General features: G+C 37.2%; 2 protein-coding genes across 2 annotated transcripts; both read left to right on the top strand.

Annotated features, from left to right (window-relative positions):
- The first annotated feature begins 26,962 nt into the window (after positions 1 to 26,962).
- CPB1 (carboxypeptidase B1) lies at positions 26,963 to 95,213 on the top strand. The gene is made up of 12 exons (XM_025377914.1): positions 26,963 to 27,050; positions 63,278 to 63,518; positions 63,626 to 63,701; positions 70,131 to 70,255; positions 76,342 to 76,441; positions 76,530 to 76,631; positions 77,485 to 77,586; positions 80,150 to 80,260; positions 80,343 to 80,433; positions 81,081 to 81,283; positions 92,468 to 92,552; positions 94,836 to 95,213. The coding sequence occupies exons 2-12, from the start codon at positions 63,448 to 63,450 to the stop codon at positions 95,021 to 95,023; spliced, it is 1,254 nt and encodes a 417-aa protein (XP_025233699.1). The 5' UTR covers positions 26,963 to 27,050; positions 63,278 to 63,447; the 3' UTR covers positions 95,024 to 95,213.
- A 5,272-nt stretch (positions 95,214 to 100,485) lies between these two features.
- CPA3 (carboxypeptidase A3) lies at positions 100,486 to 132,672 on the top strand. Its single transcript, XM_025376482.1, has 11 exons — positions 100,486 to 100,599; positions 100,711 to 100,786; positions 104,176 to 104,300; positions 113,724 to 113,826; positions 113,927 to 114,028; positions 115,074 to 115,175; positions 116,821 to 116,931; positions 117,805 to 117,895; positions 118,906 to 119,108; positions 121,387 to 121,471; positions 132,090 to 132,672. The coding sequence occupies exons 1-11, from the start codon at positions 100,532 to 100,534 to the stop codon at positions 132,275 to 132,277; spliced, it is 1,254 nt and encodes a 417-aa protein (XP_025232267.1). The 5' UTR covers positions 100,486 to 100,531; the 3' UTR covers positions 132,278 to 132,672.
- The last annotated feature ends 11,507 nt before the right edge of the window (positions 132,673 to 144,179 follow it).

The following is a 144,179-nucleotide window of genomic DNA, read 5'->3' as shown; positions in this document are numbered from 1 at the left end:
ACTTGTTTGGAATATGGCAGTACATTGCCTGGATTATGTGCACACTTAGAGTGACAATTTAGCCACTAATTTCTGATTACATTTTAAGGCTGATCAACTTAGATATTTTGAAAATAAGTTGACATTTGTCAAATAAGTCCTAATGACAAGCGAGGCATGTTTTTGTATACTGTGTTAGAAAGCAATAGAAACACTAAATTCTTGAATGATCATTGAATTAATTAGATGGATTATAAGTACTTTATGTTTTGTTAAAACTTAATCATTCTATAAAAAGGCTACAAAACATGGATTCAATACCCTACTGAAAAGAAGAGAAGCTTGAGAGTAATGGAAGCTCTGAGCACCTTTCTGCAAATAGCCCAAGAAAAAAATAAATAGATTTATCAAATTGCTGCTTATTTGTGGATAATGAGAATTTTTTAAAAATACAAATTCTAAAATACCTTGGAATGCAACTTACAAGGGATGTGAAGGACCTCTTCAAGGAGAACTACAAACCACTACTCAAGGAAATAAGAGAGGACACAAACAAATGGAAAAACATGTGATCCTCATGGATAGGAAGAATCAATATTGTGAAAAACGGCCATACTGCCCAAAGTGATGTACAGATTCAATGCTATTCACATCAAGCTATCATTGACTTTCTTTACAGAATTGGAAAACAACTACTTTAAATTTCATATGGAGCCAAAAAAGAGCTCGCATAGATAAGACAATCCTAAGCAAAAAGAACAAAGCTGGAGGCATCATGCTACCTGACTTCAAACTATACTACAAGGCTACAGTAACAAAAACAGCATGGTACTGGTACCAAAACAGATATATAGACCAATGGAACAGAACAGGGGCCTCAGAAATAACACCACACATCGACAACCATCTGATCTTTGACAAACCTGACAAAAATAAGCAATGGGGAATGGATTCCCTATTTAATAAATGGTGTTGAGAAAACTGGCTAGCCATAGGCAGAAAGGTGAAACTGGATCCCTTCTTTACGTCTTATATAAAAGTTAACTCAAGATGGATTAAAGACTTAAATGTAAGACCTAAAACATAAAAATCCTGGAAGAAAACCTACACAATACCATTCAGGACATAGGCATGGGCAAAGACTTCATGACTAAAACACCAAAAGCAATGGAAACAAAAGCCAAAATAGACAAGTGGGATCTAATTAAACTAAAGAGCTTCTGCACAGCAAAAGAAACTGTCATCAGAATGAACAGGCAACCTACAGAATGGGAGAAAATTTTTGCAATCTGTCCATCTGACAAAGGGCTAATATCCAGAATCTACAAAGAACTTAAACAAATTTACAAGAAAAAAACAACCCCATCAAAAAGTGGGTGGGGGATATGAACAGACACTTCTCAAAAGAAGACATTTATGCAGCCAACAAACATGAAAAAATGCTCATCATCACTGGTCATTAGAGAAATGCAAATCAAAACCACAATGAGACACCATCTCATGCCAGTTAGAATGGTGATCATTAAAAAGTCAGGAAACAACAGATGATGGGGAGGATGTGGAGAAATGGGAATGTTTTTACACTGTTGGTGGGAGTGTAAATTAGTTCAACCATTGCAGAAGACAGTGTGTTTATTTTTCAAGGATCTAGAACTAGAAATACCATTTGACCCAGCATTCCTGTTACTGGGTATATACCCAAAGGATTGTAAATCATTCTACTATAAAGACACATGCATACATATGTTTATTGCAGTACTATTCACAATAGCGAAGACTTGGAACCAACCCAAATGGCCATCAATAATAGACTGGATAAAGAAAATGTGGCACATATATGCCATGGAATACTATGCAGCTATAAAAAAGGATGAGTTCATGTCCTTTGCAAGGACATGGATGAAGCTGAAAACCATCATTCTCAGCAAACTAACAAAAGAACAGAAAACCAAACACTGCATGTTCTCACCCATAAGTTGGAGTTGAACAATGAGAACACATGGACACAGGGAGGAGAACATCACACACCAGGGCCTGTCAGAGGGTTGGGGGAGGGATAGCATTAGGAGAAATACCCAATGTAGATGATGGGTTGATGGGTGCAGCAAACCACTAAGGCACATGTATACCTATGTAACAAACCTGGACGTTCTGTACATGTACTCCAGAACTTAAAGTATAATTTAAAAACACAGATTCTCTGAAGTAATTTTCTAAAATGTATTACTTGAAATTTCCAAAAACTTCTTAAATATGAATATTGTATAACCATCAGTAACAAAACTAGGAATTCTAAACTATATGGTTATCAGACTCATATGTAAATTATGTTATGTCCTAAACTAACCAACATTACTGAAGTGCTTTAGGCATATCATTACAAAATGTAATGCACTTTTATTAAAAGTCCCTGGCCTTAACTGAAAGGTGAAAAATGTGGCAAATCTGTCTTTAAAAAAAAAAAGTATTCTATTCTTCAACCTCATAACTTAGGAGTAAGGTCTGGGTATCCAAAATTGGAGGAGTTTGGCTTCTTAATCAACAAAGGGCAAGTTCTGAATTAATTTTTGTCTTATCTACAATGTTATCTCATTTCCAAATGAATAAATGATATTTTTATTATACTTAACACAGCTTTATTTTAACTATCCTTAGCATTTCGGAGGGGGTGAGGTTTTTCCCATTTATATGAATATGTTAGATATACAAATTGCCTGATGTAAAGGTTTGAAGAGGACCAGCTTTCTAAAATGTACTTTAAAACAGCGAATGTTCAAATAATGTACTTTTCTAAGAGTAATGCATTAGAAGTGCTCTACCTTTTAAACAAGGTGCAACAGACAGTATCATTATCACCTGCTAGTCTAGAATTTGTAATGGAAGAACTAATAAAAGGTAACTTAGTGAAGAGGGAGGAAAAATCAAGCATGAGTTTGTTTTTTTTCTTCTACTAGAAATAATGACTTTCTACAATCTCATGGAACGCTGGAAAGTGGTTTTCAACTTGGAGACATACAAAGTAAAATAGGTCAACGTCCACTGCATCTATTTTCAATTACTGAGACATATAGTCCTTAAGCAGCCAGAGTCAGCCAGAATCGTCCAAGACCTGAGCATCATAATGAAAATATCTTATAGTAAAATGTATTCCCCATAGGTTAAAATGCAAAATGAGAACCCAACTTTTTATTACTCGTTAAATGAAATGTGCAGTCTTTTTCCCCTTTTAAGGTCAAGTATGCAGTATTTTGGAAAACAAACCATAAAAACATGATTAGAGAGAATAGAGGAAGTCATTATTTTCTCCAGTCATAAAGAATGTAACATCATTCTATCAATCTAATGTATCTTTGTAACGGCAGTGGCAGCATGTGGCAGCATGTGGCAGTGCTTAAATTGCAAATACAGTATTTAAGAAAAAGCATGGATTAAAAGAACACTCACATGAGCTGGAAAATATCCACATGGATTATAATATTTTTATAAATTCAATTTCCTTTTCAAAGTACCACTTAACATTATATATTGCTATATTATCTACCTACACAGAAATAATATACCCATTGGGCCAAAATTCATAAAGTAAATCCAAGTGTACATAATTAATGGCTAATGAAGATAGAGTCCATATTGTGATATATGGTGAATGTAAAATCAGTGCAGAAATATTGAACCTGAATCAATACATGAATATAAATAACATCCCTTGATTTGGTTTGCCTTTTTGGAAACATTTATAACACAAAATTTGAAGATATCGAGTTGCACCTTCTCCATGTTAACATCAGGACAGAATTAACTCAACAGCTTATCACAAAGGCAAATATTTCAGAGCATGTGGCTTTTACAAAGCACCACTTTATTGCTGAGACAATTCCAACCCAGTGTCCGTTTTTCAGCAACAGTTGCTATCTATCTGTCATATTTAGGGCAGTTATACTTGCAATACGCTCCACGAGAGGCAGCTGGATAAACTCGAAACCATTTTCAAAAACATGTTTAAGAAAGTAAAGGAAATGACCTGTAACATGATAAACACACCATATTGTACATGAGATTCTCACTAGTCCAGCTTTATCAAGTCAGGATATCTAGGATGGACTGAATGTTTAAGCCAACATTCATGCTCTGGATTTCATGTTTCAGGACTTAGTGATGTCTTCCATTTCCAGTCGGTCTTCTTTTAAATGCTGTTTGGCATTTTATGTGGGTTTTGTTTGTCAATAAAATAAAATAAATAAGAAGGTAAATTCTACTAACAGCTTAATTGTCTATAACGTAAGAGGAGCAAAATCTAAGCAGACATTCTGACTGAGAGAGGGCATAAGACAGCTTGGAGATTCTGCCAAATCCATAGGAGAGGACTTTTTGTTTGGTTGGTTGGTGGGTTGATTTTCAGCTTTTTAATTTTTTTTAATAGAGTGGAGATGTTGTAACCCTGTCTTATAAGCTAATAGAACTAGGAAAGCTGCCTCCATCCACAGCAGTTTGTTTTTCATCCTAACGGTTTGTCAACATAATGAACTAGATAAACAATCTGCATAAGAAATAAAACTGTCCTTATAGATAGGCTAGGGAAATGTCAGGCCTCACTTGTTACTGAAAACTCAGCAGAAACTTACAAAGACACAAGAACAATTGGGAGGATGCCAAACACACAAGCCAAATAAATTGAAAATTCTCCTTCAGGCTTCAGTTTCTTTGCTTTTTCTATACACATCTCACCCAGCATTTGGCTAGGCACTGCTAACTAAGAATGTTGAGGTCATCAGAAAAATTGGCCTAAAAGAAATCAAAATTTATCATTTTTAAAAGCAGTCTTTTTTTTAACACCTTTAAACTGATGTTCACCACACTCCAAGTTGGTTGTCAGACTGAAAACCAGAATGTTTTATGTCTTCAGCTTTTTTTAAAAAAATAAAATGCTCCATTTCATTTGGCATTTTAGAATTATTTTGAAAAAGAATAAATCCTACCTCAAAGCAAATTGGGAAGATGATAGTGCCAACTCTTCCTTTGAGCCCTTCTTGGTTCATGCATGAGCCATTCATGTTCAGAAGGAGATGCTAATGAGCAAACAGACACCAACTAAGGTGTCCGGGTCTGTAAAAATGCATGAGTGCAAATGCTAAGAAGGACTCTACGCTGCCCACCCTACATCTCCCGCACCAGCTCAAAGTGAAGTAGCCAAGGGGCTAAAATATTCACATAAACGAGCCAGTCTTGGTAATAATATTACGTACTAAGTGAATCAGTGCTTTCATTTTGCATGAGATCATATTCCAACATACAAAATCTTGGTAGGTTCAGTACACAATTACTATGTTAGATATTTTGTTGACCTAAATGATAATAATTATTATTATTCTCATGTATTCCCTGCACTGCTAGATTCTGATTTTTCATGTTAATTTGATATTGCAGTTAAATGAAATGTACCTTCAAGAGGTCAAATATGCTGGTTGAATGTGCTGGGTGACTGATGTACACAAGGCTAAAAGCTGATGAAAAGAAGAGTTCAACAGACATGCACATAATCATTCATTCAACAAATATTTTTGAGCACTTGGCACTGTTAAAATTGTTAGGTATATACAGTACTTAGGAAATATTAAAAAAAAAAAAAAAAAATCTTTGGCATCAGGGAAATTACATTCCAGAAAGAAGAAAAAGAAAATGAACGAGATGGATAAGTAAAATAAGTAGAATATAAGTAAATGTATAAAATACACAGAATATAAGTGATAAGTGCTAGGGAAAAAATAAAACAGAAAACAATAGATAGTAATTGCCATGTTTCGGGGAGGGGACAAATGAGGTGGTATCAGGAAAGACCTCATTGAGATAGTGACCTTGAGAAAAGGTTTGAAGACATTGAGAGAGTGAGCCATGCAATGTCTGGGAGAGGAGCATTCCAGGCAGGGAAAATGGCAAACACAAAGAAGGAAAGGTGTACGAATTGTACAGGAATTTGGGAGTTATTCTAAAACTTTTATTATAAGTCACATCATTGCAGATAACTTTATGGATTCATTCAAAGAAGATATTTACTACACAAATATTTAAAATTCTAAATACAGCACATACGTTTTCATGTCTGTTACCTTTGTAAAATGTTAGGAATAGTGGGAGGTTTGGGATAGCTCACCCCAGTCTCTGATTTCGGCACCCCAAAAAAGAGAGGCCAAGAAGGGTTAGATGGTTTCTCAAGGCCACACCCTTATCTGGTGGCAGATCCTGGGCTAGAATTTGGAACTCTGGGGTCTGACTCCCACACTCTGCCTATGCCTCACACTGGATTTTTCTTTTTGTTTGAATTATTCATGGCAAACACTCTGGATTCCTTCGAAATTATGATGGGAAATCATTGGAGCATTTTAGGGAGAAGAGTTTTCTGATTTTTTTCACCTGTATAAAGGCTATCTCGGCTATCATATGAAGAACAGAATAAACCTTAGGGAGGGCACAGGTGGACACAGATGAATTAGGAAGCCATTATGATGTTCTCTATACTTAGAAAAATATCTATTGAAGGGATGAGGGAATGAATGAACGAATACAGATACATGTCTCACAAGAGATCAAATATTTTCTTGCAAAACTTATATGCTTGGCACTTTGCATAAGAACTTGGCACAGTAGGAGATACCAAAGATACCAAAGAAGATACCAAAAAGTCCCTAAAGGGATTAAGTAGAGATACTTTTTCCTATTCCTCCCACTAAGTACAACTAAAATCCCGAACGTTATATATAAAATAAAAACAAGAAAACTGAAATATGAAGAGAAGAAGAAAAACTAGCTACAGATTGCAGGACCCTTGGAAACACATGGTGATGAGATCATGGGTTTTCTTTCTGCCTCATGTATCTACCAGACTTGGAATCAAATAATATGACCACCAAGAAACACCAATGGACACAGACAAAAATAAGCCCAATAAAAGCCTCCTCTGTCCAGCCAAAGGACCAGGAAAAGAACAGCCTAGAAAAACAGAACACTTTGGATAATAACTGTTCTACTCTGAACAAACGCCATGGAAAACACTGTGGCCTTACCCTCATTCACACCAATAAAGGCAAAGTGAAGAAACTTCCACCCTCATGAAATACCCAAACACCCTTGCCAGTGTTGAGTTAGAGCCATGCACAAAGCTGGAACTCTCATCCCCACCGACTGGGAATAAGGTCCTATGACTGTGTAGTGGAGACCACTGGGGAGCCTGGAATTCCTCTCCATTTCAGAAATAATGAGGCACCCCTTCTCTGCACTGAGACAGTATCAGGGAGGCCTTGTAGAAAGTCAAGAATTTCGCTATAGCCCAATGGAGTATCAAGACCACCCTCCACTGTAGTATCATTGGAGACTGCATGGTAAGCCAGAACTCCAACCCCTGTCTAGTAGCAAGGAAGAGCTTTCCCACCCAGGTGGGAAACATGGACTTCTAACTCCATCTGGCAGTAATGGGGTGGCACTCTCTCTCTTTCCCTGACACAGAAAAAGTCAGATAAAACAGATGGCTTAAATAAGTGTCAGAGTCTCATAATATGAGATTCATAATATGACTTTCAAAATGCTCAGGTTGCAATTAAAAAGCACTCATCATACCAAGACCCAGGACATGTAAATTTCAATAAAAAAGAATCAATCATCAATAGACGCCAACACTGAGATGACAAAGATGTTAGAATTATCTGATAATGATTTTAAAGCAACCTTAATAGAAATGTTTTAGTGGGCAATTATGAACACACTTGAAATAAACTGAATGTTCATCTCTCTTTAAAATATATACAATGAAATCCTAATCCCCAAGGTGATGGAATTAGGAGGTGGGGCCTTTGGGAAATGGTTAGCTCATAAGCAAAGAGCCTTCTCCCATGAATGGGATTAGTGCCCTTACCAAAGAGGCCCCAGAGAAACCCCTGCCCCTGAGGGATGCCTGTACTTCTAAATAATCCATGAGTCAAAGAGGAAGGCTCAAGGAAAAGCAAAAATATATATTAAACTGCATGATAACAGAAATACAATATATCAAAATCTATGGGACTCAACTAGAGCAGTGCTGAGATGAAAATTTATAGCACATTTTAGTGCATACATTAGTAAAAAGGAAAAGGAAAAATATCATATCAATAATCTAAGTTCCAACAATCTAAGAAACTAGAAAAAGAAGAATACAACAAACCCAAAGTAAACATAAGGAAGAAAATAATAAACAGCAGAAATAAAAAAAAGATAGCTCCTACTTTCTAGAAGTTTGTAGTTTATTTAGAGAGATAATATAATACATAACACAGAACAATGTAGAAGCACAACCTAAAGATGAAGAGGGGTTCAGGCAACTTACATTTTTGCTCCAAATATACTAAAAAATGAAGAAATGACCAAACAGGATTTTTGTTATTGTGGTATTAATATAGTTTAAAGTTTTACATTAGTATATAAACCCTTATACGAATAAAAATGCAGTAATTATATTATTCACAAGATAATAACATAATTTATAAACATATACAGTTAATGAGGACATCAAAGAGCCCAGTAATAGGACATAAGGCAAACCTGTATAATGAATGTATTCTTTATCAAGCCTGTCTTGGTACATGTGATTATATTTTTATTCTCATCTAGAAATAATGTCACAAGTCTGCACTCAAGAATCTGTACATCGTAAAACAAAAATGAACCGTGAGTTTATTCTATTTTAATATTTGTGTAGAAGACATCTAAACTAATAAAGCCATGTCCCATTTTTTTCCTTTGCTGCTAATTGAGTATTTGCAAAACTCTGCACACAGCCAAAAAAAAAAAAAAAAAAAAAAAACTGCCATTTGTGGTATTACCGTAAAGCCATATTCTGAAATTGCATCAGTCTTGAGTATGACAGTTACATCTGATACACATGAAAATGTCAGTATGCCCCAGTTATGCAAATTGAACAAAGAAGCACTCAATTACTCAATACACACTCACAAAATGCAGATTTTACATGTGAAAATAGTAGCAAAAGTGCACTGTGATAGAATCTGACAGAATATTCTTGAAGGGGAACCCAAGGCTTCTCATTGTATAAACCGAGAATGTATATTCCCTACTTCCACTTTCCCATCTGCCATCGATTACTTTGGAGGCATGCAGCTCTCATAGAGACCACCTTTGACTTTGGTTTGGCCTATTCCAGAATGGCATGGAAACAGGTCAAATGGATCAGAGTAAAAAGTGCTATTGGATCAGGGGTCTGCCTCTGCACATCTGCTGTCTTAGCTAAATGCTCTCGACTGGCAAGGCATCTGATTGTCCTGTCGCACTCAGATTCCAAGCTTAGCAGGCAAATTTCCCTATCAAGCTGACATCAATGCCAAGAGCTCTGTTTTTCTATTCTGGCATGCTCAAATGATGGCCACAGACCTCTGGAGGTGTAATGGGAGGTTCATGTTTGGTTCATGGGGAGAAATCAGAGTACAGTAGATTGAGCTGTTTAAGTCTTTGCTCAGTTGCTCGTGAGTCATATGACCTTGATCAAGTCACTTAATCTCTTTGAGCCTCAGTTTACTCATCTAAAATAGGGTCCTACTCAACCTCAGGCTTATAAGAAGGATAGAGTAAATTAATGTATGGCAAAGTGCTTGACAGATATCAGACCCTTAGCAAATGTTAGTGATATTGATGATACCTGTGTGTTTCAAAAAAGAAAGCCACAGGGGAAAATCAAAAGGGGTTATCTTCCTGGTTCCTTAGCTTGAAAAAAATAGGTGATAAAATGTCCACATTTGGGTGGTTTTAGAGTGCTTAAAGATATATGTTAGATTACAAACAGCCTACTAACAGTCATTATGAGTTCTTAATTGAGTTACTATTCCCACTACACTTTTTCAATACCAGGAAAATGGAATTACTCCTTAGAAAGTTTCTCACCACTGTGATAAAAAGTCAAGAGGCTTCTTACCTCACAATCAACCCTCATAAGAGATAAATAATAATATTGCCATTTAACAGACAGGAGATCGAACTTTTGAAAGTCTGGAAAACAGCAAAAGCTTTTACTCTACTCTCTGTCTTATGCCAAAACTCATGTTCCCTTCTTAGTGCCACACTGCTTTGCATTTCAGTTCTAGCTCTAATAATTCCTCTGAAAGTGGTTCAAATATTACTAATATCTAATATTTGCTCAGTATTTACAATGTTCCAGCCACATTTATATATTAAATTATATAATTTTTATAACAAACCTAGGGGATAATTGCTATTGTTATCCTCAACACAAATGTGGAGACTCAGACTGGAGAAGTGAAACCACTTGCTCAAGGTCAAATGGCTGGTGAGTGTCAGGGCTCTGATTCAAATTCAGACAGCAAGACTTATCACTGGCTCTCTCAACCATTACACGAGATGTATGCACCCTGTAAATCCATGATTCTCAACATGTATTGATCTCACAACATTCTTTCCAGGGAAGAATAGCCAAGAAGTACAAACTCCATCAGGATAGCAAAGTGATTAGTCCAAGATCACACAGCAGCAAGACCAGAACTTAAACCAGGGCTTTGTTGATACTAGTCATAAGAGATACTATTTACAAGGAGCCTACTAGGTGCCAGGCACTGATGTAGGTACTTGATATTTCAAAACAATAATTAAGTAAGTGTCACCGTCTTCTTTGCATAGGTAATAAAATTGAAATCAATATTTAAGTCAATTATTTGAGGCAATATAGCCAGTAAACTGCCACTTCAGGATTTGAGCCTATATATTTATATCTTCAAAGTCCACACTTTTTCCAAACATCCCAGATTGTTCCCTTGAATCTCAGTCTATTGTCCACTTAACTATTATATAAGTTCTTGATTTGCTCTTCAAAATTTGTTTTCCAAGATGTTATTTCACAAGTGGAGTTTACATATGTATTTTCAAGATGAAACAAAGTCATTCCAAGGAACAAAGACCTTTTCTCTGACTTTTTCCCTTTATCAGATCAAATCTATTATTGTTTCTTATAAACTATTATATTTTCTTTCAGAGAAAAATGCCCCTATACATCTAGGAACTTACAAAATGCTTATGAAGAGACAAAAACTTCAATTAGGCATTTTCTAGTTTGAAGTGGGATTATCTTGCAGAAATGCAAATTTGGTAGGTATTTTGATTAGGATATAAGGAGTTAGAGAAATTACCCTCAATTTGAAAGAAGAGATAAAAGAATTTTGAATATCTTATCTAGTAATTTTTAATGTTCTCACTATAAAATAATAGAATATCCCTGGTTCAAGGTTACCTTTGAGATCATATATAGCCACTCTCATTTTATTTATTTAGGTTTATTTCATCAGAAAAAAGATTTGAGAAAACATGTAATAAAATGACAAATGAACTGATACATTTAAAGACAAAAAGATAAGTAAGAGCCATATAGGAAGGAAAGCGATCATGTCATTAGAAAACTAATGGGAGATTATGACTATACTCGAAGATCAGCTCCATTTGTGACATCTTGGCAGCAAGGGCAAAAATGGAAAATGTTATTTGTAGATAATGTAACTCATATTATGTAACGATGCTAATAGTTAATACCTATAAGAAAGATTGAGGTAGTGCCTAGAACAAAGTAAGTTGCTCAATAAGTAACTCTTTCTGCTTCCCCTTAAAGAGAATTTTTTTTCTTTTATGCAAATTCCAGCTTAGGGGGTAATATTCTTTTCTAAAGCAGAAATTATTTTCTGCTGGGAGTTGTTCCTAAATGCAATTTGTTCCTTGTTGAATAAATAAATAACTCCTGTTTTGTAAAGTAAAATTCACAGAATGAGTGATAAATTCTTTACAACCATAAATTTCTCAAAAGATTAGACTAAAAAGTGAGGAAGGAAAAGAAAGGAGGAAAGGGGAGGATAAATGAAATTTGATCATGTAAAAATAGCATTTAGGCCGGGCATGGTGGATCATTCCTGTAATCCCAGCACTTTGGGAGGCCAAGGCCAGGGGATCACGAAGTCAAGAGATCGAGACCATTCTGGCCAACATGGTGAAACTCCATCTCTACTAAAAATACAAAAATTAGCTGGGTGTGGTGGCATGTGCCTGCAGTCCCAACTACTTGGGAGGCTGAAACAGGAGAATCTCTTTGACCCAGGAGGTGGAGGTTGCAGTGAGCTGAGATTGCACCACTGCACTCCAGCCTGGCCACAGAGCGAGACTCCATCTCAAAAAAAAAACAAAAAAAATAGCATTTAATTCATGTGCATATTTGCAAACATTTAAGTAGATTTCCTCAAGACCTCAAGATTTGGCTGTCAGTATATTTCCCTTAATCACTCAGAGTAATTGCTCTGGTTTGAATGCTTGCATCACCACCAAAATTCATGTTGAAACTTAATCCTCAATGCAACAGTATTAAGAAGAGGGGCCTTTTGGGAGGTGATTAAGTCATGAGAGCTTTGCTGTGATGAATGAGATTAGTACCCATATAAAAGGGTTTGAGAGACCCGTATCTAGACACGTTTTGTCCTTCTGCCTTCTATCATGTAAGGACAATGCAGCAACAAGAAGCCATCTTGGAAGCAGAGACCAGGCTCTCACCAGACACCAAACCTGCTGGCAACTGGATCTTGTACTTCCCAGCCATCAGAATTGTGATAAGTAAAATTCTATTTTTGTAAATTACCCAGTCTCAGGCATTTTGTTATAGCAGCATGAACACATTAAGATAGAAATTGTATAGTTTTAGAAGATGCATATGGCTGAGAAGTTGATAAAGTGTGGACTTATGTTGGTTAATTTTAGGAGTCAACTTGACTAGATTAAGGGATACTCAGAGAGCTGGTAAAGCATTATTCCTGGGTAAGTCTGTAGGGTGTCTTGAAAAGAGATTGCCATTTGAATCAGTGGACTAAGTAAGGAAGATCTTCCTTCACTCAATATGGGCAGACATCATCCAGTCAGCAAAGGGCCTGCATAGAACAAAAAAGTATAAGATAGGCAAATTTCCTCTCTTTGATTCTCTTTCTCTCTCTCTCTCTTTGCCTTTTCTGGAGCTGAGATACGTATCTTCTCCTGCCCTTGGACATCAGAACTCCAAGTCCTCTGGCCTTTGGACTTCAGGACTTGCACCAGGAGTGCCCTAGTTTCTCAGGCCTTTGGACTCAGACTGAGAATTCCAACATCAGTTCCCCTGGTTCTCAGGCCTTCAGACTTGGACTGAGACATCCTACCAGCTTACCTGCTTCTGCAAGATTGTAGACAGTCTATAATAGGACTTCTTTGCCTACATAATTGTGTGAGCCAATTCCCCTAATAAATATACTATCAGTTCTGCTTCTCTGGAGAACCCTGACTAATACAGCAACTCACAAACAAGCATCCAGTTATCCCAGAAAAGCCATGCTCATTCATTTATAAACATTGATGAAGACAAGTGTCATGTAGGGGATAACCATTTTTAAAAGCTAGATGCATTTGAGGGTTTGATTACTTAATCAAACAATTTTATAAAATTTAAGCATTGATTCACTTAACCAAGAATTTTTAAAGCATTAATAAGGAAAAAGATGACTGAGGCTTATGGTAATTTTGAGACCCCATAGACAAAATCCTAATGAAATAGAGACAAGGTGTAATAACCCAAAGTCTCCCAATGTGCGTGCTGCTGCATAGGTGTATCAGCAGGAGACAGGTGATCTGAGATAGTGTTTCCACAGCCTCAGGGCTACTGGAGCAAGCAACCTGGCCTGTTTATCCATGTATAAAAATAGTGCCATTTTCTATGTGTGAAAAAAAGATAGGAAAGCACTAAAAGAGGCTATAAAATAATATTAGTAAAGATGGACAAAGAACATTATTGATTTCAAACAGATAAGTAGAAAAGTCATTGAAAAACCATTTCAAATTATTATGGAGATGTAGTCAATTCAAAATAACATAATATTAAAAATATGAGTTATAGTTGTGAGCATTTCTGGACAAGATAATAGAGTTAAGAGTTAAATAGTCAAATAAATACATTAAATGCTCTAGTGATGGTAAAGTGTCAGATATGCTATTTTATTATAAAATATGTTTCTGGGATACATGCATAGAAAAATAAATAAATGCTCTGTTTTCATTTTGATTTCTTTTGTCTGATTTTCTTAAAGCTGTACAACTCAAAATTGCATTCTCTTCAGCATAGTCTAAGATTTTATCACTAACTAGACGTAGTTATTCAGCTTTCAGTTACACAGCCAGATTTTAAAAGGCATTATTTCTTATTCAAAACTACAAGAATTTGCTTCAATGCAAATATATATGTTATTCCAGGTACTGATAATTAGTAGTATTTCTTCTTTCAGGAGGCATAAAATTTGTAATTTAGTCCTTAGGGCACAAAGGAAAATAAGTGATTGTCAAAGTTACAGAGAATTTTATCTAAACTTACTTCAGATAATTATGTGAAAGTTGCTTCGTATTAATACGCAAAGGGACAAAAATCCTTTTGAGAATGCTCATAATGGCTTGAAATCAAAGTACCTTTTTCATTTTCAGGAAATTTTATTCAATCTCTAATGTAGGGGGAAAAAGTTACAATTTAATCTCCTAGAAACTACTTTTACTTTTAAGGCCCAGTCAATCAAGAGGTAAAGTCTTCATAGTTCTTGAACACTCGATGCATTTCCTTCATTGTTTGTTTTAAAACAACATCAAAATTGAAAGAATGAGTTAGTTCTCAAATCACAATTGTAAATGCTTAGTTTTCCCTAATACCCAACTTTCAAGTATTTTATTTCAACCAATATCCACATAATTAGCTAATATTGGAGTTACAAACCACCACTGGGATTGTTATTATTATTATTTGAGGAACTCTATGATTTATAAATGTTTGTTAAAGTTATTTTTGTTTTATCTCTATCAATAATGAAATTAACTCAATAATGATCCCATAACCCAAAGAGATCTACTCTTAATATTATAGTGTATTCTTATAGACACTTTTCTATATACATGGTTTTTTTTGCATAATTAACATTCTATAATTTTGTATCATGCTTTCTAACCTAATATGTCACAAGCAGATACTATATACTTTATTATATTTCATCTACATTGTTTATAATAGTTACATATTATTTCACCCTACAGCTACGTTACAATTTATTTCAGCAGTCAACTATTGTTAAACATTTTAGTTACTTGCAATATTTCATTACTAGAAACAATACACTTCCCTGGTCAAAACATTAAAATGTGTTCTGAAGCACAACTAAAAAATCAAAATTTAAAAAAAAAAAAAAACTGTTTTAATACATAGTCAAGTTCAAAACACATTAGGGAAATTTCTAGGTGCCAGTAACAAAGAGAAAATTAAAAGTCTTAAGTAGAAGTAGAAGATGAAATCTTTCAGCAGGGGTATTAAAGTCAAATATACGCTGGAAGGGCTGGAGGCTGAGATTTAACAGAAGTTGGGAGATAGAGAAGTCATGCCCATGAGTGAGAACTAAACTGCACAAAACAAGGAGCCACAAAAGGGTCTGCATTCTAATCTGCAGGCTCTGCTTGCTATCCTGGGAAAGCTGCAAGGAAGCTAGCCATGCGCCTACAGAGGAGGGTGAAAACAAGTCACCTGCAAAGCAGAATGCTAAGCCTGTGCCACTCGTGCTTCTAAGGGTCATATTCCCTGGGTGTGGACATCTCAACATGAGAAGCTGATAGAATAGCTTTCTAAATCAGTAAAACTCATAAATACTTGGCTGAGGCAAATACAAAATTATTCTATAAGAGTGACTCCACAGGGACCAGTCTACAATCCAAGACACTGGGATTTCTCTGGTAAACAATCCCTCTAGAAAAATTACCCACAGTAAAAACAGTATAAGAAATGAGCCAAGTTGAAGCACAGTGAGTGGATGCAACTAATGGGATCATTTGAGCCCCAAGAACTGAAGATAGTAAAGCAGCCTAAAAAAATACTTGCAAATTTAAGAGTTCAAATTGATTAAAGAAATGGGAAAAGAGTAGAAGCTGTGTCGAGAACAGAAAATTAAATTAAAATGTGTATTTGTTAAAAGAGAAAGAAATTAGCCGGGCGCGGTGGCTCACGCCTGTAATCCTAGCACTTTGGGAGGCCGAGGCGGGCGGATCACAAGGTCAGGAGATCAAGACCACGGTGAAACTCCGTCTCTACTAAAAATACAAAAAATTAGCCGGGCGCTGCTGTGGGCGCCTGTAGTCCCAGCTACTCCGAAGGCTGAGCCAGGAGAATGGCGGGAACCCGGGAGGCGGAGCTTGCAGTGAGCCCAGATCGCGCCAGTGCACTCCAGCCTGGGCGACAGAGCGAGACTCCGTCTCAAAAAAAAAAAAAAAAAAAAAGAGAGAAAGAAATTTTTGAAATAAATATATGATCAATGTAATTTTAAAAAACTTGAATGTTTCAGTTCAAAAGTCATTAGTTAGAGCTGAGCGAGGTGGTTGTCCGGTCAAGGTCAGGGAAGAGGAAGTATAGCTACAATGAGAAATGGGGTACATCCAGGTAGGGCTAATGCAATAAATAGATATACTGAGGATCATGGGAGCCATTTTCCCCATTGTTGGAGAAAATGGTGGCAAATATGAAAAGAGAAAAAATAAAATAGATTAGAACTGTGGAACTCATGGTAGACAATACAGACAAATCTGGAAGTAATATAAAAATATATATGTGTATATATATATTTATGTATATGTAGATAGATGATCGATACATGCCTTGGTACAATAGTAATGATTACATTCAACAGATCTTAATTTCTAAATAACCCCTCACCACTGAAAGGAACCAGGGCTGCTTGGTGAAATGGCTGCTTCCAGGGCTGGGGCAGGAAAAGCATAAGGTGACCCTGGAACATCTTTGGGACAGAAAGTAAGAAAATACTCAAAGAATTGTGGGAATATATCAAAGACACCATTGTAAAGAAACTTCTAGCCAAATTTTGGACAATTTGAGCATCAAAATAATTATAGCAACAAATTATAATCTGTTGAATAAAAATGTGTAAGTACATAATGATATAAATTAATTAATTATTGTCTAAATCTAGAAAAAGGAAAGCTTTTTCTTACAGTTAACTGCCAAATGATAAATGTAAATAGAATAAAGCAGTTAGAAAATCACAATATGACAACCATCTGAGTAGTAATTAATTCAGCCATGAAACATGAAGGAATACTAAAGCTACTTAGGAAACGTTTAATGAAGAATGTTGGTATTTATATAGTTTATCATTATTATTATGCTTTAAGTTCTAGGGTACATGTGCACAATGTACAGGTTTGTTACATATGTACACATGTGCCATGCTGGTGTATACATGTGTATACATGTGCCATGCACCTGTTAACTCATTATTTACATTAGGTATATCTCCTAATGCTATCCCTCCCCACTCTCCCCACCCCATGACAGGCCCTGGTATATGTAGTTCCCCACCCTGTGTCCAAATGTTCTCATTGTTCAATTCTCACCTGTGAGTGAGAACATGTGGTGTTTGGTTTTCTATCCTTGCAATAGTTTGCTCAGAATGATGGTTTCCAGATTCATCCATGTCCCTACAAAGGACATGAACTCATCCTTTTTATGGCTGCATAGTATTTCATGGTGTATATGTGCCACATTTTCTTAATCCGGTCTATTATTGATGGACATTTGGGTTGGTTCCAAGTCTTTGCTATTGTGAATAGTGCCACAATAAACATATGTGTGCATGAGTCTTTATAGTAGAATGATTTATAATCCTTTGGGTATGTACCCAGTAATGGGATGGCTGGGTCAAATGGTATTTCTAGTTCTAGATCCTTGATGAATTGCCACACTGTCTTCCACAATGGTTGAACAAGTTTACAGTCCCACCAACAGTGTAAAAGTGTTCCTATTTCTCCACATCCTCGCCAGCACCTGTTGTTTCTTGACTTTTTAATGATCGCCATTCTAACTGGTGTGAGATGATATCTCATTGCAGTTTTGATTTACATTTATCTGATGGCCAGTGATGATGAGCATTTTTTCATGTGTCTGTTGGCTGCATAAATATCTTCTTTTGAGAAGTGTCTGTTCATATCCTTCACCCACTTTTTGATGGGGTTGTTTGTTTTTCTCTTGTAAATTTGTTTAAGTTCTCTGTAGATTCTGGGTATTAGACTTTTGTCGGATGGGTAGATTGTAAAAATTTTCTCCCATTCTGTATATTGCCTGTTCACTCTGATGGTAGTTTCTTTTGCTGTGCAGAAGCTCTTTAGTTTAATTAGATCCCATTTGTCAATTTTGGCTTTTGTTGCCGTTGCTTTTGGTGTTTCATAGAATGTTCTTCCATTTGTTTCTGTCCTCTTTTATTTCATTGAGCAGTGGTTTGTAGTTCTCCTTGAAGAGGTCCTTCACATCCCTTGTAAGTTGGATTCCTAGGTATTTTCTTCTCTTTGAAGCAATTGTGAATGGGAGTTCACTCATGACTTGACTCTCTGTTTGTCTGTTATTGCTGTATAGGAATGCTTGTGATTTTTGCACATTGATTTTGTATCCTGAGACTTTGCTGAAGTTGCTTATCAGCTTAAGGAGATTTTGGGCTGAGACAATGGGGTTTTCTAAATATACAATCATGTCATCTGCAAACAGGGACAATTTGACTGCCTCTTTTCCTAACTGAATACCCTTTATTTCTTTCTCCTGCCTGATTGCCCTGGCCAGAACTTCCAACACTATGTTGTATAGGAGTGATGAGAGAGGGCACCCCTGTCTTATGCCAGTTTTCAAAGGGAATGCTTCCAGTTTTTGCCCATTCAGTATGATATTGGCTGTGGGTTTGTCATAAATAGTTATTATTATTTTGAGATATGTCCCATCAATACCTAGTTTATTGAGAGTTTTTAGCATGAAGGCCTGTTGAATTTTGTCAAAGGCCTTTTCTGCATCTATTGAGATAATCATGTGGTTTTTGTCTTTGGTTCCGTTGATATGATGGATTATGTTTATTGATTTGCATATGTTGAACCAGTTGCACCCCAGGGATGAAGCCAACTCGATCGTGGTGGATAAATTTTTTGATGTGCTGTGGGATTTGGTTTGCTAGTATTTTATTGAGGATTTTTGCATCGATGTTTATCAAGAATATTGGTCTAAAATTCTCTTTTTTTGTTGTGTCTCTGCCACGCTTTGCTATCAGGATGATGCTGGCCTCATAAAATGAGTTAGGGAGGATTCCCTCTTTTTCTATTGATTGGAATAGTTTCAGAAGGAATGGAACTAGCTCCTCTTTGTACCTATGGTAGAATTCGGCTGTGAATCTGTCTGGTCCCGGACTTTTTTTGGTTGGTAGGCTATTAATTATTGCCTCAATTTCAGAGCCTGTTATTGGTCTATCCAGGGGTTCAACTTCTTCCTGGTTTAGTCTTAGGAGGGTGTATGTGTCCAGGAATTTATCCATTTCTTCTAGGTTTTCTAGTTTATTTGCAAAGAGGTGTTTATAGTATTTTCTGATGGTAGTTTGTATTTCTGTGGGATCAGTGGTGATATTCCCTTTATCATTTTTTATTGCATCTACTTGATTCTTCTCTCTTTTCTTTATTAATCTTGCTAGTGGTCTATCAATTCTGTTGATCTTTTCAAAAGACCGGTTCCAGGATTCATTGATTTTTTTGAAGGGTTTTTTGTGTCTCTATCTCCTTCAGTTCTGCTCTGATCTTAGTTATTTCTTGCCTTCTGCTAGCTTTTGAATGTGTTTGCTCTTGCTTCTCTAGTTCTTTTAATTGTGATGTTAGCGTGTCAATTTTAGATCTTTCCTGCTTTCTCTTGTGGGCATTTAGTGCTATAAATTTTCCCCTACACACTGCTTTAAATGTGTCCCAGAGATTCTGGTATATTGTGTCTTTGTTCTCATTGGTTTCAAAGAACATCTTTATATCTGCCTTCATTTCGTTATGTACCCAGTAGTCATTCAGGAGCAGGTTGTTCAGTTTCCATGTAGTTGAGTGGTTCTGAGTGAGTTTCTTAATCCTGAGTTCTAGTTTGATTGCACTGTGGTCTGAGAGACAATTTTCTTATAATTTCTCTTCTTTTACATTTGCTGAGGAGTGCTTTACTTCCAACTATGTGGTCAATTTTGGAATAAATGTAATGTGGTGCTGAGAAGAATGTATATTCTGTTGATTTGGGGTGAAGAGTTCTGTAGATATCTATTAGGTCTGCTTGATGCAGAGCTGAGTTCAATTCCTGGATATCCTTGTTAACTTTCTGTCTCATTGATCTGTCTAATGTTGACAGTGGGGAGTTAAAGTCTCCCATTATTATTGTGTGGGAGTCTAAGTCTCTTTGTAGGTCTCTAAGGACTTGCTTTATGAATCTGGGTGCTCCTGTATTCATATATATATGCATATATATTTAGGATAGTTAGCTCTTCTTGTTGAATTGATCCCTTTACCTTTATGTAATCACCTTCTTTGTCTCTTTTGAACTTTGTTGGTTTAAAGTCTGTTTTATCAGAGACTAGGATTGCATCCCCTGCTTTTTATTGTTTTCCATTTGCTTGGTAGGTCTTCCTCCATCCCTTTATTTTGAGCCTATGTGTGTCTCTGCATGTGAGATGGATCTCCTGAATATAGCAAACTGATGGGTCTTGACTCTTTATCCAATTTGCCAGTCTGTGTCTTTTAATTGGAGCATTTAGCCCGTTTACATTTAAGGTTAATATTGTTATGTGTGAATTTGATCCTGTCATTATGATGTTAGCTGGTTATTTTGCTCATTAGTTGCTGCAGTTTCTTCCTAGCATTGATGGTTTTTACAATTTGGCATGTTTTTGCAGTGGCGGGTACCAGTTGTTCCTTTCCATGTTTAGTGCTTCCTTCAGGAGCTCTTGTGAGGCAGGCCTGGTGGTGACAAAATCTCTCAGCATTTGCTTGTCTGTAAAGGATTTTATTTCTCCTTCACTTATGAAGCTTAGTTTGGATGGATATGAAATTCTGGGTTGAAAATTCTTTTCTTTAAGAATGTTGAATATTGGCCCCTATTCTCCCTGGCTTGTAGAGTTTCTGCTGAGAGATAGCTCTTAGTCTGATGGGTTTCCCTTTGTGGGTAACCCAACCTTTCTCTCTGGCTACCCTTAACATTTTTTTCCTTCATTTCACCTTTGGTGAATCTGACAATTATGTGTCTTGGAGTTGCTCTTCTTGAGGAGTATCTTTGTGGCGTTCTCTGTATTTCCTGAATTTGAATGTTGGCTTGCCTTGCTAGGTTGGGGAAGTTCTCCTGGATAATACCTCAAAGAGTGTTTTCCAACTTGGTTCCATTTTCCCCCTCACTTTCAGGCACACCAGTCAGACGTAGATTTGGTCTTTTCACATAGTCCCATACTTCTTGGAGCCTTTGTTCTTTTTTTACATTCTTTTTTTCTCTAAACTTCTCTTCTCGCTTCATTTCATTCATTTGATCTTCAATCACTGATACCCTTTCTTCCAGTTGATCGAATCAGCTACTGAAGCTTGTGCACGCGTCACATAGTTCTCGTGCCATGGTTTTCAGCTCCATCGGTTCATTTAAGGTCTTCTCTATGCTGTTTATTCTAATTAGCCATTCATCTAATCTTTTTTCAAGGTTTTTAGCTTCTTTGCGATGGGTTCAAACATCCTCTTTTAGCTTGGAGAAGTTTGTTATTACCAATCATCTGAACCCTTCTTCTCTCAACTTGTCAAAGTCATTCTCCCTCCAGCTTTGTTCCATTGCTGGCAAGGAGCTGCATTCCTTTGGAGGAGAAGAGGTGCTCTGATTTTTCGAATTTTCAGCTTTTCTGCTCTGGTTTCTCCCCATCTTTGTGGTTTTATCTACCTTTGGTCTTTGATGATGGTGATGTACAGATGACGATTTGGTGTGGATGTCCTTTCTGTTTGTTAGTTTTCCTTCTAACAGTCAGGACCCTCCATGGCAGGTCTGTTGGAGTTTGCTGGAGGTCCATTCCAGACCCTGTTTGCCTGGGTATCACCAGCAGAGGCGGCAGAACAGCAAATATTGCAGAACAGCAAATGCTGCTGTCTGATCCTTCCTCTGGAAGCTTAATCTCAGAGGGGCACCCAGCTGTATGACGTGTCAGTCAGCCCCTACTGGGAGGTGTCTCTCAGTTAGGCTACTTGGGGGTCAGGGACCCACTTGAGGAGGCAGTCTATCCATTCTCAGATCTCAAATTCCATACTGGGAGAACTACTACTCTCTTCAAAGCTGTCAGACAGGGACATTTAAGTCTGCAGAAGTTTCTGCTGCCTTTTGTTCAGCTATGCCCTGCCCCCAGAAGTGGAGTCTACAGAGGCAAGCAGGCCTCCTTGAGCTGTGGTGGGCTCCACCCAGTTCGAGCTTCATGGCTGCTTTGTTTACCTACTCAAGCCTCAGAAATGGGAGACGCCCCTCCCCCAGCCTTGTTGCCAACTTGCAGCTTGATCTCAGACTGGTGTGCTAGTAGTGAGTGAGGCTCCATAGGTGTGGGACCCTCCAAGCCAGGCGCGGGATATAATCTGGTGTGCCATTTGCTAAGATCGTTGGAAAAGTGCAGTATTAGGGTGGGAGTGTCCTGATTTTCCAGGTACTGTCTGTCATGACTTCCCTTGGCTAGGAAAGGGAATTCCCTGACCCCTTGCACTTCCTGGGTGAGGCGATGCCCCGTCCTGCTGCAGCTCACACTCCGTGGGCTGCACCCACTGTCCGACAAGCCCCAGTGAGATGAACTCAGTACCTCAGTTGGAAATGCAGTAATCACCCATCTTCTGCGTTGCTCACACTGGGAGCTGTAGACTAGAGCTGTTCCTATTTGGTCATCTTGGAACCTCCCCTGCCCCAATATTTATATAGGTTCAAAGTACTTCCCTACAAAATCCTTAATTATTACAAAGGGATAAAGAGAATCTTCACAGTGGAAAAACCTGACTATACCACTTTAATAATGGTCATGATTACCAGTAGTGGGATAAATCAACACTAAGTCCCACCTGACAGGATTCAGTGAGAATATGGTATCACTTCTATGATATTCCTATCAAAATGCATAATCTGAATCAAACCATAAGAAAACATCAAAGATACAAAAAGTAAGGAACATTCAGCATAATAACTGGTCTGTCATCTATAAAAGTCTCAACATGAAAGTCAAGGAAGACTGAGGAACATTCCAAGCTGAGGGAGACGGCAGAAACGGGACAGCTACAGGTGATGCATGATCCTTTGCTAGATCCTTTTCTCTAAAGGACATGATTGAGACAATTGGCCAAACTTAAATTGAGTCTGATGAGATGGTAGTAATTTATCAGTGTTGACTTCCTGGTTTAGATGTTGGAGAATTTCCTTGTCTGTAAGAATTACACACTGAAATAGTTGGAAGTGATAGGGATTTACATCAGCTCCTTACTCTTAAGTGTGTCAGAGGAAAAAAAAGTTTTTTATGCTACTCTGTCTTTCTCCAGGTTTGAAATTATTTCATATTAAAAAATAAAACTCATGTACCAAACAGTAGTGCAGACACAGCCGAGTGAATTAATTATTTGGAACCTAGAGCACAAACTATTTTAAAACAAATGGAATTAAAATATTGGACAAAAACAAAGAAAATAAGTGGAAGACTTCAGAGTTAAGCATTTCAAAGGGCCTTACATTGCTTCAGAGCAAGATAGATGTGCTATTTAACTTCAAAATTTAAGAAGTCACATAAAAATGTAAAGGTAATATAGAGTAGAAAAAGAATGAAAAACTTTCATGCTCATAGAGGAGAAAATGAGTAATAACAAAAACATGATCTATCTTCTAGAAAGCTGCATGGAAGAAGAAAGCCATAGAAACTGAATAAGTATGTAAGTACGATTAAAATAATAAAAGTTGGCAACACTATAATAAAGATCTTTTGATATAAACCTCTCTGTCTTTCTCTCTCTCTCTCTCTCTATATATATATATATATAATGTACTTAAACATTATATAATATTTGATATTATATAGTTTCAAAGTACTTTCCTACAAAATCTGTATTAATTACAAAGGGATAAAGAGTATCTTCACTGTTGAAAAACCTGACAGTGCCATTTTAACTGATCACCAGAAATGTTACAAATTGACAACAAGTGCTACCTGATAGGATATTACATATGTGTCCTTAGATATTATATTATATAAGTGTTCTATGTTTTATAAAATGTCCTCAGAATCCCTGGAAATAGAATTGCTATGTTAAAATTTACGTACACAATTTTATTACAGACACATTAATATCTCAATTCATTAACAAGTAAACAAAGGTTTTACTTAACAAACTATAACTTTTCTATTTAAAAAATGTAACTGCATTTACTGTGCTCCACCCTATCAGTGAGTCTCCACCACACTATCCTCTACCTACTCTCAGAACACGCCAACCTCTTTCTTGCCCTAGGGCCTTTGTAAATGCTGTTCCTTGTGTCTAGATTGGTCTCCCATTTTCCCCTACCCTCCCTTCATGAACTCACTCCTTTTGGTCCTCCCATAATTGCCACCCCCCCAGTGAAGTCCTCACTGACATTCCTGGGAGATCACCTCCCAGGCACCCCATAGCCACACTTTGTGCAAAAAAAAGTTCAACAACATTCTCTCCTAAAATTGAGGAGTTTAGTGTCACCTTCTTATGTTAATTTTTATACAGTAGTCTTGTGACACACTATATTCCATTTTTTTCTTTCATAAGTCAAGCTGCTAAGTGCTAATAAAACACGTAATAAAAAGGTAAATGGCCTCTGTATTAATCTTAAGTACTGCTGCCTGTAATATGATTTTTAAAGCTATATTCTCAAATTACAGAAACCCCATGGGGCTGATTGTCAATGTCTTTCATACATAAGAAAGCCTCACTGTGGCTGTCATATAACTTATGCCAAATCTGTTTTCTTCTCCTTAAAAAAATGTTTTAAAAAACTTTTTCTAAATATTTTCGTGAAGTTAGTGCTGGTCTAAGGAGCCACACTAAAGCACTCATAACCTCGGCTTAATCACTAGAAAAACACTTTCTTATAGCATTGATCGACCTCACATTCATTTCAGAAAATCTACAGTTTTCTTGTAAATAAGCGTCTAATGGTGGTGAAAATTGTTGCCGTTTCCAGCAGGAAGTGACCTAGGACTCTTAGAAAGCAACTGCGTTTAAGGGTCTGGTGATGACCACTGGGCATGAGCTGGTGAGTGATTAACATTGTTAGATTTGTCCGTAGTATTTAATATGTTCAGAGTGTTTTACAATCCCTTTTCTTAGTCATAACTCATAGGCTTGTGAAGGAGGCAGCTCCTGTCATTATTGCTTTGCTATTTGGAGGCTGATCCACAGAAAGGTTAAATGCCGTTTCCAAGGTCACCGAGAGTTTTCCTGACAGCCTACTTAAGCATTCATTGCTGCTGACACAGGGCTCTAGGGAAAAGGAAACAGAGGAGGTGAGGAAAAGCCCTAGGCTACGATAAGAACACAACATCATAAGCACATCACTGCGGATAGCCTTTCTCGTGTGCTACTAAAGACCACTATGCCAGCAAACATCCAATTATGTCTGATTCTTGCTAATATTAAATAACGTTCTCAGGATTCCTGGGAAAGAGCAAAACTATACACTGACATAGAATGGGAGGAGGATGAAAGTACATTGACTTTTTCATACCTACCCAGATGTACTGTTCATTTTCTATTTATTGTATGCTAATACTAACACACGTAAGCTTATATTTTTAAATGCTAATGGAATCCTATCATATGTGCTGAAAACAGTAGGCACTGTTTAGTTTTTCTATTTAAGGGCCACAAGTAGGCTTTTATTGTCAAAGGAAGACTCTCACTTTTCAGAGTACAAATTGAATATCCCATATTCGAAATTCTTGGGACCAGAACTGTTTCAGTTTTCAATATTTTTAAATTTTGGAATACTTGCATATACATAGTGAGATATCTTGAGGTGTCTAAAGTCAAAACACAAAATTCATTTATGTATCATATACACTTTATGTGCATATCCTGAAGGTAATTTTATACAATATTTTTAATAATTTTATGCATGAAACAAAGTTTTGACTGCATTTTGGCTGATAGCCGTCACATGAGGTCAGGTGTGGAAATTTCCACTTGTGGCGTCATGTCAATGCTCAAAAAAGTTTCAGATTTTGGAGCATTTCACATTTCAGATTTTTTGATGAGAGATGCTCAACCATAGATGCACACTATGTTCAGAAAGGTTAACATCACACGGCTATTCAGTGCACCTTTCCCCCAGTTCAGCGCTCCTCTGTCCCAAGCGGTGTGTCTCCCTGTGGCCATCCCCTGCTGGGCACTACTGATACATGTAAATATGTGAAAACCAACATCCATAAGGAAAGGTTAATTTGGAGAAAAGCTTAAGTGGAGGAATCTATCAGCAACAAGAGTTAATAATCAACTGCAGGTGATTTGGGTAAATGTGAAAATACCCTGAGATCACATAGTCTGAAGACCTTTAAGGAGAGGAACTCATCATTGCTCAGTAGTCACCAATCCCAGTTTACTTCTTATCCTAAAAACATGAACCTAAAAACCTAAAAACATGAACACATCAATCATAAAAATGTGGCAGCTTTAATGAGTTAATGTTGTCTAAACTGGAGTGGAAAGAATGCCAGGATAGAACCTAGGGCTTCTGAGTAGATTTGGACCTTCAGTAAATTTCTTTCAGTCACGTCATACTCTAGGCAGAGGCCAAGAATGGCCCTTTGATTCCTGTCTTCAGCAGCAAACCAAAGACTTTTTCACTGTGGGGTTTTGGGGTTTGGTTTGTTTTCCCTGAACCCTGTGACCATGACTTTCCTAGCATGTGATAGAGTTCATTGTCTTTCTGCTGAGCTCTCCAATTGGTCCCCACAGAAAACATTTGGCACCCACGGCAACACAGGCAGACCACAAAGCCTCCAGAATGAGGAAATGTTGGAAGCAAATAATATATTCAACTGAGCATTCTTCCTGGCAGTGGGAGCAAGAGCCTGATTTAGACCTTAAAACCTAGTGGCAACGACAAATAAGCATTGGCTTGGAAAATCCACCTCCCATCAGGCTAAACAAGGCAAGTAATATGAAAATAAGTTTGATGTATTTACAAAATCTCTCTAAATTTTCTTTCTAACAGTCACACTCTCAGGCCACTTTCATGGAATCATTCAGTTCTGCATCCCTTGTGTGGGATCCAGAGCTCTTTGTATCTTTGACTGCCTCCCGGCACCTGAGGGTCAAGTATCCCACTGAGAACTTGGAAAGAGAAGCCAAGAAGATTTGGAGCTGGTGCTGGTGACTGTCGAGCACAGATGGCCAGTTATCGATGTAATCTGTGTATCTGGGAGGCATGTGCTATAAGAAGGCAGCTGCTAAACCAAATGAATCAAGCCACAGTTTTTAAGAAGGAAAAGTGTAGATTGGAAAAGGACAAAAGTTTTGAATTTATGCGTCTGTGCAGGGCTATGATCAATGCTTAGAAAATTAGGATTATATGCACTGATGGAGGGTTTTCCCAAAGTGCAACCCTATGGGAGGTCAGAGCGATAATCCATTTCATTTCACTGGCAGAGCTGGGAGAGGGCATTTAACAAGGTCAGCTTTAACACTGTTTTCCTGTTATGCTGAATGTGTTATGTTACTACTGATGCTGTTTTGGAATAAGGTTGTAAGTCTAGGTTTAAAAGAAGGTATTGACCTGTCATTTTCCTATAGAAGTGGAGCAGAGATTGCTTTTATTCAATTTATTGATCACTTAGATGTGTGACTTCATCTATATGGCTGGATAAATTCTGGATTTTCTATCTATCCATGGTTTAATCCATAATGGTACTGGAAAATGAGCCAACATTACTTTGTTCTGGCTGTGTGCACAGCACTGAATTCTAATTGTGTTTCTCAGTCTAAACCCCAGAATGAAAACTGCCAAGATCAATTCATTTTGATAAATCAACTGTTTCTGATGGCCATCTACACTGAACTGCAGCTGCTGTGGGTTTTTTTCCCTAACAAAATGATTATGAAGTAAATGTGCTCCAACTATTGCTCACATTGTTTTATTGAACTAATGAATTGCTCTGGGAAGCTCTGTGAAGACTTTTGATCAATTATTGTGTGCAAATTGTTTAAAAGGAAATACATCATAATTAGGCTAACAAATCTGCTGTGATGCTGCCTCTCCTGATGAATAAATTTTGTGTAGATAGAGGGGTAGACACATAGGGGTACTTTGCATTTTTCTCTTTATTGATTTTCATACATTATAATATGATGGATTAACCAACATTGGCTCACAATTGCTCTTTGTCCGAAGTTTAATGGAGGAAAAAATAATACATTTTAATCCCTTTTAAAAATCTCCTATAAGTGTGAGACAGATAAGCATATGGTCATCAAGCAATACTACTGAGAACATTCACCTAGATCAAAATGAGGAAATGGATTTCAGCTGTCACTGCCATGTCATTATAGCCCCCCCTTAACTGCATTTATGTTGCCAAGAGGAATCCTCACCAGATCAAAATGATTGGAATGAGGCCCAAGACAGCTGTGGCCTAGATAAAGAAAACCAAATGATTTTCAGTCTCCTGGATACCAAGAAACAGGATATGTCATTGACGGCCAGTTAGTGATCTTGTTCTACACTCAGTACTGCTCATCTGAGCGTGACACTTTCTGTATCGTCATTGGACTACTGTCACTCATTACAGTTTAAAGATAAAATTATTCCATTTTCTTTAAAGCCTTCTACTGCAAAGTTTGTGACTCAAACACCAAGTAATACAGTCAGAGAAGACTTCAGGAGTCTGTACAAAGCATCATTAATTCAATCAATGACAATGCCCTTTGTTCTAATAATTTCATTGTTCAAAAACTAAAGATAGTGGGAACTGAACAATGAGATCACTTGGACTCAGGAAGGGGAACATCACACACCGGGGCCTATCATGGGGAGGGGGGAGGGGGGAGGGATTGCATTGGGAGTTATACCTGATGTAAATGACGAGTTGATGGGTGTAGCACACCAACATGGCACAAGTATACATATGTAACAAACCTGCACGTTATGCACATGTACCCTACAACTTAAAGTATAATAATAAATTAATTTAAAAAAAAAAAAAAAACCTAAAGATAAATTGGCATGGAAACACATACTAGAGACTACCCTACCAAATAATATAGAGAGTATGATTTTGGATTTCTTAAAATTTGACCTTGTATGTTATATAAGAGGGGGAAAATGACTACATGGAGATAAAGGTTTTAGTCAAACCTCTCACAGGAAGTTTTGGGCATTGATAAGAAATTAGCCATTTTTAGCTACCTATGTTTAAAAACACTGTTAGTGTTATGCTCTACGAGATGAAACTTCATGAATTAAAAACTATGTGGTGCCGGTCACAGTGGCTCACACCTATAATTCCAGAACTTTGGGAGGGTGAGGCAGGCGCATCACTTGAGGTCAGGAGTTCCAGACCAGCCTGGCCAACATGATGAAACCCCATCTCTACTAAAATATATATACACACACATATATATGTGTATATATACACATATATATGTGTATATATACACACACACATATATATATACACACATACACAAAAATTAGCCAGAGTTGGGGGTGCATGCCTGTAATTCCAGCTACTCAGGAGGCTGAGGCACAAAACTGCTTGAACCTGGGAGGCGAAGGTTGCAATGAGCCAAGATCACACCACTGCACTCCAGCTTGGGCAACAGAGCAAGACTCTGTCTCCAACAAAAAACCAAACAAACAAACAAACAAAAAAACTATGTGGGTTTGATGAGTGTTGGCATGATCAAAGTCATTTGGACTCTATGTTCAAACAAATAAAAGGGAGTCTCTGAGACTGGGGGACAGTATGTTTCTTAGGAAAAATCTGTGTAACATCATCTCCTGTCCCATAAAAAAAAGGAGGGGGGTGCTGGGCACGGTGGTTCTTTCACACCTGTAATCCCAACATTTTGGGCGGCCAAGATGGAAGGATTGCTTGAGGCTAGGAGTTCAAGAGCAGCCTGGGCAACATAATGAGACTCCATCTCTATAAAAATATATATTTTTAAAATTAGCCAGATGTGGTGGTAAACACCTGTAGTCTCAGCTACTTGGGAGGCTGAGGTGGGAGGATCACTTGATCCCTGGAGATTGATGCTACAGTGAGTTATAATCACACCACTGTACTCCAGCCTAGGTGACAGAGGGAGATCCTGTCTCAAACAAAAACGCCAAAAAGAGTTCCTTTTTGAAAATGAAGTGAACTTCATTTTCCCTGGCCAGTGAGTGATCTTGTTCTTTTCAAGGGGGCTTTCCCTAAGGAACTCTCAAGCCTCCTAGAGTTTCTTATTCCCTTAAGTTCTTGTCCTTCTCTGTAATAAAGCTGCTCTCTCCCTAAAATAAAAGATAATAACATCATATAGGCAATAATTTTTTAATGTAATGTCTTTAGAAGACCAATATTTTAAAAGTCAAACCACTAGTAACTTAACAGTGTGCCTAACCTTTCTTTTGTCATAGAACACATGAAGTTTACGTTTACACAGACAAGTTGGCTTGAGGTCAGGGCCTCAGGCCCTGCCCCACTGAGGACTGAGAGCATAAATATCTTAGACACACTGTAAGCCATTCATGTGGGAAGGGTTGCTGTCCAGTAGAGGTTGCTTTTTCTGTCGTGCTATCTGTTGATGTCTATTAACCCCTTCTCAGAATATTTTTAAATGCATGAAATAAAATTTATAGGATTGGAAAGGAAACTGATTATATAGAAATACAGTTAGCAAATATTTTAAAACAAATGTATGATATAATAATATACATACTTCTTTATTGAAGCATCAAATAAGATCAGTGGCAACTTCAAAGTAGTTGTAAGTATAAGTAATTTTCAATGTATTTGCAACCATTACATTGTAATATGAAAATATTGTTTTTGCTATTAGAGACCTAGTCATGGGTGTTGCTAATACTACAGAAGTTTGTAGCCTATATTTATAGTTGAGGGAGATGACAAGTTTTGAGAGAAAGTAAGGATGCAATTTTTTCAAATGCCAACTCATGGACCCCTAAGACTTTTTCCCCTAAGAAAACTCTGCTTTAGAAGAGGAAAGCTACAGGAAAATGTTTCTATTGCACTCTCTTCTTCCCTGTGCCCAGACTTTCCCTGAATCATTCAAAGTCCCTTTACCTATATTCTTTTTTCCTTCGGTTTTCTCTATATTTTTTAATTTTTGAATTAGTCTTTTTTCATTATTATCTTCCAAATTCCTTCCATTCTTTTCCTTCACTTCATTTCCTTTCCTCCCTTTCCATAATTCATTTCTCAATACACTTAGCACATAAGCAGGTCCATTAGGGTAAGCCCTTGAATGAGTCTGTCCATAGCACACAGTAGAAGTTTGATCAAAGAGGGAAATGCACCAAGAAATGCAGCCAAGTTATAGGAGGGATTCACCTTGCTCCAAGCCAGGCTCTTTGTCGTAAGTAAAAAAAAAAAAAGAAAAAGAAAGAAAGAAAGTAGTTTTTACTGCTCAGGATAAAAGTGGGCAATTGTCTGTTTACCTTAGTCAATATACAGTCAGTAAAATTACCTAATCATCAGAGTAGAATATTTGCAGTCATTTTTATCACATAAATATCATGTTCTTCCTGTAGATTAAGGTTCCATTAGTTAATCTCATATCTTAATAGAAGTTATTATCATTAACAAAACCCTAAAAATATTTATAGACAGTCAAGATTATAAGAAAGTGCAAGCATTTAAAATTGTTCTCCACATACCTCAAATATGCAACCATACATTGGTACTGAAAAATATCGTAACACCACACTCATTTACCACCCTCCTGCTCAAATAATCTTCTAGATAAAACTTGTATGATTAGGCCGGGCGTGGTGGCTCATGTCTGTAATCCCAGCACTTTGGGAGGCCAAGGTGGGTGGATCATGAGGTCAGGAGTTCGAGATCAGCCTGGCCAAGATGGTGAAACCCCGTCTCTACTAAAAATTAAAAAAATTAGCTGGGCACGGTGGCAGGCACCTGTAATCCCAGTTATTTGAGAGACTGAGGCAGGAGAATCACTTGAACCCAGGAGGTGGAGGTTGCTGTGCGCCAAGATCATGACACTGTACTCCAGCTTGGGTGACAGAGTGAGACTCCATCTCAAAAACAAACAAACAAAAAACTTGTATGATTATGCTCTTAGAGGCCATGAATTATCTGCTTGATCTCTTGGGGCTGCCACTGAGTAATCCAGAAGACCATTAAATTCCCCAGTAAGGGCCGGGGGCAGTGGCTCACGCCTGTAATCCCAGCACTTTGGGAGGCCGAGGCGGCTGAATTGCCTGAGGTCAGGAGTTCAAGACCAGTCTGGCCAAAATGGTGAAACCCCGTTACTACTAAAAATACAAAAAAAAATTACCCAGGCGTAGTGGCATGCACCTGTAATCCCAGCTACTCGGGAGACTGAGGCAGGGGAATTGCTTGAACCAGGGAGGTGGAGGTTGCAGTGAGCCAAGATGATGCCACTGCACTCCAGCCTGGGTGACAGAGCAAGACTCCATCTCAAAAACATAAAAATAAATTCCCCAGTAAGTAAACGAAGAAAAATACTGAATAAATTTGGAAACAATAGGAAAACAAGAGACTCATAAGTGAAATTTATTTTTAAATTGTGCTGGATTCAGCTTACCAATAAGGAAAGGGAATTCATTAAATGTTAAGTCTTTCATCTCCGTAAAGCACATGTAACAACATCTAATATAATTGTGTGTACAACCATGTGAGCTAATTTTGCCACAAAAAAACAGCCACCTGGGTAATAAACTGTCTGAAAAAATAATGATAATTTATAAAAATGCCAATTGGGGAAAAGCACTTAATACTATGCTATCTAGCCAAAGAAAATGAGATCCACTCCAATTATTTCAATACTCTGACATGAAGCATTTTGTGTTACTTTGGTAGTCATAATTTATCGCGAGGAAGGCTGATCAGGAAGTGGACAGAAGCATCTGTATGGAAGCCACACCTCAGTCCACAGGCTTTCTCAGGTGACTCACCTATTTCCAAGCTAGCTAGCTCTCCCTGCTAATTGTTTCAAGTGCAAATAAACATGCTGTATGATGCAAATCTTGGCTTCCCTAATCAAATACCAAATGTGTGACCATAACAATCATTATCTTTTTCTCTAAGCCTCAGTTTCTTCAAATGTAATATGGGGTAATTCATAGAGCAATGATGAAAATCAAGTTAGACAACACATGTTAAGTTGTTAGTGCTGAGCCTGACACAGAGTAAGTTCTCAATCAATAATACGGTGATGGCCTTTAGCCGATCCAAGCAACTGGCCAGATAATACTTTGAACTCTAAGAAGAAAATATGGTTGAATTTTATATGATGTGTAATGCCTTTTACCTGTTTAGAAATCTATTTTATTCTTCTTCTATTTGGTGCAATACATACCAATGGTGAGCTAATGCTGTGGTATTTTTCACACACCATAGTGGAAGTATTACTTCAATGTCAAGTGTAAGCAGCTCTTATTATGCTTAAGACCATGACATCTGCCTTGATACAGCATGAAGAAAAATCACATCCACCTGGAGAACATGAAGATAACTATAGCATTGTTTCTATAGGGGGAATAAATTAAAATTTTGTGATTTCTTTACGTGAAAATTTGAAGTACATTGACTTAGCCTGGGGATTTCCAAAACAACTTTTTAAGAAGTAATACGGATCTTTAAAAGAAAATGATTAAAAATCCATCTATTTTATTTGGCTCATTCAAATATAATATCTATAAAAGCTTTGTGTTGTGGTAATAATCCCTTACTATTTCCTCTCTCTCCTTGGTCTTTTCGTTTATTCATTTCCCATTAATCGTAAAACTGAAATAAAAAGAGAATGAATTTTTTAAAGTCACTTTCCATTCTAAAGCTTTGTTAATTTCTTCTAAGTGCACTTTAGTGCTGTTTAATTTGTATCTAGGGGTAGCTCATTGTTGCTGCACTATTTGCTTATTCCTCCAGATAGAAGCAATTCACTGGGCTAGCCAAATCCTCCACCTGGCCACCATCAGCATATGCACAGCACCAGGAGGAAACAGGCAGCTGAGTGTACCTTTGGGCCTGTTTCCTTTGGTATTCAAACTCTCCACTTTCTCCAGTGGGCCCACGATAGTGGGGGCATATTTATGGAATTTAGATCATCTCTGATCCTAATCCTGGCAGACAATGAACATAGCTGTGCTTCCATTCTGATATTTTAGTACTAAACAAAGCTCTATCTATTTAAAAGCCATTGCACTGACAAATAAGGAGTCTCTAACATGCACTTCCGAATTTAACATTAGTTGTTACTGGAACTCACTGTTTTGTTAATGTCATATAAGAAAAGTCTAGAAAGAAACAGGAGTGATCTTGCTGTAGCTCAACCAGGATTATGAATGTCCACACTCTGGAGAATGTATAGATGTTATACTGTGGTGATACGTTTTTTAGGGTCACCGGACAACTCCACACCCCTTAGAGCTAGAACTTGGTATGTTAAGTGTAACTTGGTAATACATATGTTAAAAATGGCTTTTATCTTGGATGATAACATCACCAGTTTCTAGGCATAGCACTTTTTCTAATGTGTAAGAAGTTTCACTCCATGGATGTCACCTGATGATTGATCATTTTGATGTAGAAAAGTTTGAATTTAAACACCAAATCATTCTTTATCTGAGAATCTGTTACTCAAGAGAGCAGATATTTTTAACTAAGGACGTATCATGCCACATTGAACTGAAACAAACACTAAGCACATTGTACAAGATCAGTAGTGGCAGTAAATGTGCACTAATGACCAGGACACAGCACAGTATTTTTATTCCAAATGAAGTACTTGCAATTAGTTTAGTATTTTTTGAACAATATTTATATAGATTTCTTTATGTTAAATTTCAACAAAACATGGAGGATCCAGAAGACCTCATCTTGGAGGTCTTGGGATTTTCGCCTTACAGAATGATTCTTCTTGCCCTTGGTCATATTTTTCTTGGTCTTAGAACCTGCTAAATACCAAACCCACAGATGATTCAGAAAAAAAATAAAATAAAATAAATTTTTAAAAAGCCAACCAAGCTATTCTACCAAAGAGTTGAAGAAAAGCCCTAATGATCTTTAAATCCAGTAACCAAAAGTTGCCAGCTTCTTCTTCTAAAACAAATTAACTTTTTTTTTTTAATTAGTTTGGAAAACTATCTGCTACATAGCTTCTTTCTTTGCTGTGTACAACTTATTCTAAACTGCTGTTCACACCCATAATCTATGTGCCTAGCTTAGTGCCTGGCACATGAAAGGTATCACATAAATATACTTAGAATTCGTAAGAGTCTAGTTTAGGGAACAAATTGAATGAATGAATGAATGAATGAAGACCATATTCTAAGTTTTAATCCTTATCACTACTAATTTAGCAGAAATGTCTTGAGAAGTGCTGATTTTCACATTCCTCCTCATCACATTTTTCCTATCGATACTGTTGAAAGTGACAAATGTAGAACTCCACTCCAGATTTCTCCAGTGTGGGAAACCAGGGAGCAGAGCAAATCAAAGCAAGGGAAGTTTTTCAATCTTTTAGCATCTCTGGTAAATTAGTAAGGTATCCTCCTGCATGTTGCTCTGGGTTTGTAAAGGTTTTAAAACAAATTACTTTTTTCTCTTGGCCTCTCTCAGGAGCAACCTAAATCCTAGTTTTCAAATGTTGAAATGCCCTTAAGAGGGAGGGGTTGAAATGATATATTCAAGGAATCAGTTTTAAAGAATTAGATTGCTAGCTCTCCTCACAGCAGATAGTCTGGAAATGAAAACTGCTAGCCTTTTTGGTGGTATTAGCAGAGTAGTAAATATAATGTACATGTCATTTTTATTCCAGATGGAAAGACTAGTAGTTACCAGTGAATGACATTAAATTGTACCAGATGCCAAGTAAATTTTAACAATTTTATAGATGATTTTCTCATATTCATATATTCATTAGTATTTCAATGTTTAGGTATATAACTCAAGGTTTCAATATTACACCATGTAAAAAGAAAATTATAAAAGTGTCTACAGAACAACATTCCACTCTTGAGACAAAAATCCATAGTTTGGTCAAGAAATTATTCTATATCAACCCAAGAGAAATGAAAATATATCCCACAAATACTTATATGTGAATGCTCATAGCAGCAGTATTCATAATAACCAAAATGTAAAAATTATCCAAACGCATGTGAACTGGTAAATAGATACACAAAATGTGGTTGCTCCAGATGATGGAATATTATTAAGCAATAAAAAGGAATGAACTACTCATAAATGCTACAACACGGAAGAACCTCAAAAACATTGCGCTAAATGAAATAAGCCACATGCAAAAGATCACACATTATATTATTCCATGTATATAAAATGTCCAGAAAATAAAAATCTATAGAAATAAAAAGCAGGTCTGGAACTGGGCATGGGAACAGGAATTGTCTGCGAAGAAGCATGAGGAATATTTTCAGGGTGAGAGAAAGAGTCTAAAATTGGATTTTGGTGATAGTTACACAACTTGTAAATTTACTTAAAAATTATTAAACTGTACACTTAAGATGGGTAAATTTTATGATATATAAACAATAAAGCTACTAATAAAAGTGAGAACAAACACTTTTGTCACAGATGAAAAGCTTGATTAAAATGCTTACCTATGCAAAAAAAAAAAATCACCTGTGAAATATAAAATACTTTTACTAATACGTAAAGCAATTGTCAATGAGAAGTGGTTTTTTCCCCCTTAACAATATGATAGAAATATGAGAACAGACATTCCCTAAATTGCCCTACCTTCCAATATCTCAACAATGTCACTGAGTAGATACTTACTGGGAGCCTCCTGTGTGTCAAGTATCATGTTAAGTTCTTAAAAAGTGAAAAGATTGAGACAACTTTAATCAAGACCTCCTTTTTCTTTCATTTATTTATTTATTTATTTATTTATTTATTTATTTATGTATTTTTGGCTTTCCAGCCATAGACCTTCTTTACCCTCACTGATCTAAGAGACTGTCTCAAAAGGCATAGACAAGCACACTTGTAGATTTATCGTTCCAATTCCAACATCAGCTGAGCGATCTATGTGAATTAGTGTATGCCCTAACCCCTTCCCCAGATTTCACTTTCCTCAAACTCCCTTCCAGCCATATCCTTCATTGCCTGCAAATAACCTTGCCTTTTACTTCAAAAAGAAAATTGAAGCCACCCTGTAGAGAATGCCTTAGGGCCTCTTTCCACTCACCCACTGACAATCCTTCTCACCTCCCAACAACTTAGCTCCTCCTATTCCCTCAGGAGTCAATATTCAACTCTCTCTAGTATATTTAACCTCTTCTTAATTGGTACTTTTCCCTTAAATTACAAACATGTTCAAGATCTTTCACTATTTTAAAAGTATTCTTAAAACTTACAAACTCCTCTAGCAACTTTCCTCTTTCCCTCTCTCCCTTCATTTCCTTGAAAGATCTGGCTGAAATTCCTGCTTCCTATTCTTGAGCCCTGTCTAAGATCAGCAATGACGAGCCAGTTGCTATATCACTGTTTCCTCATCAATCTTTAGTTTACTTGATGTTTCGGTAGTATGCTTTTGGGCCTTGGAGTTGATCCTAGAAAGGATTGAGACTTTGGAGAATGCTAGAATGGAGTGAATATATTTTATACCTTCACCTCTCCAAAGACCCAGATCATCATTTCCAACTGCTTATTGTACATTTCCATTTGGATAACACATGGATTGTGCAGATTCATATACTGTATTTCATCAGATCTAAATTTTCATCAATTATAACATAACCCATTATTTTATATACCATTAAGAAAAAAATGCCACTAATTTGATGATGCTATGCTATTCATTGTGAGAATCATAGCAAAATGTGGAGATGTTAAAAATCGGCGGGGGTTGGGGGGAGACATGGACCAATGAGGTGAAGGAAGGATTCAAGGAAGTGAAGAATTTAATCAGCAAGGAAGTGGAGGATTCATCTTCAGAAGGGAAGATGTTTCAAGCAGCTGGCAGAGCATGAGCAAAGTCACAGCTGTTTAAAAATGCCTGGTCTGTTTGGAAAACTATGGCATCTGGAAAGACCAAGGCCAACTTGTGACAGCCTGTTATCAAAAATACCTCAGTAATTAAGCAGACTTTAAACTGTAGGGAAAGGAATAATAACGCCCATACGTTCTTAGTTGAAATAGACTCATTAAAACAGACAGATTAACAAGAGAAAAACAAACAGAAGTTTGTTAACATGTATATTTCATATATACATGGGCGACACCCAGGGAATAAGTTCTCAAAGATGTAGCTTTGAATTCCAGCTTATATAACATCTTCAACAAAGAACAGTAAATTTTTAGAGAAGTAAAAAGACAAAGGAAAAGGACTTGGAGTCTCTAGGGACAGCAACTTGGGGAAGACTAACAGAAAAAGTTTACTTAGTAAAGCTTGTTAATGTGGATTTCTCTGGCATCACCCCTAAGCCTATAAATTGTGTGTATTAGAGGGAAAATAACATCTTTTGTCTTTGTAAATCTATATCCTGCTTTTAAGCAAATAGAGAGAAGACAGAGAGCTTTCCTGTATCTCCTTCTTAATTGCCTTCAGCTCAACAATCCTTTATATTTTGTAGTGATATATTCTTGTCTTTCATAGTTCCTCCATTGAAACTTTATTTATATAAAGCTTAACAAAATAAAAGTCAGATTGGTAGCTATAGAAAGATTTGGGTTGGAAGTTGTAAGATCAAAGATGGGCAAAAGACAGAAGAACATAAATTGAAACAAGCAGGAAAAAAAAATACATTGAAATACATTGTCCCATACCTTATTGAATCAGTCACTTTGTACTGAGAATAAATCAGTTCAGTTAAACTTGTGTCTCATTTCAGGAGGTGGTATTATAAGTGGGCTCCCACCAAAGCTAGGCCTATATGGTGCAAGCACACAGTTATTTAATGAGAGGTATTTATATGGAAACAAGAGAAAAACAAAGATGAATCATTAGAGCAAACTTTAAACCAGTTACTGAACTCAGAGGGTGGCTAGTCAGAAAGAATTCTAAATGTTGGGCTCAAAGCATCTTTTGCAATTTTAATGACTCTAGTGATGTCTGAGTGGCCCACAGGCAAGAGGCATGAAGGAGGTCCACATGTGAACTATTGTGGTTATTTCTCTTAAGTTTATGTTAAGTTGTCCAGTATCAACTTGCGGAGTTTTGGGAAAAGGGTAGATTTTGTTCTTAGTGATGTCAAGTCACAAAGGTGAGAGAATATTGGAAATGTTAATTTGGAGACCCACAGCCAAATATTGGAGGAAACTAGAAAAATTCAGAATCCAGTTCAGTTTACAGGTAGATAATAAAACCTCAAAAACTATGAATAGGGCTAGAATCTAATAATAGGTGCACTGTACTTTTATTCTGAAGCATTTTTTTTCTCTATAATCACCCCTATTTTTACCAAAGATAATCACAGTAAGGCTAATTTATTTTCAGAATAAGTCTAGTGTTTTTAAACTTCGATTGGTTATTTACGTAAGTACAGCAAAAATAGTGATTGATCACATAGGATCTTTTTAAGTCTGCTTTGCTGCAACTTTTGATAAGAAATTTCAGATTAGACTTTTAAAAGGCTTTGACTCAAGGCCAAGGATTTGCTAGAAGACTTTGACCACAATACCTATAGATTTGGGTAAATTCTTCTCCTCTTAAGGTTCCTGAAATATTTTGAGGTTCCTGATTCTGCCAGGAAGTGACATTCCATACTCACCTATAAGGTTTGCAACACTTTTAATTAGGTACTAGGCCAGTTTTTTTGAGGGGGGCTTTACTGGTTCCATAAAGCCAACTTTAGTTTCTTAAAACTGTCTGGTCATATCTGATTCTATGCACATTTTCAAACATGACCTTCCAGTCAAAAGCCTTGGCAATATAAGGAGTGTTTCCAATTGCATTCTGTTATAAAGAGAATAAATTCTTATTGAACTTATAAAAATAACTATTGCCATAAAACAGAAATACTTGTAATAGCTTCTGAATTCTCAGGAAATCAGGTAAGGAGAAAAAATAAATGTTTACAAAATTCTGTTTACAAAAAGTATACTTTATCAAATTAATGTAAGCTATAGATAGTTCAAGACAAAAAAAATAAAAGGTTTCCTTAATCTGAAAAACAAAGCATTAAAAAACCAGTAATGTTTCAAACAAAGAGGCCATGAAAAATTTACCCTCATTACTCCATTCAGTTCCATAAAATTAATTCTTGTTCTGTTTGATCTCGGTTAGCAATTTTGTGAACCCATCAGTTCCTTTATTAGAATTCTAGAAATTCTTGCCCAGTCCAATGGTGTGATCTTATAGTTAGCAGAATATGTGCTCGTCAGAGTCTTTTCCATGAATCGCCTTGAAGATGAAACACTTCAAGATTATAGTTGCTTGCAGAAACTTCCAGGAAAGTACCAGAGTAAAACAATTAATTAGCTGTGAATGACAATATTTTCAATGGCCATAGTTAAAGATCTGATGAGAGTTAATTATAATAATGATGCAATTGACAAGAAAATTTATTTGTTTCTGTGACAGCATTTTAAGATAACTAGGATTTTGTCTGATAACGTTATACAAACTTCTAGGAATCAAATTTCTAGGAATTTCATATAATTTCTGGAACACATATTAATAACATATCCACATAATTTGAAGAAGGTGAAACATCATTTATCTCTTTTTGTTTCTTTCCAGACAGCCTATCACCCAGGCTGGTATACAGTGGCTCAATCACAGCTCACTGCAGCCTCGAACTCCTGAGAGGATCCTCTCACTTCAGCCTCCCAAGTAGATAGGACTGCAGGCACATGCCACCACACCTGGCTAATTTTCATTTTTCATTTTTTTGTAGAGACGGTGTTTTACTATGTTGCTCAGGCTCGCCTTGAACTTCTGGCGTAAAGCCATCCTCCTGCCTTGGCCTCCCCAAGTTCTGGGATTATAGGCATGAGCCACTGCACCCAGCCCATTTCTTATTTGACAATGCTTCCTATGCAAATTTAACATATCAAATAAGCCTAATTAATTTAATATGTCTCTTGTTAGGGAGAATAAATTTTTTGAGATAGTCAAGGGGCTCATCTGAAAAATCCTGAAGTTAATTCTAGGTTAAAAAATACTTAATTTAGAATTTGATTTAGGGCATTGGTAAAAATGCCAAAATGTTCAAATCACTTGAATCCATAGGATTACAGATCACTGTGAAATAATAGTCATTCATTTAACTAGAATGAGAATTAAAATACTTCAAAGGCAAATACAGAAAGTTACATAGCTGCAGGGAAAAAAAAAAAAATTGCCCTTTTAATACAAAAGACTCAGTTGTCTTAAGTAATCAAAGACCTAATAATAGAAAACACAAAGCACAGAAAATTATTTTGATAAGACATAAAATCTTTGTTTTCTAGTCAGAGCCCTCTAAAGGTAAAAATCTTTCAGTGTCTCTTATCAAGAGCAGATTTAATGTTCTAAGGACTTTGCTTTTTTTACAGAGAGAAAAGCAGCTTCTAGTTTTATACTAGTAAGTTGTTGATAGTAAGACTCGTTTTTAAAACTCATATAATACATTTATTCAATTTTAACCAGCTTCAGCACAAAAGATAGTCCCTCCCTCTTTGACCCCTCCTCTCCTCCCCCACATAACTTTCTATATCCTTTCAGTTTTGTCCTTCATGTTCCTTTTTTACTCTAAAATAACCATTCCTTTCACTTTAATACAGAATTAATTACTCTCTTTTTCCTTTAACAAAACAGATCCTCTTATAACTTTCCTTACCAAAAGCACATCTCATTTTCCTTGTATACTTTGCACCCAAGAGTTGTTTCCCTTAATATTTCTAGTAGTTTTAATTATATATTAATCCAAATTTTTAACTCTAAGTAACTTTAATTTCTAGAAACATGTTCTTCCTCATAGTGTAATTTTTTAACTTGACACAAGACATGTTTAATAGCAGACCCAAATATCTTCGGCTTCTCTATACTATATGAAAACAAAATGCCAAAAGTATACAAATTTAAACTTACGCTTAGTAATTAGTGCATCAGTATTTTATCTTATTTGGAAATGATCTAGATATTGAATAAGTATCTATTTTTTAACTTAGCAAAACTTAAGAGTGTAAGTTACCAAAGAGATTTACAAAACTGTTTTTAAGTAGATATAACATAAAACGTAATTATTGTTTGAAAGCATATTCATAAATTCTTACCCCACTTACACCTGTTTAATTCACTTATTCTTCACAATTGTGCTTGGATTACCCATGAAATTTTCAGGGACATCGTTCAAAGTTAAGCATCATTTCAAGTTATTTCCCCATTAAGTATTTTCACTGCACATGCATGGTAGGCAGACATCATCAAAACAACAACTTAAAAGTTACATATATTGGATTTTTTGTTTGTTATTATTAAACTAACAATATTAACGTAGCCTTATCTACCAAAGACTTATCCAAGTCATGTGAACTTGAAAAGCATCTGGGTTAGTTCCTATACTTCTGGCACTTTTAGGAATATTTAATTTTTTATATAAGCACTCATTTTTCTTTAAGCCAATTAAATAGAGCTCTTTTACAAATTAATTTTGGCAATGCCATCCAGAGTTAGGAAAATATCACATATACTAACATACATACAAAGACATATATAGACATAGACAGTAGTAGATCTTATAGCTTTCATTCTAAAACTTTAGCCATGTTCCAGGTACTATAATACAAAACTCACTAGTTTATAAAAGAATAAGCAGAATCCAAATTGTTTCTGACAAATGGGACAAGCCAGGGTTACCTGCTCAGATGGCCAAACCTTTCTACCACTATTTTTGGGAAAGACTTAGATTTTTTTATTTGCCCAATTTCCAAATAGCTTTTTTTCCTTCTGATGAGTCATCTCCCTGAAGTCTGCATTTCAAAAGGAGTGGTTCTCAGGTAAGACAAGGTAGAACATTTATATCTCAAAGGTACAGAAAAAGAATGTAAGTTTCTCTCCAAGAAGGAGCCTTGGGGCACATTTTTCTATCATCAGAGCTCAATCCTGTGGAGGCTGTTGACTAAATTTTAAGTGCCGGTATATTTCCAGTTAACCTTTGTAGTCTCGGATAGCTGCTTTGGGGGATCCTGAGATCCATGAGAGCAGGATTCCAAAGCTCAAGTGACCAAGAGGCTAGAGTGGGAGAGAAAAGGTCCATCAAGGGAGGACAGAGGGATGGAGGAGGCAGAGGCTGAAAGGAGACATATCAACAATGTAAGGGAACTGATGAAAGATTTAAGGCAACAAAAGAAAAAAGAAGAAATAGAAGCAATGAGAAGGAAGAAGCCAACTTGGGGAGATCTTAAGTTCTTAAAGAAGCCAATAAAGTTCCATATTACCCTTAACAAAATTTATGCCAACAAGACAGAAACCTGAAAGGGGGGGCAGAACCTACAGTTAGCAAGGGTTTGAGAAGAAGGGCTTCCCATGGAGGAATTCCTATGGGAGAAGCAGGATCAAGTGGAGAGAACAGAGTGGCCTTTAAAAAGTTGCTTCTATCAGGCTATAACTATCAGAAACCAAACTTTTTTAACCGAAGGTATTATCTACCAAGCAACTCAGGATCAAAACCAATAAACCTTTTATGGCTTAACCACAGATATACTAGCCATCTCCAGAGGTGCAAAGATACCATCTCCGTGATTTAAAAGTTCACTTTCAGACATAGCCAAAAAAATCAAAGATCTCTGTTGCCACAGGTGGTTAAGGATAGTGTTTGTGTAAAAATGTGTCCCAGGGAATGTGGGATGCTTCCAATCACAGCCCTGCTAATTTGAAATACCGCGCATGCATTTTACTGGGATAGAATTTTCCCAGCACTAACCAAAAGCAATGAAGGTTGAGACAATGAAAGCGCCCTGTGGACTGGGACCTATTATTAAGACAAATTCCCCTGAGAGTTGGCACAAAGAACACTTTGTTTCTCAGGTTCCCAACCCAACTAACTTCCAGACACAGGTTGACACCTGCAACCCCACCCCAATGCCAGCAAGGACCAGAGAAAATATTTTTGCCAGTCATAAAGCCAAGCTCTCAGGACATAAACAAGACAAACAGGAAAACGATGGTTGTCCATGGAATGAAAAGGATCAATAACAAGTGGGTACCCCAAGATAGAGAATCACATTTCGAACTAAATCATACAAATGTTTTCCTCCGGCTAAAATGAATTTGGAAAGGAAAGGACAAGGATAAATTTTTACTTTGCTCTCTTAAATGGGCACTACAGATAGAGATCAGAAAGAGCTGACTTTGATGTAAATTCTTACCCTTTTGCCTGCTTCTGCCATTTCCCCAGGATCCCATCTGTGGACTCTGAAGCAAATGAGTATCCCAGAAAAATTCGATCTCCTTGTCACCAGAAATTCAGAGAAAGGAATAAGAACCTCTCTAGGTTCTTAATAGGAACAGACCCATTACAAAAGACAGGTTAACAAGAAGTTTGTTAACATGTGTATTTCACATATACATGGGAGACACCCAGGGAATGAGTAGTTGAGTGGCTCTCAAAGATGTGGCTTTGAATTTCAGCTTATATCTCAGATTTAACATAGAAAAGTACAAATAACCAACAAAAAAAAATGGTTAAGTAAGCAAAGTTTGTTAACTATAGATTCCTCCGGCATCACCCCCAGGACCATACGTGTTTAAAGTTGCCATCAGTGGTTGTTGTTCTTCGTAGAACAGGGGCAAGATACCTTTTGTCTTTGTAAATCTTTGTTCTGCTTGTAGGCAAGTAGAAGGCGGGTACAGAGTTTTCCTGTATCTACTTATTCTTAATTGCCTTCAGCTCAACAATTCTTTGTATTTTGGAGTGGCATGTACTGGTCCCCCACACAATAATAGTCCATAATTCCTTGCCTCTGAAATTTATTTCAGCCCCATATTCAAACTCTCAGAGACATTCTGTCTCATTTTAAATAAAGATGCATCATTCACTTCAGTCTTGAAACTACCCTCTTTTAAATCACCCAGTGAGCATTTACACATTTCTAAGAATTCCGTAACTTAGAAATCAGCTAATGATATTTGCTCTTAAGAATGAGAAAGAAAAAAATTTTCCTTGAAATGTGTGTTAAACGTGAAAGAAAAGAAAACATAAATAAGGAAGAATGTTTAGTGCTTGCCCAGATTTTTCCTACTTTTATTAGGTAGTCCAAAGTCCAGAATGTGTTAAGGTCTATGGGAAAATGTCAAGTATACCAAGAAAACATTTAATTAGATCATAGACAATAACCAGCAAGAAACAGTTCCCTCTTCTTCACTTCCCTTTGAGGATATAACTAAAACAGCAAGAAAACAGAAATAAGTTCATAGCACCTAGTTGCCCCTGCCCAACATGTCTTCACCTGGAAAGTACAGAGAGAATTGAGCCAAAGAGAGGTAAGAAATAGTAAGAAAGCATCCAGTCCCATTAACTATGGTCACAGCTTCTAGGCCCAGCTGTACTGTGCAGGGAACTGTTTTCCTGGGAGACTGGCAGAGCTTGCAGATGTCAGAAGGAACAAGTACCAAGGAACTTTAAAGAAACCAAGCTACCCCCATTCAAGAAAAGCCTCCTACTCAGTAATTGCTGCCCTCTTAATAGGCCAACTGCTGTTGCCTTCCAGCTTGTCACATCTCAACCTCAACTCCTCAGATCATGCTTCAGGGCTTTTTTTGCCCTGGGTACCGTTGTTCCACTTCATCTCACAAATCCATAGCTGCCTCCAAGGCCACCAACCTCTGCTCTGCACAGTTCCAGAGAAGAATCTATTGCAGCAAGCAATGTGTTCATGCTGGTGTTTAAGTGCCTCATTGTCTCTGGTATTGTCCTGTTATTTAATGCCTTAATAGGTTCTTAAAGATGCTGCTGGAGCCATTCAAAAGCCATGGACAATGTCTAAGCTAAACATTCTACATATATACATTTTTCCCTGATTTGTGTCTCCATCTGCGTCCACAATCATACTGAAGTTCATGTAAACCATAGCTTGATTTGAAAACAGATAATCATGTCAGTAAACCAATGGACCAGTGGTTCTCAATAGGGAGAATAGGATTTAGCCGTGAGGAAACATTTGGCAATGTCTGAAGGCATTATTGGTTATCACAGTGATATTACTGATATCACAATGATATAGTTTGGCTGTGTCCCCTCTGAGAAGAGGGCTACCATCCTCCAGTTAAATTGGACTTTAACTAGAAGTCCAATTAAACCTCTTTTTTTCCTAGTTTCAGGTATGTCTTTATCAGCAGCATGAAAATGAACTAATATAGTAAACTGGTACCAGTAGAGTGCGGCATTACTGAAAAGATACCCCAAAATGTGGAGCGACTTTGGAACTGGGTAACAGGCAGAGAGGTTGGAACAGTTTGGAGGGCTCAGAAGAAGACAGGAAAATGTGGAAAAGTTTGGAACCTCCTAGAGACTTGTTGAATGGCTTTGACAAAAATGCTGATAGTGATATGAACAATAAAGTCTGGGCTGAGGTGGTCTCAGATGGAGATGAGAAACTTGTTGGGAACTGGAGCAAAAGTGACTCTTGTTATGTTTTACCAAAGAGACTAGCAGCATTTTGCTCCTGTCCTAGAGATTTGTGGAATTTTGAACTTGAGGGAGATGATTTAGTGTATCTGGCAAAAGAAATTTCTAAGCAGTAAAGCTTCAAAAGGTGACTTGGGTGCTATTAAAAGCATTCCGTTTTGAAAGGGAAATGGAGCACAAAAGTGAAGAAAATTTGCAGCCTGATGATGCAGTAGAAAACAAAAACCCATTTTTGAGGAGAAATTCAAGTCAGCTGCAGAAACTTGCATATGTAGCAAGAAGCCTAATGTTAATCCCCAAGGCCATGGGGAAAATGTCTCCAGGCCATGTCAGAGACCTTCATGGCAGCCCCTCCCATTACAGGCCCAGAAGCCCAGGAGCGAAAAGTGGTTTTGTGGGCTGGGCCCAGGGTCCCCATGCTGTGTGCAGCCTAGGGACTTGGTGTCCTGTGTCCCAGCTGCTCCAGTCATGGCTGAAAGGGGTCAATGCAGAGCTTGGGCTGTAGCTTCAGAGGGTGGAAGCCTCAAGCCTGGCAGCTTCCATGTGGTATTAAGCCTGTGGGTGCACAGAAGTCAAGAACTGAGGTTTGGGAACCTCCGCCTAGATTTCAGAGGATGTATGGAAATGTCTGGATGCCCAAGCAAAAGTTTGCTGCAGAGGTGGGGCCCTCATGGAGAACCTCTGCTAGGGCAGTGCTGAAGAGAAATGTGGGGTCAGAGTCCCCACACAGAATCCCTATTGAGGCACTGCCTAGGGAAGCTGTGAGAAGAAAGCCACCATCCTCCAGACCCCAAAATGGTAGATCTACTAACAGGTTGCACCGTGAGCCTGGAAAAGCCACAGACACTCAAAGCCAGCCCAGGAAAACAGCCAGGAGGGAGGCTATACCCTGCAAAGCCACAGAGGCAGGGTTGCCCAAGATCATAGAAACCCACCTCTTACATCAATGTGAGCTGGATATGAGACATAGAGTCAAAGGAGATCATTTTGGAGCTTTAAAATTTGACTGCCCCGCTGGATTTCGGACTTGCAATGGGCCCTGTAATGCCTTTGTTTTGGCCAATTTCTCCCATTTGGAATAGGAGTATTTACCCAATACCTGTACCCACATTGTATCTAGGAAGTAACTAACTTGCTTTTGATTTTACAGGCTCATAGGCGGAAGGGACTTGCCTTGTCTCAGGTGAGACTTTGGACTGTGGACTTTTTGGTTAATGCTGAAATAAGACTTTGGGGGAGTGTTGGGAAGGCACGGTTGGTTTTGAAATGTGAGGACAAGAGATTTGGAGGGGCCAGGGGTGGAATGATAGGGTTTGGCTGTATCCCAACCCAAACCTCAATTTGAATTGTATCTCCCAGAATTCCCACGTGTTGTGGGAGGGACCCAGGGGTAGGTAATTGAATCATGGGGGCGGATCTTTCCCGGGCTATTCACATGATAGTGAATAAGTCTCATGAGATCTGATGGGTTTATCAGGGGTTTCTGCTTTTGCTTCTTCCTCATTTTTCTCTTGCCTCTGCCACGTAAGTAGTACCTTTCACCTCCTGCCATGATTACAAGGCCTCCCCAGCCATGTGGAACTGTAAGTCCAATTAAGCCTCTTTTTGTTCCCAGTTTCGAATATGTCTTTATCATCAGCGTGAAAACGAACTAATATACATACAACTTGAGCAGGTGGTTGGGTGGTACTATCGGCATCTAACTGGCAGGGTCCAAGAATGCTCCAAAATATCCTACAATGCACAGGGCAGTCCCCAACAACAAAGAATGATCCAGCCCAAAATGTCAACAGTGCTAAGATTGAGAAACCCAGTAGTAATCTAACAAAATATTACTTATTCAGTAATTATGATCTCATTTCTCATGTCATACATTCTTGAATAGAATTGCAGCACCTGACTTCAAATATTTAACAATGAAAAGAACCAGAATATGAGCCTGTTCTGCACACCTGCCATGCATACATTTAAAGCATATACAGAGTTCAGCAGTATCAGATAAACAAAATGTCACAAACATTGTCTACTCATTTTTTGGTTTGTTTTTTGGGTTTTTTTTTTTTTTTTAAACAGTCTCGCTCTGTTGCCCAGGCTGGAGGGCAGTGGCGCAATCTCAGCTCACTGCAACCTCCACCTCCTGGGTTCAAGCGATTCTTCTGCCTCAGTCTCCCGAGTAGCTGGGATTATGGGCGCCCACCACCATGCCTGGCTAATTTTTGTATTTTTAGTAGAAATGGGGTTTCACCATGTTGGCCAGGTCTCAAACTCCTGACTTCAGGTGATCCACCCACCTCAGCCTCCCAAAGTGCTGGGATTACAGGAGTGAGCCACCGCACCTGGTCCGACTCATATTTTGTTTAATTTCCAAAATGCATGTAAGCTACTGATATGCATAAATCATTAACAATTCATTTCATAAATGCATAAAATAGTGAAGTCACTAAGAGTTACTATCCATCTGTCTCCAGAATGGTTTCTCAGCCTCACTAAACCCTTTTCTTCATTGAACGTAATATCCCTCACTGTAACCAGGGAGAATGTATGAAGTCCCTCTTTCACATCAGGAGATCTGAGCTACACACCTGACCCTGTGTGGCCAGAATGGACAATATTCTGGATCCTCCTGGTATCTTTATGATGCTCCTACACTGAAGTATTGATTTTTGTGTATATTTGTTAGAAAAAAAAATGCTAAGAGGAAAGATAAGCAAACAAATGGTTTCAAAAATGGGTATAATGCAAGAGTGAGCAAGTGGAGAAGGAAGAGGACTGGGAGCACAAAGAAAACGAGAGAGATTTTTTTAATCCTTTTTTAAATGCTTGTGTGAGAGATGTTGGGGGTAATTGGTTCAGCTGTGTTCTTCACCCTGCCTCTGAAACCCTGCCATGGCCGACAATTTGTGACTTGGTCCATATTTCTCTTGATCAACCTGTCACTCTGTCAGTTAAAATTTACCATCAAACACAACTTTTACCAACTGCTACCCTTATGCCCATTGGACTTACACCAGCTACACTTCCCAACATTTTATACTCTGAATTAAATTGTGTGTGAAAATTACCTTTTATTGACTTTAGTGAGTGCCTTATACAAACAACTGAGGGCTGATTTCAACTGCCCACTGCCAAAATAGCCCTCTGTCCCATCTGTTGGATGCACATATCATTAAGACTTTTATTAGCCTCAGAAATAGAGAACTCATTTTATGGTGTTAGCTAAAAAACCTGCAAAAGTCTGTGAAATGCAGCACTACTAGTCCCTGGTAACCACTGTATCTGAGCAAATGTTAAAAAACCAGGTTGGCATCAATATTAAAAGATAAAACCGTGTCCAAATGAGAGCACCAAGATGTCATTCTGTGTCTGTAAATTCATACTTTAGACTACTCAAGGAAAATAAACCTATTGCCCTTCCAAGAAATGAAGAGCTTTAAAAATGTAGGTGTTGAAAAGAATAAGAAAATGTCTTATTCTGTTTATACTGATTTGTTAAGAAAAATACTTGTCAAAGGACACAAAATTTAAGTTAGACAGAAAAAAATAAGTTTGAGAGATCTGTTGTACATCATGATGATTACAATTAATAACAATATATTGAATATTTGAAAATTGTTGAGAGTACATTTTTAAGGTTTTCATCACCCAAAAAAAGACTAGTACTTGAAGTAATGCCTGTGTTAAATATCTTAGCCATTCCACAATGTACATACTATAACAAAACAAGTAATACACCATAAATATATTTAATTTTTATTTGTAAAGTTATTTCTAATTTACAAATAAAAATTACATAAAAGAAATAAAGGGAAATTTCCTCAGAAGCACCAGGAAAATGTAAATTCTTAATGAAACCACTGGGGAGTAAAGACATGGCTTAAGAGTTACCATCAGAAGAAATCAAGAACTTTCTTAGAAAAGTAGTAAGAAGTTTAACCATTAGGGGCCCAGGGAGAAGTAATGATCTTTCACCAGAAGAAGAGAATAAAATCATGGAAGCCTAATATGGCTTTTTACAGTTCTGCTTACAATTACGCATTAAACAATTTACCCCTTGTAGATGAGTTCCTAAAGCCTGCTGAGATGTTGCACTCGGAGAAACGAGTACATGCTGTTTTTTCTTCTGTTGTGGTTTATTTTTATTAAAACAAAAACTTACAACAACTAAAAAAAAAAAAATCACTTTTGCTGAATTTTACTCTTTCCAAGAAGACCAACAGCTTGGATGAACATTTGTCCAATGTTTGTAGTAAGTCCGACCACAAAAGACAATGGCTTAGACATTCATGCCCAGTCAATGTCCTATGGGCTGGAATTCATAAAATAAAGGCAGCAGATGGCATACCTAAATTTAATTTGCTATTTGATTTATCCTTGTGTTACCACTCTGAAATGCAGATACCGAATGTTTATCTAATAACGCTGTTAGAAAACACAAGACCATGCTTCAAGCAAGTTTATCATGGAATCTGATGCTAGATCATCAATCCTGAGAATGAAAACTGTAGCCCGTCCACAGAGGCACTCTCCTCTGACTAAGTAGGACCTGTCAACAGCCAGTACTCCATGGTTCAGGGAAGACATTTCATGTGGTTTAGAATCACTATTCTGGCTGTAATGCAATACCAGAGACCATCAAGAGGAAGAATATGCTTTTGATTCTGTCATTCCCATGTGAAATTAGAGGGGATATTTTTGTGTGCTTGGGTCTTATCTCCTAATGTTCACTGAGAAAATTGATGATTGTTTAATTGTTGTGATCACTTTTCCTTGTGAGTTCTTCTCTTGAACATTATGCTACTGTCTGATTGTCCATTGGCATGTATACATCACACCAATATTCTGGAACACCACATAATAAAATGAAAACTTTTTGAGTCTACGTTACTGCTCTGGCAGCTGTCAAAATAATTCTTGCTGACATCATGTTGAACAGACTTGCCTCCGAGTCAGATCAATGTTGGGGAGCATCATGCAGTGCTGCAAAATTAGGTCATTAATTGTGAAGCAAGCACAACCCTTCTTGCATTTGGAGATCAAAATTCTGACATAAAACAAAATTGAACAATCAAAAACTCTGTAATCGTCTTTTAAATCTCAAACAAGTTGTCAATTTAGTCATTTAATTCCCAGAGTTCTTTGGAAGGATTTTTATCACATAAAAGTATGGTAATATAATACCTCATTTTCCAAAGGAACTGTGAAACATCCCAACATTAAAATATTTCACTCTTAAAGGGTAAAAATCCATGTCCTAACATCCATTGCACTGATCATATTTCTGAGCACTCAAATGCCAACTTTTTCAAGTGACTCCAGGAAAACTTATTGTCAACCTGTTTCTCTCAAGTATCAACCATGCTGATTATAGGTTTGCTTATAAAATTACCTCGTGGTAATACAGTAGGAAGAAACTAGAGTCTCAATGATTTAGAATTGGAAACAGGAAAAAAAAAAAAAAGGAACCCAATCTGGTGGTTAGAACTGGATTGCCAAATGACAGCATCACCAGCATTATCTGTGTGCCTGGGGCTTGCCCTTCCAAACTAATTTTTAAAATAAATTGAAATTGAACTGGAGCCAGGCAAAGTAGAACAAAGACCTTTCTGAAGATTCATATCAGGTAAACAGTAAACAGGTTGTCAGAAAATATTGACATTTGAATTAACTTTATGCTTTTATTTCCTATCCAATATGGCATTTTATATTATTAACATTTATTTATTAAAACCCTGCCCTTTCCTCAAAAGGTTTTAAGGAGCTTTAATGTTCTGTTACAGCATTTTAAGAATAAAAATAGTTTCCCCTTACCTTATAAACTGGAATAAAACAAATATTTCTCATATTTGAATTAAAAGTAGAAATGTACCTCTTCTTATACGTTTGTTTCCAAGAAAGATATTAATTTGAAAATATGTAATTTATTTAATAATTCAAAATACCTAGGAATTTTTTTCTAAAATTTATTACCTATTATATGAATCAAAGATCAGAATCTTAAGATGGCCTATGAGAATTAACAAAGATAAATGTAGGAACAAAAATAAGTTGATTTATTTGGCAGTATTCCAGTTTACCTCCCCGCTCTTCTGTCCTGATTAATTGCCCTCAGTGAGGAGCTGGAGCCTAGTTATGCTGTTTTCTTAATTCCTGTTGATGGAGTGTTGATATAAGAATAGAAAGAGAACCAACTGCCTTTTAACTAGTCCATTTTCATGTACTAATCAATCATAACTTGTCCATTTTAATTATCTCCCAAATTCCAAATAGAGATACGCTTGGAGTTTCCAAATATTTGCATGATTAAATATGTTTTCCTTATTTCAATAAGGAGCCTCAAATTGATGACTCAGGTGGTAAGATTTATGGAATGAAGCAATTGTGTTTATCTCCCAGCTTTCAAAATACTGGTCTGCAATTCAGTAACAAACAACAGTCCCACCAGAGATATGCAGACTATGCCCATTAATGATGATGATCATGTAGGAAATAAAAATAGAACCATATACCAACATTAGTAGATGCCAAAGAGTAAACCCAGCCAAGAAAATGTTTACTAGCATCTCTTTTCGTATCCATAAAAAGACAGTTTATTCAAATATTAAGTATAATTATACAAAACTAACAGGCCATGGGTGCACCTGTATAACATTTTCAGGTTGTTTTTGCCGTCCTTGGGGCAATACCGGCAGATCAGGTCACCAATCAGTTATATCCATCAAGTTACAGGGTAATTCTGTCTGCCTCACAAACAACTGGAGAGTTCAGTTAAGAAAGGTCTATAAAAGGAGAATTTTTACTGAATCAACTGAAGCAATCAGTTGTTTTGATTGGATGCAAACAAACAGAAGTTAACTCTTTTCTGAAATAACTCCCCATTTAGGAGCTTGCCTCTTCTATAATATAAAATCCTATTGCCTTTGTAACATCAGAATTGAAGCAACAAGGTTCTATTTTCATAGTAATGGGTCTAGGAATTGATGATAGAGTATGATGATGATGAAGAAGGAGGAGGAGGAAATAATGGCAATAATAATATGAGAGGAAAAATAATTTTTCCTCTTTCAGTTGGGATGGATCCCTATAACAAACGGTAGATTAACAAGAGAAAAACAAGCAGAAGTTTATTAACGTGTATACATCATGTATACATGGGAGCTACCCAAAGCAAAATGAGTAAATATCAAGAATATACATCTAAGAAGGTAGACTAAATACCATCATTCAGTGAAACAGAGAGAGGTTTACTATGCAGGTTTCAGTCAATACTTCTCTATTAATAATACTTTCTAGTGATTTAGAGTCATCCTTCTCTTCCTGGCACAAAGCGGAGATGCCATACAAAAGGAAAATTTTTTAAAAGATGTAACTTTTTTTACAAATGGTAACTTCTACTCTAGTTTTAGAGTTTCTCCTATGTCTCTTGTTTCCCATAATAATCAACTCAAAATAATCCTTAGGCTAAAGAGGCATATTTTGAGGTGGCATATTCGTTTCTTCTACAGTCATATTTTGGAATAGCATTTTCTGAACTTCATCAATGATAATGATAATAATGCAGGATTTCTTTCTTCAATTTTAGATTCAGGGTGTACATGTGCAGGTTCGTTACACAGGTGTAGTGCATGATGCTGAGGTTTGAGCTTCTGATGATCTTGTCACTCAAGTAGTGAACATAGTACCCAATAGGTAACTTTTCAACATTTGTCCCCCTCTACCTTTCCCTTTTTGGAGTCCCCAGTGTTTATTGTTCCCATATTTATGTCCATGTGTACCCAGTGTTTAGCTCCCACTTATACTGCATGAGAACATGCAGTATTTGGTTTTCTGTTACTGCATTAATTTGCTTAGAATAATGACCTCCAGTTGCAATGAAGTTTGCTGCAGAAGACATAATTTCATTTCTTTTTTATGTCTGTGTAGTATTGCGTGGTATGTATATACAACATTTTCTTTATCCAATCCACCAATGGACACGTGGGTTGAGCTCATGATTTTACTATTCTGAACAGTGCTGCAACACACATACAAATGCAGGTGTCTTTTGTTAAAATGATTTATTTTCCTTTGGATATATCCCCAATAATGGGATTGCTGGGTCAAATGGTAGTTCTATTTTTAGTTCTTCAGGGAATCTCCAAACTGCTTTCCACAAGGGCTGAATTAGTTTGCATTTCCACCAACAGTGTATAAGCATCGTTTTTTCTCTACATCACCAATATCTGTTATTTCTTGACTTTTTAACAAGTCATTCGAACTTGTGTTAGATGGCATCTTATTGTGATTTTAATTTGCAAATGATGCAGGATTTCTGAAGGAATAATTTTCAGATTAAAATGTTCCTAGTTGTTTATAGACAAATTAAATGTAATAGAGTTTAACTGAGCAAAGAACAATTCGTAAATTGGGCAGTCTCTTGAGCCAGAGTAGGCTCAGAGACTCTGGCACCGTCACATGGTAGATTTACGGACAGAAAAAGAAAAGTGGAATACAGAAAATGGAGGTGAGGTATAGAAACAGCCAGACTGGTTACAGCTCAGCATTTACCTTATTTGAACATGATTTGAACAGTTAGCCCCCTTTGATTGGCCAAAACTCAGTTATTGGCACAAGTGTAGGTTACAGTCTGTATACACCTCTATTTAGTTTGTACTTTAGTACGTACAGGGAAACCTATAGGCCAAACTTAAAATATGTTAAGTAGTCAGCTTTAGGCTTAACTTGATTTAGCATATTCAATATTTAACAGAAACAAATACATGTACAAAGTACTTGAGCTTCTCCAAGTAATTGGAACTTCCTCTGACTTAACACAAAGTACTCATTCTCTGATTTCTCTCTCTTCCCTGGTATCATCTGGCCATTTTAACAGAGAAGAAGACAGCCTTCTGTTTACTCCTTACTCATCAGTTCTAAGTAGCACTCAGGTTGAGAAAATGGTTTTTCCAGAATCATCATTTGGCCCAGTTGTTAAACTCACACCCTAAAACAAAGAAAAAGAAGAGCCAAGAGAACTACTCCTTTAGTTTTTTTGCCTGTTTGCCTGCCTGGCACCGCAGGTATTAAAGAACACAATTAAGCCCTTTTTATGTCTGAATACCCCACAACACTTAGCTCAAGAACCTTACCATTGAAATCACAATAAATTCTTTGGTTTTGAACAAAACAGACCACGAATCCACAGGGCCAGATCTTTAAGTTTACGTAATTGTAATTATGTACTCTGTCTAAAGCGTCCCAAAATGTATTCTCAAAATAACTGGTCTGAATTGATGATTTTGAAGAAAATATTCCACAGCCAAATGCACTGAAATCATAGGAGTGGTCATAAGTCTTCTAATTTTAGCTGGACTTTGTTATCCAAACCCTCTACTGTGAGACATGCTTGGGAAGTAGCTGTATGGCAGAGTCCCTTTTTGATGATTTGTAATGCATATTAAAGACTCCAAGAAACCTTACACTAAAGGAGTTTGTTTTAGTTTAAAGCAAATGTATTTGACCTCAGAACCCTTTTCTACTTAATATTATGGAATGCTTGGGGAAATCCTTTTCCAGAAATTGAGACATCACATAGGATAAATTATCACACCATGGACAGTGTAGAGAGTCTCCAAAATCTCACGCTGTTACATGAAACACAGACAGACACAAAGGTGCCGCTTGCCTTATTAATCACCAAAGCTTTAAGTAAAAAAGAAATGTAAAATATGTACATGAGACAGAAAGAAAAATTTCAAAATCTATGGAAAAAATATTGCGTGCCTGTAGAAGCCAAGGAAAAACTTCCCCTTCGCATTCTGAAGTTTTGCTGAAAAATCAACTCACAAAATGCAGATAACCTGGAGAAAAGAAAAACAGATCTATTAATGTGTACACAGGGAAGAACTACAGACTGATTACTCTCCACCTTCCAGTGGGGTTCAGAAGGTCAAATGCATCTTGAGGATACAGAAAGAATGAGGGCTTGGACTATGACAAAACAGGTTATGGGAGGGGAAGAAGAGGCAAGGCTAGCAAAAGTTGCCTTGTTATGCAGATGAAACCTCACAAGTAGCAGCCCTCAGAGGGAAGAGATAGCAAATGTTTCTTTCAGACCTTTAAAGGGGTCAGACTCTTCAATTAATCTTCCCCAGATCTGGACAGATGAGAGAAGGAAGGCCTCAGAGAAAAACTGGCTACATCAGTGTGGATTCTCCACAGATGTAAACCTCCCCCATGAAAGACCTTGCAGGGTTACTTCTGTTTGCAGGCCTTCTGAACAGACAACTCAAAATATGTCCAAGAAGTGTATTTGGGGGAAAGATATTTTGATTTCCCTCACACCTAACAAAAATATTTTTTTTTTAATTACTAACTGAAAATCTCAATTGCCCTCCCGTGGAATCACAGTGTATGGATTGAGATAAACTTTCCAGTGTGTTTACAGTTCCAAGTACAGCACACCACAAGCCATCCACAAATAATTATGTCGTCCTTTAGTGGATATTGGTCACTCTTTTTAGCTGTCCAGATCTGAACCCCACTCCCTAAGACTGGGGAATGCTCTAGCTAAGGAGTCATAGGAGGCAGAGACACTTCTTACCATCAAAGTTAAAGTCAGACTCTCACTTTCCCAGCCTCCTAGTAGCAAGGGCACTGACCTACGACTTTCACTTTGACTTGGAAGCTGGTGACAAACAGAAGTGAGGACTGCTGAAGATCTCTTCTGCAAAGGGTCGCAACAGCAGCAGCAGTAGTAGCTGCATTAAGTATTTTGCGTGAGGTTTATGCCAGAGTCCTAGGGATGATCCCATTACGCTGGCCTAGCAAGCCAGCACATCCCACCATCCTGACCACAAGAATTGGTTCCAGATAGAGAGGCACATGTCCAGGTAGGTCCACTGAGATTGAATCTAAATATTTGGTTTAGCATTTGGTGGGGAAAGCCGCGCGCGTTGGCTCACGCCTGTAATCCCAGCACTTTGGGAGGCCGAGGCGGGCAGATCACGAGGTCAGGAGATTGAGACCATCCTGGCTAACACGGTGAAATCCCGTCTCCTACTAAAAATACACACACACACACACACACAAAAAGTAGCCAGGCGTGGTGGCAGGTGCCTGTAGTCCCAGCTACTCGGGAGGCTGAGGCAGGAGAATGGCATGAACCCGGGAGGTGGAGCTTGCAGTAAGCCTAGATTGTGCCACTGCACTCCAGCCTGGGAGACAGACCGAGACTCTATCTCAAAAAAAAAGAATTTCAGGGAAAAAGAAATTATCTTTTCAATAGGGTTACCAATCCACTAGGATACAAAGCTGTACTTATTAGTGGCCTTCCTGTAACTACATGACACAGGTGACCAAAAAATAGAGGCCTAGGCTTAACAAATATTGTAACTGCCCAATGGGTTCATTTTGCTTACTGCCCAGATAGAGTCAATTTATCAAGACAGAGGAATTGTAATAGAGAAAGAGTTTAACTCACCCAGACCTGGCTGAATGGGAGACCAGAGTTTTACTATTAGTCAAATCAATCTCCCTGAAAATTTGGAGATTGGGTTTTATTTTTAAGGGATAATTTGTTGGGAAGGGCCTCAGGAAGCAGGGAGTGCTGATTGGTCGGGTCAGAGACAAAGTCATAGGGAGTCAAAACCATTTTCTAATGCTGAGTCCATTCCTGGAGAGGGCCACAGGATCAGATGAGCCAGTTTATTGATCTGGGTGGTACTAGCTGATCCATTGAGCACAGGGTCTGAAAAATATCTTAAGCAACAATCTTAGGTTTTACAACAGTCATATTATCCCTAGTAGCAATTGAAGAGGTTTAGAGTCTTGTGGCCTCTAGCTGTAAGGTTCCTACGCCATAATTTCTAATCTTGTGACTAATTTGTTGGGCCTACAAAGGCAGTCTGGTCCCCAGGCAAGCAGGGGGTTTATTTTGGGAAAGGGATATTATCATATTTGTTTCAAATTTCAACTATAAACTAAGTTCCTCACAAAGTTAGTTCAAGCCTACACTGAAGAATCAGGAATATACGAGAACAGCCTGGAGGTTAGATGCAAAATGGAGTTTGTCAGGTCAGATTTTTTTTCACTGTCATAATTTTCTTGCTGTTATAATTTTTGCAAAGGTGGTTTCAATATCATCAACTAAACCTGTGATGTCAGCATTATTGCTAAACTTTTTAGTTATATAAATAACAAGTTCTCTCGTTTAGCTAGTTTACTTTTAATTTTGGTTGCAAACAAGGGGAACTTAGGGAAGTGAAGTGAAGAAAGAACCCAAATTGGGGTTGATGGATTGCAAAAGCTGAAGCTAGAAAGACATTAACAAAAGCCAAATCCAAAAGGCAAGGTCAGTGGGGAGGAAAATACATAAAACAGAACAGTGAGCAATGAGGTTATAATCTGGAAGAATCAGCAACAGACTAAAATGTGGTGTACGAAGCAGATTAAGTTATGATAATTTAGAACAAATCCATGAATAAGCAAATGTTGTGATGTATCATTTTTGTGGTACCCAAAGCATAGTGTAAAAAAGACATCCCATATGTCTATGACCATACCACCCTGAATGCACCCAGTTAGCTGATCTTGGGAAAAAAACATTTTATGTGTACACCACTTGATCATTAATTCTGAAAATAGAGAAGATTCTAAGAAGCTAAAAGGAAATTGTCAATTCTAAGAATACATACATGGGTCAGAATAAGATGATTTTATGACTTCAGATAAGTTTATAATTTTTATTTGATGTAAATTTTCATAACCAAAAGGGAATTCTGGAAGCTATGTTTGCTATTAACCCAAGGGAAGAATAAAATTTGACTTTCCTAGGAAAGCAATATTTGTCTGAATATTACTCTCCCTATAATGTAATTACTGAACAATGTCAAAATAATCTGGCTTTCTTGTGAAAATGTCAGATTGTCATTATTTCTATATCCTTCCACTCAACAAAGTACCTTGCACTTGCTAAAGAACAAATTAAAATGAATGAGACAGTTTGATATTTCGAGGAGCTTATAATCTCAGGGAAAGGAGAAGGTTTCACAAATATTCAACTAGACTACAGAAATAAAGAAACAATATGAAGAAATAAAATCAAAATACTATAAGACTGTGCAGAAAAGGAAATAACTAACACCCACAAAAGAAGCAGACTTGTCAAAGTCAACGAATTGCCTAAATTTTCAACTTTTTAATCAGTTGTGTTGATAGAGTATCAATATATAGACCATTTATATCCTTCATATCCAGAAGGTTATGTAATTGGGCTTTAATTTGTTTAATAAAAACACTTTCATCGAAGCATTGAGAACATCAACAAAACAGCTGTGACTTTTTTTTTTTTTTTTTTTTTTTGCAATTACAGCATGGTATTCAGTTAACTGAACAATGATTATTTTATATAAACTGCATCAGAGACAACTGAAGATGAAAACACTACCATCCTCATATATAACTAATTTGAACTGTGCAATGACAAGAACCTACTTTAAATTTCCACGCCCATTTACAATCCCAGTACTGTAGCAGGCAACGTTAGTGTCTATTGAAAATGCCACCAGGACAGAACAATCAGAAGATATATTTAGTAGTGTGCTAACCATACAGAAAAAGATAGTACAAATAGTTTAAAAACATATCTTAGGCAGGCTTACCTTTCATTTTTTTCTTTCAAAGGAATGAGGGTTTACAGGGGATTTAAATGCTTTATAGACAAGGGGAACAACTTGTACTAGAGCCAACTTATCATTATCTTCTTCATCTTCATTTTTTCCTCTTTCTCCTCATCCTTTCCATCTTCCTCGTCTTCCTCCTCCTTCTTTTTCTTGCTTTTTTCAGAGTTAATGACTCCCTTTTTTGCTACATCAGGCTTTCCTTAGCTCAGTGTGCAACAATATCTTTTTCATATTATTCTTTCAGCTTCACAGCCTTTTTTTTTGTAAGGCTGCTTGTCATCTGCAACAGTGTTATTTCCTATCTCTCCCAGTTTCTTTACAACATTGCTGATGGATAGGCCGAGATGTTCTGCTTTGATTTGGGGGCAATACTCAGAACAGAACAGGAAAAAGGCTGAAGGTGGCCTCTTGGGTGCATTAGGATCCTTGAACTTATTTTCCCCCTTTTAGGAGGGATATAGGTTTTCATTTCCTTTTCACGAAGGCTCTGTCTGCCATTGCCATGTATTCAAATTTTCCTTTCTCTTTAGTAGAGAGGGTCTTCCATTTCTCTGAGTACTTCTTAGAAAACTCTGAGAAATTGACTGAAGCATCTGGGTGCTCCTCCTGGCAAATTTGCACAAAGAATGCATATGATGACATTTTGTCTCTTGGCTTCTGAGGATCTCCTTTGCCTATGTTTGGTTATTTTTCCCCAGTGAGGCATGCAGTTGTCTAGTGCCTGACCAACTCTCACTTGTTCTAGCACTTTCTCTATGGATCTCAAAGTATGGTAATGGCTCTTTAACTTTAAAAAAAAAAATGTTGTACGCAGATTATTGCCTCAGGTGAAATGGAACAGTCAATACTGAAACTTAAGGAAACAGCTGCCTGTCTTTCTAAGGCAGACATTGATGGTTAACTATTGTTAACAATATTAACTATTGCACAAACCCTACCATGGCCTGCAAGGAGGAAGTCTAGGGTAATTCTACCATCCATAACAACCCTGGTCAGTGAATTGGGGCTCACCTTAATGCCTCCCAGGGCTAACATGGTGTTTAGTGCATTTTGTGTGTGTGTATAACTTAGGATCCAATCTAGGATGTCTCTTTAGTCTTCTTTAATCTGGACTAGTATCTCAGCCTTTATCTTTCATAATATTGACATTTCTAGAGGGTAAAAGTCAGTTTTTGTGGAGGATGTCCCTAATTTTGGTTTGTCTCCTTGCTTCTCATGATAAACAAGTTTTTATAAAGGTTAAAGAGCCATTACCATACATTGAGATCCATAGAGAAAGTGCTAGAACATGTGAGAAAAACCTTTTCAACAAATAATAGTGGATCTACTGAATATCCATATTTTAAAAATGAATGATTCATATCTTACACTAAAGACTCATATCTTACATAAAGACCCCAAACTACAAATCTCTTATAAGAAAAAATAGGTGAATGTGTTTGAAACCTTGAGATAGGCAAAAATTCCTTTGAAAAAATGTAAAGGCATTAATTATAAAATAAAAATGTTGGTAAACAAACTTTATCAAGATTAAAAACATCTGTTCATCAAAAGATAACATTGAGAAAATAAAAATGCAAGCCACATACCGGGAAAAATATTTGGAACACATATTTCTAACACAGGACTTGTATCCATACTATATAAAGAACAGCTACAACACAAGAATTAAAGCACAACCAATTTCTTTAAAAAGGCAAAAGACTTCAATAGATGCTTCACAAAAGAAGATTTGCAAGTGATCAATAAACACATGAAAAGATGTTCACCACTACCAATCATCAGGGAAATACAAGTTAAAATTAGAATTAGATACCACTTTATACTCATTAGAAATACCAAAATTAAATACTAAAAATAACAAGGTGTTGGAGAGAACACAAAGCGACTAGATACTGATGGAAGCTTAAAATGGTACAAACCACGATGGAAAAAATGTTTAGCAGAATCTTATTGTGTTAAACCTAGATTTACACTATTGCTTAACAATTCCACTCACATGTTCACCCCCCTTAAATGAAAACATATGCCAAGTAAAGAACTTGTACAAAAATATTTATTGCAGCCTTATTAATAATAACACAAAATTGGAAACAACACAAATATCTCAACAGTAAAACAGCTAAACAAATTATGACATATCCATACAATGGAATATCACTTATTAATAAAAAGTAATAAACCAATAATGCCAACAAAGCCAAGCACAGTGGCTCATGCCTGTAATCCCAGCACTCTGGGAGGCTGAGGCAGGCAGACCACTTGATGCCAGGAGTTCAAGGCCAGCCTGACCAACAGAGGGAAACTGTGTCTCTACTAAAAATACAAAAATTAGCCAAGCATGGTGGTGCATTCCAGTAATCCTAGCTACTCGGGAGTCTGAGGCACAAGAATCACTTGAACCCAGGAGGTAGAGGTTGCAGTGAGCTGAGATCACACGCCACTGCACTCCCACCTGGGCGACAGAGCGAGACTCTGTCTCAAAAATAATATTAACAGTAATAATGGTAATACAAACAAAAATACTGATAAATCTCAAGAACATTATCTTGAATGATAGAAGCCAGAAACAAAGGAATATATATAGTATGATCTCATTTACATTAAGTTTAATACAGGCAAAATTAATGTATAAAGCTAGAAATCAGAGTAACATTTGCCTGAGAGGAGTACAGAAATAGACTGGAAAAGTGCACAAGGGAATTTGTTAGGGTGATGAAAATGTTCTATATCTTGTTTGAGATGTTTATTATGGGTTTATACATTTGTCAAAATTCATCAAACTTTACACGAAAATCTGCAGAATTTATTGTATGTAATTCTCAATTCAAAATGGAAAAAAATACAAAATAGATTTTATTTAAATCTAATTTACTCCCAGGCTATTCAAGTTCTGATATCCAAATTAAATAAGTTGAATTTGAGAGTGTTTACTCTATTTCCACAGGTGTTGAGAGAGATACTCTCTCAGACTTTACACAGCTACCAAGGCAACAATGCCAGGAAAACTATTAATCAAGATATGGTAGCACCTGCTTGCAATCAGGAGAAGAAAGCAAAGAACACTCTGGATTATAAAAGCAGATGAGACCTACCCACGAGGCCTAGTCAGACACAATGTTGGCGCTCTTGGTTCTGGCAACTGTGGCCCTGGCATCTGCTCATCATGGTGGTGAGCACTTTGAAGGGTAAGTAAGCCATCTTTAAGGAGCAAGTCCTTCTTCCTTACTAGCCCCAAGATTTGGACACATCACTCAATTTAAATTTTCTGTGCTTCTACTATCTCACTATTCAGCGAAAAGGTGTTCCGTGTTAATGTTGAAGATGAAAATCACATTAACGTAATCCGCAATTTGGCCAGCACCACCCAGGTAAGTAACAATTTTGATTTGCTTCACATGTAATTTAAAATCTTAGATCGCACTGTGATTCCAACAATGGGAAAAAAATAACATGAAATATTAACTATAGCATTTTTGGTAGCAAGAAATAAAATCTTGGAAAACATTTAATGCCATAATGTCTTCTATTTCTGCCTAAATTAGATTGTCATAAGCCCTGTAGCATTATAAATCCATGGTAACTTTTAAAAGAGCTGACAGAGTGACAACTGGATGAGTTGGAACTGTCACGAAGGTCACAGAACATCTAATGTGCAGTCACTTTCCTTCTAAGGCAAAAGAGAAAAATGATCAACCTGGATATTACTGAAAAACTGGGCTTTTGTCCAACTTCAAATTCATTTCCACATCCCATGTATCATCTGTCCTCTTTGATTTTCTTTCATTCCAAATCAAACAGCTTGGGTTTGCATGACCTTGATTCAGGTCCCCCTAATGATATGACATAAGGGGGAAAAAGAAGGTAAAAAGCCATGAGTGATTTTCATACTTCTCTTTTGCTTTCAAAAAACTGACATCTCTGTGCTATTTTTTTTTTATCCACTATATACGAGGTGAGAACTGACATTTTAAACTGTATATATAATGTAGCAGGAAGCTATTGCCGACCACAAATACAGTAGTTCCACTTGGGCCAATGCCATTTTTTCATAAATATATAAACTAAAATAATCTGCTAGCTTATACACACACACACACACACACACACACGTATAGTCATTCTGTAGCTTTTAAGGCCTAGAGGAAGGAAGAAGAAGGTGGATAGTGTCATAATCACAGGCTCAGAAGTTCAGAATTGAAAGAAATATAAACTCATCTATTCTGGTGATTCACTCAAATCCAGAATTTCCTTCTGGGAAACAGCATCCGCAGTTGCTACCCCTGGTAAAACCTGTTTGAGTAATTCCGGGAATAGTTCGTTTACTACTTTTTGGAATAGCCCACTTGCCTTGCAAATCATTCCAACTGTTTGCTTCCTTATTCTGAGCTGAAAACTTCTTTCTCTAACTTTGACCTGTTGGGCTTAGCTGAGCCAAATATCATGTTACCTCTAAGATTTATCTTTTTCAGGCTTTCTGTAATTTTTCTTAAAACTGGTTTACAGACTCTTGATCATTCTGCTCACCTCTAGATACAGCTGAGTCTTTCTGTCTACATTTCTTTTTTTAAATGTAGTTACCAGAATTGACAATGGACCTCCAGGTGTGCTCTGATTAATACATACTACAGGGCCGTTACTTGCCTTCATTTGTAAAGCAGACATTTATTAATGGTGCCTAAGATTCCTTTTAGCATCTTGGGCAGTCATAGAACACTATAAGCTTATATTAAACCTGTGTTCAATCAAAACCATTAGGTAAATTTTTTTTCCTCACATGAATCACCCTCGAACCAGGGTATCCCTCCTTCTGTGCTTACCTAATTGACTTTTTTCACCTATATGTAGCATTTTAGATTTACACTTTTAAGATTTATCTTGATAGCTGTTTTCAGCATGTTGAGATCTTTTAGGAGACTAATTCAGTCATCCAGGGCAATAATTCTTCCCCCTAACTTTGTATCTCCAGCGAGTTTGATAATCATGCCTGTTCAACTTTTATCCTTGTCACTGATAAAAGAAAATATTAAGTAGGTCAGGAGTCACTGAATTAGAGGCCTTCTTCATGTTTCACTCATTCAGTACATATTTATCATGAATCTCCAATGTACCAGACATAATGTTAAGCACTGAAGTGATTCGTTAACCTAGTCTCCTTGCATGAGTTTACTCAACTACCCAAACTAGTGGGGTGTTACCTAGGGGTAACTCTGCCTGACGCTTTCTGGTTTATAAAGAAAGATATCAATGCAGAGACTTCATCAAATACTTTACTAAGATCAAGATTCAACATTCTACCAAGTTAGTGCTGTCATCCAAAAATAAGGTGAAGTTAATTGGGCCTGACTTATTCTTGCTTTAAACTATACTGACTCCCAGAGACCACAGCTTCCTTTTCTCAGCATTCACAATCCATCTGCTTCCAGTTTACTCTGCAGCTTTGCCAGAATCCATGCCAGGCCCCAGCAGCTCCTGCTTCTGGGCTTCACCTGTTTTCTTGTCTATAAAATCTAAAACTTGCTCCCTCTACTCCCCAGTGAGCCCTTCAAGCTCTGATTCTTCCAAGATTGCTGAGAAAGTTCTGCAATCACATCTGCAGTTTTTTTTTTTTTTTTAATTATCTAAAATTCAGCATTTCATAGTGGTCAAGAGCAGAGAGTCTGGACTCAGACTGCCTGGGTTCAGTTCCTAGCCCTACTACTTGTTAGTCAAACTTGGACACCTCTCTGGGTCTCAACTTCCTCATTTGTAAAATGAAGACAATAATACTATTTTATGTAGGGGATTGTTGTGAGATGTAAATGAATTAATATAGGTAAAGCACTTAGAACTTAAATAGTAAGAACTACATGTGTTTGCTGCTATTACTATCATTAGGTCTGAAATTTTGAATACAATTTATATGGCTGGTATAATCAATCACCTATGTCCTCATCTACCTTGGGCCTCAATGTTCTCTTTCCAAAGAAGGTATTTCTGCTTAAATCATAACATGAAAAACTCTTTACTTATCCTTGTGGTAATTTCATCTCTCAGTAGTAATCGAATAAACAAGGGATAGTGTAACTCTCTCTTGGAAAACACAGAAGCCAAAAAAGAGCTAAATAGGGCTTCTTTCTTTCCTCTGGCTGCAAACATCATGCTTTAGCTCCAAGCAGTTGGACCCAACATATTTCTTCTTTATTCTTTTATTTTCAACATGATTGAAATGAGATTTTTATTCTCCTTAGCAATTATAGGAACAGCATATTCTGGTCTGTAACCTTCCTGATAAGATCATTACAAGGGCATCCAGTCTTTGTATTCATCCTTGGCCATGTGTCCTTCCTCTCAGCTTTTGAACATGTCCTTTTAAATGCTGAATATATTGGACAGATTTGTAACCACACTGTACTCCAGTAGCCCCTCTTTTCTCATCTATAATTGAATAGTAAGGATTTTATTTTATCTCCTCACAATCAGGGTTGTACTTTTTCCTTTATTGGAGGCATTCACTATAAAACCTATTCACTTTTCTCTGGACTGTCTTGAAGTCTGTGTTTCTCAAATTTAAGGTGCATTTTTCTCTATACCTAGAGTAACATGGTTACTGTCTTCCAATGTTTTTGTCATTCCTACTGTACCGGTAAGTTCCTCCCTGCTGTCTGGAATTGGGCCTTGAGTAGAAGTTGCTTTCTTTTCCAACAAAAAAGGAAAATTTCACCAAGATAAATGAAAAGCCTATCAGATGTTTGACTTATAGTCAAATGCAACATGAAGAAACAAATTCATGCAAATTTCTGAAGAAACAAAGATCCCCAACACCAATATTTATATTTTTATTGGCCAATCTTATTCCCAGAAAAATTTCAGGTTGGCATGCTACTTTATCTTGCTTTTGGGCTAGCTTTCCGAGATATTTTAGGAAGGATTCTTTAGTTGTTAGGCAGCCGACTGATTAAATTAATATAATGCTATCATTTAAAGATATCTCTTAATCATCCAATAAATGTTCTGTATGGTTCTTTGTCACATTTATAATTTTATAACTTCAGTTTTCTAACTTCATAATGTATAGTTTAATTCCCTACATCTACATCCTATATTTTACTCCATGTTTATATTTCAGACATACATCTCATTCACAAGGTCTTAGTAATTTCTGAAATTTATCACCTTATGTTATTACTTTGACTTTAATACCTGTATTCATATTTGGTGCACAGGTAAACAGCTGTGAGACTATAGTATCGCTCCTGATTTCCAGCCATGTTTCTCCTAGGAAGTACCAGAGACTAACTCCAGTATAGGGGGTCTGTGTCACACACGCGGCACTCCAGAGAGTTCTATGTTGACAGATTTGCTAACTAGTTTTCTCCATATCAAACTGAAAGTTTTAAGCAACCTCAGGTTAGGTCTGTAAGTTTCTGTCAAACATATTTATGAGATTTATTTGCCCCCTCTTAAAGAATCCGTAATGCTCATACCGTAATCTTAAAAGTAACACTTTCTCTACATATATACATATACTCTTCTAATACTTGGCAGAGCTAGGACCAATGGGTAAGAGCTTAGGAGGATACAGATGGCAATTTTCAGTTTGATATTAGAAAGAAAACCATTTATAATCAATTAAGCTGTTCTGAAGCAGCACTAGATATACACAAGGTTCTGCTAGAACCACCACCAAGAACATCATGCAGGCATTTGATGCTTTGAGTGGAAAGCTGGCATCTTAATATAGGCTCTTCCAAAGTAGACCCCGAGACAAAGATTCAAGGGAAAGAATTTTGTCCGGGAAGCGCAGGGAGCCCTGGTAAAGAAGTGGGGAGTGCTACATAGAAGTAAAGGCAGCCAACAAAGGAAACGGTGTTAAGCCAGCTACCAGAGGACAACTGGAGGTAAACCCACAGGGAAACGCTAGGAATGTGTACAAATAACACACTTCAGAATTATCCCACCTAAGAGGTGAAGGAGTTGGAGTAGTTCAACATTCGCTTTTCAGGATTATTGGTTGAACCACAAAGAGTAATTTCCTTGGTACCTCCTGTCTACCTGGAGCTGAGAATTTGACTTTTCCCAGTTCTATAGGAAAGAACCCTCAGGCACAGAGAGCAGATCTTAGCAACGGGAGTACATGGAGCACACTAAAAGGTCCCCGCAATTATGTACCAGCGGGACACTGTCAGGTCAGCTACAGATACGTGGAGGACTTTATGTGTTTTGCCAATTCTCAACCTTGTCGTCTATAATAAAGACATCCCTCCCTCTCCCACCACACCATAGAATGACAGGTGTTTATTAGGAACAAAATTCAGAGCTAAGTTTCAAAAATACGCTTTCTCTTATAATGTGCTTATCTTCATTGCCCTTCCCTCCACAATGTTGGCTAACTAGAAGTTGTCACCAGTCCCTTGCTTTCTCTGTCCTATTCTTAGCATGTCTTTATACTTCCACACTTCATTGAACCCTCTCATCCTTGACTCACTAGGTCACCTTCTACAGCCAATCCTTATCCAAACATTGATACTCTCTCCTTTCAATCCCTTTGTGACACTCAACTCACCTCATGCTTTTTTCTTCTGGATGCCAGTATCCCTGCCTCCCATGGCCCTGACATTCCTTATGGGCCTGCTTCATGACTCACCACCTCTAGATATCTACAGTGGTTTGAAGCTTGCCAGGACAGAATATAGGTTACTGGGAGCCCCACAAGTGTATCTGAAACTGAGATGTCTTATAGTATTACCTCGTCAGTTTCTGCTGCACAGCCTCTAAAGTCTGCGCAGACTCCCTTCCAAGTTTCCAAGCAGTGGTCCTAAATATCACCATCAGACACATTTCTAGCCCCAAAGCAATGTGCAAACATCTGAACAGAGATTGGCTGAGACACAGGGACAAAGAAAGACCCAATGTCAGGCTGACCTCAGACTTCTAGGCTTCCACTTAGCACAAGCAAGGAAGAGAAAAACAGACACCTACAAGACGCAGTATGTTTTAGTTAATAATTTTCCATTGAAAAGTGATACTTAAAACCACACATCCACAGATTTAAAAAAAAATGCTGTTTTGGGCTTCATATTCTCTAACATCTCCCCTATAAAGACAAAGGCCATGTTTGATTTGCCCACTAATGTATTCCTAGTCTCAGACACAGAGCCTAGCATATCGTAGGTTCTCAACAATAGTTGATGAGTAACAAAATAAATGAAAATGTCAGTACATGACTGGATCCCCAAGAGCAATTTGTTTCCAGCCACAGTGCCAATATACCCATTGTGAAAAGATATCATTTTTCTTCCTGATGTATCCACCAGAGGTCAGGGATGCTCCTGGTTCCGCATATTACTGTGACTTGCACAGAATTGAGTTCCAAGAAAAACGCATAAGTCCATTAAAAAGTAAAATAGCTTTATATTTCTCCATTAAATTTTGTAGTTCTAGTTAATTCATCATTCATCTAACACATAGATCCATTACCACAACACTACTACCCCAATAAGCTAGTGATCCAGAAGATCAATAAATAGAAAAGAACAGTTACAGAATACAACTAACTAGCATTATGGGAAATGATTATATGTTTTTTCATGTTCATTGATAATCAATCAAGGTCATATATGTATTTGTAAACAGTTTTGTCAACATCTAACTGCTTGGTTCCAACCCTTGTTCACTCAAAGGAAATATTTTCAACAAATTTCATGGATGATTTGATTTTGAAAGTAACTCAATTGAGTAGAGCAATAACATGCTCACAGATGATCATTCACCCATTGAATTATAGGTATCCAATATAGTTTATCTTGCCCTTTATTCAGATTGACTTCTGGAAGCCAGATTCTGTCACACAAATCAAACCTCACAGTACAGTTGACTTCCGTGTTAAAGCAGAAGATATTGTCACTGTGGAGAATGTTCTAAAGCAGAATGAACTACAACACGAGTAAGTTTATGTTTTATAAATATTAAAATTCTCTCCCATGCATGCTTTCATCTGAGCCTTTGAATAACTCTGGGAGGGTAGAAATGAGACCAAGACCATGCCTTCCCCAGGACCCCACAAATAGGTAACAGCAGAGCTGGCCCTGGATTCCAAGTCTTAAGACTTCAGTTCTGATGGATTTTGTGTTTAGCTATTGCTCTAATGAAAATGGTTTTTATTCTTGAATCCCAAGTCTTCTGCCAGATATCTGACTTGGTCCATTTTACAAGCAATGTATAGAGTACAGGCCTAACCAATGGATACTCTATTCTCAGCCAGACATAGTTTTAACCCCAAATCTTATCAGCTCTTCTTTCCAGGGTATTAGCCAGACCTATTGTGAGCTATGAGGGCTATTTATGCATTTTTAGCATAAGGATAAGTATAGAGTCAGTCTGAATGACCCTTCTGTCCTTTTTTCTCTAAAGTCCCACCACTATGTCTAATGGTAGGAGAAGGCATGGAAAGAAAGATGCAAAGAAAAGACTAGAGTAGTTAGCTAAGCTGACCCTGTCTCCCTCACTGAATACCACTTTGGTTCATCTAGGTCTTTCATGACAAGAATGTCTTCCTAAGTAAAGGCAATTGTCCATTTGCTGATCCAACAAATCAATATTGAATGTCTACATGTATCAAGTTCCAATAAGGACAGATATGGCCTCACATCCTTTAGGGGAAAACAGACTTTAAATAAGGAATTGTGGTAGTATTTAATAGATGGTAAGAAGAGTAAAGAGCTGGAGTTCAGAAGAATAGACCAAGTCTAGGGGTCAGGGAGGGCTGTCCTAGGAAATGATTCTTCAGCTGAGAACTGAAAGATGAGTAGGAGTTGATTAGCCAGACAAAGATGAGGAAAAAACTATACTTTAGGCAGAGAACAGACCATATGCTAGGGCTTAGAAGCGCGAGAGACCATGCTAACCCAGGACATTTGCATAAGAGGGAAGGAAGAAACAAGGTCTCTAGTACAAAGCAGAGGTCCTCTTCCAGTGGGTGGATTAGGCAGGAACAAAGACAAAGTCTTGGGCTCTGGTCCTGAACATTCGAATGTTTATCCAGCAATCCCCCATCACAAACTCAAGTCTTCATTATGTTTTGGAAAAATGTAACCTATATAATTTTAACAGAAATTTGTCTTGTTTTTCACATCGTAAAAATGTAAAAGAATAGTATCTGTGCCGGTGAAGATGTCAGAATTGTCACCTATAAAATCTGCACCTCCATTAGGAGAAGTGGCATAGCATAGTGCAACAAGTAAAGGCTTTGGGGAAGAAACAGACCAGATTCTAATCCTGGCTTTGCACATTGCTGTGTGGTTGTGGGTAATTTGCTCAACCTTTCTGAGCTTCAGCTTTCTTATCCATAAAATGAAGACATAATGCCTCTTTCAAAGGGCTGTTGTAAAAATAAAAAACAATACATAAATAAATTACAACTGGTATTATATTGCTGAGAATGCTACTATGGTTTACTGTTGTACAAAGAGGGAGATTATACATTTTTTAAGAGTCTACAGAAACTGCTATGTTTAACCCCATTATCATGCCTCACAAAGCTTAGTTATGTGCTTTCTGCCTGAGGGAAGTGTCAAAATGTGACCTTAAGAATTGACTGTCTTTTCACAACACAGGTATAATCTAGTAAGTCTCAAAATGTGATTAAGATTCATGTCTATAACATTTTGCTCTTTTTATTATACTGAAAAGGACATCTAAAATTCTAGTCCTTGGAGCCTTCAGAAGCATTCAAAAAGATCAGTTTCATCGTAATTCTTTAAGAAAAACAAAGATCAGTGACCATAGATTAACTCTAGCTACCTGAATGATGTCTTAATTCTACCCTTATCACAAAACAGTAAAATGGTTTCTGATAGAATTTCAATCTCTGTTTATAATCGGATAGAAAATTCCCTTTCCTTTTTAGTGGTGAACTTTTTGGGAATTGTGTATGAATGTTGTCTCATCTAGAACATAGGACATCCCCTGAGGGCTCAGAGCTTGTTAATTTTTGCTCCTTTGTTCACTGCTTAGCACATTTGTAGCATATAAGTTTTGAAATATTAAATAATAATAAGTCCCTGGAAATCCTGGAGAAGCATACCAGCAATATCCTTGCTGGGGCTGCAAACCGTCCCTGTGCATCCCATTATTACCTCATATGGTAACTAACTTGTATTTAGACGATTTCCTGCTGGCAAAAATTTGCAGTAGTGTTTGTATATCACAAGAACCATCCGCTGCACACAAGTTCTACCAAAATAACTTCTCAGATTTTTTCGGTGTTTCCAACCCTCTTCACCAAGACCTGTATTATTTGGCAGCTTTAATCAGATCCTAAATTATCATAGGAAAAAAATCAAAATGTGTGCAAAAGAAAGATAACTGTAGTTTTAAATGCCAAAGTTTCACCCTTAGTAACAGAAAGACTAGAAATCAGATAGTGTAAATTTCCAACTTATGGTTATGAAGCTAAGTTGACAGAACCTTTAGGTGGCCTGCCCTCCATGGAATTCCTTGCTACAGACTGTAGAAAGATTGCCTTTGCCCTACTTGATCCAGGGAGACTGACTGTTGCTCAAACATATATCAGCATTTTTCTGCATATTTCAGAGGTATACAGGAAGGTGTCCTAGGATAGCAATAGGCACGTAGTAATGTCCTTTAATAGCAGTGGGCACAAAATCCAGGTACTGATCAAATATTCCATTTTCCAGACATCTGAAAGGGGGATAAAACTGAGTCATGTCTTCCTTTACTTCTCAGACATTGCATTCCTTGCTTTTTTGGGAGTCCCAGTTATCTAATTTGCTTGCGTGTTTAAAAAAAGAAAAAAAAAAAGGAGAAGTTGGATGGCACTATAAAACGAGCATATAAAAGTATAAAACACTATACATGCTTCTCTATTTTGGAGCTGTGAGGCATTGTTTTAATCTTCCAGAATGGAAGCTCATTATTTAGTAATAATATTTTGTAATATAGCTAAAGTAGTACTTTGTCCTAAATCTAATAAAATCAAATAACCACAGGACTGGGAAGGATTATTTGAGGTCAGTCCCCCACCTTCAAGCAAAAGTCAGCACCACATTTCAACCGCACTCTGATGCTCTTTTGCAAGTTACTAGAGGATATTTTTACTCTTGGGTGTCATCTTCAATTTAACTAACTGGTTTTTTATGCTTCTTTGTCCTGGATATTGATGAAAATGTTTAATATTTAACGTAGTAATAACTCTAACAGAATGTCTCTTAGTACCAAACGAAATGCCAGCCCCCACACAGTCACCGATCCTCCTGAATAATTTAAACTCAGCCGGTTGCGGTGGCTCACGCCTGTAATCCCAGCACCTTCGGAGGCCGAGGCAGGTGGATCATGAGGTCAGGAGATCAAGACCATCCTGGCTAACACAGTGAAACCCTGTCTCTACTAAAAATACAACAAATTAGCCAGGTGCGGTGGCGGGTGCCTGTAGTCCCAGCTACTTGGGAGGCTGAGGCAAGAGAATGGCGTGAACTTGGGAAGTGGAGCTTGCAGTGAGCCGTGATTGCACCACTGCACGCCAGCTTGGGCGACAGAACGAGACTCCATCTCAAAAATAAATAAATAAATAAATAAATAAATAATTTGAACTAAAAGTTTGGGTACAGGTAAGAGGATAGCAATATGTCTGGATGCTTTGAAATGAAAGAGGATGTCATTTTCTGGTTCCTCTTGGATTTTTTTTTTTTTTTTCATTCCGAGAAGCTCATCCTTACTAGGTAAGATTTGTTCTTTCACATTATGATATCGAGACATAATTGTCTTCTTAGCAGTTTCTGTCGGTTGATTTTTTGTTGTCGTTGTTTCCAGGTTTTTGTCTTGCTTGGCTTGCTTTGTTTTGGTTTGGTTAGTCTGTTTTTAGTTTTTTGTTATCCTTGAATATCATTTTCCTGAACTATCTATTTTTTAGTTTTCCTCCATGTTTTCCTGAGTTATGACAGTGGTAACTGGCAAATTTTTATTTTTTTCATAAACTTGGAAGACATATATGTAAATGACTAAGGCTTATGGATTGGAATCAAGCCACAGCATTTTGGAATTGAAAAGGATGTTGAATATTTACTAATCAAATGACCCCATTCTAAAACTTATGATATTAAGGTCCAGGGATCAGATGACTTTTCTAAAGCCAATTTATGAGTTGGGCAAAACTATGACCTTGATCTTTTGATTCCTTATTTATGATTCCTTCTACTTCCACCCTATTCCTTAACAATTCAATTGGGGTAGTGAATATAATTGGGGTAGTGAATATAGTGCTGACTAAAATCACTGTTCCTAACTATAGCAGACTGACTGACGTTCCCCAAAAAACTCTATATCCTAATCCCCAGAATATCTGAATATGTCATGTTTATCACAAAGAGGAATTAAGGTTATAGATGGAATTAAGGTTCCTAATCAGCTGATGTTAAAATAGGGAGATTATTCTGGATTGTCCTATAGGTCCACTGTAATCATGGATCTTTAAAGTGAAAGAGAGAGGGAGAAGAGGTCACAGTGATTGGACGTGAGGACTTTATCTGCTGTTGGAGCCTTGAAAGTGGAGAAAAGGGTATGGCCAAGGAATGCAGGTGACCTCTCAGAACGAGAAAGGGCAAAGAATTAGATTCTCCCCTAGAGCTTCCCTCTTGATACCTCTTTTTTAGCCACACCTCATTTTTATCCCAGTGAGACTTATGTTGGAATTCTAACCTACAGAAGTATAAAATAATAAATTTTATATATTTTAAACCACTAAGTCTGTGGCAACTGACAGCAGCCATAGAAAACTAATACACTCACAAAGCATTGGCAGCTGTTCAATAGAAAATGATTTTCCATGGAATAACTTCTAAAATCTGCATTTTTTTCCTTTTTAATTACTACCTTAAGACAGTTAAGACCTTAAGAAAGTGTTTGTCTTTTGCTAGGAAACAGATCCCGTTTAGTATTAATTTATTACACTTTCCAAAAACAGACGCAAGTTCATACCCAAGTTCACCAGTTGAAGGAGTGACCAGGAGGAAGGTTCAGAGGATGTCCCTGACATACTTCATCAGAATGTCCTTGGGGCAGCCAGAGGAGAAGCAGACTTTTGATGTGTGTCTGCAATTCTCTGTATGTCAGATAAAATCATTTCAAGGTTTAACTGGATAATAGAAATTTCTGCAAAGTAGCCTCTGTCTGTAATATTCACAGTACTGTGATCAAGGATACTAATGATCATAAACTTTCTCTCTTCCAAGCATACTTTTCACTCAAAGTAGAAAGGGAAGTGAAGTCACACACACACACACACATCTTCAGACTGGCCTCATAATGGAAACTATCACCTGAACAATTCATTTATCTAAACAGGTAGGCCTCAAAGTTTTCTGTTACCACTTTTCATATTACCTTGCTACAGAGCCATTATTAGATTACTTAGACCACCCAAAAGACAAGCAAATAGAAACTAGTTCTTTAAACCCATTCTTCTTTTACCTAGTAAATCTTCAGCTTGTTAATATTTCTGAATTTCCAGACAAGATATTTTTCTCAGAACCTAGAGACAGTTCCAAAGTGACAACTCCTCCCATTTACCCAGAATTGAGTAGCTCTCTGGAACACAAGACTTTTAGTTCTAAATTCAGAAAAGTCCTGAGGAAGAAAGACCATAGGTAGGCTTCGAGTACATACTGTTGTGTGGAAACCCAAGGCCCTGACCCAAAATGTCCCAGGTACCAGGGGCAACCATTTTCCAAGTTTAAGGTTCACAGATAGTCAAATACCTGAGGTTTGGGCTGAGGAAGATCCTATTTTGCTTGCACTCTCCAGTATCCTTCTTCGTGACTTACTCACTCTTTACGATCAGTAACAGAATCTCCCTGGAGCAGCTGAAGGTCATCAGGAAGAACCAGAGGACGACATGAGAATTTATGGAGAGTGCACTGTGCCATCTGCTAAAGCAGCGGCTCTGGGGCTTTATGTGTGTTCACTGGGGAAAAATACACTTATGTTCATAGGAACACCCACTTTGGTTCGTTGCAGGGTACTGATAAGCAACCTGAGAAATGTGGTGGAGGCTCAGTTTGATAGCCGGGTTCGTGCAACAGGACACAGTTATGTGAAGTACAACAAGTGGGAAACGGTATGATGTGCACATGATTTAGACAGATATTACTTTGGGAATTGAACCAAGAATGCCACACTGATCTACAAATGATTCCATTTGGTAGATAGAGGCTTGGACTCAACAAGTCGCCACTGAGAATCCAGCCCTCATCTCTCGCAGTGTTATCGGAACGACATTTGAGGGACGTGATATTTACCTCCTCAAGGTAATCATTTTTAACCATGACCTTGCCATGTCTGAGGGCTTTAAATCAATGAATTCTAACATATGAACATCTGTTTCACAGACATGCTTATCCCAAACATTGTTATAACTCTTTCCTGCCTACAACCCCGAGGGAACCAGATTCCCCAGCTTCTTTTATCATATGTGGATTTTTAAATCATTATTTTGATTTATTCAAAAGGAAAAATGCAATAAAATAAGAGAAGACCTATAAATTTAACCACATTCCTGTAAGCAATGTAAATGATTATCTACCTTGATGAAATTCTTCTTTCCCAGCTGTCGTTTGCAAATCCATTTGCTAAAGAGGTTCATAAACTTCATGTCTATCAGACAACATTACAAAGCATATCAACAATTTGTTTCTGTCATTTTCTAACACCATTTTTGTCATGTAATTCTAATGAAGGAAATAAAAAGACAAGGAATAAGTGAGAGAGTAGTAAAAATTCTTGCAAGATTAGCAATAATCATGATTACTTCTAATTACTCATCCAGTTGTCTTGGTCATGTCACCTAATAACAGCAGCTGAAAATAACCTCCACATGAGTACAATTAAGCAGGGTAATCAAGCATCATCTGAAAATATGAGCTTGTCAAGCTTAATAAAAGTAATAAACAGCCATATAAGCTTTCAGCTCAAACATTGTGAGTCTAGAAGCGAGAACATACTGTGTTAGTATTATATTTTAATTTAATTTAATCATGGGATCCAGCTCTTGCTGCTGTTGGGTTTCACTTGTTGAGTCTCAAGCCCAGACGGGTAGTGGAGGTTAACCCCTGAATGTCCTATGATGAATCATGGTTTTCCTTTTCCTTTTGTTTGCAATAGGTTGGCAAAGCTGGACAAAATAAGCCTGCCATTTTCATAGACTGTGGTTTCCATGCCAGAGAGTGGATTTCTCCTGCATTTTGCCAGTGGTTTGTAAGAGAGGTCAGTGTGTAGAGTGGTTTTTGGCAAAGAGAAATGTATGTTTTAATTTTCAATTAATTCCTTAAAACCTAGAGAGAATAATAACACAGAAAAAAATCCACAATTACAAGTTCCCAATTTTGGAAACTAGTTTCAACTTCCACCAACAGACCTTTATAAGGCAAGATTTTAAACAGAAAATTCTATTTATGGGCCAGGTGCAGTGGCTCATGCCTATAACCCTAGCACTTTGGGAGGCCGAGACAGGTGGATTGCTTGGGCCCAGGAATTGGAGACCAGCCTGCGCAACATGGTGAAACCTCATCTCAAAAAAAAAAAAAAATTGTATTTATTTGAATTTCACTCATCTGAACTTTCTCACCCACATTTGGTAGAGAGTCCAACAGCTAGCATAGTGGTTGGTCATATAAAACCTAATGGTTGTGGTTAAACCAATTGGATCATTATCTCCTGGCTAATAATAATTGTATACTTCAGAAGAAAAGAAAACAGTGCATAGTAGTCCTTACTCTAAATGATACTGTTTTTCATGCCTTATGATTCTAGTAACAAGATATATGTATAAGCCTTTTAAAAACAAGTTTTAAAATATGCATAAGTCTGTACTGATATGCATAGACGATTCAATAAATAAAAGAGAGGCAAAGAACAACTCCTTCTTGCAGAAGAATTACAACTAATATATGTACAAAGAATGAGCAAAACATAAAATCATCACTAGAACACCACAGCAATAATCATGTCAGGCAAATCCACGATGTATATAAAATTAGTGGGTAAAAGTTTAGGGAGAAACAGGATATTTGCACAATCTCAAAGTTATCTCCTCCCAAAAATGTATTCATTATAAAGGGAAGACTTACAGTGGATAAACCTAGCAGAAGGAACTACCTTAACAAGTGATCAAGGTTGACATCACCAGTAATAAATAAGACATATCAATATCATGTACCTTCAGATATTATTCAGTGAAAAGACATATCACATGGTGATATGTGGCATTCTTCCTTAAAATAAGTGACCTCCCTTTAATCATAAACAAAATTTAATTTTGAAAAATAATTTAGACAAACTCAAAGTAAGGGGCATTCTGCAAAATAACCCGACCAGAACTCTTCAACAGTATTAAAGTCATAAAACACAAAAAGACTGAAGACCTGTCACAGATCAGAGGAGACAATGGAGACAAGACAAATAAAGGCAATGTAGGATCCCAGATTGGAAACGAGAATGGAAAAAGGATATTAGTGGATAAACTTGTGAAATCTGAATAAAGTCTATAAATTAGTTTATAGTATTGTATCACTGTTAATTTCTTCACTTTGAAAATTATACCATGGGTATGTAAGATGGTAACATTCAGGAAGCTGGATGACAGGTATATGGGAACTACTTTTGCAATTCTTCTGTAAGTCTAAAATTATTTCAAATTTAAAAGTTGAAAACATTGAAGTGCTTTAAATGTGTAAGAATATTATCATATACAACATAATTTTTGTGTGAAGCACTTCCGTATATATTTGTTATATAGTCTTGGTTTCTAGACATTATGTATCAGATTGGCATCACTTAGCTTCACTATGTAGCTCACCGTCTGCCTTTTAGAAGAGGATAACTGGACCTTAGAATGAAATTTTACTATTTTTCCAATTTGCAGATCATTAAAAGAACATGATTGTATAGCTCCTGTAACCTAAAAAGCACATGCTTGATCATGTAATATTGTAATTAATTTATATATATATATAAAATTACTAATAGTATATAAAAACTGTTCACACATAGAAGTCTAATCTATTTTAAAGTTTATTCAAGCAAGCCTAGGGAAGGGTTGAATTTAAGTTTAATATGATGCTGGATCAGAGGGACCATGACTAAGGGAACTTATTAAATGGGCATGATGTCCCTCATTCATAGATAAATGTCTACATTACTTAACAGGGACAACAGGATTGTCCCTTCTTGAGAAAGACAACAAAGGAAACTCCCATCACTATGCGGCTTGGGGTGTTGGTGAGAGCCTCCCCAAAATCCCTGAGTGTGAGCTTATTATGAGAGGCATTCTCATTATCTTGTTATATTGGACATTCCCTCTAGTGAGATCATCTACAGGAGGTTTCATAGAAAAGAAACACATTTCTAAATGACATTATTAGGAACACGCAGAGCTATCCACAGAACTTCTTACCAGAACTAGGTCTTACACTTATACCTTAGTAACTTCGAAAAAAGCTATTGTAGTTGTTATCTGAAAAGAAATGAGTATGTATGTTCTTCAGAAGTCTTTAATTAAATAAGTTTCTCATTAAAGTAAAAAGTTAAAATAAGAAGGATGCGATAGAAATATCCTGGAAGCAGAGAAGAATTAGAAATAACAATTATAAATAAAAATATTAAGTATTGGTAGTAATTTGCTGATTGCTTTTTAAATATTAATATTGTCCATCCTCAATAGGAAATACTGCTTTTGTTACCAAAGTTAACATTCAACAGTCTTTGTAAATTTTAACAGCATTATATGTTCCATTTTTCCATAACGTTCCTCTTCATAATTCACATACAGGCTGTTCGTACCTACGGAAGTGAGATCCAAATAACAGAGCTTCTCAACAAGTTAGACTTTTATATCCTGCCTGTGCTCAATATTGACGGCTACATCTACACCTGGACCAAGGTATACGCAACAATACTGAGAGGCTGATTAAATTAAAACCAACCTCTGTTATATTTGTCCTAACCATATAGTCCACTTTCAGAGCCGATTTTGGAGAAAGACTCGCTCCACCCATGCTGGATCTAGCTGCATTGGCACAGACCCCAACAGAAATTTTGATGCTGGTTGGTGCAGTAAGTATCTGGCTAACCATTTTACATCTATCCATTGAAAAACATAACAGGAAAAATAAGAAAACACAATAGTGTCTAAAATAAAAAAAAAACAGCAAAGTTTTATATTTTAAAGTTCTAACTTTCTAAAAGCACCAAAAAAAAAAAAAAATTTAATTCAATTAACTAAAACATATTGAGAACTCTGTTGTGTTCCCAGCTGTGCTAGATGCTGAAAATATAAGGCTGAACAAATCAGACATAATCCTACTACTCAAGGAATGTATAGTCTAGAGGGGGAGACAGCCATTAAATAAGTCATTATTTACATAAAATTGTAATGCACTTAAGAATGATCATACTAAAAATGTTTTCATGGATATTAGTTTGTCCCCTGCTTATTAATGTTCTTACACTATATTGATACTACACGGAGACACATTGGTGATTCCATGTGCAACTTTTTACCATGTTAGCTTAAAAACATACCATCCTAATCCTGTGATTAAATGGATATTTTACTACATAATATATACATAATAGGGACAACTATAAGGCCTCCTTGATTAGGACTCCTATGAAAACAACTTTCTAATTTGAAAGTTTAAAACATCCTCACAAGAACCTTAGTAGGTGATCTTTGCCATTAACATCACATGTTTTTCCAGAAATTGGAGCCTCTCGAAACCCCTGTGATGAAACTTACTGTGGACCTGCTGCAGAGTCTGAAAAGGAAACCAAAGCCCTGGCTGATTTCATCCGCAACAACCTCTCTTCCATCAAGGCATATCTGACAATCCACTCGTACTCCCAAATGTTAATCTACCCTTACTCATATGCTTACAAACTCGGTGAGAACAATGTTGAGTTGGTAAGTAGCAAAATAGTAGGTATGATATTTTACTGCTGAGATTTTTAAAATTCTAATCCTAAAAAAAAAAAAAAAATCATTATAAGAACACTTTCTGCAAGTCCCTTTATTGATTTTTTGGTAGTAGAATTGAAAAACTTATTACAGATGTATAAGGAATCTGGAGTTGGCTAAAAGAAATATGATTTTCATACAGGAAATTGTTCCCCACATGTGATTTATTGACTAATCTTCAAAATGACAATAGTTCCATTTCCTCTGGCTTCACCACAATACTGACTTACATGATGATTTCAGATGCATTTGAGATAATCAACAAAGTTCTTTGATCACATACATATTTTTTTTCAGTCAGTTTTGTCAAGCTGCCCTGAGCTGAATTTGACACAGATCCAGAGCATAGCAGAGCATAGCAGATGTCATTAGGAATTTGTCACACTTGGGTGATATCAGGTTTAGTCATTAAATACTAAAACTGTTTATTTCACTTTTTGATTGGGTGAGACTCAAAAGTAAATCAATCAATGAACAAATAATGTGAATGAGTCTTTACCACATACAGGGCATAAAGCAAAGAAATTTAAGAATCTCTGACATCAAAAAAACTAGCAATCTTATTGAACAATCAAGACATAATCACTTGAGCAGTTAAATAATGAGTTTTCTCATTGAGAAATATCACATGTCAATGAATAATTTTTTAAATAAGCATGTTTGAATCTTTCAAACAATATTTCATTAATTTGTGAAACATCTGGCTGCCAGAAGTTGGCACCAATAAACTAAAAGAGCAAATATAAGATTTAAAGCATTTGAGTTACGCCAAAAAAAAAAAAAAAAAAAAATGTATTCCACGTAGACAATGACATGCATATTTGGCTTACCTAAATGAATAAATGTGAAGACCCAGTAACTTTAAAACTGAAAAATGTTGTTTTATACTTTCAGAATCAGTCTTTCAGAGACCAAATAAAATATGTAATGCTGTAAATATTTTGAGAACAAATCAGAAAAATAACCCCATCTCCTAGAAAATTGATAGCTAATAGTTGGATGGGCCCTTTTCTTTAAAAAAAAAATATAATTTTTCAAAAAGCTTTTCATTTTTCCCCATCCGTGGCCAATATATAGAAGTTAGCACCGCTAAGCATTTCAGTTTTTCACTTAAGCTCAGGCTGTCTGTGTTGCCAGTGGGCACTCACAGTCTTGCTGTCCCAGAGATGGGTGTGGTTGGCTCCTCATTTCTGTCCAAAATTTCTGGCCACCAGAAAAGGGGAGGTGGGGGTATGCAGTTTGTATAACTCATGTAAATATATTGAAGTTGTGCCATATCAGAAGAGAAAAAGCCAAAGCCATAGCTACATACTAATGAGTTAACAATTAAAATATAAAAATTAAAATTACAAAACACATTGAGAGTAGCAATAACATATATATCCAGTTTGCTTCAGTATCCACTAGTTTTACACATAAATACTAAAAGACTAACACTAACAGAATAAAGCTTAAAGTGTTCCTGGAAGCTGAGCTGCCAAAGTTTTCTTATTCAGTACATTTCCTATTCAAGGAATAAGTGTAAGCCCTTTTAGTGATGAGACAGCTTTGTTGCCACTAGTTGTATACAATAACAACAAGAATCTGGGCTACCCTAAAAGTCTCCAAATCATCCTTAAAAAAAAAAAAAAAAAAAAGGCAAGTAAGTCCTGCCTCTAGAATATTATGAATAATTTTTGCTACTTCCTAAGGGAATTTTCTCCAGCAAAAGAAGCAAGCCTCAGAGTTAGCAGTTTTAATGGGCCAATTCACATGTGCGCCAAATGGTGTAAAACTGTTCCAACAGAACGTGAGTCACTGATACTCTTCCCTAAGAGTCACTTCTTTGTTTAAAGTCAAGGAGAGGTAATAGTAAAAGAGATACTATTCAAAATCCTGTCCTCCAAAATTGTTGTTAAATTATAATTGCCAACGAAGTATAATAAGTAGAATTCTACCAAAGTAAAATGTTCATAATCTATTCTCAAAAGGAGAAAAAGCACAAGCCACAAAATAATCTTATTTTGGATGCTTGTTTCTACACACACAAAACTAAAAAGTTCAAATAAAAGTACATGCCACTTTTATCTTTACCAGAGTACAAGACAGGTGACTAAAATGCAAAAATTGAATTTGATATATCAGACTCATTGATTTAAAAATTTTTAATTTCCAATAATTTTCTCTATTGATTAAGCTTTCCTCTAGTATCTTAAAAGAAACACTTAAATGCCACTAGTAAGTGGCATGCTACTTAAGGTGACTGTTATTTGATTATCTGATTCATTTGGTGTCTGAATTTAGTTTAGCACACCAAAGCAACTTTAATATTTTGAGTAGCTAGAGAGCCTTCCAACTTTTTCTTGTATGGTAGAATTCCAATTTACTTACTTCCAAAGCACATTTTGCTAAAACAAGCTCATTAACTATAGTGCAATTACAAATATATGTATAGACAAAAAAGAATATGACTCTCTCAAAAATATCAATCTTAACATTTTTAGTTTTTATTTGCAATGAGGATTTCAAGGGGAAAAAAATAAGCCTTGGTCTAGAAAAGTTAATTTTCCACCCAAATCTAGTGCCTCCATATTAATTCTTACATAGAGAAATGTGACTCTGCTGCAGAAAACAAAAGGTAGTAAAACATTAGGAAGATGAATTCTTGCGTCACACCACATTAAAATTCAAAGGAAACAATGAGGACTTATACAGCATTCTGCCAAGTCATTGGTATACATGGGATTTCTATTTTTCTTTATATCTATAAAATTATTATTATATTTATAGCAAAAAAATATATATGTTTCAATGACAATAAGACTAGACTAAAGGAAATTATCTTGTCCTTATGTTAGCATTTTCAGCCCAAACTTAGGACATCCCATAAGCAGCAGTCCTTTGATATCTGAGTCATGACAAAAATTTATGTGGCTTCATTTCTGAATGATTTTACATGCAGCTTGCCTAATAATTGCTCACATCATAAGACAACCTTCCGAAGAAAGAAGGGCAGAGATAAGAATGCAAAAGACCAATGAAGTAAAGAACAGGAAAAGTATTATATGGATTGCAGAGAAGACTACTAGAAAAGATATGTTTAGCAGAGCAGAAGGGAGATGGAATAACAAGAATATCTCACACATATAATGCTTTCCTATTTGCAAACTGATTTTACTCATACTATATTGTTTAAAGCAAGAATACAAAGTGCACTCTGAGCTTCTAATGGCCTCATAAACCGTCCAGTCTCTCAGTGTAGACCTCTTTAATATAAAGTGGCCACTACCGTCAAAGGAAGTTTTAAGACTTAGAAGAAAAACAATGAATTTAGATTTCCAGACAATGAAATATTGAATTCTGTGACCTTGTTATTGTCAGAGACATTAAAACTGGGATAAAAGCCTTTCAAACCTAACCAAATGACTGCACTTATTGGGCAGGAAGAAGCACCCAATCTTTGGTACACCTCCTGCAAAGTTGTCTACATGACACTGTTAATAATAACAACAATAATAATAATAATACAACTTCAAAGTAAAAAATGGGAAGCCAGAAGAATATCCAGCCAACAAGTATCTTGTCCCTCTCCACAGATTAACAACGTGGAAAGCAGAGTGCACTACACAAAGGTGCCAATCCAGGGCATGAGTCTCGCACCATTTCTCTGCATTAGAAGCACAGAATGTTATGCCTAGAAAAGTCTTAGAAATTCTCTGGTCTGTTTTTCATTTTCCACCTGAGGCATGGAAGGCTTGGTGAAGCCAACACTAGTAGTCAGGGTAGCCCTGGGTCTAAAGCTACTGGCTCCTGAAGAATCTTCTAGGCTGCCTCAATTTCCAAAGACACACAGACACATATTTAAGTGGGTACATTCTATGGTGGTACTCCATAGAACTGCTTTGCAGAAGAACATTCATCAGAAAGTCTTTCATCCCACACAGTACATCATAATTACCTCTGCCTCTGGACATTACTAAAGATGTACTCTGGTTAGCTGAGATGACTAACTTCTAATGGCCTAGTCTTTATGATTCTGGCCCATTCTTTTGAGGATATATATATTCATTAACCAGGAAAAAGATAACAGTAACCAGAAGAAGAAATATGACAGACTTTCTAAAAAATTATTAAATGTGAACAAAAGATAGAAAGCTACTTCTAAATTCTAACACCTTCCAGTCCAGTGGCACCTCACTCACTGCCTCTTAATTGAAGTTTTAATTAAGGCATTACTAAGACACAAGTCCCCTGCTCTCCTCAAGAATGTGAGTATAATGCAAGATTATGATTAAAGATAAACCTAAAAATCAGAGGGAAGACTACTGTGATTAGTAGGCGGACAGTTGCCGGGCTATGCACACATCCAAGCACATCACCCATCACAGCTGCTCCATGTCCCTAATAACAAGAGTAGCAAGCCACAATTCTGCTTTCAGGTGTGCTTATCAGCGGCTCAGGTGAACAAGGCTTTAGACACAAAATATCTGCTGCAGGAATTTTCTCCAAATTTATACTCTCACTTAAAAGACAAAAACTTTAAATGACAAACTCAGAATTTATTTAAGAAACTAGTTGCTTATTCACCGTTATGCTCTTTAAGGGACTTCTTGGCCTGATAAAATTCTCCTACTAGGCCTGGTCAGTACATGGCTTATCAATCATCAAAAATTTCATAGCCAGGCCTGGTGGCTCATGCCTGTAATCCCAGCACTTTGGGAGGCCGATGCAGGAGGATCACTTGTGGTCAGGAATTTGAGACCAGCCTGGCCAACATGGTGAAACCTCTTCCCTACCAAAAATACAAAAATCTGGCTGGATGTGGTGGCACACACCTGTAGTCCCAGCTCCTCGGGTGGCTGAGGCATGAGAATCATTTGAACCCGGGAGGCAGAGGTTGCAGTGAGCCAAGATCATGCCACTGCACTCCAACCTGGGTAACAGAGCAAGACCTTGTCGCGGAAGGAAGGAAGGAAGGAAGGAAGGAAGGAAGGAAGGAAGGAAGGAAGGGAAAAAAAGAAATTTCATTAAGCAACTATTAAGTGCTCATTATAAAGTATGTTTCCTGCCACTGAGAACTTACAATCCTACTGAAATGACTAGACTTGGGTACCAGAAACCATACAAAAGGAGAACAGAATTGGGAGTTTCCCATTAGTGCAGTAGTAGGAATTCAGGAGAGGAAAATGGCAATGTTTGCTGAAGCTACACAGTGAAGATCATAAAGAAGGGATGCAACTTGTTCTGAGCTTTGAAGTCTGGGCAGAATTTGAGCGGCAGAGAAAGGAATAGGACGTTTTAGGCAGAGAAAATAGCCGACAAATGAGCAATGGAGAAACTGAAAGATGAAGTTGAGGAAGGAAGTAGAAGGGGGTCATCTTGTATCGAGTGTTCTCCCTGGGGAACAGTCGGGGCAAGGGCCAATCAATGAGGTGACCAGGTTGTGTAGGCACTTGAATGCCAGGATGAATCCTGTGTCACAGTGGGCCCTGGAGTCAGGGGCCTGGAAAATAGGATTGTAGGTCCATTACAGAACTTCCAGTAGAATTTGGAATTCAAACAACAAATAATTTTTATTGTAACCATGTCCAAATATTTCATGGGACAGACTTCTACTGAAAAATTATTGTTCATCTGAAATTTAAATTTAACTGGTCAATCTGTATTTTTTCCTAAAAGCCTGAAAGTTCTTGGGATAAAGTGATGTTTTAGCAAAAGTGACCTAGCAGAGATGTTTAAAAGATACTTGTAATGTCTTTCATTAAGCAACTATTAAGTGCTCATTATAAAGTATGTTTCCTGCCACTGAGAACTTACAATCCTACTGAAATGACTAGACTTGGGTACCAGAAACCATACAAAAGGTTGTCATCAACAGTGACATTCAAAAGAATGTCATCAACAGTGAAAAAGACATTCTCATAGCACCTTTAAAATCAGTTGTCTTTCTTTTTCATCTTTTTCCTAAAATAAATTCTAGTTTACCATAATTAAATATTTTATATGACTTCCATTTCAACTAATTTTGCCCCCCACCCCCAGATGACATTTGGCAATGTTTGGGAGACATCTTTGGTTGTCATAACTGTCAAGCTCTACTGGCATCTGGTGGGTAGAGGTCAGGGGATGCTGATACACTTCCTACAATGCACAGAACAGCCCTCCCATCCCCAACAAATTATCCAGCCCAAAATGGCAAGAGTGCCAAGGTTGAGAAACTTGCTTTAAATAAAGATAAGAACAAAGTCACATTCCTGGACAAAGGCTCTGGCCTTTCACAGGATCTTATACTTTCTTCACAAAACTTTACAATGTTCTGCAAATTTCAAGTGCAAGAGAACCTACAAATCCCCCATTAGACAGTATTTATTTATTTGGGAGAAACTCCACTTCTACCAGAAAAATAAATAAATACATACATACATTCTCTAGACTTTGCAATTTCAGCTGACTCACACTTCACATTTCCCTTGAATGTCAAAGAGCTTAAAAATATGTATGCAGATCAGTCCAATACAAAGTTTGGTTTTCATCAGTGAAAGCATTCCCACACTCCCCTGGGCTCTGTGGAAATCGGCAGGCCTGGTTCTCCTAAGTCAAACTTTTTCCTAACTCCTTGCCCTTCTCTAATCTCAGGGCCTCCTTTTTCTCAAAACACATTTGCTTTTTCAGGTCTCAAATGCTTTCTCCTTGGTGCCTGCTTATAGACCGTAAGGACTTCTTCTTTTGCACCAAAATTATAAAAGTTAAGTTTCTTATTGGTCCCTTGGTATAATTTACCCATTACCGCAGGACAGAAGGAAGGAAACTGCAGTTAAGGGTCATTTTGATGCTTCCCTTATCACAGATACTCACCCATAGGGATGGCTAAACTCAGAACTTTCAGTCAGAAACAAAGTTCTACAGAAAATTTTCTTTAAATTGTTTTATACCTCATAGTTGGTTTGGAGCTTTTGTTTTCTTATACTGTAATAATGGGCCACTGGAAGATTGATGCTGGCCGTGTACAAGAGATTGGAGTGAGAGCGATGTGCACAGTCACGAAAGGGGAGTTTCTTTATCATATATTCAATGGGAATGCAGGTCAGTGGAAAAGAATATCCTCTCCTTATTCATCTCACCAGGTCCTTGGAACTCAACGCCTGGAGAAACATTACACTAGCTCTTACTTTGTCTCTTGGGCTGTGAGCTAGACGTGACATTTTAGACTCTGTCTTTTGCTCTAGGACCAAGGCCTCTTTTTGAGGAAATAGATGACAAAAGAGAACATGCATAAGATGTGGTAGGAAATTCATAGCTAAGGATTAATAAAGGCTGACCATGTTTGGCCTTGACCGAAAGCAAAGTTTTCTCTGAGGCTGATTTATATTTAGCTTCCTTCTGTTCTTTACAATTGGTAAAACCAGCTCCAGCAACACTTCTTTTGAAGTATTCCAAGGCCACAAGGAGAAGTGAAAAAGAGCAGAGGATTTAAAGAAAGAAGAACCTAGCTCAAGTCAGCCACTTATGGGGCTGTGTGCCCTTGAGCAAGTTCTTTTATCCTCTGTGAGTTTTAGTTCTTTTATCTGTAAAATGGGGATAAAAATATCTAGCTCTTATCAAGAGCTCTTTGTAAAGCTTAAGTTTTTATGTAAATGTTAGTTCTGATTTTGAATCCACTGAGAAACAATGTAAGATGTCCCTCAAAAGAGAAGTTGTATAGAAATTGTCACTAATTGGAATTTCAAGATACGGACCGAGCTGTCTGCTGTGTCGTTGCTTCTTGGCTCTTCCATCATCTGCCCTCATCTCTTTTTACAGAAACATGCAAGGGAACAGAGTTACCACTCTAACATTGTAGCAAATGCAAGAATTACCTTTCTCTCTACCATTCTTGGCAGGGGTCAGTCATCCAGGTTGATTGGAACATTCCCACTGAGCTTGCTGCCCCAGATGGCATTCCATTCTGCTAGAAAATTCTGTGTCAGTGAAATGTGGACAGATAATGTTGAGATGATAAATGAGTAACATTTGTGAAATTATTTGAACTCTTCTAAAGAAAAGACGCACACTGATTCCAGGGATTTTTGTTAACATAATTGGAATTTAAAATATGATATTTTACTTGATTAATGTCTGTTCTGACTTTTTTTTGTCTTTTGGCCTTGGAGGGGCTGAGAGAAAGGATCCATAGACTTTTTTTTAATTAATAGAAATAAGTAAAATGCACAGAAGATGTCAATGTCTAAATGTAGCAACCCATCAACCATCAATAAATGGTACCACTGCCCTCCCCAGAAGCATCCCCAATCTCCACTCAGGTGGGTTCAGCCTCTGCAAAGCTCAGCACTCTGCACCTCCACCCAAATCTTGACTATTCATAATGCCCCTAAGCCAGAGTGTTAGACTCAGTTGACTAATCATTTGCTAGGTGCTATGCAATCTGCTGAGGATACAAAATGAATAGCCAACAATTCCTTCCTTCAAGGAGCTCACCTGGAGAGGACATAGATGCAAAAACAACTGATTATAGCACACAGTGAACCCTGATAAAAGTGTGGGCACCCAACAAGGAGGGGTGCTCAATGCTTCCTAAGAGAGTAGAGGCAGTTTCATAAAGAAGATAACACTAAAACTGAATCTGGAAAAACAATAGCAATTATTCATATTAGCAAAGACAGAAAGAGGATTCCAGTGAAGCGAAAAGGGTACCCACAGTCATGGAGGTCAGGAGAAGCAGGAAAGGGTGTATAGAGAAGTAATTCAGGAAAATCTACCTCAGGAGGAACACGAGAATACACAACAAATGATGTAGCCTGAGAGACAAGGCCGGACCTGGTTTGTAACAACTGTTTTTGCCAAAGAGGTTTGACATGATAGAGTCATCGAAGACGTGGTGATGAGGTGATCTTCAGAAGATGAGAGATGAGGTGGATATCAAGATGAGAGAGCAACTGAGGACAAGAGCTGAGAACTTAGGCATGAATTAAATGTTCCTCCAGTGTGCACCTGTGACAGGAATAAAATAACAACCTTTTTAAGCCCACATCAACCTCAGGTATTCCTTCAGCATCAAAAAAATAGAGCAACTGTTTCCAAAAGATGCCAGTGAAGGCATAGAGAGAACTCGGATGTCACTTCACATGCCCAGAGTGTGGTTTGAGGAAAGGACAACTAAACATTTTTGTGGCCTTAATGGAAATCATGATTAAATTGATAAGATAATAAGTCAAAAGAGATAACAGATCACAAATAGCCCCCTTTGGTTTTGTCTGAAAACTGTATTATTGTATTGCACCAGTAAATATGTTGAGAGACTTGAACGACAATCAATCAACACGAGTCCAAAAGATAACGACAATGACTATTAAATCTTCTCAAGTCTTCGTAACTATTCATGTTTGGAACTAATCTTGAAGAATAGTTCCACTAACTAAAAATAATAATTCAAGGCTTAAGGAAAAATTGAAGTAAAGCCTGAAGAAGGCAACCGGGGAAGGAATAAGAATTCTGTAAGATCAGAGGTTCTGCCTTCCAGAAAAATAACTAACTAGAGATTTCCTTTGACAAATGGCAAGTTAAAGAAATTGTAGAATGGTAGAAAATATCATGTTTACCTACAAAAAGAACTATTGCCTCACCATGTTTCACATCTCTAGAAGATGGTTTTAAATCTATTCTTAGCATTACGTAATGTTTAACTGGTTCTGGTTTCAATTGGCAGTGGAACCTAAGGGTTTAACCAAAGGGTTAAAAAAATCTAAATCTAGTGTCTTTGTTACAATAAGATTAAACAAGAGGAGCAATATATTTAGGCCACAACAGTAAATATTCCATGCAGTTAGAGAAAGCATGTCTTAGTTTATCAGTTTAGAAACAGGAAAATGGAACCCTAAAATTTGCAGGTACTGAACCAAAACTCTGAAAATAATGTTAGTTCCAGGAAGCTGATTGCATCATTTCAGTGGACCAGAACAGAAAATAATGAATTACATTTTATAACTCTCTTAAAGTTTTCTAATTTACCACCTGGCTGATGAAGTATTAATGCTTTAGGAATTGGAATCCTTGAAGTCTTATGGCCATGCCCTCATCAGTTTGACATAAGATTCTACTAAACTGGTTTCAACACTAGAATAAGGGAAGGAAAATTCCTACTTTGTAAAAATCATATTATTCTGATTTCATCACCAACCTCACAGTTTTCCAGGCATATGTAGAAGAAGTAATTATAATGCCAGAGTATGAAATACAGCCAGTTTCATTACCGGAATGAATTATGGCTAATTCTCCTGCAGTAAACAATTTGTTTTTCAAATCTGTATTCCCCAGACAGCTGAACCAGGCCTTGCTTCTCAAGTGTTTTATTTAAATAGGCAGTATGTCAGTGGAGTTTTATCACAGAGTTTCTGAGTACAGAGAGCCTTTCCCTAGGAGTTGGGTGCAGGGAACCGGAGGGCAATGGTTCTTATGAGAAGGTGATGATGCTTCTAAGAAAAAAAGATTACACGTAAGTTAATACTTAACAACTTTTTTAAATTCTGAAATTCAAATGTTCTGCATTTTGAAATAGAATGAATATTCTGTAACTTTTTAGTCTAAAAATTTTCCAAGCTGGAGCTACCACTCATCCATGGAACTGCCAGTCCTAAGCATTTCCATGCTGGCACTGAATGTTGCATTGACTAGCCAATCAATCCTATGGGCAGTTTCTAATGCTCCTGCCCTAACTCACACAACCCTATCGTAACTTAATCTGGCTTTGTAACCTGCACGTTGCCAAGCGGTTTTTTTTGTTTGTTTTGTTTTCTTTGGGTTTTTGCGTGCGTGTGTTTTGGTTTGTTTGCTTGCAAACAGGTAGACAACTTCTTTGCACAGCCCTAAAGCCTTCCTTGTCTCCTGCTTTACTCTTACAAACTCTTACAAGACAAGATAAATAGAGGCTCAGAGTGAATGCCTGGGGAGGGTATTAGGGAAGACATCCTTGCACAAGAATTACTTGGATCATATCACTAAGTTAGGTAGAAAAATGAAAATGGGTCCTGAAAAAGCATATAATACTATCCAAATTGTTACTTTACACGCTTTGGATGCCTTAAAAATAAGGTACAGGGCATTTATTTAGCAGTGTGCTTTTATTTATTTCCTCACTTATTGCTGTTTCTTTTGCAGAATACCCTGGCTAAAGCTGCTGTGAAAGAACTTGCCTCACTGCACGGCACCAAGTACACATATGGCCCAGGAGCTACAACAATCTGTGAGTCTTGGCTTCAGAACTGTGCAAAGAACCATGTGCCTAAAAAGCCAACAAATGGTTCCTGGGGCGTTTATTTTCTGATAGTTTAAAGCATGTGGCTTCTGCCTCACAACTAATTTTTCTAAAATATGTAATCAGTTTTCTGTTCAAAAAAAAAAAGGAGGGAAAGCCTGGACAACATAGCAACTTTGTCTCTAAAAACATTTAAAAATTAGCTGGTCATGCACACCTGTAATCCCAGCTACTGAGGAGGCTGAGGCGGGAGAGTCCCCTGAGCCCAGGAGTTCAAGGTTACAGTGAGCTATAATTGCACCATTGCACACCAGCCTGGGTGACAGAGCAGGACCCTGTCTCAAAATAAAAAGGGAAGGGAAGAAAAATATCCTTTTCAACCCACAGAGACATTTGCTCTCTGTAAGTATTTACTGAGCACTTACTATATGCCAGGGCCTCACTAGGCACTTAGAGAACAAGAAAGTAAGAACAGAAAGAAGAAAAGATGAAAAGAGAAAAGGAAGGAGGGAGAGATCAGGGCAGTCTTTAAAAAACTGGCAGTAGGGAAGCAGGAAAAAATACGCAGTCTTTTGTGATACAGGTGCCAAGTGCTGTGACATTAGGATGCACAAGGAAAGCACACACAAAAAGACCAACCAACCCCACAGTATCAGAATTAACTTCCCAAGATGATGACACCACAAAAGTTTTATTTGAAAGGACCGTTGCTGGAGGAAAATATAAAACAGAGTGTTTCCGGCCAGGCACGGCGGCTCATGCCTGTAATCCCAGGACTTTGGGAGGCCAAGGTGGGTGGATCACGAGGTCAGGAGTTCGAGACCAGCCTGCCCAACATGGTGAAATCCCATCTCTACTAAAAATACAAAAAATTAGCCAGGCATGGTGGCGGGCACCTGTAATCCCAGCTGCTCAGGAGGCTGAGGCAGGAGAATCACTTGAACCCAGAAGACAGAGGTTGCAGTGAGCTGAGATCTTACCACTGCACTCCAGCCTGGGTGACAAGAGCAAAACTCCATTTCAATAAAAAAAGACGAGTGTTTTTTGTTTTTTGGTTTTTTTGGCTAAACAGACAAGTACCAGGGCTACTTGAGGCACAAGTCACCTTCAAGAGGTAGACACCAGTCCCTCTAATCAGTCACTCAGTGTATGCAAGCAAGTGGCTAGAGGGGTAGGGGCTAGACTCCAGAGCTGTAGATGCTGCAGCTTAGATCTCTCTGGAAGGCACATTCCACAGGCCTCATTTTCAATTTCTACGTATATCTTCCTTTGCCTTCAAATGATTTCTTTCTGCCTGAGGTTGGAAAGAAATTGAAACACACACATGAAAAAAGACCTGGTCTCATCATCAAGCGGCCTCCAGTGCAGTTGGAGAGGCTCTGGTCCTGAGTTGTTGGAATGTATTTTAAGCCTTTATGCAGAATACAATTTTCTTTACTTTTATTAATTTTTTAAAAACCGCTCTGAATCATACGAGGCATACTGTTTTCTTAAGGGATTTCTCGCAGAGATAGCCCACCTATTTATATATTGTGAACTTGGTGCATATTTTATTCAATTCAGCTAGGTTTCTTTTTCCATTACACTGTAAGAACTTGGAGGGCAGAGCCAACATCTCTCCCTTGTTCTGGCATCTTCAGAGTTGAGGCCATAGCCTGCTGTTCCGTGGGGGCTATACAATTGTTGACTGAAAAAACAGATGAGTGAATAAATGAACAAATGAATTAATTAATACATATTTTACGTGTTAGTGACAACATGATTGTTATTGAATAAATTAATAACAAGTACCTTATCTACGCCAGGCCCTATGCTAGATAAACACTAAAAATACAAAAATGAAGGCATAGCCCTGCCCTCAGCTTCTTCAATCTTATCATTTGGCATAGTTTCAGCCGGGTTTAGAGCCTTCTCCTCTTGCCAATCATACATAGCTTTCCTTATTTTCCTGAGAAATACACATCCTTTCGCATATAAAGTATAGTTCACCATAGCATACAAGTACACTGGGAATTTTGCATTACAGTTTACATACTTTCTGAAGTATTAAACACATCATTTCTACAAAGTGACGTGGTGATACATTTAATAAGATTGGAGTAATTTTTTAAAACGGCCCCCAAAACATTTATGATCCAGTTTACTAGAAAATTGGCCTACTCAAAATATTTTGCACAGTGAAACATTTGTAATGATAAAAAGAAAGTGGCAATTTTTTAAAGCTCCTTCCTAGACTTAAAGTTTTTTTTCATTGCTGTTTGCACATTTCAGATCCTGCTGCTGGGGGCTCTGACGACTGGGCTTATGATCAAGGAATCAGATATTCCTTCACCCTTGAACTCCGAGATACAGGCAGATATGGCTTTGCCCTTCCAGAATCCCAGATCCGGGCTACCTGCGAGGAGACCTTGCTGGCAATCAAGTACATTGCCAGCTATGTCCTGGAACACCTGTACTAGTTAAGAAAGCTGATGGCCTTGTTTCAAAATTCTCATTTTTCATTTCTTTTCTTTCTTGAATTCTTATTTTGGTTTGCCTGGATGTTTTACAGATCCCAATCTTTCTTTTAAGTTTCTGGGTCTATTAAACTAGGTAGATCTTTTCATAGTGATCATAATAAAAGTGAATCATTACCATTGGAAAACCTGACATATGGTCTACTTCTTTGGGGATAAACCGATGTGAATGAATGACTAAGCAAGCCGTGCACAGTGAGGATTTGGTCAACTGTATAGGAGTTAACATCCTCGGGTGCTGGCCAAGACCATCAGGGTGCAGATGCACTGATTACAGTGGGAGGCTTGTGAGCTAAGAAGAAATGTAAAGGGAAATTCAGGACTATAAAACCTGGCATACGTGAAAAGATACCATCTTTCTTGGTCTAGCTTTGGTCTCCACTCATTGAAGTTATTTTGTCAGCTGTCTACTACATGCCATGCACTTTGCTAAGCAATTGAAGATGGAACAATGAAAAAGAAAGATAACATTTCTGCCCTTAACGTGTGTATAGGCCCTTAGGAAAGACAGACATTACACAAATAATTAACTCATTAATTAACAATGTATTAATTAGTGATCTAATTTACGTTAATCAAATAAGTGCTGGATGAACTACACAAAAAGAACGTACAAAAAGTCTACCTGCTTGATGTAGGGGAGAAGCCTCCCTCAGAAGGTGCTGTAACCTGACAAATAAATCACAGTTAGCTGCACAAAGGGAGCACCCCTTCCAGGCCTGTGGCTATCCCAAAGTGTAAGAAGAAAGCCATTGAGGGTGAAATTTAGAGAGCTGAGTAAAGAAGAGCATGTGTACAGGCTAGCGAGGGTGGTAGGAACCATGTCAGGCAGAGCTTAGAGGTCATGTTAAGGATTGGGGACACTGGTCTAAGAACAATGAAAATCCATGGAAGATATTAAGTCATCCATGACATGGTCACAGTGTTTTTCGAACACCAACTAGGCTAGGGTGTGGAAAGCAGATCAGACGTGAGACAAGAGGATGCCAGGGACCCTGACTTGACCACTTGGACCAACGAAAGTGGCAAAAATCACTCCAGGACTTGAAGTTTTCCAGGACTGGAATTGAACATACTAATGTTGGGAAGTATTGTGCCAAGTTCAAATTTTAAAATAGAATGAGATGTACTAAAGTTATGATTTAGGGGCATCTCTTACTTAAAAGTAATAGACTATTAACTCATTACTTTATAGACTTTTTGTAGTCTACTTTCATAGACTATTAACTCATTACTTTCTATATGACTTCAAGAAAAATGAGACTCCATATTGGGCATGATATCTTAAAATATCTGTAACAGTGTTCTATTCATAAAGAGAATCCATTGAAGGAGCAACGGTTTGCGAAAGTTGTCAAGCCAAAGAATAATTAATTGCATTAATTGTCCACTAGATGGTAGCAATGCAGCTGCTACAATGTGTCACACAATCACCTTCAAACTCATTTAGTAATACGTCATTTAAATAGAGAGACAGAGACCCATACTTGCAAAAAAAGAAAAAAAAATCCCATTAATTTATCAGCAACATTGGTGGTAATTAAAAAAATACATGTAATTTAGCTAAATATTCTTCCTCCTACTCTTTTAAGTTATATCAACTTTGTGTATTGGAGAGTTAACATAGCCATAGTTACCTGAGTGAGGTAATCTTGCTGGAGGTGTATCATTAACTCCTGTTCCACAGGAGACTCCCTTGTGCTATCTCTGGCAAGTAACACCAACCCCTGACTAAGGGATGCTATGGCCCAAAGTATGGAAATCTTGGCAAACCATAAAGAACTCTCCTAATTCCCTAAATTGAACGCTTTAAAATAGAAATTAGGAATATATGTGGGCTGCGTTTTAAGTTTTAAGGGTAGGAACAAAGAATAGGAAAGCAAATATACAAATATTCTTATTTGAAATCCCATGTATCTGAGATGTCCTGCACCTGAGAAATTTTTACTATAGCCACTGTCTGCTGAAAGTTAACAGGAAGCTGGCTAGAATTTCCACTTGCCTGGGCAAAACCAAGAAAAACAGAAAGAGAAATCTGCCTTAGTCCTCACTGCAGTAGTGTCTGACCAGCTAATCAGAGACTGCTGTGAGTCCACCCAGCCTTACCCACCTGAGAACCCCAGGTTGGGGGGATACCTGTTCTCCCTCCTTTATCCCACTCCCACCCTGAGATCCCAGATCAGGCCCTGAGCCTTTCCTTCAGCTCCAAGCTCTTAGCTCCCAAAGCAACAGTGAACCAACAGCACAAGAGTGGCCGCTGAATCTTTCTTTCTCAAATGGTGTGGGTAGAAAATAGCAATACTAATTTTCTCATCTGGATTATGGAATTCCTACATACCTAGAATCATATGCCATTTGTTCATCTTATTTTGCAAGCTCACCTATATCAATTGGTCAAAGAGAGAATTTCTAGAAGGAAAAGAAGGCAGACCATAGCAAGTTAACATGTTAATTTGGGGGCAAAAAAGGGTTCTGCTGAGCCTCTTAGGTCATCTCATGGGAGCAGATAGTTACTACCCCCCGCCACAAGGTCAATGTCTGAATCATATACACCCACATATCTGTCCTCAAATGCCACCTTTGCTGCAACTAATTAAGAAAAATTTCTCTGCAGCATTTGCAGAGTAGTTTTGTTTCAATGTTAAGAATCCAATGATCATAACTAAAAGCAACAATTTTTTCTTTCAACGTACCTTTTGTGAGATATGTAAATGTATTCCAGAAGTTTACTGGATTGAATTTGAAGATAAAAAATCATTTGGAAGAGTATTAAATCATACTTCCATTTTATTGTTTCTTTTCTTTTTCCTTTTTTAACTTTTTTCTGTTTTTACTGTTTTTTCTGTTCACCTTTTTAAGGCATCACTTCCATTTTCTAGGATATTTCTTGTATAGTGATAACAATTGAAAATACATATAGAAAAGCATAGCTAAACTATATGGTGATATTTTAAATCATGGCTAGACATACACTACTACAAATACCCTAGAAGTGCAGAGTTCAAGAAAGATGGAAAATTATGGCTGCGTGAAGTATTCACCTCCAACTTTTTAAAGAGGTTGATTTAATCTGTTAAACATCACAGTCTTACATAGTCAATCCTAAAATGATATGGTGTTTGACAATTATTCATCCTACCCACACATATGCCAAGACCTTTTATAAATCTTGATGCAGTAATATAAGGCTGCACTGATCTATGCTTGCCAAGAAATAGCACTTGTTCTGAGAAGAAGCTCTAGAACATTCTTGAAATCCATCTATTGTATTTTTCTTCAGAGGCTAAATAGATTGGAGAGGCAGTGGGAGTCTCAAATGCATCACATGTTTATATCGTATTCCAGAAACAAGAAATTGCCAATATGTAATCTATTAAGAAGCCAAAGATATACTTTTATTTATTAACAAAGTCTTATCCTGAGAAATACCAGGGTCCTCAAAGCACTCACCTAGATTCCCCAAATAAAATAAAAGTGTTCTTCCTACTTGACCTGAAAAACAGACATAGAAGCTTTCTCTACACAATTTTAAAACCAGTCACAGAGGAAAAGGCTTCAAGAAAATATAACAGAATTCTAAAATTAAAAGGATTTCTATTTTTCCTCTTTCAACTTTCCTGTATTTTCCCGAATCATTTTCAATGGGCATTTATAATTTTTAGAATCAGAAAATAAAACTCTAAAAAACAAAGCAATAACATGTTTTAAAAATCTTGAAGTAGTCCACATTAAAACAAATACAGAGAGATACTTTATCCCTAAAGGTCACGGCCACCACTTTAATCTACCACATGATCTATTTTGATACCAGTTCTGTAGGCTGGAAGTGGCCAACTGTAAGTCTCTGTTAACAGCACATGAACATTTTATCAACTGTCTAGAGAGCATGGAGATGTTTCTTAGCACCTACCACAAAGTCTGTAACATATGCTGTCTCACTAAGCCTCACAGCCATTTGTTAGAGTCACATTAGCATTCCCATTTTACAAATGAGGAAACCAAGGCCCAGAATAACTAGGCAGCCTGCTCAAGGTGATGTAGCTAGTATGTGGGAGCCACATTGAAGTGCTGTCTCTCGAAACCCAAAGTCAAGGTCTTTCTTTTGACTAAAGATACTTTTGACCAGGGAAAAGTATCTTTAGTCAAAAGAAATAGAGCAAGCATTTGCTTTGGGAATTCTCAGTGCTGATGAGCTTGCCCAGTGTCAAGAACATGAAGGCACTTGTAAAACCCTCCTCTTCCTTACCTGCAAGGCTGGAGCCGGAAAATCCATTTGGGGAAATAAAAAGGTCTTGAGTTCTACCACACACCCATCAGACAGAGAAGAATGGAATTACTGCTGCTGGACATACAACAGGGGCGTGTCTCCAACCGCACTATTTTGATAATACAGAGTCATAACTCAGAGAAGTTTTATATACAGTCAGCTATACATTTGTCAATGTGAAGAGGTGGTTTTCAAAAAGGAAATTCTAATAAGTTATCTGATTAGATAAATCCAGTTACTCTTTTAGGTTACCTATGATTCTAGGTAAAGGTATTAGTCTCCCATAATTAATCAAGTTGTGTTCAAGACTAAAGATCCCTCCAGAGATGGTTTTAAATGATCTATAGGTGGCTTTCATTAATTCAACTTCCAAAAGGCATTATTTGGCAATTACAGCATCCAGGCTCTGAAGACAGTGTCCAATTAATAAACATTACAGCATTGATATTTTCTTCCTCTCAAAGAGTCCTCAAGTTGCCTTAGAAATAGGGGCCGACTCTGAGGACAAAGAGAAGAGAAGGGACAAAGAGTTAGGGCAGTGCTTTAGGTCTTTAGTGTTTATTTCTTTACCAAGAGAAGTACAGGACAAATGTAACAAAAATGTTATCATTCTAAAATCTAAACAGTGAACACTTCAATGTTTGCCATAGTACTTACAGCATTTTTAGTACGTTTATATTTTCTAATTTAAATGTTTTTAATTTCACAACTTACATTCTAGCTTCAAAAATATATTTTACATTATTACAAACCACTCACCAAGATTTTATGGCCAGATACCCAAATTCATCTCAGTCTCCAAGTGCAAATTGTAAAACTGATTTCTTCTATCATTCAATTCAAGCAGAATGGTAGAGTAGTATTTTAGAACAGACAGAACTATTAAACCCCAGCTCTGTGAACATACTTTCTCTGTTACCTTGACCAAGTTATTTGCTAAAGGCATTTGCTTCCCATCCTGTGTCTGTAAAATGGATATTTCATATCGCAAAAGGTAGATAAGTAGCATGGGCTTGGTGGGTTAGTGTTTTTCCCTCCCCAGCTAGAAAAAAAAAAAAACCTAGTGTGGGCAAAGAAGGGGAACAGTTTGTGCAACAGAACCCTAAGAGGAAATCAGCTGCTCATCAAGATAAGGGCTGAGGCATAAAACTGCCAGAGGGTCTCAAGGCAGGCAAAGAAGAATCATGATGCTCATCCTGCCCATGGGTTTGATTGCTACCACTCTTGCAATTGCTCCTGTCCGCTTTGACAGGTAAATCTTACTTCCTGTGTTCCAGTCTCTGTGTGGGAAGAGAATTAAAGGTTGTTTCCTTACAGTTCACTGTTTTTTGTTTGTTTTTTTTTTTCATTTGCCTTTGTAAAGGGAGAAGGTGTTCCGCGTGAAGCCCCAGGATGAAAAACAAGCAGACATCATAAAGGACTTGGCCAAAACCAATGAGGTAAGCATTTAGAGGGATATTTTATCTTTTCTTACTGTTCTCTAAAATATGCTTCTTCTTATTTTACTGTTATTGCCCACGAGACTACAAAAGACTACTGAACATAAGGGGAAAGCAGGAGCTATCTGGATAATTCAGCCAGTGGCCAATACTTCATCTGTTCTGGTTTTGGTCTTGGTTTCCACGACTACCACTTCTGTTTTTCCTCCCGTAAGCTTTGCAAACACCAAGTTTTTTCAAGTAAAACTGTGAAATCATGAGCTGTTCTTAGCCTCCTTATCAGGGCATCTTTCTCTTGCCTACTGATGCCATTCCCTCTCCATTCTCCCCACTCCCACCCTCATCTCCTCTGGTGCCATAATTTCTCTTTGAGTACTAACTAAAAACGTTGAGGCATTAGCAAATATCAAGATGTGACCCTTTCCAAGAGCAGGTACATTTTCAAAAAAGACTTTTAAAGTTAGATCAATCCTTTAAAATCTAACAGTCTAAAATAATTTTATCATGTATTCAGCTGCTCCTAAATATGTTGTGCAAGCCACCTCACATATGTCATTCCAAATTCTCCAACAGATTCTCAATGTCAGGGTTATAATGTAACTCATTTGAAACAGAAGAGCTAAAGTGCAAAGACAAAAAATTAAATGACCAAGATTACACATCAGATTTAAACCCAGAACTGGATCTGGGATTTATTCCAGTAGAACACACTCTTATCTCTACAACAAATCAATCAAAGGCTCTGCCTATTCTAACTCCCAAATATTTCTCAAATCCACACATTGCCCTCCATTCCACTGCCACTGCCAACTTCATGTTCACTCTACCTCTTGCAAGGACAATTTCCATAGTCCCTTAGCTAGCAATCAGGGTTCTAGTCTTGCCACCCACAAAGCCAACTCTGCATTGCAACCTGATTGCTCACTCTAAAACTTGACAATTGCATTCCTCCATTTGAGGGTCATTGCTGAGAAGCAGCCTAGTATGGAAAAAGCATTTTCTTCAAAGTCAAATGCTTACGTTCAAATCCAAGCTCTACACTACCTCTGTAGCCTTAGGCAAGTTACTCAACATCTCTGGGTCTCCATTTCTTCTTCTATAAAATGAGGATAATAATCATACCTACTTCCTAGGGTTGCTTCAAAGACTAAATAAGCTTTTGGTAGCACTCAGAAGCAGGCCTGCTATATTAAGCATCACAGAAGTGTTTTTTGTTTGTTTTTGTTTTTGTTTTGAGACAGAGTTCCACTCTGTCACCCAGGCTGAAGTGCAGTGGTGCAATCTCTGCAGCCTCCGACTCCCAGGTTCAAGTGATTCACCTGCCTCAGCCTCCCTATTAGCTGGGATTACAGGTGCCCACCACCATTCCCAGCTAATTTTTGTGTTTTTAGTGAAGATGGGGTTTTGCCACGTCGCCCAGCTGGTCTCAAACTCCTGACCTCAAGTGATCCACCCTCCTCGGCCTCCCAAAATGCTGGCATTACAGGCGTGAGCCACCGTGCCCAGTCAGAAGCATTTTCTGTTGGTATTCATATAGCATTCAGAACCTTTTATGATCGGCCAAACCACCAACCTCTTCAATATCCTGCTCATCCACCTTCTTCCGCACCCTTCAAGCCCCATAAACACCAAAATCTCACCCACCTTGACCCTGTACACCTTTTCTCATGAGGAATATGTTTCTCTCCATTTTGACCTGGGTAAGTCCTACTTATTTCTCCAGATCCAACTCAGGCAGTGTCTCCTGCAGGAAGTCTCTTCTGTTCATCAACTCTCATGACTCAATTTTGGCTGCTGCTTGTGCTCCTGGAACACCAGATCCTTCCTCTGGCATTGGTTAACATGTGAGAAACATGCATGTCTGATTGTGTTCCACAACAAACCTTTCACATCTCAAAAGTCCCTTATTAGTCTCCACAACTGTGGCACCCAGCTCTGTGCCTTGTGCTTAATAAATGAAAGTTCACTAAGCTCTAAGCTCCTGCGGCACATTACCCTGCTAGAACAGAGAAATGTCTATTTTGATAAGTTGGCTCTGCCTAACTTGCTTTTGCGTCACACTACATCTCTCATATGTCCAACTCATGCTGTAACTTTTTGATCAAAATAAACAAACATTGGTTGGTTCATAGCAGCCTCATATTGTCACTTGATTGACCTAGAGGTAGAGGGGCTCTCAACTAAGAAACAGCCAGGCAGACCTGGACACATGCACAAGCAGGGGTGGAAATTGAGCTTTTCCTTCACATTTCCCAGGCTGGGGACTTGTACTTCATTTAGTTTCACAATTGAGTATGATTTTGAAGAACCACAAGAACTGGAATCTTTTCAATGTTTGTTTTTGTTTTTGTTTTTGCTTTTGTTTTGTTTTTTGTTGTTTTTTGAGATGGAGTTTTGCTCTTGTTGCCCAGGCTAGAGTGCAATGGCGAGATCGCAGCTCACTGCAACCTCCACCTCCCAGGTTCAAGCAATTCTCCTGCGTCAGCCTACCAAGTAGCTGGAATTACAGGCATGTGCCACCACGCCTGGCTAATTTTGCATTTTTAGTAGAAATGGGGTTTCTCCATGTTGATCAGGCTGGTCTCGAACTCCTGACCTCAGGTGATCTGCACCTCAGCCTCCCAAAGTGGTGGGATTATAGTCGTGAGCCACGACGCCCAGCCTCGAAATTATTTTGATCTGAATGCTATACTTCTGAGGTCATATACCAAATTTTTGAGATTGTCATCTAGAGGAAGAGAAAGGAAAAAAAAATCTGCACCTGTTAAATGTCTTCATGCCCCAGACCTCAGACCTATTTCACAATCTTCACAACACTTCCCAGTGAACTCTCATTTGCTCCATTATTTTAGGAGAGAGGACTAAAATTTAAAGAATCCTAGTAACTTGCCCAAGGACATATTGCTAGAAAAATGACATTCCTGGGGGACTATCCCAACTGTCGGATACAAGACTTTCAGGATTTCCAGAGTTTATAGGGACATCAGGTTCTGAGGACTAACTAACCAGATATTTAATTTAAATTTCCAATTAGAGCCAGATTCTGCGGCTAGATGAATTGTGATCCCATTCAACCCCAAAATTGTGAAAGAAAAAAATTAATCAAAAGAGCTGCCCGTCCTTTTTAACTTGATAGACCTGAAGTCCTTAAAAAAAAAAAAAAAAAAAAAGTGATCAGGCACTAGGAAGGTTTCTTTCCTCCTCCCTAATATTCAACAGTTCTTAAGTATATTTGCAAAAATCCCATAAGCTTATTAAAAGAAGGGTCTATATCTTAGCTACGCTGAGCCCCAAATTCCTTTCACAGAGTATGAGACATGATCATTTCTTAATCAGTATGTGCTAGGTAAGCAAATAAACTCTGACTAACATTGAGCTTATCTCTGCAGCTTGACTTCTGGTATCCAGGTGCCACCCACCACGTAGCTGCTAATATGACGGTGGATTTCCAAGTTAGTGAGAAGGAATCCCAAGCCATCCAGTCTGCCTTGGATCAAAATAAAATGCACTATGAGTAAGTCCTTGGCAAATATTGAAATGTGTTGGATATTCAAAGCTTTGGGAGCCTTGAAGTAGAAGAAAGTATTATAATGGAACTATGTTTAATTGGGCCCCCCAAAACAAAAGCTCTTTCTGTAAGATACAGATCACAGCTACTTCCAAACACATTATCGAAGCCTGTTTACAGAGGTGATAGAATCAAACTTGGCAGTTCAACATCTACCTTACATTTGCTCTTAGCTATAATAATAACAATTACGTGTATCTACCATCTCCAAAACCAGCCCCTCGTAAGCACAGAGCCCACATGAGCAGGCATGAATGGGTTAGCCACACGCCATCACTACTGACAGGTAATCAGCCCAGATCATGAGCTACTGGTACTGGCCTCCTTTTATGTATTTGAATTTTCCTGATACACAAAAGGAGACCAAAAAAAAAAAAAAAGTCATTGGTATGTCAGAAATGCAGCAATAAATAATTCTTTACGAAAAAATTTCTTCCTCAGAGAAAGCACAAGCAGAGCAGTCGAGTAAGGTTTAAATCAAAGAGAAAGGAATCTCAAATAGCCAGAGATGCAGAAATGAGTCATTCTGGCCCCACGGAGAAATAAGAGAAAATTTGAATATATTGAGCAGCAACCATGGGCCATGCACAGTCTGGGCCCTGGGCAGTGAACGAGAAGGGAGCCCAGCAATGAATATCATAAATCAATGCATAATTTAGAAATTAAAATGTGTCAGCCAGGCATGCTGGCTCACGCCCTGTAATCCCAGCACTTTGTGAGGCCAAGGCAGGCGAATCATGAGGTCAGGAGTTAGAGACCAGCCTGGCCAATATGGTGACACCCCATCTCTACTGAAAATACAAAAATTACCCGGGCATAGTGGCATGTGCCTGTAGTTTCAGCTACTCGGGAGGCTGAGGCAGAAGAATCGCTTGAACCCAGAAAGCAGAGGTTGCAGTGAGCCGAGATAGCGCTACTGCACTCCAGCCTGGGCGACACAGCTAGATTCTATCTCAAAAAAAAAAAAAAGAAAAGAAAGAAAGAAAATGTGCTTTTATACTTTCAAACATTTCATAGTTTCATGTACAGAGAGGTCCAATTTTAACTTCCCCAGGCCACGTCATGCCAGGATTCCCGTTTATTGAGACCCTCATTGTCAAAACACTGCTAAACACTAGTTCATTTTTTTTTTTTTTTTTGAACTTGCCATTTTACACCTCTATTACCTGACTTGGTGCTTTAACTCAAAAGATCTGCTTCTGGCTGAGATAAAGAAAGATCCTATTAATGTCAGTGATGTTATACTGCAGAGCAGGATTTACTACTGCTCACCATAACTTGATTGTATTTATGATATTGCTACAATATTTCAAATAAATATAAACTCTAATGAAATTTAAAAATCACATACATAGGACAAGTAAGCAAAAAACATTCTTATTCATGGCTTTAAAGGTAACATTCTATTATTTGTGATGGTTATTGATGACTGTTTTTCGGTTTTGCTACTGTTTCAAGAAGGTTGTTGTACAAATGTAAAAGTTAACAAATTGAAAATACATAATTCAAAATTGATACCAGCTTTTAACTCTTTTAAATTAATATACTGATACAGGTTTTTCTGTGTTTTTATAAATTGCATCATTAAACTTAGACACTTTGAAAATATAACTACAAGACTGCAGAAATTTGTATTACATTATCTGTTTACATTAAGGTTCAGATAATGCATTGACTTTTTCATTTAAAAGAAATCAACCCTCTATCTTAAATAACCCCTGGTTATTGTGTGTTTTTTGGTTTTTTTGTTTGTTTGTTTGTTTGTTTTGAGACGGAGTCTCACTCTGTCACCCAGACTAGAGTGCAGTGGCGCAATCTCGGTTCACTGCAAGTTCCGCCTCCTGAGTTCACACCTTTCTGCTGCCTCAGCCTCCCGAGTAACTGAGACTACAAGCACCTGCCACCATGCCAGGCTAATTTTTTGTATTTTTAGTAAAGATGGGGTTTTACCGTGTTAGCCAGGATGGTCTCGATCTCCTGATCTTGTGATCTGCCCACCTCGGCCTCCCGAAGTGCTGGGATTACAGGCGTGAGCCACCGTGCCCAGCCTACTGTGTCTCTTGATTCACTCACTTCATTGCCAACTTTCTAGTGTATGTGCCTAAATTATGACACTCTTCACTTTACTTCAAAAATATAGACCTGGTCTGGATTCCTATGATAAACTAATTCTTACAAAGCACTCAGCCCAAGCTAAAATAAAGTAGTGGTGTGGCCAAATTTTATATAATTTGGCTTGAACAGCAAGGTAAAGAATTAGGTATTATGTTTTCCTTAATAGCCCTCTAATGCAATTATAATGTAGAAAATGTATCTAGAAAAGCTAGTTGTTTGGCATGAGCATGGATAGTGGAGTAAATCACTGCACGACATCTAAGCAGGCAGCTAGCATCCTTCCAATTTATCAAATAGCTCACATCAGCCTTTTTTCTCCTTTGGTCCTCTAGGCCTCTGCTAGCCTGAAATGATTCTCATTCAACTAGATGTCTAAATCCAGATCTTCAAATTAGTGTGTTTTTCACTTTATCTTATGACAAAGGAGTTTCTTGCTATCTACATCGAGAACCAAAGTGTTAAATTACCTATAAAAATTGGTTTTATGAAATTAAAACATGAATTCTAGAAAGTGGCCCAAATCAGTCACAGTTATGGGAAAGCCACATAATTAGTTACCTCCCTCAGAAATGTAAATATGTAAACTGGTATGTGCAGGCAAGAACTATTTAAAATCTTGTCTCCAAGTACTAATTATATAGATAATTTTATTTGCATATTAATTATATGTATTGCCTGGTGTCAGTCAGTAACAGAAAAGAGTTCTAAGAACAGAAAAGAGTTCTAAGAACAGAAACATCTGGTCGGACCCAGGCACCAGGCTGAATTAAACCGAGGCTGGTTTGACACAATGATTTACTTAGACACCCTTCATTAGATAGTATATATCAACCACTCTTTGGTTTAAAGTACCTATGTGATTTTTTTTTTAATTTTTAGAAAATTAAGTTAGTAAGCCAGATTTTATTTTAAAGTAACATACTTGTTTCCTTTTTTATTTATAAAATCATAAAAGTCCAAGTTCAAAAAACAAACAACATGGATATACTAACAAACCCAAACAGACTGGAGAACAAATATCAAAGGGAAAGCATCTCCATTGGACTGAGCCTCTGGGGCAGACACTATACTTGGATTCAGCAGTTAAAAATCCTAGTGTTTTTAACATTGTTTACATTTTAGATAGTCAATTTTTAACACTGTCTTTTCTTTGATAAAAGGTTAAAATTAGAAAATAAAGAGTTGTTAATGAAAGGTAACTCAGAAAACAGCTATTAATATAATAAGAAAACTCAAATGGTACAATTAAGTAAAATCTTACTAGGATCCATATAAGATTATGTGAGAAATGCAAAAGAGATCTATGCCAAACTGACACAGTGATAATCAACACCTCATATTAATGTCTACCTGCCTAATAATAATGTTCAGTCAGATACAAAGTCATATTCCATGGATATACACAGTCCTATCAAGTGTTTCAATCAAATCATTCTAATGAGTCATTCATTTTTTTCTTCTGCTTCACATTTTTACATATTACTTACCTAAGAGTATAACATGCATGTTATACTACAACATGCTACATGCTACAAATGTTGAAGTTACAATTGGTCATGTGACAAACAGGAGTGTGGAAGGTAGGAAAGCAGGTTCTGAAGCAAGGCTATCTGGGTCCAGTCCCATTGAAGTCAAGCATTAGGTATTTAACATTGGCAATTTATTAAACTTTGCTTTACCTCATACCTCATCTATAAAATGGGAATAATAATGGAACCTATTTCATAGGCGTTTCATGAAGATTGACTGGGATCATAAAGTTTCTGTCTGTCTCATCCTTTACTTCTATGAATACACACACATATACTGAAACAGGGAATAACTAGAGGCTATCACCAGATGCTCCATTTTCCTCCCAGTGAATCAATGAGTAGTATTCCTCAAACCTTGGGAAATCCATGTCAGTAAGTGTAGAGTTTGATGTGTGATAACCAAATTAGGGAGTTACCAGGAGGATATTGAATCTTATAGAAACCCGAAACCATAATTTTTGAATAGCACCATATCCTGATGTAATGTGGACAACGGGAGAATCCAGTCCCATTTATAAGGCACCCTGACAGTGACTCTGCCTTCCTGAAACACCTTTCCCCAGTGCATGCACATGCACACACACACATACACACACACACACACACACACACACACACACACACCCCAGAGCCTATGATGGTCACATACATTGGCCCACAGTTCTCCAGTCCTTCTTTGCTGCTTTCTAAAAGCAGCAAAGGATGGGAGCCTTGAAACTGTCAAAGTAAAATTTATCTCATCTCTTCTCTGAACCTCTTACTTGCTCCCTGATCTTGGGACACAGACTTCCATGAGTGTTGGTTGATTGGGCCAACCGTGCACCAACCTCCGAAGACTAAGGAGACTAGAGTCTGACGGCAATACCCAAGGATTTCATCCGATGATGAAGGCACTATTGCACAATGGCTCACAGCTAGGGTGCTGATGTCAGACCCTCCAGGTTCAAATTCCAACTTCTGTATTTCAACAGTTGGTTCCATTTTGGAAGTTGGCCAAACCTTCATAAAAACAAGGGCTGATAATGGTACCCAGTTAATCATGCTGAGTGATAAAATCTAAATACAGTGCCAAGAAAAGTGCCTGGCGCATAAGGAAGGTTCAGTAAACATTAACCATTTGTATTATTCAATCCCCAGTGATAATTATTTATCCTTTCACCTATATTTAGGAATTTTGTTAAACAAATTAAGCAAATTTTGGAGCACAAAATAATATTTGAGAAAAAGTAATTTGTTTTCATTTGTTTATGCCTGGCTGCTGGTTAGTGAAAGGGCTCTTGAAAATAACATCTGGCTCCAATTCTTAATTTCCAGCCTTAATTTCTAGTCCCTATCAGCAACAACCTGGCACCTTTCTGATGTTCTCATGCAGCTGCATCATTTGTGGAAAGACTGAACTTCAACTCACCCGGTTTTTTGTGTGCATATATGTGTGTGTGTGTGTGTGTGTGTGTGTGTGTGTGTTTGCTGCTATTATCACAAGAGCTAAATTGACACGTGTAAGTCTAAAAATATTCTTAGATACAAGCTTCCTGTGACTAATTAATACTGCCTTATGTTACAAATCAACCTCTGGGACCATAAAATTTCTCTTCTGCCTGGTTCCTCCACTTCTATTAATGCAGGTGGAGCAAAAGCCATGTGCCCTCTTTAGAGCTTAAAGCAATTAATTATGTCTGTAATGATCACCCAAAATATAATTTCAAACCTTCCCAGGCTTTGTGTGAGTTTCAGTGCAACATGCTCCACCTGATTCCAAAATTGCTGCCACAAGTTTATTTTCTCAGAAATCCTAGATTCATCATAAGTCAAAAGCAAAGCATACAGTGAGTTAGATATAATATATATAATGTACGTAATGATGTGCTTGTCAGTGCTGCTAATAGGAATCAATATGCATGAGCAGTACTTGGTCCCACGTGCTAAATAAACTCTAATTAGGGGAATACGGCATTTGCGTTCCACATCAGAACTCAGATCAGTCAGTCAATCAGCAAGGAGAAACCAACAAGTAGAGGGGAGCTCAGCAGTGTCAGTATTATAGCTCATTATTGTAAGAAATTGAAGAAATCAAAGAGTCAAACATCTACATACCATCAAAACCTGCTTTAAAAACGTGTTATGACTATAAAATGGTGGTCGATTTTGTGACCCAACTTCACTATTATTCGGAAGTTCAATGGGAGCCTGAGGCCACCAAGCACTTTGGTTTTACTTCATTTCATTCTCACCACAAGCCTGGTCACCACAATTGTAAAAGTTGGAAAGCTGAGGTTCAGAGGGTAACTAAGCCGCCCAAGATCACATTTAGTATTATGTAGGCAAACTGGGGTTGGAACCCAAGAAGGTCTGAACACAGGTCACTCACTACTTCCTTATTTGATAAGATTTATGGTGATGGAAAGAGTACATGATATTGTCTCAAAGACTAGAATGAATATTTAAAAATAGACATTTTCCTGCATCCAGGACTCACCAGTAACAGCAGAAAAAAAATACATGTGCATTTCATTGCCAAGAGGTAATTCCTTTATTTATATAGTCAATGAGAAATGAGATAAGCCAAAAAAGAAAATTGTTCAGGCAAGTACAACTTCAAGAAATCCTTTCTTTTTAACATTTTTATGGAAACAGTCCCATTATAAACGATAATTTTTCTGCCCTGCAAAATAGAGTATATTGAATATGGTTTACCTTTGGGTAAATAGTTATCATTATCAATATGAATTTTCATACTGTGCTATGAGACCACTAACCCATGTTTTCTAAGTCCTTCTGTCTAGGGAGTTTTTTTACTTTTCTGGTTTTTTTCTTTTTCTTTTTGCTGTCAGCTATCACCTACTGAACAGTGTGCTCGCTGCTTGCTTTCAGCATGTCATTCTCCCTAGATTCAATGCATTCCTCCTAGGTTAAACAAGATGTTTAGAACACTATCTAAAATAAGACAAACAAGGCTTTTTGTGAGGGCATTTGTAAATCTCCTACAGCTGTTAAATAATATTTAACATATTAAGGAATCTAATAATAGGTTTTAATGCAGCCATATATCAATAGACAATAATTTGATCATATAAATTGATACTGCCATATTAATCTCAAAGTGGCATTCAACATCTTTCTTAATGGTGAAAGATAAGTTTTCCTGTAAAAAAAAAAAAAAAAAAAAAAAGAATGCCCTCTATGGCTACTATTATTTATCATAGTTCAGAGAGTTTTCCAATGCAAAACAGCAAGGAAAAAAAGAAAGTTACTAAGAAAATTAGAAAGTATAGATACTGGCAGAAGAAATAACACAGAAAATACCCTAAAGACATAACTAAAATTCTTAAAAGTAAAAAGATAGTTTTTTAATCTAATAAAATAGCTAAGTATAATCAAAGTAAATGGTTTTTTAATATATGAATACTGTAATAACCAATTCAAAAATGTAGTGAGAAAAAAAGTCACTCGCAAAACTGGTAAAAAAAAATATATATATATATAGAGAGAGAGAGAGGCAATCAAAATACATAACATTTTACTGAAGAATCAAAAAGTTACAACTATATTATGTCTGTTATTAATAATAAAATTCTTACATTTATAATTTAATGTCTATCCAAAATCCTATTTTTTCTGATAATTCGAATTCCTAAAATGATTCTGATAAGATTTTTTTTTTTTTCTTTTTTGAGACAGAGTCTCCTCTGTCACCCAGGCTGGAGTGCAGTGGCACAATCTCAGCTCACTGCAACCTCCACTTCCTGGGTTCAAGCAATTCTTATGCCTCAGCCACCTGAGTAGCTGAGACTACAGGTGTCCGCTACCACACCTGGCTAACTTTTGTATTTTTAGTAGAGACGGAATTTCACCATGTTGCCCAGGCTGGTCTCAAACTTCTGGCCTCATGTGATCCCACTGCCTCGGCTTCCCAAAGTGCTGGGATTACAGGTGTGAACTATCATGCCCAGCCAAGATATTTCTTTAAAATAGGTGAAATTACTCTAAATTTTTGGGGAAAAAGATACATTATCCAGTATTAAATTTTACTGTAATTAAATATGATTTGGTTTATATTAAGGCATAAGAAAATAGATTAATGAAGCAAATAGAAAATCCCCAGACAAAATAAATAAAATACTTTCATCTATGATGAAGACGACATTTTTAAAAAATAAATCTTGAAATGAGGCAGTTTGTATTCAAATTCCCAACTCCACCTCATACAAACTGTGAATATTTAAAACCTTCTGAGTACTAACTTCCCCATCTGTAAAGTGATAATACTGACAAGGTTAATTAAATAATGTGTATAAAGCTGTACCTGGCCTGTATTACACATATGGATATCTGAATCCAACTGAAAACATCAGGTAGGCAGTTGGATATGTAAGCCTAGGGTTCAGAGGAGAGTCTATACCTGGAGATTCAAGTATGAGTGACCAGTAGGTGACCATTACAGCCATTGGACTCCATAAAATGATGACATGAGATGGCTCAGAAAGAGATGAAAATAGGAAGATGAGGCCGGGCGCAGTGGCTCATGCCTGTAATCCCAGCACTTCAGGAGGTTGAGGTGGGCAGATCACCTGAGGTCAGGAGTTCAAGACCAGCCTGACCAACATGGATAAACCCCATCTCTACTAAAAACACAAAATTAACCGGCGTGGTGGTACGCGCCTGTAATCCCAGCTATTCGGGAGGCTAAAGCAGGAGAATCGCTTGAACTTGGGAGGTAGAGATTGTGGTGAGCCGAGATCACCCCATTGCACTCCAGCCTGGGTAACAAGAGCAAAACTCCATCTCAAAAAAAAAAAAAAGAAAAGAAAAAGAAAATAGGAAGATAAGGTGTAAGCCTCTTGACCCTCAACATCAGTCTCCCAGTGATTTTTCCCATCTCTTATTTCGACCCCTCCAAATCTTGTTAGCCATTTTCTAGATACATCTCTATAGGCACATTATTTCAACACTTTGTACCTCATTTTTCTCATCTGAAGATAAGCATAATAATCTCATATGAAGATTAAATGAATTAGTCATGTACATATGGAGGTCAGAGCGATGCCTGGCACAAGGTAAGTGCTAAGTACCTGCTTACTATTATAATTGTCATTATTATTCAAGTTTCTCCCAGTTCTCAAGGTGTGAAATTATAAGGTATGGTCTGTAGATGTGTGCATGAAAGTATCCCTTGTTGCCCGTGTTTATGTGGACGTAGATGTGTGTGTGTTTTGGAGAAGGATGGGGAGTACTATAGCAGTACAATATGAGCCACATGCATAATTTTAAAATTCTAGTAGCCACATTAAAAAAGTAAAAAGCAACAGGTAAAATTAACTTTAGCAATACATTTTTTTAGCCCAATATATCTGAAATATTTATTCTATACAATATAAAACTTATTAGTGAGATAATTTATATAATTTTTATACTATCTTCAAAATCTGGTATATATTTTACACATACAGCAATCTACTCTTGGACAAGCCCCACATCACATGTCCTGTAGGCACATGGGGCTAGAGACTATCATACTGGACAGCACAGCTCCAGATAAATGGGGAGATCAGAAGCCAGACATATGACATGTCTAAAGGAGATAGCTAGAGGAGAATAATGAAGAAACAGAGCAAACTTGATTAAAGATACAGGAGAAGGAAGAGAAGTTTTCTGCAAATGAAAGATAACTGTGTTTTCCTTTCTCATGATAAAACATGTATTTTATCATTCCCCTGTCAAACAGAATCTTGATTCATGATCTACAAGAAGAGATTGAGAAACAGTTTGATGTTAAAGAAGATATCCCAGGCAGGCACAGCTATGCAAAATACAACAACTGGGAAAAGGTACAGTATAAAATGCCTGTACTTTTTAAGCTACCCTTAATATTTATTGTCATTTTATTTTCTTTTATTCTAATTTTGCAAAATTGATTTTGCTCTTAAGATAGTGGCTTGGACTGAAAAGATGATGGATAAGCATCCTGAAATGGTCTCCCGTATTAAAATTGGATCTACTGTTGAAGATAACCCACTCTATGTCCTGAAGGTAAAAATAATTCAAGAACCACTAGTTCTTATTATTGTTGAAAAACATGAATTTAAAAGTTACTTTGTAATACAACTGAGTCATTTTTGAGACAATACATATTATCTCTGAAAGACTATTTAAGCTCCAGACATCCATTAAAGAATAGAAGTGACAGGTGGTTTTGGTGGAACCAAGAAAGTGTCTGGATAAACATTTGTCAGAGATTGCACAGTAGACAAACCCAAACAAATATTTCATTTGTTTTATTACACAGCTTTATTACGAGAGTCTGTGATGTCTCTGGTATAAAAAACCCTCACCCCTCAAAATGCAGCGAAACTGATGAATGAATGTCATGAAAGGAATTTAAATATCATAGCCTCATAGGACTGTAGAACAGTATATTAGGCATTTCAACCCTGTATTGCTGGAGGGTTCCCTAAAACAGAGCCAATAATTTCCATTCTGTTGCTGCTGGATTTTTGCACATCCAAAGATACTGCTCCCTGAAGCAGCCACTTAACAAGTGAGAAGCCCATCCACATCCTGAATCCCCATTCATTCATTATCTCCAATCACCCAAAACAAATCTGCACTCTCTTCAAAATGGCAGCCATTCAAGTAACCAGTACTAATTCCCTTCCCCACTCAACACCACACAAGATCTTCTCCACTCCAGGGTAAATATCCCCAGTTTACAAAACCAGAAAAGCAAAAGGAAATGGCAGAAACAAAAGTGACTTTATAATCAATTTCTCAGAACACAGGATGTTAGTAATAAAATAAAAACAATGGACTACAAATTTTTTTCAAAATCCTACCAGCTGCCCTGACACTAGAAAAATTTTTTGAAAAATATACATTGTAATAGATTATGAATTATGGATAGACATTTAAGGATATGTCCCGTAGTCCCTTCTGAGAACAATATGTGCATACATGGTTCTCATTCAACAATAGACAGGGGAAAGAATTGCTTTGAGAATATGAATGAGTTATTGGTCAAGAAGGGATCAATGTGTGAATTTGTTCAAAACAATATCTCAAGTTTATTTTTAAATAGATTGGAAAAAAGAATGAAAGAAGAAAGGCTATTTTTATGGATTGTGGCATTCATGCACGAGAATGGGTCTCCCCAGCATTCTGCCAGTGGTTTGTCTATCAGGTAAGTGAATCAGAAGACTCTCCCAATTCTCCTTTGACTGCCAAGTTTCCAGCACTTCACTGAGTGGCGACATCCTTTCCAAACATGCAATTCCACTTAGCTAGAAGAGCCCACACTTGGTGCTGGTCAGGGAAGAAATGCTCTGAATTTTACTCATCATTACAGTTTTTATGAAATTGACACCTTCCCTTCAAACAATTCTCAAACTCAAGCTAAGAGTTTATGAAACTCAAACTTTTCTTGGGCTATCATATGAAAGTTTTTCCTATAGTCAAGTGTGGAAAATCTGAAACAAACTTCACATAACCTACAAATGTAACTTTTCTTCAGTGAGTTCAAAACATAGATATTTAATTTTAATTCCTGTTTAAATAATACATTGGTCACACATGTACTTGGAATTTTCATATTTAAGTTTCCTTTCTGAGTGTAAAATAACTCACTCTTTTTTTTTTTTTTTTTTTGGAGACAGAGTCTCACTCTGTCACCCAGGCTGGAATGCAGTGGTGCAGTCTCGGCTCACTGCAACCTCCAATTTCTGGGTTCAAGCGATTCTACTGCCTCAGCCTCCAAAGTGGCTGGAACTACAGGCATGCGCCACCACGCCCAGCTAATTTTTGTATTTTTAGTAGAGACGGGGTTTTGCCATGTTGGCCAGGCTGTTCTCAAACTCCTGATCTCAAGTAATCCGCCCCCGTCGGCCTCCCAAAGTGCTGGGATAACAGGCATGAGTCACCACACCGGGTCTATAATTCACTTTTTTAAAAGGTTCATCTAGTTTATATATTCAATTTCCTTTCACTCGATTGCCAATGTATTTTGACTCCTAATCATATTTTGATTTTCTCTTTCTGTCAGCTTTTGCATATTGCACTGGTGAAATATGTATAACAATGATTTTCTGGGCATAGATACTTTTTCTAGAAAAGAATCCACCAGGAAGTAACCTGTAGTTATTTTTGCTCTCCCAAATGAGGGCCAAGAGCTCCCCCTACTCAACACATAAAGGAATGCACATCACAGGTCTACAAAAAATCTCTTGTCTTCAGTTCAGATACACCTGGAAGGGACTTCCCAAGCGTGGTGAGAGATTTTAGGTAGCTACAGAAAGTGCATGTGATTCGAGAAATTTCAGTCAGATATAGAAAAAAAAACAAAAAAGTTGTTCAATCTCTGAATTCTTGGATATTTTATTAATACTAATTTTTTTATTTAATCCTGCTTATAACTATCTCACAAATTCTCTCCAATCTTTTCATATTCCTGTGCTTACAGACTCAATCTATAGTTACGTAAAGGATGTGAGAGAATCAATTAAAAATAAGCAGTATTTCAAATTTTCCATTTGGCTTCCAATCTTTCTATGAAACATCTCTCTCATGCTACATTTAGAACACTACAGGTCTCGATAATTAAATGCTCCTTTAAAGACTGTTCATTTCCATTAATGTCATTAGTCTAAATAAGTTAGGTTTTTTTCCCCTGTAATCTACATGGATTGTTCATTTTTGTTCATTTTAAGGAAAATATGTTTGAAAGCATGTGATCTTGGGAAGTGATTCAAGTTATTACTATTATAACCACAGCTTTCCACATAATAGCTAAACTTCATACCAATAGCTTAATTTTTTTTCTCCTCCTACAGGCAACCAAAACTTATGGGAGAAACAAAATTATGACCAAACTCTTGGATCGAATGAATTTTTACATTCTTCCTGTGTTCAATGTTGATGGATATATTTGGTCATGGACAAAGGTACTGCTCTCTACTCTCTTGTATGCATTTAGATATTATTTACTGGCTTTAATACACATTGTTATGCATTCAGCTTAGGGTTTAGGTAACTAGTTAATGTTAATTCAGAAAATTATATTTTTTTAAATCTCAGTTTCAAATTAAGTATGCTTTCTTGGTTGCATAGGTATCCTTGAAATAATACAAAATTTTTGCTGCTGAAGCTAGTTATGTGGAAAAATGAAATAAAGTAGTAATTATAGAGGAAATGTATGATTGCATTATATGATATGGCATATCTAGTTAAGAATAAAGTCAATTAATTGATTTTAAAACAAAAACCTTTGTATTTCATCAATTTTGAATAGAATTTGAGGTAGAATCATTGTATCAAAAAAGAAATAAAAGAGAGATACGGATATCCATTTGTCTTTTCACAGTACATTTTATTATCCTGCTTTTGCTAAATAAGAACTCTCAGACAGACACTGTCACATCAAGTTATTTTCTGCAAATAATGCTCCAACAGTAAAAATTTGACCTGCGTTACATCTGAATCTATATATGGTGAAAAAGCTAATGAAGTTATAATTTAAATTATGGTTAATTTCAGAACACCATTAGTCATCTTCTAATACTGAGAACTAAACAACAGTGTTTAAAATTAACTGAATTATTTCATCAAAGCCCAAGGATATAATATTAAAAACCATGATTCTGAAAATATTACAAATTATAAGAAAACAATATTTTTTCTTTTTATAATAAAGGGCCTCAAGTTAACTAGATAGATTTCAAATAAAGTTGCAGACACCTGCAGAGAGAATTTGAAATGATCAAATTGAAAAATGCAAACTGATCTTGTGTAAACACTTACATCATTCAATCTGGCAGAACCGCATGTGGAGAAAAAATCGTTCCAAGAACCAAAACTCCAAATGCATTGGCACTGACCTCAACAGGAATTTTAATGCTTCATGGGACTGTGAGTAGCAGATTTGCTATCAAGGAAAATTGCTATAAGGAATAGTTAGGCCCCAAGCTTAACTAAAACACCTACTTGTTCAGTAAAAATGGTTATGCTTAGAGTGAGTGTTCACTTTTGTATCTGTAACATGAAAGACAATCACCACTACCATTGAGGGATGTTTTGCTGTGTGGAAGGAAATGAGGAGGAACGGACTGTTTATCAAACCATCTCTTACTTACTACATCTAGTTTGCTAATAATTAAGCACAATCCAAATGTACAAAAATTCAGATAATCTGCTCAGATTCCTCTGCTTCCTGATGTGAGAAATGTCAGCAGTTAAAAGCAACATAGAGACGGTTTTTCAGATATATAGTGAAAAGAGTCATCTGGAGCAAAGAAAGCGAAAAAGTGTAATGGAAATACGATGATAAGCAGAGGCCTGCTACATCAGACGATGCTTTAGTTGCTATACAACTATGACTATATCACTGCATAGTTTCAAGGAGAAATTACCATTGCCCCAATTTATATATTTCTTCTGTGCCTAATTTTGTTGAAAACATCACCTGAGCTCTTAACTGTATTCTGCCATAATGAACATGATAATAGCAGCAGCTATCCCTAATTGAGAGCTTTCTGCTGAAAAAGGCTGAAGAAACTTTTGCCCAGAGAAGGTAATTCACACCAGCCCCCAGCGCATTAGAGCTAGGGTTGAATTAGAACTGGAGTCTATCTGGCTCCAAGTCATGGGCTGCTGCTGATTTATTATTCCTGCGGCCTTGGGAAAGGACAAGGAAATAAACAAAGCTCAGAATATTCCAGTGGGCTAAGTCTGTTACAATCTGGCATGTGTGTGAAATGTTAATCTGTAGTGACTATGATACAAGGGACATTGAAGTAGCCCTGTAAACATGAAAGGCAAAAACATTTAAACCATTCTGTGAATCTATAATACATTAGAAGAGGCAGGAGCTGTATGGATGGGGAGCAGACTATGGTCTCATCCACTTATGTCTTCTGCAGCCATTCCTAATACCAATGACCCATGTGCAGATAATTATCGGGGCTCTGCACCGGAGTCCGAGAAAGAGACAAAAGCTTTCACTGATTTCATTAGAAGCCACCTGAATGAAATCAAGGCTTACATCACCTTCCATTCCTACTCCCAGATGCTATTGTTTCCCTATGGATATACGTCAAAACTGCCACCTAACCACGAGGACTTGGTACGTAGACAAAAGTTTGCGCTTAATGCATCGACACCACCATTGACTTTCAGTCTTCTTCATTAACTAGGGTATGTTGAAAGAATTTCACATTTTAATGTCAAAGAAAAGAACTAATGAAATTTGCCTTGAAGTTAAAATCATGATCTTGAATTTTTCATTGACAAAAGTATATAGATAATAAACTCTTTTAATGTGATTCTCAGGAGGAAACACAAATCGGGAAGAAATGTCTATGCAAGGCACAATAGAAGCCTATTACGACACAGTTCCCTGTGGGATTTAAGAGTTACCATAGGTCATACGGTAAAACCATGCATGGAAAAAGCCTAATAGAACAGCAAAGACATTCACTAGTCCTGCCCCCCAGATATCAGATTTAAGAATATACATTGTATTTTTATCCTCCTGATAAACTTGGAAATTATACTTTTACTATCCAAAGAAGACTATAAATGTTTGTGAAGCTTCCTCACTAAGAATATGTTATCTTTCCAAAACTATGATCCATTAAGTACCTTTTATTAATAAAAACTGATTTGATAATGTGAGCTTTAAAAAAAAAGTCTGCATATGGGTTCCAATGAATCACAGGAAGTAACAGAGTGAATGTGTGGATAGAGGGATAAATATTTTGAATTGCTATAGAAGAAAATAAATAAAACAGAAAAAGTTTAGTGGCCCAGATCCCATGGTGATTGGCAAATATAGCACTTCCGGTAACAGCTGTGGTCCAAATATTGCCTCATAAAATATTATAAAATTAAAAGGTTACAATTTTCATTTTGACCTCAGTTCATTGTATTTAGCACAACAGCATTTAATGTTAATTGGAGCAGAGATCTGAATCAGTCATTAAAATCATCTCCATATATACAACAAAGAAAACATACCAGCAATATATGGCCCATAGTCATTTATTATCCAATCTATGTGATAATCTGAGTGCATGAGTTCAATTAATGCATACAAATATACAGCACTGTGATTTCAATCCACTGTTAGGAAAATGACATTATGGGTTAAAAAAATGCATATCCACAAAAGAAACACTTTGAGTAAAATGAGAGTTCTTTGCATAGCAACTAAATTGATTGAGAAAAAGAAAAATTCTTGGTTATATACATTACACATATCACCTTTTAAAAATCTTTACTTGTAAGTGCAAATATGTTAGGAACTATATTCCATTAAAATTCATTCTGACAATCACTCTCATAGCACAAAACACTAACGTGTATTAAAAGGTCATGACAAAATGCCATTCTGAAAGAGACACCCTAATTAACAACTATTTTAAAGAGTGGTCAACCGCCCTTCTTCCCTTGGTATGCTGAAGTCAGATGAGTAGAGAAGATCCTGTAGCAATATGAGCCTGTTAGGGACCAAAGAATGTAAAACATGGAAGAAACCAGAGAAATCGTCAGAAAAGACAATTATCTGAAGCCAAAAAATATTGACAGAAAAAATAATGTATATTTTATATTTTAAAAGAAAAGAATGAGGAGATAGAGAGAGAGAAAAGGAAGGGTAGAAACAAAAAATGAGATATGGCATTACTGTATATAATTGACAGCATATTTAAGTCTTCATTTTTTTATTTTTATTTTTTTAGACGGAGTCTCGCTCTGTCGCCAGGCTGGAGTGCAGTGGCGCGATCTCGGCTCACTACAACCTCCGACTCCCTGGTTCAAGTGATTTTTCTGCCTCAGCCTCCCGAGTAGCTGGGACTACAGGCACATGGCACCATGCCCAGCAAATTTTTTGTATTTTTAGCAGAGACAGGGTTTCACCATGCTAACCAGAGTGGTCTCAATCTCCTGACCTCGTGATCCACCCACCTCGGCCTCCCCAAGTGCTGGGATTACAGGCATGAGCCACCGTGCCCAGCCAAGTCTTCATAATTACCACATATATTACTGAAAATAAGTTTCTCATTTAACCATTTATTTTCTTTTGATCTTCAAATGCCAAATAACTAGTAAATTTGACTTTTTTTCATCCCTAGTAATTTACATATTTACATATATATGTATGTATGGGCTTTGGTTTTGTTAAAACCAGGAACTGAATTCCGGCTTCACCAGTTGCAAGTAACCAGGAAATAGTACTGTCCACCTTATAGGGTTGTTATGAGTCTTGAAACTCAAAATCAAGGGCTAAGCACAGTGACTAATCTGTAAGACTCCATTAAAAAATTGCATACATCCATAATTACATATTATTTGGTATTTACACAGTATTCTATTATTTCACTCTAACTTTCCTTTCTCTCCAGGCCAAAGTTGCAAAGATTGGCACTGATGTTCTATCAACTCGATATGAAACCCGCTACATCTATGGCCCAATACAATCAACAATTTGTAAGTCATTCCTCTTATTTACTGAGCCCTTTCCCTTAATTATTTTTTATAAATATTAAAGAAAATCATAGAATTTGCAATTTATGTTAGAGCATCTGAAATTGCTAATTTAAATTCTACTTTTTACAGGATATTCTGAATTATATGTGAATCTAGGTGATAGATTCTGCCCTTTTCTTGGGATAAGATTTTTCTAGAAACAAATTATACTGAACTTTTACAGGGTTACAAGGTCAACAGAAGCTATTAAGTCAAGACGGATTTACAGTTTAATTCATCTACTTTCCTGTTTCCCACCTCTACCACCAACAAGGTTGCATCCTTCCAGGAATTAATGAGAATTCACTGTAGCGAGAAAAAAAAAAAAAAAAAAAAATTAGCCAGGCATGGTGACCTATGCCTGTAGTCCCAGCTTCTCTGGAGGCTGGGTTGGGAAGATCATTTGGGCCTGGGAGGTTGAAACTGCAGTGAGCTGTGATTGCGCCGCTGCACTCCAGGCTGGGCAACAGAGCAAGACCTCATCTAAAAAACACACACACACACAAAAGTAGTTGGAGCAGAGTCTACATTTTTTTTTAACCATTTAACTTTAAATGTACTCTTTCTTACTTGCCTTGTCTGCATGTAAGTATGGTCTATTCCCTAGCTCCCGGTAGGAAAACAGATAGAAAATCAGTTTCAGTCCCTCTGGTCATATAAAACAAGTTATTTGTCCTTCTCACTTGCTCCTTGTCGCTATGTTCAACTGAAAGCTGTATGGTGAACTAGAAAGGAGATCACAAGACTCTAGTTCTGTCACTTTTGTTTTATATTCTCAGCACCATTTCTTACTCTTCACTATTTTTAAATTTGTGTTGTCTGTGTGTTTTTAAGTTATTGACTTGGATTTCTTGGCCTTGATCTTCTTGTCTCTTGTTCTATATACAAGGAATCAGTAATTTTTTTTCTGTAAAGGGCCAGATAGTAAATAGCTTTGTGGAGGTACAGTCTCTGTTGCAGGTACTCAACCAGAGCATCATAGCTCAAAAATGGCCATAGACAATAAGTCAGCAAATGGGCATGATTGTGTGCCAATAAAACCTCATTCACAGAAACAGGAGGCCGGCTAGGATTTGCCAACTCCCATACTTTATACTAAATAATATCTGCAAATATTTATAGAGTCTTTACAAGTTAGGCACTGTGCTTACCCTTTGATTTTCACAATCTCAAGCCTCATGACAACCCTATGAGGTGGGGAGTACTATTTCCCAGTTATTAGTAACTGGTGAAGCTGGAACTCAATCTCAGATTTTAACAAATAAAAGCCCTGATCTTGCCCACTGCACATACTGTTTGCGTGTTTGGATATTCTATTTTCAATGAACAGCCAAAAAATCCATTTGAGCATCACCGAAGACCATTAACTCAGATCCTGGGAAGTAAGACCACTTTCTACTCTTATAGCACCTCCCACTAATCTTAGTTTGGGAATTATTTAGTAAAAATACCTTTTCTCCAAATCAAGTTCAAGCTTCAGTTCTTAGTCTCAAAATTTATACAAAATTCCCCATGAAACTTCTCAAAAGCAAGAATTATGCTTTGGATTTCCCCTTAGACCCTATAACATATAGTACAGTGCAGGGCATGGAACAATAGCAGAATTAGTTCCCATAAACTCGCTCAATGATAATGGTGCCCTGGCTTATTCACAAGAAGTAAATGTGGGTTGAAATCACAACAGGACTGGACTTGATTAAGCCTGCATCACTCTGTAGACCAAATATCCAACATTTTTTAGCATTAAGACTGCCTTTTAGCTTTTAAAACTTTCATGAACAACCCTTCCACCACCAAACATACGCTCATATTTTTATTACACTTTTAGAATCTGTGCATTAAAAAATATATATGTGCACATGAATCCATGGATTCCTTGCAACAATTTTACCTGGTCACTGTTTTGAAGTCACTTCTGTAATCCAAGCTAAAAGTATAAATTTGGAACTGAAAGTCTGCATCCTCAGGAATTGCTATGGAATTTGGAAATGCTGGAATCAACATATACTGTTTCTAGGACTTACTTATTAGAGGCTTCTTTGGCAGAACTGGAAAATGACTAAAAAATGGAGAAGTCCCATTCCTCGAGCACATTCATTAACAATCACCTATCAACCAGTCACTGTTAAAGTGCTGAAGAGAAAGTGTAGTGATACAGATGATCCCCAGCATCCACAGATCTTGCTACAGCCTAGCCATGCTGGGGACTCATTACATGTACAGGTCGATGACAACAAGATTTCAAAATAGATGTTATGTATCCAGCTATGTGAGTGAACAAAAAGTAAGCAAAGTAAAGAACAAAAGGACAGACTAGAACATCAGTTCAAAACGGCAGCCCACTTGGTAGATACTAATAAATAGCAGGGCCAGATAGGCCACCCAGACACCATGTAAGAGCAATTCCTCTAAGCAAGAAAAACACGTGGATAGTCTTCGAGGCAAAGAACAAAGCATTCCAAACAGGAACAAACTTTGCAAAAGGCAATTAAAGCATCAAATAATTATCCGTGTGTGTGTGTATCTACAAAAGTATGAGAATACAGAGCTGTGCATAGCATTGCATTAAGATCTCTTAATGAACAAAAAGGTATGGTGTACCTAGCTAGCAGGCTAGCATTTTGGAGCTTTCGGAGATAGATGAGAGGACTTAGGACACAATAAACTACTCTTAAGGAAGTCACATGCTAACTGAAAGGAGCAGATAGCCAAAACTACTATAGCTCCATGCCATCGTGTCACTTTCAAAATGGAAAGATAGGGTCAAGAGGGATTACTATTCTGTTTAACTGTGCAGCATTATTTAAAATTCTTATTACATTACGCTAAAACATTTTAACGGCATTGAGATTTAGAAAGAATTGCCTTTGTCCTGCAGTGCTGCAGCAGCTTGATAAATGATCAAGATTTCTAGGACAGACTGCTTTAATAAAGCATCTGATAGAATGTTAATCAAACATTCATGAGAAACAGAGAGTAGCAAAGTAGTTGACTTGGTAAGAATAAAAAATAAAAACGTGATTAAAGTTTAGTCATTCCAATAACCTGATGTCACTTAACTTGTCCCCAGATTTAGGAGCAGCATCTAGCATTTGTCAGTGATTTCCTCTCTCTGACTTGATGAAGACAGAAAAAAAGGCACTGGGGGAGCATTTTTTAAACCCAACTTATGGAGGATCTCTGGACTTCAGAAAAAAAATATGTTTGCTATTTGAACATGAGAGGCAAACATATCAGATAAGTTAAAATCATAAATTTTGAAACCAGGGAGAAACACAGGCAATGATCTATTACATGGTTCTCAAGCCTGACTTCTCATTAGAATCATCAGGAAGCTGGCCAGGCGTGGTGGCTCACTTTTGTAATCCCAGCACTTTGGGAGGCTAAGGTGGGTGGATCACAAGGTGAAGAGTTTGAGACCAGTCTGGCCAACATGGTGAAACCCCGTCTCTACTAAAAATACAAAAATTAGCTGGGTGTGGTGGTGGGAACCTGTAATCCCAGCTACTCAGGAGGCTGAGGCAGGAGAATCACTTGAAACCGGAAGGCGGAGGTTGCAGTGAGCCGAGATCGCACCATTGCACTCCAGCCTGGGTGAAAGAGCAAAACTCCATCTCAATAAATAAATAAATAAATAAATAAATAAATAAATAAATAAATAAATAATCAGGGAGCTTTTAAAATGTGTGAATGATTATACCCCCACCCCCAGAGATTCTGATTTCATCAGTCTGAGGTGGAGCTCAGGCACTCAATTTTTTTTTAAAAGTACCTAAAGCGATTCTAAGATGAAACTAGGGTTGAGAATCACTGATCTAAGCAAAACCTCTCATTTATAGACTGAAATTCAGATACATAAAGGTTTCATCACTTTAGAGCAGAACAAAAACAAAAATCAGCATTCAAGACCAGAGTTAAAATGATATACCTACCACTTTGCCCCAAAGCAGCAATATTAAGATGGCACAAAAATGTAAATAGTAATGTTTAATGTGAAATGATTATATTTGCATATAAACACCATATCCAATCCTTCATCATCTTAGAAATAACTAAACATAGTACTTAGTGAGCAAGAATAGTTATTTGAGTTGATAAGAACCAAGAAGATTGCATTAGTAATAAAATTCATCTGTGACTCACATCATGCATTAAAAAGTTAATTTCAAAGTACATTTCTTGTAGCTTCCTTCATGCACCAAAATTGCTAGATCTGCCACTGGTTCTCAACCCAGTGCTCTTTTTTCCTATTCTACATATTCTACTCCTTCAGAATTTACATTCTGAAAAAGACAAAGTTAAGATTTGTAGTTCATAACACCAGATCTCTACGTACTAAGAGACATTCAAACTGATACTACAGAGAAAATATTTCCGTTTATGCCCATGTATCTCTGGCTTCAGCTCTTGCTTCAAATATAATTTTCACTTAATATTAATATAATAGTACAGGTTATTATATTGAATACATTTAAATAATATTTTTTAAAATGATACAATTTTTTAGAAAACACTGTATCAAGTAAGCAATAAATGCAGCACACATTAAATCACCAGTATCACTTTGTATGGATCCCTTTGGGCTGAAATCAGATTTCTAGTTTGGTACAGTTTCATTTAGATTTGTTCTGATTGAATTTGTTGCAACTAATATTGTGCCTTGAAATAAGTAGGAGATATTTTCTTAATGTTGAACATACTCAGAATATGCTGTCAACAAAAACGAAATTATTTTATAGAACTGAGTAAAGACTTGTTATTGGCTAGAATACAGAGTTGGCACAGTACAATGATTAACAGCATGAACTCTGAAGACACAGCATGGGCTTGAATCCTGATTCAACTGTCTACTAGCTATGTGTTTTTCAGCAAGTTCCTTACTCTGGAGCCTAAGTTTCTTCTTCCGTAAAATGGTAATTGTTACTTACATTTGGGATAGGAATTAATTAAATGAGTTAACATGCATAAAGCACACAGAAGGGTACTTGGTATTTAGCAAATGATTGTTATTATATTTTATAAATGTATACACATGTTTTAGTGGGTACACGTGGAGATAAAGAACAGGCTAAGTATCAGGTTAAACCAATTAAGTTCTGGCCAGGCACGGTGATACACACCTGTAGTCCCAGCTACTCAGGAGGCTGAGGTGGAAGGATCACTTGAGCCTGGGATGTCGAGGCTACAGTGAACCATGATCATGCCACCACACTCCAGCCAAGGTAACAGAGCAAGACCCTGTCACATACACACACACACACACACACACACACACAAATTCTCTATTTTTTTCTCAAAGTAAAAACTTGCAATATTGTATTTATTTTGTGCCTTAATATAGTTTTTGTTTGCCAATTTAAGATCTAGAAAATACGAAATGTATTCTACTTCATAGTATCACATAATTATGAAAAATCAAATTCCATATATTCTCAATGACCACTATTAATCTTAATGACAAACTTCACATAAAGTAAATCTCTCAAAAGAGAATAGTCATGCCCTTTAACCCTTGGAAATCACAGAAGTTTACTTGGCTGCAAATAGAGAGCTACTTCAACTAGAAACCGGTCAAGTTTATTAAAATTGTCTAGCATATCCTAAATTACAAGACAAAATTCCTATTTACTTTACCTCCTTTGCTACCAAGCTCGCATCTTAGCATGGTTTCTTTCTCATGAACTTAAATCCAACTAGCTAAAAGTGGCATCTTTTGGATCACTGAAGCCAGTATATATTTCAGCTCACATGCTCCATAAATTATATGCAATATTTGACCCTGTTAATAACTCTTCTTCTTGCCATTCCTTTAGCTTCCTGGACTTTGAACTCTACTAGTTCTCTTCTTCCTCCTCCTCCTCTTTTTTCTACTCTCTTGCTGACTGCCTCTAAAACTAGATGTTTTCCAAAAAATAGGGTACAATATATGGATACTTCCTCAGGTTCTCTCCTTGGGTCCCTCCTCTTACTTTTGACTCTCCTCATCAGGAAATGACCTCTACCCCACAGGCTGGAATCCCTCATCTGTTACCTAGGGCCTCAGGCAATCACCTTTTAGCCACTAAGTGAACCAACCAGACCAAAATAGCAGTGCAAAGCCTTTGAAAACTATATTGTCAGCTGAGCACGGTGGCTCATGCCTGTAATCTCAGCACTTTGGGAGGCCAAGGAGGGAGGATCACCTGAGAACAGGAGTCCAAGACCAGCCTGGCCGACATGGTGAAACCCCGTCTCTACTAAAAATACAAATATTAGCTAGGTGTGGTGGTGCGCGTCTGTAGTCCCAGCTACTCAGGATGCTGAGGCAGGAGAATTGCTTGAACCCGGAAGGCAGAGGTTGCAGTGAGCTGAGATTGTACCACTCCACTTCAGCCTGGGCAACAAAGTGAGACTCCATCTCAAAAAAAAAAAAAAAGCAAAACTGTCTAGGTGTGGTGGCACATGCCTGTAAACCCAGCACTTTGGGAGGCCAAGGTGGGCAGATTCCCTGAGGTCAGGAGTTCAAGACCAGCCTGACCAATATGGTGAAACCCTGTCTCTACTAAAAATACAAAAGTTAGCTGGGTGTGGTGGTGGGCACCTGTAGTCCCGGCTACTTGGGAGGCTGAGACAGGAGAAGCACTTGGACCTGGGAGGCAGAGGTTGCAGTGAGTCAAGATTGTGCCATTGCATTCCAGCCTGGGTGACAGGGCGAGACTCCATCTCCAAAGAAAAAATATATATATACTATATTGTCATCAATATCACAAGACACAAAAGTAGGCCAAGGGCCTGTTTGCTAAACCTCAACAGGGTGACTACCTGCTAAATTGAAGATTTAAGTTACAATTTATTATTTAATGTAATAGCTAAAATGTCCAGAATATAATCAAAAATCACTTATAATACTAAAAACAAGAAAAATTACAGCTTGAATATAAAAAGATAATCCATAGATGCCAATGCTGAGACGATTGGAATTTCAAACATTGGAAAAGAATTTCAAAGTTTTTTCATCATAAAAAAAAAAATGCCTCAACAAACAATTATAGATGGCCTTGAAACAAATGAAGAAATAGAAAATATCATCAAAGAAATATAAGATATAAAAAGGAACTGAATGGAAACTATAGAACTAGAAAATACAATAACCTGAACAACGAAAAAACTGGAAGGGCTTAATAGAACAAATATGACAGAGGGAAGAATCAGTGAACTTAAAGACAGAACAATAGAATTCACTCACTCTGAAGACAGAAAATAAACCAAAAAATAAACAAACAAAGCCTCAGGAACAAATGGCATAATAAAATATCCAACATTCATGTCATCAGTCCAAGGAAAATATAGATAAAGGGAACAGGGGCTGGAAAAAAATGTTTGAAGAAATAAAAGCTGAAATATCCTGCATTTGACAAAGACATAAACTAACATAGTCAAGTAGCTGAGTGAAACCCAAACAGGAATAACCCAGAGAAACTCACATCGAAGTATATCATAATTAAACTTCTGAAAACTAGACAAAGAAAAAAACCGTAAAAGAAATCAGGCTGGGTGTGGTGGCTTATGCCTGTAATCCCAGCACTTTGGGAGGCTGAGGCAGGTGGATCACAACCTCAGGAGATCAAGACCATCCTGGCTAACACGGTGAAACCCCGTCTCTACTAAAAATACAAAAAATTAGCCAGGCGTGGTGGTGGGTGCCTGTAGTCCCAGCTACTCAGGAGGCTGAGGCAGGAGAATGGCGTGAACCCGGGAGGCCAAGCTTGCAGTGAGCCGAATCGCGCCACTGCACTGCAGCCTGGGCGACAGAGGGAGACTCCATCTCACCAAAAAAAAAAAAAAAAAAAAAGGAATCAGAGAGAAATGATCTAGAGTTAAAAACAATTCCAGTGACAGCAGATTTTTCATGTGAAACCATGAAAGTCAAAAGGAAGTGACATTTTATCAAGTGCTGAATGAAAAAATCTATCAACCCTAAATGCAATAAATTCAATATCCAGCAAAATATTCAGAAATGAAGGAGGGAATAAAGACATTCTCATACAAAGGAAAATCAGGAGATATGTCTCCCGCACACCCACTCTTAATGGCTAAAAGAGCCCTCTGAACAAGAAGGAAATAATCACAGCAAAAGGCTTGGAACTGCAGAGAGGAAGGAAGAAAAATGGATTCAGTATAAATAAATTAAATAATAGACTATCTTTCTTCATATGATGATTGAATCAAAAATTGTAAGTTTATTTGATGTGATGTTCAATGTATGTAGAGAAGTACTCAAGACAATTGTACTTTAAAAGTGGGAAGAGAAAAAGGATCTAAAAGGAAGTAAAGTTTCTATACCTCGCTTGACATAGTAAAATGTCAATACCATTAGACTGTGATAAGTTATATATGTGTATTATAATATCTGGAGCAACCACTAAGAAAACTAAGCAAGTGACATACTTTAAGATATTATAAATCAATCAAATGGAATCCTAAAAATGTCATGTAACCAAGAGGAAGGTGGAAAGCAAGAAAAGAAAGATAAAGGGATAAAAACAGAACAAAAAAAGAAATAAAATAATAGCACGTTTAAGTCATATCAATAATTTACCTACATGCACTAATTAAAGACACATGGGCAGAATGAACTTTATAAATTGTAATTCAACAATATGCTGTCTATAAGAAACTCATTTCCAGTATAACAACATAGATAAGTTGAAATGAGAATGATAGAAAAGATATACTATGCCATTAGGAAGAATAGCTATATTAAGTATCAAATAAAGGGAATTTCAGAGCAAAGAAATTTGCTAGTGACAGAGACATTAACAATGATAAAAGGATCCATCCCACCAAGAAAATAATGATCCTAAATGTGTGCACACCAATTTCACCTATGATGTCTATGCCAATAATTTAAACATTCATTTTTCCAAGCTCTTTCTTGAATGTTAAACGTATCACTTTGTCTTTTTGATGTTAAACGTATCACTTTGTCTTCCTTTGCCTTTTCTTTTTCCCATCCCAGCGCTGAGTTCCCATTTCTTTTAACAGTATGTTTTTCCCAGCTACCCAGATTGAAACATCAATCATTTTTATCAAATCCCAATGTTTCTTACACGGAATCCTTCAGTTCTATTTCCAATATGGTGACTCTACCCTAGTTCAGGCTTTCATTTCACAATACCTCATAACTGGTTTCTATTCTTTTCAATCCAGATTAACAATCCTAAAGTACTAAAAGGCCTCCAAAAGAAAATCTAAACACCTAGTCCCGATTCACAAGGTTTTCCAAGTTTTACTCACAAACTCCCACTGCGGCCTTTGCTCTGGTCCAGCTGGATCTCATTAGTTTCTAACAATGCCTCCATGCTTTTCTATCCTTGTAGTTCACCAGCCAGAATTCCTTTCCTCCATCTCCAGCTGAAAACACACTAGCCTTTCTTCAAGGTTCTCCTCCAATATCACCTCCTCCATCATGAAGGCAGTATTTGAGCTGGCACTGGGCATGAAAGGCCATACTCCTCATCAAGAATAATCTTTTTTCTTTTAAATCTTGATAAAATATTGTACCTTTTCTTTGGTACTTAGCATATTCTGCTCTGCCTCTATTGACTTGTACCTTGACTTCTGCCTCCTAAATTGTAAGTTACTGAAGACACCAGTGGCATCTTCTGCATTTTTGTACCCTGCAACAATTACTCTCCCCGGTGCCAAGAAATGTGTCCTGTAAATATTAAAGGTTTAATAAATATTTGGTGACCAATTTAAGAGCCAACACTATCTCTTTTCATCAAAATATCCCTTCTCTCTTTCTTCATCAGTTTTGAATTCTTTCAAATTTTCAAACCTTTCAGACTGTTATTATTAAACTCATTACTTGTCCTAGAACATAAACACCTTCCCATACAAAAAAAAAACCCTTTTATATCACATAAAGCAAAATGTGAGCACATAAATGCAATTATTATATGTATATGCACTTGTATACATATACAGCCTCTAGATGTGTGTTATATGCATATAACCTTTAGAAGTGTGTTGATATTTCCAAACTTTTTATCAAAAAATAGAACCTTGAGTTAAATTTCATAAAAGTTTACATGGAAATTTTGAATTAGGAAATTAAATATGTCTTTAAAATAACTAAACTACATTTTCTTGGTCTTTTGACTATGAAATAGTTTACCCTAGCAACATGAAAAACAAGAGACCTAAGCTATTAGAAGAAATGCAATTCTATGTATCTTGTGTGTATAGTTTTTCCCTGGTGGTTTTTAATGACCAGTGACTGCTTAGCTGGTTTCCTCAGCTGCTAGCACTTGCTCTGAACACGTCTGCAACAATGTGTGCCTAGGAAATAAACTCCAGTTAGTAGTGACCCAACCAAAATGTAATATTTTAAATGCAGCACACACTTGGTGGATTCCAAAGTCATGATTATGCTTTACTCTGCACTCTGTACCATTCAGACCACTACTCTCATTCATGACTGCAACTAACTGTATGCATAATTATTTTTTATTGCTAATTATACACCACTGATTTCCACTTTTAAAAAACATTAGCATTTGTCTCTAATTAAATATTTACTGCTTGTGTTTTACAGACCCGACATCAGGTTCTTCTTTAGACTGGGCTTATGACCTGGGCATCAAACACACATTTGCCTTTGAGCTCCGAGACAAAGGCAAATTTGGTTTTCTCCTTCCCGAATCCCGGATAAAGCCAACCTGCAGAGAGACCATGCTAGCTGTCAAATTTATTTCCAAGTATATCCTCAAGCATACTGCCTAAAGAATTGCCCTCCGTTTGGAATAAGCCAATTAATCCTTTTTTGTGCCTTTCATCAGAAAGTCAATCTTCAATTATCCCCAAATGCAGCTTCTATATCACCTGAATCCTTCTCTCGCTCATTTAAGTCCCACGTTATCGCTGTTTGCTTTTACTTACTTTCAGTAGCACCATAACGAAGTAGCTTTAAGTGAAACCTTTTAACTACCTTTCTTTGCTCCAAGTGAAGTTTGGACCCAGCAGAAAGCATTACTTTGAGTATTTTGAAAGGTGATATACAGTGGGGCACAGAAAATAAACGAAAACCTTCAGTTTCTCACAGATTTTCACCATGTGGCTTCATCAATTTATGTGCTAATACAATAAAAAATAAAATGCATTTAATGCTTTAAAATTCATCTTTTTATGATAAACTATATTCTCTGTATTTCTCTATAGCATTAATAATCAACAGTAATGCCAATCAGTCTGTTAATAAGAAATAATATCTTCAATTTTCAAAAACATAATTTGCCTATTTTTTTCTGATAGAAGTAGACATTGTTTATATCTTCAAAAAGGCAAAAGGATGTCCTAGCAGGAAATAAAATGGTTCATATAGAGAGGAATCTCAGTCCTTTAAACAACCGATCCAGTTCTCATCAGCATAATGTACATTAAATTCGAAATAGTTTAATTTAACCTGTCATAATCAGAAGAAACCACCTGCTAAAACATCTCTTTGCCAGTACAGACACAGACAAGACAGTCTGGTCAGCTGTGACCCCTGCCCTCCTGATGGATAGAAAGGAAACCTGGAAATGTACCATAAGTTGAGGAGAGAAAGTCATGTTGACCAAAGGCAATCAGAGTAACTTGCTGCATTTGTACCATTTATACTCCTATTATTTAAGATGGTATTATTGGATAGCTGCTCCCCAACACCAATACCTCAATGTGTGATCCAGTGGCAACAGTGGTAGTGTTTACATTCCCAAAATCCAGACACAGATGCCTACCACTGGACTGACTATAATTTGAGGGACAAGTAGAGAGTTCCTTGACTTCCAGTAAACTTACTTCTCAGAACACCCTAGACAGTTTTCAATGATTGGGAAAGGTCCTGAGAAGTTAAGTCAATAAACAATCTGGGACATGCCTCATGAATCCTTTAGGGACCCATAAAAGAAAGGATGCCATCAAAGCCAGAAGATGATGGTGTGCTGTGATAATCATGAGGTAGATAAAAGTTTCCCATGCAAAATTGTCCAGGAAAAACAAATGTAAACTAACAAAATTGCTTTACAAGGGGAGGAGGGGAAGGTGACAGAGTCAAGAAAGTAAAAGACAAAAATGTGGCTATGAGATTATATTGTCTCTTTAAAAATATGGTATCTATATCTAAATATTTAGCATTCCAAACTAGCTTCAGAACGTGGGAATGTAAATTTGTTTCATTATACATGCCATATGGGAATTATATACTCACTCACACTTACTTACTCAAATGAGAAACGATTGAAGTATATTCTAACCCTAAAATTCATATAAATACCTCTAATTCTATTGAGCCTTTAGGTGGAGGGGATAAAAGAGATAATCCCAATTGCAGAATATTGTCACATGTCCAACCATCATTCAGTTTATAAAGACACAAACGTTGTACACACTATTTGAATTATTATGCAGCTTAATGTTTTTTTCTCAATCAGAAAAAGAAAAATTAGCCTGAGTGGCTAAAAATAAAAAATCCTAACAAGATCTCATCCTAACTAAATAGTTTCTGAATGGCATCTGAGGGCATTTACTTCTTTGACTGCATATGAATTGTGAAAATAAATATGTGAATACAAATATCTACATTAAAGTTAAAACACTAAATTTTTACCTTATTTATGAGAAAGTTTGAGTGGTAAGTGCTGTGATTCTTCCCTTTTAATTTTTCATCCATCAGTAAAAGTACTTTGTACCCAAGTTACAAGTTGTGCTATACATCACAATATTCTTGACAGAGGCCAGGCACAGTGGCTCATACCTGTAATCCCAACACATTGGGAGGCCAAGATGGGAGGATCACTTGAGCCCAGGAGTTCAAGACAAGTCTGGGTGATAAAGTGAGACCCTATCTCTACAAAAAAAAATAAAAATAAAAATAAAAAATTAGCCAGCTGTGATGGCACATACCTGTGGTCCCAGCTACTTGGGAAGCTGAGGCAAAAGGATTGCTTGAGCCCAGGAGGTCGAGGCTGCAGCGAGCCAAAATCATGCCACTGCACTCCAACCTGGATGACAGAGCAAAACTCTGACTCAAATATACATATGCACAGATACACACACACATACATATTGTGTATATACATACATACACAAAATATATACGTGTATATACATATATACAAAATATATATGTAAAAATATATATATCATTCATTTTCCAATTTTCTTACTATAAAACTCAAGAGACATTGTTTCATATTTTGAAAATGTGTTCTTTTATAGCAATATCTAATTGTTGAGGTGCACATCTGAGATGTACATCTGTTATGAAAAAATGAAACATCTTATTTTTACTCATGCAAATAAATGTTTCCAGTAAGCCTTATGACTCCAAACTGATCTTTAAATGTCATATCAGAGGTCTCTTCCCCACATTTGACACATTGGATATGCTTTTTGACCACAGAAGTGCTCACTGGCTAAGTGAACATTAGGCTTACTAACAAGAATATCTGTTTCTCATTTAACACAAACGTTTATGCCTGATTTTCTTTAGAAGAAAAAATAAAGAACCCCCAAAGAAACTTAGAACGTGTCATTGCAAAGACACAAATTTTCTCTGTTCTCATGTTCTCCCTAGACTCCTTATCTCAAAAAAAAAAAAAAAAAAAAAGTTTAAATTATTTTGACCTTTCCAAAGGGACGGATGTTGGGCTTTTCTGGACATGGGAAAAGGTCAAGGACAGAGAACTCTTCTTGGTCCCACCATGTGGTTCCCAGTGCTATAAACTAACCTTTTACCTTTAATATAGAAAATGGAAATGGGAGGTTTTCTAAAAGAGAATATGCATTGGTCCCCCAAATCTACAATGAAGTATTGCAGTATTAAGTCAATGTTAAATTTCCCAGGATATAAATCATACAAAGCAGCAGTAGCAAGAAATGTACTTAAATACTCCCTTATTCGAGCATCTAAAAGAAGCAATGGAGTCTAGAAACTGTTCCTGACCACTGACCCTCAGAGACTGCATATTGTTCTCTAAAATCTCTCCTCTTTTCCTTGCCCTCTTTCTTCACTCTATTCTCCCTTATAATAGGTCTCCCAGTTTTGAACCAGGCACATGGCCATACATATAAAAGTTCTATTTCCAAACTCCTTGCAAATAGAATCGTAGGGCTACTCAAATTTTCTCGTAAATAAAATAAAGTTTTAGTGTTTAAACTTTAATATAGATATTAGTCTTCACATGTTTATTTTCACAATTCATACAAAGTCAAAGAAGGAAAATACTCTGGGATGCCATTCACAAACTATTCAGTTAGAATGAGGAATGATCTTGTTAGGATTTTTTATTTTTAGTCACTCAGGTAATATCTTTTTCTGATTGTGAAAAGAAACATTAGGCTGGGCGTGGTGGTTCATGCCTGTAATCCCAGCACTTTGGGAGGCCGAGGCGGGTGGATCACGAGGTCAGGAGATCCAGACCATCCTGGCTAACATGGTGAAACCCCGTCTCTACTAAAAAATAAAAAAAAAAATAACCAGGCGTGGTGGCGGGTGCCTGTAGTCCCACCTACTCGGTAAGCTGAGGCAGGAGAATAGTGTGAACCCAGGAGGTGGAGCTTGCAGTGAGCCGAGATTGCGCCATTGCACTCCAGCCTGGGCGACAGAGCGAGACTCCGTCTCAAAAAAAGAAAAAGAAAAAAAAAGAAATATTAAAATGCATACTAACTCAAGTAAAATGGTATGTAAAGCTTTTGTACCTTTTATAAACTAAATAATGGATGCACACAGGACAATATCAAAAATTGGACTATTCTGGTCTACGAGTTGTAAGAAGCAGCATCATATGGCAAAGTCCAGAAAGCTCACTTCAAAGACCTCTGAAACACTGTGGCTCTTTTTTCTCTCTCTTCTTTTTGGCTGCAATATAATTGTGATGGCTGACGCTGAGCAGTCATCTTGGACCACAGATGATCTTGAAAACTAAGGCAAAGAAAATGACAAAAGGAGCCTGGGCCTTTTAGGACTTCACCAAGCAGGGATGCTAATCAAGGCTTGGACCACCTACCTTAGGATTTAAATATGAAAAAGAAATGAAGGTCCTCTTTAGTGAAACCACTGTTAATTTGGATCATTATTCTTTACAATCAAGCCTAATCCTAACTGATGCAACAAGCCAGAAACAACTGGTATAACAGTTCCAGATGGGTCACAGATGGAAATCCTTGGAGGATATGTGGTGTTACGCAAAATCACAGAGCTAGAAATCAGGAGGTTTGGGCTTGAATCCTGACTCTACTACTGAATGATATCTAGCAAGACACTATCACCTTTTGCCTGCCCTGCTTATCTCGTAGCTTTTTGTTAAAATTTGAGATCATAGATGCTCACCAAGTTAATCCACTAATTTCCACTTTGTCTTTGGGACAAAGTAAACTTGTCTTAAAAGGAGTTGGCTCAGGTGGTTCCTACTTGAGGTAAGTGTTGGATGGTATCAAAACAATGGGTGCAATTGCTGCTCTCAAGTGTGGTTCTTCACCAAGTTCCACTACAATGGGGTATAAAGTAATGTGTGCATGTGCATCTGTACATTTTCCTGTGTGCAGAATTTTCATCAGATTCTTACAATATGGGAGTTATGGACCCTCAAAAGTTTAAGCACAATTGAATGTAAAACCAAACATAATTTGAAATCATGTTTTCACACATTAAAGTAAAAATTAATTTCAACTCTGGAGCTTTTGATAGTTATTTGCTCCCTTTTTATTGTTGTTTCTTACTATTGATTTCTTCTTTGTTTTATGATGATCTTTTGAAAAATATATATAAAATTTCCCTTAGATGACTGGAAAATATAAAACAGTTTTACTGAACAAAACCAGGAAAATTAAACATCTCAAAATTGTATGAAATAATTAAATTCTGCCAACTTATTTGTAATAATATTGCAGTCCTTATAAATGATGTAATATTTTTAACTGTGCATGCTATGATATTTTGAGGGATCCTTACTTATTTCCCTCAAAAAAGTTAACCCACTGAAATGGGAAAAGCAGCAGCATTCTTTTATTAGGGAAGAACAAACTTATGGAGAATTATGTAAAGTTAAGATTACCTCGGGTTGTAGAAGATGCCTCCTTTTCATTCAATTGGTGACATACAGAAAATTATGGGTGGAACTCAAATTAGGGGAAAGAAATACACGGCCCCTTCCAAACTAGAAGATTTTATTGCATAAAACCACTTTGAAAGCTACATTTTCTAAATAGTTAGGCTAATAGGAATACATGGCAATATTTCAAAGATTATGGCTTTACACTTCTTTCTCCTCCTTTTTAAGACAATTGTATTTCATGATTAAAATGCCAAGCCACTTTTCTATAATGAGTCATAATAGCATCTTGAAAATTTCGGCAGCATATATATAGGCTACTGTCAGAATTTTCTTAGGCAAAGCTTTTGGGAGACTCTCCTGCATTTCATTGTCACAAGATCCATTATACCAGGACAGATCTCAACCTCCCTGAGTAATATCTATCTGAGGGTTATAATTTTGTCATAAAAATTTACTCTCACATGAACTTAGCATAAAAGGTCTCCGTCCAGAAAACAGGAATTGAAATGGATATATTATCACTTAAACTGCTTTTTCGCTCACTTATCCTTCAATTACAAGCCTCAAGTTCACTGGTGTCAAGAGAGGTTAAACCAGAAAAATGTAAAACAATTTTTGAAATATGTGAGGGAAATTTGACACTTAACATTCCAAATGCATTATTATTGCCATGGTATCACTGAAATGTGCTATTGCCTCATTTTACATGGTGGATTAAAAGCTTAAAAGACTACTCATGAAAAAAAAAAAAAAAAGATCCATAGGTACCATTTCATATATAAAACAATTTGCAAGAACTCTGATTTCTTTTCTTATTCAAAAAGCCTCCAATTTCTTTTTTTTTTTAATCACTGCTTTGCAAAACTTAAAGAGATAATTAAATTTTCACAGGGCAAAGAATGGGGAGGTGAGAAAGGCAAGTTTTGAGAACTGCAATCATATTGGCAGTAATGTGCTTATGAAAAGTAACATTTGCATAGTAGTGGTAATTTTTAAATTGCCTTCGCATGCACATCTGCATTTGATAACAAGTCTATGAGACTAATTTGGGGGGAGGTTATTATTATCCCCTTTTATATATTAGAAACTTATGACTCAAAGTACTTCAATGACTCACATATATAAAGTTGCAACTTGAAAACTAGATCTTCCCACTTTAAAATTTCAATTATTTCCATTACACTACACTGTCCAATGGTCATCACTTCTCTATAAGGCAGAGACAGCAAGATTGTCCAGTTTATGAGTCATCAATTTAAATTCTAATTGTCAAGCCATGCTAAAGGTACATCGTCATAATGACCCATCAGACACTCTTCTGAACCAGGGATTCTCACACTTGAGTATGCATTGGAATCACCTGGGAGGCTCACTAACAGACTGCTGAGCCCTACTCATGGAGTTTCATAAAACAATAGGTCCTGGATGGGGCACAAAAACCTGCATTTTTAACGAGTTCCCAGGTAATGTTGATACTGCTAGTCCAAGAACCACACTTTCAGAACCACTGATGCAGAATAATTTTAAAATTTTCTCCTATTTTTTCAATTATTATTTCTTCAATTTTGGTGATCTTTATTTATTTATTGCAGTTTATTGGCAAAAAATAATTTACTCATAGGTTTTATCTTTAATTAAAATTATAGACAAATCAAATAAGAGAAGAAATTAGGATAACAGTTCCATTTCAATTCCTATCTTCTATTAAAATGTTTGCAAAAAACAAAACCAGGTGCGGGAACACAGGTTTACATATTTTAAATCCATTACACATTAAAATAGTTTAGAAATATACAGAAATAATTAAAAATAATAAATAGTCCTTGCTTTGATGTGTTGATTCCACAGATTTTAAGGTAACTGACTGTAATTTTTATTATTCATATTCATATTTTATATTTTATGTATTAATCTATTGAATTTTAAAATGTTTTAAGTTTTATGTTAAATGTCATATCCAAATCCACTTTGGGAACATAAAAAAAATGTAACTTCTGCCCAGGGGTGGGTTCATTATGGCTACATCCAACTGAGAAAACTCTGGCTTGAAAATCATTATAAAAATTCCTTTGGTGGTGAGCAGTCACTTTCTTAATAGTAAAACTGGGAAAATTCTGTGAGAAATATTTGCAGAAGTATTTTTGGAGGTAATAGCGTTTGTTTCATGAAGAGTAAAGAAAGATTCCAACTGGTATGATTCTTTGGCTGTCATACAGACAGGGTTATGAGATAATCTGAGGACTTTCTTATGTGCAGGCATCCCCTGATATTGCCACTTGACAAAGCTCAATTGTGTCTGCTCCAATTAATCTTCTACAAAGACAGAGAAATGAAGAAAAGGTAAGAAACAAATCTAGGCTTTTTGGCAGAAGACTGGAAAGAGAAGAATTAGGAAGAAAAACTTAATACAGGGGCCAGGCGCAGTGGTTCGAGCCTATAATCCCAGCACTTTGGGAGACTGAGGTGGGAGGATCACCTGAGGTTGGGAGTTGGAGATCAGCCTGGCTAACATGGTGAAACCCCGTCTCTACTAAATACACAAAATTAGCTGGGTGTGGTGGTGCACGCCTGTAATCCCAACTACTTGGGAGGCTGAGGCAGGAGAATCGCTTGAACCTGGGAGGCAAAGGTTGCAGTGAGCCAGGATCGCACCACAGCACTCCAGCCTGGGTGACGGAGTGAGACTCTGTCTCAAAAAAAAAAAAAAAGATTAACGTAATACAATCCTATTCTCCCTAGCCCCCTGCCCAAACTTCCACTTTCTCCCAAAATTATCTAAATAGTCTGATTCCCAGCCTCATTGCAACCCAACTGTTCATTGCATTTGGTCTATAGAGAGCACGTCTTTGAGATGAGTTGCCTTTCCTCAAGCCTTGGATTAGGGTAGCCTCATGATTTGGCATGTCCAGTGTATTTCCTATTTAAGGATTAATTTTTTAATAAAATAACTTTATAAGAGTTAAAGATCTTTTATTCCTTTATCTTATTCTAAACCTAATATGTTTCTGGTATACATTTTGGTTTTCGTTGTTATTGTTGTTGCTGTTGTTATTTTGAGATGGAGTTTCACTCTTGTTGCCCAGGCTGGAGTGCAATGGCGTGATCTCAGCTCATTGCAACCTCCGCCTCCCGGGTTCAAGCGATTCTCCTGCCTCAGCCTCCCGAGTAGCTGGGATTACAGGCACCCACCACCACGCCCAGCTAATTTTATATTGTTTAGTAGAGACAGGGTTTCACCATGTTGGTCAGGCTGGTCACAAACTCCTGACCTCAAGTGATTCGCCCGCCACAGCCTCCCAAAGTGCTGGGATTATAAGCATCAGTCACCACGCCCGGCCTCTGATAAAAATTTTGAAAGACTAAATAAGAATACAGGACTGACCATTGAATGTACAACAGATGTTGCATACAAAGACTTTGTAGACACCCAAAGGCAGGTTTGAACACAGGCTTCACCACTTACTAACCATGGTCCATCAAACCATCTGTGAAATTCAGATAATGGAACCTATGTCTAGAGAATATTATGAAGATTACAAAAGAAGTATATAAAACATATGGATAACCAATTGTCCCAGTTTGCTCAGAAATGAAGGATTTCCCAGGATGCAAGACTTTCAGTGCTAAACCAAAGCAGTTCCAGGCAAACTGGAATGGTTGTCACCAAGGAGCAGTGAAATGTTTCTCAAGTAAAAATAAATAAATATTAGGACTCCTTTTTCTTCCCTTCTAATTTTCTAGAAGCTATTTTCATAAGAAAAAAATATAAACTATATTGATTAGCAGCCATTGCTTTGCTATCATGTATTACATACTTTGCACAAATTATATCAATTATTCTTTAAATAAGCCCTAGGAGCTAAATGCCATTTTAATCACTCTTATTGTGACAAATGCCAATATGGAGGCATAGAGCAGCTAAATGTCCTCCTCAAAGTCACATAGGTAAAAAACAGTAAAACAGAAATTCAAGTCCAAGTAGTCAAGTTTAAAATTGTGTGCACTAAACTCTTTATTCAGACCAACAAACTTAGCATCACCTGGAGCCTGCTGGAAATGCAGGATCTCATCACCACTCCCACCCAAGACTAACTGAAGCAGAATCCATGCTGAAATATAACACTACATCACCTGGGACTTTTACAGTTGGAAATCATTTAGCATCTTGAGCTATAGAGAACATTAGCAAAGTCCCGTTTCATGCCCCTGATTTGAGGTCACAAATCTAATGCCCAGAACCTCTAAAAAACACGAAAAAATTAATGAAGGAAACTAAAGTTGAACTAAAGTAAAACTCACCTCTCTGAAAATCTAGCCAGACCTTGGACCACGAAGTAGACTTAAACACACCAAGAAAACCTGGAACTGAAACAAACCCAAAGAGTGGAAAGCACAGAGTCAGAGTGGTGGCAGTTGTTTTCCTTCAAAATATACCTGCTTAACACATGACCAAAACTGTACTTCTGTCCTAAGCCAATGTATCAGGAAGCAGGGAGAGAAAGAGACTAAAACATTAAAGCATGTTGAAAACTAACTCTGAGATGATCCTCTGTTTGTGCTGTTCAAGTTCACAGCTTTGACATGAAACTGAAAATATGAGGAAAATTCATAATTAGGAAACTTGCTTATGGTTAGCATGAATTTAGAGTTTTAAATATAAATATAAATTAACAAGTATTTAATGTTCTTTTCAAAAGCAAGGTCTTAGTAGCAATAATCTATCAAGCACTCTTACCAAAAGCTGAAAGCACAGCAATAAAATCTCATTCAGCACTGAAACCAGACACACAAAGTCAGAAGTGATGAAGTCATTATCGTTTGCTAGATTAAAAACACTCAGTCTCAATAACAACTCAGATCCAGTTCAGAGTAACAGCTTCAGTCTATCAGAGTAAATATTTTATGTGCCAAAATATGTTGGGTACACAGTCTGTACCAAATTATGTGCTTAATTAGCTGCATTTCATCAGATGCCTTTATACAGAGGCTACCTCTTCTATATGACATATTTTTCTATACAAAGTGAATAAAATAGTCCCTCAAAACAACTGCATTTAGGAAATAAGACTACGATTCTATTTTCAAAATTCCTCAGCTAAATCTAAAAATTTTTTCTCATGGTTTTTCTTTTTTAAATAGTGCATAAATATCTTATTTTTTCATTAAATTTAAATCGAATTTTTAAAGTTTTAGTATCAGGAATCACAACTGATATACTAAGCTATATTAGAAGCGAACTGATGTTTCTAAAGTTTCATGCCAGAGGCTTTACATCAGGATTTTATTTAATCTCCCAACAACACTATGAGACAGATATACTTAGCCACCATTGATAAAGAAAGAAACCAAGAGTCCGTAAGAATCGAAGAGAAGCACTGGTGGTTTCACCTGGTGGCAACATTAGGATTTGAATCCAGGTCTGAGACCCAAGCACAATGCCTTCCAAAAGTGCCTATAAGTCATTCAAGGCCCCTGGGGTTGAAAATAGTAAACTGTTTTCCCTCTAACAAACAGGAAATTACAGACAACATAGACTTACAAGGGATGAGTAAACAAAGAGAAGTTTTAATACCCTCCCAAACACCCTTAGACCCTTAACTCCATCCACCATAGCCCAAGGGGGGAAAAAAAAAAAAACGGTTACAGCTCCCAGTGATGAAGAAGAGGGGTCATGGCTCCACCTAGTGCAGATCCACCCAAGAAAGCTGGTCAGCCTTATCCAACACGGAAAGGACAGCAATTTCCTAAACAAGTTCCCAAACATGCGACACAATGGCTTGGACCAGAATGCACAGACCATAGTACATCCAGCTGCCCAAGGGAGTGAGCTACCAGGTTTTTCTCCTTTATAGATTCCTCTGTATCTGGAGCCTTTATCCGAAGCATTCAGAAACGAAGTTCCCCGTGTCCAAATAACCCACCAAGCCCGTCCAAGGACATTGCTAAATGTCAGTCACCCTCTTACTAAGCAAACATAGCATTGGTACCTACAGGTTTCAACAAACTTACTAGACAGTTTGGTTATCACAAAGGAATAAGATCATGTTTTAAAATGACATTTTCTTGAAAGTCTCAGCCTTCAAAAAGCGTCTTATCAACACGACTCGCTTAATTCAAATTCTATCCATTCTTCAGGGCATGCTCAGACCTGGCCTCCTTGTGGGACTTTTCCAAAAGGTTCCCATCCACCTACGCTCTCCTCTCTCTCAATTGCTCCCAGAGTGTGAGTTACTGTCTTTAGTAAACTGCCTCTTGTGCGGATTTATCCCCAAGCATGCTTCTAAACTCCTGGAAACCGGTCATAATCACACAGACCTTTTTTAATTCCCCATAGCACTTAACACATCTTGGACGTAGTAAGAATAAGGCTGATTCCGGCAGACTGCTTCAGCAGGGCCTCCTGGGATGGCAACGCCTAGGTGGAGTGACCACAGTCCAGAACTGGTGTGCAGAAATGTGATCTGGAATAACAGCCTCTCCCAAATAAATGCATGTTAACCAGACTCACTAAGGGTTGACTTCCACATGAGATTGCCAAATTATTAATAACTTACTATAGGCTGGCCGGGTGCGGTGGCTCACGCCTGTAA

This window comes from Theropithecus gelada, chromosome 2, assembly GCF_003255815.1.
Source record: "Theropithecus gelada isolate Dixy chromosome 2, Tgel_1.0, whole genome shotgun sequence".
Taxonomy (NCBI): domain Eukaryota; kingdom Metazoa; phylum Chordata; class Mammalia; order Primates; family Cercopithecidae; genus Theropithecus; species Theropithecus gelada.
This window is presented reverse-complemented; position numbering and strand designations above follow the sequence as displayed.

Excerpts from the sequence above, each read along its gene's own strand:
- CPB1 (XM_025377914.1), top strand. The coding sequence starts at position 63,448 with ATGTTGGCGCTCTTGGTTCTGGCAACTGTGGCCCTGGCATCTGCTCAT. Across the intron at positions 76,442-76,529 it reads AGTACAACAAGTGGGAAACG|ATAGAGGCTTGGACTCAACA; the intron begins GTATGATGTGCA and ends TCCATTTGGTAG. Across the intron at positions 81,284-92,467 it reads GTGAGAACAATGTTGAGTTG|AATACCCTGGCTAAAGCTGC; the intron begins GTAAGTAGCAAA and ends TTTCTTTTGCAG.
- CPA3 (XM_025376482.1), top strand. The coding sequence starts at position 100,532 with ATGATGCTCATCCTGCCCATGGGTTTGATTGCTACCACTCTTGCAATT. Across the intron at positions 100,600-100,710 it reads GCTCCTGTCCGCTTTGACAG|GGAGAAGGTGTTCCGCGTGA; the intron begins GTAAATCTTACT and ends GCCTTTGTAAAG. Across the intron at positions 115,176-116,820 it reads GCCAGTGGTTTGTCTATCAG|GCAACCAAAACTTATGGGAG; the intron begins GTAAGTGAATCA and ends CTCCTCCTACAG.